General features: G+C 26.9%; 5 protein-coding genes and 1 long non-coding RNA gene across 11 annotated transcripts in view; 4 read left to right on the top strand and 2 right to left on the bottom strand.

Moving 5' to 3' along the window:
• LOC100206968 (metacaspase-2) overlaps positions 1-2,267 on the top strand; it is a 65,773-nt gene extending 63,506 nt beyond the window's left edge. Inside the window, exons 12-14 of the mRNA XM_065813325.1 lie at positions 1,868-1,913; positions 2,019-2,123; positions 2,200-2,267. Coding sequence (XP_065669397.1) covers positions 1,868-1,913; positions 2,019-2,123; positions 2,200-2,207 — 159 coding nt within the window. The 3' untranslated portion in view covers positions 2,208-2,267. The remainder of the gene's footprint in view (positions 1-1,867; positions 1,914-2,018; positions 2,124-2,199) is intronic.
• A 14,838-nt stretch (positions 2,268-17,105) lies between these two features.
• LOC100198758 (latrophilin Cirl) lies at positions 17,106-77,481 on the bottom strand. 5 transcript variants are annotated; one of them, XM_065813320.1, is made up of 14 exons: positions 77,230-77,481; positions 30,757-32,670; positions 27,103-27,156; positions 26,885-26,949; positions 25,754-25,813; positions 23,795-23,903; positions 23,552-23,659; positions 23,302-23,359; positions 22,979-23,122; positions 21,758-21,869; positions 21,527-21,630; positions 21,261-21,366; positions 20,089-20,239; positions 17,106-18,068 (listed from the first exon to the last, which is right to left on the bottom strand). In XM_065813320.1, the coding sequence occupies exons 1-14, from the start codon at positions 77,285-77,287 to the stop codon at positions 17,236-17,238; spliced, it is 3,876 nt and encodes a 1,291-aa protein (XP_065669392.1). In that variant the 5' UTR covers positions 77,288-77,481; the 3' UTR covers positions 17,106-17,235. The 5 variants fall into 5 exon arrangements, with proteins under 5 accessions (XP_065669392.1, XP_065669393.1, XP_065669394.1 ...); XM_065813321.1 differs by having other exon boundaries at positions 77,226-77,443; XM_065813322.1 differs by lacking the exon at positions 77,230-77,481 and adding an exon at positions 34,960-35,392.
• A 23,284-nt stretch (positions 77,482-100,765) lies between these two features.
• LOC136088135 (zinc finger MYM-type protein 5-like) lies at positions 100,766-101,287 on the top strand. Its single transcript, XM_065811799.1, has one exon. It carries the CDS (start codon positions 100,766-100,768, stop codon positions 101,285-101,287), a length of 522 nt encoding a protein of 173 aa, XP_065667871.1.
• Positions 101,288-102,277: 990 nt separating this feature from the next.
• On the top strand, positions 102,278-102,886 carry LOC136088134 (zinc finger MYM-type protein 1-like). Its single transcript, XM_065811798.1, has one exon. The coding sequence runs from the start codon at positions 102,278-102,280 to the stop codon at positions 102,884-102,886; it is 609 nt and encodes a 202-aa protein (XP_065667870.1).
• A 14,764-nt stretch (positions 102,887-117,650) lies between these two features.
• The window catches only part of LOC136088749 (protein FAM133A-like), a 40,617-nt gene continuing 30,767 nt past the window's right edge, over positions 117,651-127,500 (bottom strand). The window contains exons 5-7 of one of the 2 annotated variants that reach the window (XM_065813318.1): positions 119,467-119,601; positions 118,734-118,823; positions 117,651-118,643 (exon numbers count right to left, since the gene is read on the bottom strand). In XM_065813318.1, the coding sequence (XP_065669390.1) occupies positions 117,916-118,643; positions 118,734-118,823; positions 119,467-119,601 (953 nt within the window). In that variant the 3' untranslated portion in view covers positions 117,651-117,915. The remainder of the gene's footprint in view (positions 118,644-118,733; positions 118,824-119,466; positions 119,602-127,500) is intronic. The other variant, XM_065813319.1, reaches the window with a different exon arrangement.
• LOC136087776 (uncharacterized) overlaps positions 126,890-127,500 on the top strand; it is an 802-nt gene continuing 191 nt past the window's right edge. The window contains exons 1-2 of the long non-coding RNA XR_010642059.1: positions 126,890-126,987; positions 127,421-127,500. The exon at positions 127,421-127,500 is cut by the window's right edge and continues 191 nt beyond it. This is a non-coding gene — a long non-coding RNA (uncharacterized LOC136087776). The remainder of the gene's footprint in view (positions 126,988-127,420) is intronic.

Below are 127,500 nucleotides of genomic sequence, written 5' to 3'. Positions count from 1 at the left end.
TGACCATACTGTCATTAATGTTAGCGATACTACACAATATTTCACAAAAAAGATTTTAGAAAAAAAATTACTCAGCATCTGTGTTTGAAGAAAAGACTAATTCTACTACAACTTTATAGTATAATTATGTAATATTTTTATTCACATTGATAATAGTAAATTCTGCTTTATTAAAAACGAAATCGTTGTATTATAAAATAACTTACACTATCACATCGACAAGTTATAAGCCATTTGTATATAATCGAGACGGCGAGAGCCGTTTATTGCTCCTGTAAACCACTTTAGGGTAGTGTGGGCAAAAGCGAGAGCTAAAGCTCTCGCCGAGGCCTCTATTAAATCATTAAATTTTTTTTTATGTAACACCATTAAATTTTTGTTTATTTATAAAAAAAATATGTAAATTTTAGTTTTAAATGATATTGCAGACAATATTGTTTTATAAAAAATATTTATTCAGAAAGAAACCTTTGTTGCTCTTTCTTTTATAAACTTTTCCTGAGTCATCTCAATTGATGCTTCAACAGTAGTCTGCCATCATGTGTTTGTCCCAACCTCCTTGGTATTAAGTTCTCGATGGAATTGCTCACCTTGTTCTTCACTCGCATCTCCAAGATTTTTAAGAAACTGGTCAAGATAACTATTTACATAATGAAGTTTTATACTCATTTTACATCCAAAATCACAAAAGGCTTTTAACATTCTTTCAATTAAATCTGCATAGTTTTCAGCTTTTGTATTGAAATTTAACCATTTTTAGATCTACACAAATAATCCAGTTATGTTCTATATATTTAATCAAGTTAAGTACCATTTTAATGTCATGGTAAGAAACTTGTAAATAAATAGAATGGCCGCTTGGTACAGAACAAAAAATGTTACCATTGTTCAAAAGGACACATTTGAGGCTTTGCTTTGTGCTATCGATAAACAGTCTCCATTCTGTTGGATTACATACAGAAATACCTAACCGCAATAGGAGACCTTACAGAAAACAAATAAATGATTTTCTGAACAAAAGTTAGCAAGTATTTCTTCTCTTGTTCTAAAGTAGGAAACTTTTGCAAAGCTGTCAAGGTTTTTTTTCCTTTAATCGAGAGACTAATAGTTGCTTAGAAAGTCCTAAATCACACACTAAGTCATTTTATCTGACTAAAACACTGTGACAATTTTAAACGTTTTGCATTAGAGAAGTCTTCAAAATCTAGTTTAAATTCTTTCGTTTCTGTAGCAGACATGATTTGTTCATCATCTGACAAAAAATAAACCTTTATAAATTAGAATTTGAATCTTTTCAGAATGTTAAAATGGACTAGTTGCAGAAGGGATGCTGGAATAAGCTATTTATTAGCTTTTTTATTTATTTCCAATACCAAAGGCTTTGACAAGACAAAAATAGCAGTCGTCAATATGGTTTAGTGGTTCTCTCCACACCAAGGGGACTCCAAAAGGTAAGTTTCTTTTTCCTTTAGTCCAATCTCGAAGATTCTCTTTGCAAAAATGGCACACAGTATGTAATGCCCATTTTTTATCTTGGTCACCAAGTTTTTTTTGTAAGCTCTTATAGGTTCTACTGATATGGAAGCTTTCTGATCTTTCTCATAAACTATTTAATGGGTAACAGAATTCCCAAGAGATTACAGAAAGACTTGCTGAGTCAAACAAATGAAAATGGGGTTTGACTGAAAAATCTGTTTGCCTCTAAATTTATGCTATCATGAATTTCTTTAATTGCTTCTTTATTTTAAAGTTGCTTATTTACCACCCTAATAAATATTAGAAGTTTTAAATAAGAATTAATATTTTAATATCAAGTATCAATGATAGTTTTTTGATTTTGTTTCAAAATTATAACTTGATCTTTTAGACTTCAGAGTTTACGAAGTATTTATCCAAGACAATTATTCTCGAAGGTAACAATAATATTTGTACTTTGTTTTTAATACTGGCTATTTGATTTATATTTGATTTATGATTTAATATTTGATTTATGATTTAATATTTGCTATTATTTTCAGATGCTTCGGCAAAATGTGATTTGCTTTCTTCATTTGACGATGTTCAGTCAGAAGTTAAACCTCAACCCAAGCAATTTGAAGACCTTATGATGTTTTCTCCATTAAGTATGTAATTTAGTGTTTTATGTGCTTTTTGTGACGGCTTATATTCATTTGATGTTTCTTTTTATGTTTTTTATAGATCGATAAAGTTTCGGAAGGTATATTTGTGTGAAAGTATTTTTTATATATCAATAATGTTTTCGCAGATATATTTGTGTGAAAGTGTTTTCATCTTAGTTTTTATCAAGTTAAAATCCTAAACTTTCATTTATTTTGTTTTAAAATGAGCTTCCAACAACTCGTGATTTGTTTTAGAATGGGGTTGTAACAGCTCTTCTTTTTTTTTGGATTTATGTTGGAACACTTGAATTAGTTTAATTAAGAATTAAGAAATATTGCAGTCACATGTATAAACTTTACTGTAAAAGTTAGGAGAAAAATATTAAAGTGCAACATTTTCTTATATTTTAAAATAGCGACATTTTCTAATGTGTTAAGCTAAGTTATTATAAAAAATAAGAAAGTTAAATTTTCTCATACAATGGCTAATAAATTTTGCGTATAAATTAACTTAAGTAGTCCGAAAGTTATCTTTTTAAATAAATATCTGCAGAACCATGCGTGTTTCAGTTTGTTATAAGTATATGCTGAGCTAAAAATTTACTTGCTCATCATCGTGGATTAAAAATAAAAATTCCAGGGATTGAGCGGTTACAATGTTTTATAAAAAGACAACCAGAGTTGTCTTTACAAACCACTAAAGCAACTGGCATTGTTCGATCAACTTTAACCTACACGCTGTATGAGAATTCTTTTTAAATCTCAAAATAATATTTAGTCTGGTATGCTGTGTTTTTCGGTAGCTAATTTTTATTTATCACTTCATTGAAATAAACTTCCTTTTTTTTGACTGGTGCAAAATTTCGAGATTCAAGATGGCTGCCAAGATATAAAAATTGGTCAAATTGATACGTTATTGTTATAATTATGAATTTTATTTTTCCTGGCAGTAGTATTTGGTGTATTTTAAATCCTGAATGATTATAGTCAATATTATAACACTTTATCTCATTTAATAGTCTAAGATGACCGCTAAAATTTTAAATATTGAGTTAAAATTGTAGGAGTTCATATCATATTGCTGGCATGAAAGTTAATTTCATTCACGGTTTGTAGATTTGGGGTCCTAAGATCAATGAAATACCCTAGGAAAATCCTTTTAGGTGGTAATTGTGTATACTAATTGTAGCACAAAATGAGTAATTTCTAAATCCTGCATTAAAATCCAACGGACTTATTTGACAATTAAGTTTTTATCCAAAAGTGTTCCTTTCACATACGCTATGGATAGCTTTTAAGACCGAAATATTTGTTTTCGTGAAACTTTTATAAAACATGATATCTAGATCTGTAAAAATAGGGATTTTTTTATTTTTATTTATTTATTTTCTACAAGGCTTCACTTACGAGATAAATAACAATTTTCTTTCTGATAATCGATTAGAATACTCTTCAAGGAAAGACACATGGGAAAACAAATGTTTCAAACTTTTTTTTTCTGAAATAAATTATGTAAAAAATTTTTCTAGTGTAGAGTTTAGATTTTTTTGCTATTATACTCAGTAACACATTTCAGGAGATGCTTGGCATAATCAGGGTGGGAAGAATCTCAATTTTTTGTTGCTTCGTATTCAGGGTCCAAATTCTGGCCAAAGCAAAAGGTCACAACATCCTTGAATAGCGTAAGTGTTTGAATGAAGCCATGAGCTTGAGCAAAATTTTCCTTTTCTGAAAGTAGTTGGAGTTTGCTCACAACTCTCAAGAGCTTCATGCAGTCATTCCCATTGATTGAGATGGGAATGTGAAGTGATGATGGCCATTCCTGGGCTTTGGGCCAAAGATCACAAAGAGTTTTGACCAAGTGATTTATCACACTAAGTAGCAAATGAAGCTCCATGGATGGGATAGCCTCAAGGACGAGCTTGTCATCTGGAAAATCGAGTATTGGCAAGGGAACAACATTTTTGAAGCTCTTTGATTTTCTCAAATCTCCTCCTGCTATGATGAATTTGGAATGTTGTCTTCTGATCTCACCAAAAGTTCTCAGGTGGCCACAGTTTTGGAGATTTGGTGATGAAGCATCACACCAACAACATAGATGCTTGCTGGTGTGAGACTGTATTCTACATAAAATGTTTTCCAGCTTGAGATCGCAAGAAATGATGAGAGAATCTTTCTGACATTGAATGAGAACTGAAGGCTATTTTGAACTTAAAAGAGATTCAAAATAGCCTTCACATTATGGTAGCTCTCTGAAGTGTTTTGTGCAAGTGCTATCAGGATTTGTTGCTTTACACTTGTTGCTTCGGTTGAGGGTTGAGACATCAGTTTGATAGTTTTCTGATGTGGGCTGTTTGGTGGCGTTTCATCCTCCTCCAAAACAATGTGAATTAAGCTTACTTTCAGAAAGGAGCCTCCTCCGTCAATTTCCAACTTCAAAATGGTTAATTTTTGAGCTGATTTAAAGGCTTCACTGAGACTGCTGAAATTTTGGTAATGAACCACCTGGCATGATTCCTTATTTACTGCCAGAGTTACGGTGCTGACAAAAAGCTGATCATGAAGCTTTTGGCCAGCATGAGCAAACTTTAGAGCGAAACTTGGTTCCACCAATCTTACAGAACTAATTTGATTCAGGGCTGAGCCAAGTTTTCGCATTCCATTGTTGGACAGTCCACTATTCTGCTGTATTTTCCGTTGTAAGAGGTTCTTTAAAGAGTTGCTATGCTGATGGTGGGCATAAACAAAAAAAAAAAGAAAGTTCAAAATCAATCAAGTGATTAAACTAGAAAAATATTTGAGAATTTAATTTAGAACAAAATATAATAAGAATATTTTTTAAGTAAATTAAATTAGAATCAATTAAGAATATTGAAGGAGCATTTTTAATTTACTTTAATTTTGTCTCTCTCTATTTAGCCCTATTAAAATATTTGATTGACAAGTTCAAACGTTTTTTAAAATTAAATTAACAATATCAAATCAGCACAACATACCTCTTCTCATAGACAACATCTTTCCACTTGGGTGACTAAGCCTGATGATTCCATTTGGAGAGGCACTTTTAGAAGCCAAAACTGCTGATGCAACTTGCTCTGCTCCTACGGGATCTACAGCTGCAATATTCCTGAGATTTTCATGACGAGTTCCTAAAGTGCAGTTGTGAGGAAGCCCACGTTCAATAATTGACAATGTATGAAATTAGCACTGACAAAAACCAAATTTAGATCATTTAGTTTATAAATACTTAGAGCTACAAATTTCCGTTTGGATGTTAATGATGGATTTCAAAACACCTCAATATGGAGATTCCATAGACATATACTATTACCAACTAAAACGATTTTTATAGGGTATTTTATTGATATTAGGACCCCAAATCTACAAACCATTTCACTCTTGCTTTCTTGAAGAATCCAAGTTTTATTTTTTGCATTTGGCTCCCTGACACCTATATTTCTATCTGTTAAACGATCCTTAACAAATAATTTATAGGTCTTTTGTCGAATCTCATCCCTGTTAACAACATCATTAGCTATGTTTTGAGGTACAGTTAGATTTCACAGGTCAGTTTCAGTATCTGGATTGTCATGATCAATAAGTACTTTAATCAATTTTTTTAAATTTCTGGTGATTCTTGAAAATTTTCTTTCTGTACGTTTGTGACGATGAGCTCTGGTCTCATAACTAATTCAACCATATTCTTTTTCAAAATCATCTTATATTTTAATGATTTCTGACACTGTGAAAAAAAAAGCGATTCAGTGCTGATTCATTCTGTATCAGGCCAACTATCCCTACTCTTACATTTAGTTTTCTATTTTTATGTTCAATTCAATGACCTGGTGCGATTTATGTAACAGGCACTTTACTTTTTGTTACACAAAATTTACCTTCCATAAATTCTTAACAATGTAGACTATTTTTAATAGTCTGCATTTTGAAAAATATACTGGAAGTAAACGACTATAATTCAAACAATCATTTGCAAAAAAATAATTGATTAAGGTATTGTGGTTTCTATGTGAAGTAACCAATCGCGCTGTCGTGTTGCTCTGACCATGAAAGTATGAAACAGATGGAAATTCATCAAGCTTCAAACATCACAGCAGTTTCAAGTCGTCTCTGGAGTATGCTTGTGACCGACAAAAAAAAATGCGAGTTGCACTGGACAAAAATCAACAAAAATTCACTGAAATGAATTTAATTAAAACATTAAAAAAATAATTATTCAAAGGATACGCTACGTAGTTTTAACCATTAGCCCCAGTGGAAACCTAAAAAAAGACAATTTAACGTCAATTAAACGTTTTTTGAACGTTTTTGACGTTTTTTGAACGTCGTCTGAACGTTCAAAAGATGCTTTTTTTAGGTCCCGTGCCCCCGGGGTTGTTGTAATTATTTAACAAAGTGTTTACTTAAATTCGGTATTTAAATAGAATTACTTTATTTTATATATATATATATATATATATATATATATATATGTTGTATATGTATATGTTAGTTTAAGCTTTTTTCTTGCTTCAAATTCTAACATGACACTTTTTTTGTACATTTCGGTACGCTAAGTATACAGATATATATAAAAAAGTGTATTTAAATATAAAAAAGGCTCTTTAAAATAAATTGCTTGAAAGAAAATGGCATTGTATATTAGGGATATGACTTTTTAATTTTTTTTCAAATAAAATGTTTCCTGTATCATAAATCGATGAACTTTTACCTAAAATCATGAAAAAAGGCCCAAATAGCTTACTGCAACAAAAAAAGGTCACCCCCAAAATAAAAATTTGATTTACCATTTTTATACATTCATTTTTGACCGATGTTTTAATCTTAAGCTTAATTCTCAGCTTAATTCTATTTATTTCATTATTTTGTTATGAATTTATAAATATAACGCCACACGTTACCATGGCAACGAAACGGCCGTGTGCCGGCAAATACTTGGAATTGTTATGTGATGACGTCATTGTGTTACCACGGTGATATAGACGACTGTAACAGACTGTAGAAGATTATAGAACTTAGTAGAACATTCTGGAAGCTCTAAATAATTATATAAGCGAGCTGCTGTCAGAGCTCAGTGTTGATAATGTGAATAGTTCTATGAAGTACTCTGCGTGTAACTGAGCTAATAAGGAACTACTGTAGCGAACTAAAGACGCTGTAAGTGTACGAAGTATAAGTAGTTGTAGCATTATCGTTAGGATACGGACTGGATTATCGAACTGTTATCAACATTGACTGGATTATCGAACTATAATTGGATTACTATACAGTTAAAGTATTTTATTAATTAAACGACTTTATTAAACGGATATTTATGCTCAGCTATCCGTAAAGTCGTAACAATATTATATGATGTCTCACAAGAAAAGTCATACCACAGTAACAAAGAACAAGAAGACTTGGACTAAAAATTTGGTGAGATTTCAAGAGTCACACAGAAGAAGAGGAAGCGTGGCTGTAGAAGAACATTCACTCGATGAAAAATCCAGAATACCACTTCAATTGCAGATCGTAGGAAGATACCAGTTTCTCGGAGCATATGTTAAAGGAAGAAAAGAACGAATAGACCAAATTTCTAAGGAAATTACAAAATTGTGGGACAATAAACTGAATTTTCCACGTGTTTCTGATCAAGTGATAAGAGCAAAGCTTATGAAGGTGCTGAAGGTCTATGATGAATGTGTCAAGCGTGGAAAATATGATGTTCTCAATGCATTATTTGACATCACGAAAGTGAATGGCCAGTGGTTATCCTCGGAAGATAAACGTCTATACCACCTACAAAAAGAAAGTAAAGGACAGGTGGGGTACTCAACAGGACAAGTGGCAAGTAAAGAAACCATTCACCCTTCCAAGAGAAGGAAAGTCCGGTCTGGAACAGCAATACCTTCCACATCACAAGTCCTGTCTACCACAGACAGTGGTACTGAATCTGAAAACTGCAAAAGTAAGAGTGAAGATGATGAAGACGACGACGGTGATAAAGACGATGATGAGGACACTCAGAAAAAAACTAGAAAGCACTACAAAAGTAAATTTGCTGTAAGTATGGTTACATCAAGTGGAGTTTCCACAAAGAAAGCTGCTAAAATATGCAATGTATTATCACAACAAGGTATTGATATTCCAACTCCAAGTCAATCAGCAATTTACAAGTCCATATTCAAAGAGGCAGGTAAATTAAAAAAAGAAATGATACAACAACTTAAAATGGAACAGTGGTCCTTACACTTTGACGGCAAACGAATAGATGATAAGGAATATCAGGTAGTTGTACTTCAGAATGAAAGAACTGACGTGAAACTTGGTGCACTGCGTTTAAAAGATGGCAAAGCTGAAACTGTTGCTGAAAAAATTGCCAAACTTATTGATGAATACAATTTGTGGAATTCAATTAAGATGATCATTACTGATACAACAAACGTCAATACTGGGAAGAGAAATGGAGTTGTTGTGAAGTTGCAACGTATGTTTAAATTAAAGGGTGTCACAATACCACAATTTATCGGTTGTCAGCATCACGTACTAGACAGGATTCTCCGTCTGGTGATGGACAAAGAACTTGGGGGTGATACCAAATCTCCAAACATTGAATACCCATTTGTGTCTGAACTGTTGAATAAGTATGATGAACTGAAGGATAAGTTTGTGAATGGAACTGTAGAAATTCTTGATAAATCAGGGTGGAGAGACGATATGAAGTTTTTGTACCATTTAACAAGAGTGTTTAGGTTCTATGAAGAACAAAGAAACTTCCCTCTGATTCACTTTCAGAACATTCCTAATATGAGCAATGCCAGATGGAACTCAAGAGCCATTCTCGCCATTCTGGCGTTCATTCTTATGCCTGAAGCGAGAAAGAATTTGGAGAAGGTTTGCAGGTTCATTTCATATGAGTGGGCAGAACATTGGTTTAGTAGTCAAAAGTACAATGACAATGACTTCAAGAATTTATCTGATGTATTGAAGCCTTACAAAAAGACATTTCAGTCATTCAAAAATCACTGGAAGAAAGAGCCATCCGTCATCGACATACCACGAAGTAATCAGATAGCTGAACGTGCAATCAAGGTGATGCAAGACCTGTATGCTTCCTGCAGAAAGAAAGACAAACTGCAACTTCGATTCATTCTAAGTAATAAGCGCTAGACTCTTTATGAGACGTGAGCATCATGTGACCCATGTACTAAACACAGTAGGCCTATAGACACAGACAGTTATGTATATTGTTGTACTAGACGCTTTGATACTGTTAATTTTGTAATACTTGTATAATTATATATCAATTATATATCACATAATGTTTTTTGTTATATCACAGTACATGTTGCATAAATAAATAAAATAACAACAGGAGTATGACTCTTACAACATCTTCAGCCTTTAATATTCATTTACTGTACAAAAGTGTACCTATTGAAAATTCGATTTTTTGGTTTTGGGGTGACCTTTTTTCAAAATATGTCAAAATGAAACATCTATTCGTTCTTTTTACATAAAAGTTCATTGAATTACGATACAGGCCTAGTAGGTTGCAAAAAAGTCATATCCCTATTGTATATACAAATATAAATAAAATAAATAAAGAAACCGGAAACTTTAAACTATATTTCATCGTATATAGAATTATGGCTTAACTAAACGTGTTTCATTATTTTACAAAATTATGATAACAATATTATCTCAAACTTTAACATATTTGATTGTAAATTGTTCAAACTGCCTCTTCATCTAAACTATTGACATCTTTATTTGCGTCATTGCCATAATCTTTATCTCCATCAGATGTGTCAGCATTAGTTACGTTTACAGGATAGAGCAACTCACTCTATGGCATGATCCATCCATTGATGAGCAATTCAAACTACCTAACTACAATTAATAGAACTATTAAAAGCCGTTTTCATTTGATACAAATTAACTACTATAGGAATGTATTTTGGTAGAAAGTTTTATGTTATTTTAATTGTTACTATCATTATATTATTCATAATACCTTTTTTTACTATTTTTTTTTATTTCCTTTACTTTTTATTCGCAATTCCTAATGCATCCAGTCGTGAAGTTAGAGCTCAAAAAATGTAACAAATTTTCTGGAGCTGGCGGTTGAAGGTTTGATGTTCGTAAGAGATTTGATCCAATCATTTTTGACTCTTTTCCAGTGGGTCCAAGTTATGACCACGCCATTGCTATGTACTTGATGATAGAAATGAAATAAATGTTGCTTTGCTTCAGAAATATTTGGAGGTAATCGAAAGTTTTGTGAACTGATTTTGATGCTAATCTGCGAAGAAACCCATAGTAACGAAATTTATCAAGCAAAATTGACTTGCTTTTTGGTCCATATAATGTTAGAAAAAATTGTTCTCCGGTATGAGTCAGGCACATGTTAATATAAAATACATCAACAACTTTGCATAAAACCACATTGATGTACAACAACTGTTCTATCACAGTTAATTTTATCGTTGCCCACTATACTGTCGGAACTCTTTCCGACGGTATAGTGGGCAACGGTATAACTTTCCCATTAATTAAGATCAGTTTAGGTCGGGGTACACAAAACGGTTCACGGTCTTTTATCCATCCAATAAACATGTCGGGATCGCGTATGTCACGCGTTTGCCTCAATTCACTCAATTCGACGTGTTGCTCTGACAATTTAAAAGTGACATCGCAAAAATCTTCAATACCTGTTATAACAGTTGAACATTCAGACATACCAAGAATCAACCGAGAAAGTACACTGTCAATTAAATTTCTTCACCGTGTAAGTCAATCCGATATCTTCATTGATCTCACGAGTACCTGTTTTATGGTAATGTCAGTCCAAATGATGGCCCAAAATTTGTGTTCGGTGAATGGTAAAATATCAGTCATTTGTAAATTTTGAGTATTCTTCTTGAGACATTCTGGACTTAAGCGACATTATCTGTTGTAAGTACAAATGAGCGGATTTTGCATAAGGCAAGTGAGCTGACGCAGAAAATGCGGTAACATTTGACGCACACAATGTAAGCACAAATGCTAGTCTCCGGTTTGTTCTGTTCGAATGAACAGTCTTATTAGTTGCACTTTAGTAAAATATTGCACCCATAAATTTGTAGTTCAACTTAAAGCAGCAGCAGGCTATATTGCTGCGTTGATTCTGCCTAAATGTTATTAACCATCAAACATTCGTTGAGACGTTCTGCAGATGATATGTTGTTCAGAATCTGGGAATGTAAACTGCTGATCTCAAATTTAATAATTTTTTTATATGGGTCAGTTAACTCCTGCAGTACAACAAATGTCAATGCTAATTGAGTCATGAAGTGTGCTTGAAGTGACCATGCATAGGAATAACCATTTTGCATGTCAACCACGGAAGCCATTGCATAAACATTTCTCCAAATCTCATCCAATCCACTTCCAGACATAATTTGACAAACAGCTTACATGAAGGGTCATTAATAAATAGAAACCCTCAACTCGTACTACAACTGAAGAAAGATCATCAACGATATCAGAAGTCGCTACTAATTCGCATATTTTGCCAAAGAGAGGTTAATTGAAAGTAAAACATGTTAGTTGATTAGCTTTCTTGCATTCTTCCTTAGCCATCAGGAGTGATGTGCATTTGTACTTAAATCTCATGGGCCATTGTTAATTAAAAGCATAGGTGAGACATAAGACAATTCGTACGGATGACTTTTGGTCATAGAAAGTGCCGTATAGCTGTTTTTACCATGTCTACGAGTGACTCCGAGCCATGCACCTCACATCCACAAAAAGTCTAGTTGCAATTGTGCATAATTACCGACATGTTTTTGTAACCCCATATACAACCTCTACAATTAAATCTCGTAGACTTGTGCCCTTTGGCTTGTTGTAAGTAGTCAGTTTTATCTTTCCAATTGATGCAATCTCTTTTGAAATAGGTAGAATCATTGGCCTGTTAACATTTATATACAAACTGATTGCATGCGCAAGAGTAATACGTTGAATTCCAACCATGCTGTAAAAAGTATAGCAACTATCTAATGTACAGTTGTTAAAATTATATTTGTCAAAAAAAACAACTGGATAAAAGCAACTGATTCTATCTTATCGTCTACGCTGAATAATATTTCAACAGACTCAAAATACTATGGTTCAATATATGATGAACACAGTCCAATATTGGAAAGAATTTCAATTAGAGTCTTAGATTCGATGTGTCTGTGCAAGTACACAGACAAACCGATCTTTTCGCAAATGAACTTGAACACGCATTGACTTACATTCTCTCGTTTTATTAGGTTTTTCAAACCAACAAATAATAAATTTATAGCCAGACGTTATTTTTTTGTTTGTATATAGTAGCATAAAAAAGGATAATTAAAGTAACAAATCGAAGACCTAATACTACATTTGTGTTTGTAAAAAAGCAAGAAAAAGGTTACATACCTCTTTGAACAAGTGATTCTTCAGCACAAAAAAGAGATTCAGTGCCCAGTTTGCTGCCTCCATTATGATAAATTAACAAAATTTATTTTTAGTGAACTAAAACAAAATTTTTACGGTCAAATAGATTCATTTATTATTCTTATAAAGATTGACAACAGTTTATACTTTGTTGTAAATCTCGTCTAAATAACCGCTAGAGAGTAATTATGGTTTATATATTAGCGGTTTATGCTGCAATAACGACTTTATATACGTGCGTTTGAAGCCTCAAAGGAAGTACAGTTGAGAAATAATGACTTAAAAGCGCGCTGTGAACTGCGCGTTCTGAGACGCAAGAGAATTGACGTTATGATATAGCTTACGTTGTAATTAGTTTTTTAGATTCGCAGTCGGTTGGTAAAGAAAATAATAAGTTGGACAAAAAGTAATTTTTTGAGTGTCACAGAGTAACAACAATAAATTCCTCCCAATTGTAATTAATACGATTAATTAAAAATTAACTTATTTGAGATTTCAGTTTAGAAAAGTAGAGTTCATCTGAAAACAAACTAAACTTATTCTACAGTTTAGAATTGCTTCATTAAATTTTCAACAGAAATTTCGAAATATATAACAAATACAACATAATAATATGAGAAATAATTTCTAACCTCAAGTGGATATGAGCAGACGCTTACAACATTGTAAGTGTTTCAAAAAGCAGTCAATTTCTAATTTATTTTGGCCTGCATCTTATATTTCGTTGGCCACCTTGTTTAGTTCAAAAATAAAAAATGTTACAAAATAAGTTCCTTGACCTCAAAAACATAATACTAGATACAAGAATCATATTTCATCCACAAGCTGAGATAGTACAAATATCGCTTTGGACTCCATTTTGGATTTTATACAAAGCTCCAGTCCGATTTTGGCCGATTTTATCCAATATTAATAAGGAGTGCATGCTGAACATTTTAAACAATTTTCAGCTTGTTCCTAGTTTTTTCTGGGTGACATGACATTTTTTGCTATTTTTACTGAGCTACATATGAAGTTGGTAGTACGTCTGTGGAACTCGATCCTCAATAATGACATTAAATCTGTAACCACAATTAAAGCTTTTAAAAAAACTGTAAAAAACATTTGTTAAATCTAACCAATAAAAATATTTTTTTGTATTTTTAATTCGTTTTGGTATGTATTTTTTATCTTGTTATATATTTACTAATATGTATGTTTAACTCTTAAATATGTAAGAACTAATTTTATACTTATATATTTTATGCATTTAAATGTGCTCGTGTCAGAATTTAAAGAATATATATATTTTTCACAAGTAAATTGTATAGTTATTTGTTTGTTGACGAAATATTTATACAAATAAAAAATAAATAAATAAAAAATTTCCACGCATCAGGATATTTACCTTATGCTAAGTCTGCGCACTTGTATTTGCAGGATATGCTATAATTGCAGAAGTTAATAAAACCTCATGATAGAGGACGTTATAGCTTTGACTTTGATGATGCCGGTATAAAGTACATCGTATTTGGTTGGCAGTAAAGGAATCAACGGTGGGATTAATGAAACATTTGTTTAATCTGCAGGACATGTTATCACTGAATTAAACGACCCCAGGTCCCAGCAGCCTGCTTTTCTGCTTTATCAGATTGCTTGTTTATGGAAAGAGAACTAATAATCCATGCCATGTCACTATGAAAGTATCTGTCACTTTGCGTGATTTGGATATGCTATCACTTTGCGTGATTTTTTCTACATAAAGTATCCTCCAAGAAATCAATGTTATTCATAGCAAAGCATATAAACCTGTTTTGTAATACCCATAATAGAAAAAACAATTATTTGTTAACATTTTTTATCCCAGTCTTTTCTAAAGCATTGTAACAAGAGACTTCGGTCGAAAATTTTAACGAGCATCTAATACAACAGAAAAATTATCAAAGATTTCTGTAAATGACCAGCCACTTAATTCACTCATTTTTCTGCAAATTTTTTCAACCTTGATTATAACTAAGTAAGGGAGATGGGGGCACCCTGATCTGTGGGGCAGCTTGATCTTTTTGCGCTACATCATCTATTTATAATTATATCTGCGTGACGTCATAGGTTGCTATCCGCATAGACTTCCGGCTATTTATTTTCGTTGTTGTTTTGCAAAAAAAAATAATTTTATATTAATTATATTTATTATAAATAGATGACGTAGTGCAAAAAGATCAAGCTGCCCCACAGATCAAGGTGCCCCCATCTCCCCTATATCTAAATCTTATTTCATATCACCTGATTAAAGAACTCGAGTAATTGCTTCTTCCTTAGCATTTAATCTGAAAATGAAATTTAAAATATTGGATAAATACTTTTGAAATTTATTTAATAATTTTACTATATAATAACCTTTAATTAAAACCTGTTTTCATAACTTAAAAATCGGTTTTTCGAATGTGCCAATTTTATTATAAAAACCGGTTTTGAAAAACCTATTTAATTATTAAAAATAAAACTTGCTTTAAATTTTACTAATTATTTATTAAAAATAACCAAAAAGTTTGAATAACTTTTAGTTATTCAAACTTTTTGGATATTTTTAATAAAAAATTAAAATGGTGTTTAAACAAGCATGGAGGATGAGGGGGGGGGGGGGCAGGGGTTAACGCACTGTAGCACTGGGGCCCGGTTACTACTGGTAGTAGTAACCGGAAAAATAGTAAATCCGAGTAAAACATTATTGTTTTGAATTAAAAATAAACGTGAAAAGAAAAGAAAAACTTTTGAACCAAAAACATTGTCTAAAATTAAAAAGTAGAAAACAAACAGACATTTCAACAATTCAGGTAATTTTCTTGTTTTTATACTTATTTCGTATATATTGCCGGTTTTTTACGCTGAAATCTTTGAGCGATTCCTGAAGCTAAACTCATCTTCGTTATGAAATATAAATTATTAGTCGTTAAAGTTAACAAGTAGCTAACAAGGAGATAACTCACCCACGTGTCTCACGGGAAAGTATTGTTCAAGAGGCAATAGTTGTTGCAGAAGTTTTTAGAATACAAGCTCAATTTCCTAGAAAAATAAATTCTTTTACTGAACCAGATCAAGATTTAAAAACTTCCGTAGTTTATTTTTTAATAAACGATTTGATGAATACATTAATAAGGACCGAATACATTAATAAAGAAATTCTTTAAAAAATTTTTAAACATAAATCTTTTATTTTAATATTAGTTTTATTTAAAAAAATTTTCTTCATTACTTTACTTAGAAATATTGTAATGAATTTTCAGACAAAAGCTTAACGGAGAGAAGTGGGACAGTGTGCCAAAATACCAAAAAATCAATATCAACATTGCACAGTGAAAATTTGTCATAATGGTGAAGACATGTTCATTAGAGGAAATATCTAGTTAAAAAAACATTAAATATTAATTTAAGCGTAATTTTATGCGGTTATTTACAGGTTAATTTGACATGTGTTCCAAAACTCTATTTTGCATTTTTTATTTATCAACTTTCTTACGCTACTATTGTTTTAAATTAACTTTATTGACTTTAATTTTAAACTATATTATTTTAATTAAGAATGTTTTTTTCGCTCAGGTTTTTAAAAATAATATAACGTAAATGAAATCTTTAGCTTTTATGCATCGAAAACAGACAGTTATTGATATTTTTTTTACTACTAACCTTTACTATTAGGTATCAGATAAACTATCCTCCAATATCCTCCAAACATTTGACTATGTAAATCTCATGCTAAATGTATGTAAATAGCCATGCATCATAAATATTTTGCAACTTTTTGCAATAAAAAAAGTTATAACAAAAGATTGGTCTCCGGTTAATGGTCAGTTGATGAGAAATACTGAACATGTAAAAAAGATGTTTTGTACACAAAGATTACCTACAAAATCTTTCATTACTGTTATAATATATAAGTTTTCTAAATATAAATCTAAAAAAGTTATAAATATAGCACAAAAAAAATATAGCACAGTTATATATAAATATAGCACAAAAAAACTCGATTTTTTCCCACTATGCGGAGAGAAGTGCTGCAGATCGCAATTTGTCAATTACGGCCACGTGCTTTTTATTTTAAAAAACGCGTAAATGCATGATACATTCGGTCAAATACGACTGCAGGTAGCAATTTGTCTATTTTAGTCACGTGCTTTTTATTTTTAAAAACACGAAAATGTATGATGCATTCGGTTGGCATGCGCAAACATGTTGTGAATTGATTGTAACAGAAAGTAATAATGATGCTTATTTGATTTTACATTTATGATTAAAATTGTATTTATTCATGAAAATTAAAAAAAAGTAGTGAAAATAAGTTTAGTATTTAATTTAATTTTTCTCAAAAAAATGGAAAAGAGATCATAAGTCCATAAACTACGCAACGCTAAACTTTTTTTTAAAAACTGAAGGAGATCTTAAGCTCTTTAACGCGGCAATTTTCCTAAACTTAATGAGCTTTTCTACTTTTAATTTAACTTAAGGCTCCGCAAGCGATTAAGGCTCCGCAAGGGATTGAGGCTCTGAAACTTTTGACTGTTTTTATTATGTTTCTTAGTAAAATTTTCAGTATAATTAAATATAATAAAAAATTCCAGCAAAAGCTTATGCTTAAAAAGTATTTATGTAAACGTAAATTAATTCTTCTTCATAAACCTTAGAATTGATATGCTTTCATAACTGAATAAAACGTTTTTTGTCTCATTGATTTATTATTTATTTCTAAAGGTTCATTTTGTAAAGAGCCAACTGTTTTGCAAGCACTCAATGACAAAATAGGATCGTTGCTATCGACAGAAACCCGGTCGTCATTTTGCGATAACTTTAATAGTTCAATAGAATAGTTTTTTGACTTTTTGTAAAGTGCTTCCGTGATACTCTCTGGTATATCAGTATCCTTACATTCTTGGTAGTAAGGTGTCGATTGAATTGATTTAAATTTTGTCAATTTAACTGATGTTGAATCGCTGACGGACAGCGCGTCTTTGAAACGCCATCGCTGATGAGGATGAATGTTAGAAGAAAACCCTACATCTGTTGTACCAGTAGATTTTGAGGAAAGATAATTAATTGATCTTTGTTTAACTTGTACATACTCTCTTTTAACTTCGTTGTTCAATAAACAGTAGCATATGAAGATGAACAGACCTTGAAATGAATTAATTGCAGTAAAAATGTACTGGAATATAATAGTTTGTTGGTTGATAGCTAATAAACCAAAAACCCATGTTAACCCAAATATTGGCATTAGTAATAAAGTTAGTCGCGCCATTTTCCTAAGTCTTTTAAACTCACCGGGCTCAACAGTCATTTTTAAAGATGCTTTTAACGTTGATGTTAGAATCACACAATTTATAATCATTATCAACAAAGAAGGTGCAGCAAAAAACCATATCATGTGGTTTTCTGTTGACAACCAACAAAAGTCTTGACGAACAAGCTGTTTGTGAAACTTGACACCAGCTAGTGCAACAATTAATGCTGGTAATACTGTAAAGATAAAAATTTTAAAGTTTGTAAATTTGTAAAGCTAAAATTTTTTATTTTATTTTAAATTCACATAAAACTGCTTTAAAAGAAAACGTTTACCAAAGTGATAAATTAATTAAAAACATGAATATTGCATAAAAACATTAATAAACTAATGAAAAAAACCAGTGCCAGATAAGGCTAGGGCACAGTTTAAAGGGCTGATTTGATATTTATAATTTTTTTTAATAAGTTATTTTAGGTGCCCCAAGAAGTCCTTGCACGGTCTTATCACAGAGCACTGCGGAAGAGCATTTGAAAGGAAGTTCACGCCTCCTTCCTAACCCATGTTGTTAAGCTTGCCCAGAGGTGGCGTTGAACCACGCATCTCTAGTTTCAGAGGCGCGCTAATCACTGCGCTACGGCTGCTAAAATGAATCTTGAAATTTCTGTTTATTAAGACAGGGCCGAATACTATAAATAAAATTTAATGGGGCACTCTCCTCTGCAAAAATATAATTAAAATGTGTTTGGAAAAAAACAACCTAATCTAGAGTCCAGACTGATTTAATCTAGAGTCCACAATGATTTAAAAATACCTAAAATAACTTTAATTCAAATATGTGAAAATTCTTGCAGTTTTAAATAAATAAATATTAAATTAATCTTATGCCCAAAATCTCTGTGCGTGCGATTGAAAAAAAAATCTGTGTGCGATTGAAAAAAAAATCTCTGTGTGTGCGATTGAAAAAAAAAACTATGTGTGCGATTAAAAAACTATTAAAATTTGTTAAACATAAATAAGAAATCAAAAATTGATAAATCAAATTTTTTTAAATTACAATTTGACCACTACATAAGTTATTTTACAAAAAGAAACTTTTGTGGAGCGGTATTATTCAGTTGCCTCAATAGGCTAAAAATTGAACTAAAAATAATCAAGTAACCATAGACTCTGTAAATTGCTTGCACAAATTCGTAACCAGTTATCATTTTTAACAACAAAACTGGAACAAAATTAATTTATAGATACTCCTTAATTAAATTTACAACTTGTGAGTGCCTTTTTATGCCATCCGATTGAACCATTGAATCCGATTGAACCATTATACCTAAATCATTATACCTAAATCACGTTCAAATTCTGTGTTACATAATGTATAATTCTAATTGCAATCAAAATCAGTCATTATAAATGTAGAATTTGGACTTTTTTTCTTCCCGATATGCATAACTTTGCATTTTTCATAATTAAATTTTGTGAGTCAGAAAGATGACCATACCATTATATTATTTATATCATTTTGAAGGCTTATTGAATCATTCAGATTTTTTATAATGTTATTATAAATACAGTTATTATAAAATAATAGAAAATGGTTATAAAAACTAAAACTAAAATATAGTGAGATTTAAAAACTAAAAAAAATAAAAATCCAGTGCAAAATAAAAACTAGTAAAAAAAAAAGCAATAACAAATAAAGCTGCCTAAATATATTCAATAAATAAATATTGTCTGTAACTAATAGATAAATAAACCAGATAATAAAAAATAAAACAAATAAAACTAAGTTCACTATTTGAACAAAAATACTTTAAGATTTTTTAAAAATTAAACAGAAAGATAATGTCAGTAACAGTTAATGTAAGATGTCAAACTGAAAGCAATATTTTTTGTTAGAATAACAAAAAAGAATGCTAGCAAAGTACAATAACAAAGTTATTTAGCAATAGGATGTATATCTTATAATAAGTAATTGGTAACAGACAAAATAGAAGTAGTCCAAAAGAAAATAAGATGTTAGGCAGTGCAAAAATAGAGTTTGCAAACAAATTGATATGTAAGTCCATTCTGTATGTAACCCAAAATCAAGCTTAATCAGAGGCTAGTATGAGATATAAAATAATAAATTCTTTTGTAAATAAATAATTTTATTCTTTAGAAGTAAAAAATTGATACCTGATAATAAAGAAACAAAATCAAAAATGTTTCTATTAAAAGGTACTTTTACTAAACACATAAAATAAAAAACTTCATTACCCCATCCAATTATCATGTAGACTGTCAACCTTCTAGCACTTTTAAATACTATAACTACCATAAGATAAACATGAATTCCTTCAACCAGCATCCAAAAAAATGTTGCTAAAAAACTGTACAATAAAGCAAGTGAAACAGCCAAACATATGCTCTAAAAATATAACATATATTTTAAAAATGAAACTAATTTTTTAACATTTTAAACAATGCCAACTTGGATATTTTACAGGTTAAGAAAAAACTATTGCATTTTAAAATACACAAAATCATTTTAACAATTTAATATGAGTAACTTTTTGGATGTTCATGAAATGATTTATGGGTGAAAAAATACTATTTTTTAATAAAAAATAATATACTCATGTTATGTGGAATACACTAGCTCCCATAAATGTGGAGGACACGAGCCCCAATTAAGTCTTTAAGAAGTAATAATTACATAATAAATAACTATTCAAGTAATTATTTAAAACTCTGAAAATTATTTAAATAACTTTTAATAATTCTCAACTTGATTTCTATTCATCTGCATTTTTATTTGTTTTCATTTTATAAATAGTATAATCATCTATATAATACTAAAACTGTCATCAATAAAATCACTTTCTTAATTTCACCTTCATTTACAAAAACTCTATTTAAATATTGGACAAACTACTCAATATTTTATTTAATCTTTTGTGCTATAGGACAATCTTACTGTTATACAGTAACCTTACTGTTATACAGTAAGATACAGAAAGATTACTATTATACAGTAAGATTACCGTATAACAGTAAGATTACTGTAAAATAGTAAGAATACTGTATAATAGTAGGATTTCTGTATAACAGTAATCTTTTCGTACCTTACTGCATAACATTAAGATTACTGTTATATATTAAGATAAAAAAAGATTACTGTATAATAGAAAGATTACTGTTATACAGTAATCTTTCTGTTATGCAGTAATCTTTCTGTTATATAGCGATCTTTCTGTTATGCAGTAATCTTTCTGTTATATAGCAATCTTTCTGTTATGCAGTAATTCTTTCTTTTTTTATATATAATATTTAGCAATCTTTCTGTAATTTTATTTTTAAAATATTTAAGAACTTAAACTTATTATATAATTAGATTTTTTTATTTACATAAAAAAATGTACATACCTTGTACTTAAAAATGTACATACCTTGTACTTAAAAACAGAATCTGCAGTTAAAAACAAACTGTTAGATAGTGTAATGGCAATAGCAAGATTAATGTGCACAATGTTTCGATCAATTATAGCTAATCGACTAAAGTAATTTAAATACACTTAAGTTTCATGTTTTCAATAAGTTTTAAGAAAATAAAGTATAAAATATAAGAAGAAAAAAAAAATTGAATGAATCAGGAATAATTATTTAATACAAAATAAAATTATTTTATAAAAAAATTTACATAAATATTTTTTACCCACACATCAAGTATATGAGTATAAGAGACAAACAACCAATAATGGAAGCTCCACAACCAATATAAGTAATCATACTCAAAATAAATTGATTTGTTTTTGAAACCTAAATCATCACATACTCAAAATAATTTGATTTGTTTTAGAAACCTAAATCATCACAAAATATTAGTAGCAATCCTAAATCAACTAAGAAGAAAAAAAAGAACAAAAAAAAAATTAAAAAAGAAAACCTCATGACTTTTGATTTGTAGCAAAATAGAAAATGATGTCATGTGATTACATTGACAACTAACAAGTGTACGGTTAATTTGAGATAATTCACAACCATTTGAACTCCAGTCACTTTAAAAAAAGGTTATTTTAAAATTAAAATAACAAGTTCATTTTAAAAATATAGCATACATTTACAAAATAAATATGTAAATAAATATATAGTTAAAAAAAAAACTACTGGGAGAAAAACTGGTACAGAGGGCACAGACGCCTTAAAATCAGAGACTAAAATCATACTTTTTGGTCAATCAAGAAATAATCAGAAAAAGTATTAAATGTTAAAATTTACAAAATAAAAAAACTCTGATTGGTGGAATTAATTTTAAACTTTTTTATATTCATTTAAACATTATGTGAACCTAGTGTATGTTTAAGTTAATTTTAGTTTGGTAAGATATGTGAACATTATGTAACCTTGTTTGGTAAGATATGCAAACATATTTACATAAGTTATGCAAAAATTGTTTGGTTAGTAAGATATTTGAACATATTTAATTAAGTTATGTAAAAATTGTTTGGTTGACAGGCCTTCTGACAAAACACATGCAGTTGCGTGCCTTTTCTGACCACACATATAATATTTTGTTCTGAAAACCTGACAATGGCTCTTTGCATGTTTTGTTAATTGACCTATTTTTAAAATGCTCTAAAAAAAACATACTAAACTAGAAAAAGTTAAAAAAAACAACAACCGTAAACTAAAAAAGAAAAAAGATTTTAATAAGAAATTAAAAAAATTTGAAAATAAAGGCATAAAAAAAACTTTTTTAATTTAGAAAAGGCCTGGTTGGTAAGATATGTAACAAATTTACATGAGTTATGCAAAAATTGTTTGGTTAGTACTCATATTGTTGGTACACATATTCACATATCTTATCAAATTATATAAACATTTATTGATAAGATATGTTAATTTTAATACATAAATTATAACATTTTTTTATATGAACTTGTGCACTGCAACAATTACTGTAAAATTATTTTCTAAAAGTTATTTATAATTTATTAGAGTTGACAAAATAGATTGTTAAACATTTAACATAAACTTATTTCATGTAAGTGGTCTAGTCTCAAGGTAACTTAATGAACAGTTAGGGAATGAGAATAGAAAAAAAAAATTTTGCTTACAAACCACTTCATACAGTTTTTTACTCTAAAAACATAAATATGAAATATACCTTTTGTTCCAATAAACACAGAGAAAGTCTGTCCATTTTTTCCCTTCAATCTGCAGTTTATAAAACAATGGTGTTTTAAAAGGTGTTCTAACAAGAGTGCTCGTGGATATTGAGATTACTTGCTCATTATACCAGATGTTTTCTCTTCAAAAAAATTGTAAATTTTTTGCAACTTATTCAAAAATTATAAAATACTCTAATACAATTTAATATAGCAAAAAAATGGAGTTTAATTTAGCAAAAAAAAACCCAGGAATTTAATGTAGCAAAAAAAAAAAGTATTTTAATGTAGCAAAAAATTATCTAAAAGATATTTGTTGTACCTTTTGGTAATCATGGATGGGAGTCGTTTGTATGTCATAGCTACAATTACTATTTTATCTAAAATGGAACTTTTGTAAGAGTTAATGTTTACTTATAAAATTAAAAATATTCTCTGAAAACTAATTACCATAAAGATTTCTGTAATAATATTTATGAAATGCTTTAAAAAAGATTTTTATAAATACTTATTTTCTATAAGTAAAATTATTAACATTGTGGAAAATAAAAAGTTTCATTAAATAAAAAAACCTGCTGATAAATTATGGAAAAGATCATAAGGCAATTGAAGAGTTTCATTTTTCCTCTTAAAGATGTATCCTGTGAATAGAGCAGGTTTCACTAAGCTTATCTCAAATGCTAAAATTAAATAATATTTTGGTACTTTTGAGGAAAAGTTTCTATCAAACACTACTCAAAATCTTCAGATACAACATTAAAAAAATTATAAACTATTATTTTAAACAAATAATTTGGCAAAAATAGTAAAACTACCTATTTCACTTGTTTCGTAAGTCAAATTGCTTCCTATAGGAATATTGGTTCCTATTGACATCAAAACATTTTCAATATATTCAATCAACTCATTTGATTCAGTAGTAATCTAAAATAATCAATTAACCCATTTATTGCCAATTAAAACCAAGTTCCTAGAGTCAAAAAAATAAAACCAAGTTTCTAGAGTAAAAATGCTCTCTTTTTGACTGTGTTTAATTAACTTGTTATAATATGGTAATCTTTTCATTTTGAACTCTTTTTTTTATGTTAATGTTTATTCTTTACAAAAATCTTTTCTTTTTTTTTTCATTTTGAATTTTTACTGTATTAATAAATCACAGAATAAATGGCATGCAAATTTAAACAAATAATTCCTCAGTAAAAATTAGCTTAGTTCATATCTACATGATAAACTAGTTTAGTTCACTTCTACATGATATATTAGATCAGTTCATATCTACATGATAAATTAGTTAAGTTCACTTCTACATGATATATTAGATCAGTTCATATCTACATGATAAATTAGTTAAGTTCACTTCTACATGATAAATTAGTTTAGTTCACTTCTACATGATATATTAGATCAGTTCATATCTACATGATAAATTAGTTAAGTTCACTTCTACATGATAAATTAGTTTAGTTCACTTCTACATGATATATTAGATCAGTTCATATCTACATGATAAATTAGTTAAGTTCACTTCTACATGATAAATTAGTTTAGTTCACTTCTACATGATAAATTGGCTTAGCTCACTTCTACAAAATAAATTAGCCTAGTTCACTTTACATGATAAACTAGCTTAGTTCACTTTTACATGATAAATTACAAAACAAGACCATCAGTCATCAAAACAAGTCATTAAACAATTCAAATTCAGTATTATTATAATTACTTTTTTTGCATGACCACTGACACTAGACATTTTTGGAATCTCTGCATTTCTAGAAGGAAAAATGCTTTTTTTATTCCTGAAGAGAGCTTTTTTTATTCCTGAATCAACCATTTTATTTAGTTCCTGACTGACTCACAATAAAACTTTATATAATACTGAACTGTTGATAAGTACAGTGGTGAATCTCACCAGGAAATATTTTTTTGCACTGCAGTGCAGATCACCAGGAGTGAAAGGGTTAAAACTAAGAAATTAAAAAAAAAAAATTAACGTTTTCTACATATTAAAAAAAATCATTGATTATAATTTGTAATAATTATTCAATTCCAGATTAAGATGATCAAATCCACAGCATTATGTATGGATAAAAGGTAATTGTATGTCAAAATAATTAAATGCAAATAAGGCTTTTACAATGAACCCCTTTAATTAATGTGTCCAATAAAACCGTCACCTTTAATCTAGTCTAATAAGAGTTAGTTCCCGGTAAATCTCAAACAGTTTCATTTAGTCCCTTAAAATTGTTTATTTGATTACTATTAAATTTTAATTTTTTTTGTCCGATTTTAGCAAATTACTTTGGTTAACTCGAATTTATTGTATAGCAAATTAAGAAATCAAAATAACATGATTAAAATTTTTTTAGAAGTCATTCCATATAATACATAATTAACAGTAGCCTAGTATTTTCGATACTTTTTTGATGTATTTAGATCTGAATAGAATAGATTGTTATCAGATGTAAAATAGTGTTATAATAAAACTGTTACAAAATAAATCACAATAAAATGATAGTAAAAAAGCAATTATTTTAAAGTTTTAATAAATTTTATATACTCAAAAAAAGTTATTTTTTGAGTGTACAGAATGAATACAATAAGTTTAAATAAAAAAATTTACCCCTGTATTCTTGAAAAACTTTGAGTTTAAATTAAAAAAATTGTTATTTGCCCTTGTATTATTGAAAAAAACAACTGAAGTTTAAATAAAAAAAATTATTTACCATTGTATTTTTAAAAAAAACTTGAGTTAAAATTAAAAAATTGTTATTTACCTCTGTATTATTAAAACTTCCAACATCTGTAAGTATTGTTGAAGCATTCTTAACAAATTCCTAAAATTGATCAGTATTATTGAATATTTATAAATTCATTTTTAATTGACATGAATATTATAATGAAAGCTAAAACTAAAAAAACTTAAAAAAGAATATTATTTTATAAATAATATTTCAAGAATTAATTTAACAAACATAAAGAATATATAAAGAATTTATGGAACACAGTATTAAAACTTTTAAGGTTTTTATTGGAGTTGTTAACACAATTACAATTACGTAAAGAATTCACAAATAAAATATTGTGCCAAATTTTTGTTTTTATTATGACGATCTTAACTTTATGTAATCATTTGAAAACAGCTCATCATGTTATCACTGATCTACTTGGCATCAAAAAAATAGTAATAGACACACAAAATATTAAAAGTTAAAGTAAATATATGCAATATAATAATATAATATATATGTAAATATTTATTTTACTACTATATTATAATACTATATATAATATTATATACTTTATTAACATATTTATTATATTATTACATAATATAATAAATATGTAAGTAAAGTAGACTAAATATATATAGAGAAAGCAAACCAAAAAAATAAATAAACAGTAATTTGTTACAGTTATCTACTTCAATCACTAAATTGTTATATATAAAATAACATATTGGGCAAAAAAATATAAAAGGGAAGTGACCCAGCTAACACAAATTGTTCAACAAACATTGTGAACGTTCAAGAAAGTTCAAAATGAATGAACGTTCATAGAATGAGCTAGAACATTTGCAACATTTGTTGAATGTACTTGAATATTTTGTGTTGTGGGGAAGCTTCTGAGCCATTGTGAAGTCAATTCTTCTATAAGAAGAAAAACACTCCTAAAAAACTTCCAGTATAATTGCGGGTTAGGGAATAATAAGGTTGTAAACCCTGAATAGTCTCCTAGTGGTAGCATCACACTAAAATAGTTGATCTACAAAACAGGTTACAAAAATTATTTTTAATTCAAAAAAAAAAAAAAAAGGAAAACAGACAACCATCCAAATCACACAAGGAAACATTAGCATTAAACTTAAAAAAACAACATCACAATTTGTTAATTAACTGTTAATTTACATGGATCCAATCTTGATCTTGTAGCTGCAAAATTGTGGCCTTTCTTTCTATGAAATCATTGATTTCTATAACATTAATTATAAATTAAATTAAAAATACTTTAAATAAAAATCGAATTTTATTAAATGATGAAAGCAAACATAAACAAAACATATTAACAAAAATACTTAAAAATACTTATGAATACATTTTATGAGTACTTAAAATAAAATACTTACTCTTTATGAATACATTTTTCCAGACAATTTTTTCTAACATGACTGAAGAGCTTGCTAAATATTGTAGTTAAAAAAAAAAAAAGTTCATATTGTAGCAAACTGAATCTTATTTGTTTTAATATTATTGTAATCATTTTTTACCTATAAAGTTCACTTTTATGCATAAAATATTAACATTATGTCAAATATTCCAGTGACATTTAACTTCAATAATATTAAAAACAATTACATTAAATCCAAATGTTAGACTGCAAAGGTATTAAACATTTAAGACATTTAAATAAAATTTATATTTAAAAATAACTTAAATTAGACATTAAAAAGCTTCAATGTAACAAAAAGAAAACTTAGATACAGTAAATACTCATTGCTTAATTTTTTTCTATTTAGGAATTTCGACTCTAATGCTTTTGAATAAGCATAGAGCAAAACTTACTCAGAAATCAGTTTATTTTAACATTATTATAAGTAATACTTCAAAACACTATGTATACAATACCCAGCTTTGGTAATTTCACCTTAAGTTGTTGAACTCCTGACACTATTAGATTAACAAGATAAGCTAATGTTGAAACCTTAGCTGACTATATGAAATGTAAGCCATCTATATTCTTTATTCAAGATTTTTCTTTCTGACAACTAAGAACAACAATGCTTGTCAACCTCAAACCTTGGATGATGCCTAAAGCAATAAAAAAGAACCTAACCTCTTGTTTTTCATTAATGATCAAGCAAGACTACCTAGAAAAATGAAAAATAATTTCTAAAATCACTAACCACTCTCACCAAATGACTCATTCAAAAATCAGCCATTTGCAAGAACTTCTGGATTATGTAAAATAATTAAATGAATTATCACCAAATTTATCCAGCATCGCGGCAAGCACATCTGGGTCTCAAACATAGAATCTAGTTTCCTTCCAAGCTGAAGTACAACAGATGATGTAATACAATTCAACTTATGGAGGACTAGGTTATACTAAAGATAATAACATATCAATATTTGTAATACTCTTTGATTTTGCAAATGCATTTGAATTTGTTGATCATGACAAGTTACTACTAAAGTTAATGAATATTCTACCTGGTTGGCTCACATCCTGGATCACAACTTGCTTATCTAAGTATTGCCAAATATTAAAAAGAAATCACTCCACTAATTAAAAATATATTAAAGACACATTATATCAGGGTAGTGTTCTAGACCTAAATTTGTTCATTGTCTTTATTTCCAACATACTCCCACACCTACCTCCCACCTGAAACTATGCTAGCTTACACCTATACCTCCATGTTGTACTGGTACTGAATGAACAGTGCTATCTTATTAAATTTAGCAAATCTAAATATAGTTAATGTTTTAAAAATTTTATAAACAAAACCAAGAGCTTCTGTCTTTAAAAATTAAAGTCCACAGAAGTTATTTGTAAACATTCCAATAAAGTTGTTTGCAATCATCAACATTTTTATAACAAAAAAGTTTATAGTCAGTTTTAAGATTTACCTAATACCTTCGCTAATAAATGAATTTCAAACAATGTTTAGTAATAAATGAATTTCAAACAATGTTTAGTAATAAATGAATTTCAAACAATGTTTAGTAATAAATGAATTTCAAACAATGTTTAGTAATAAATGAATTTCAAACAATGTTTAGTAATAAATGAATTTCAAACAATGTTTAGTAATAAATGAATTTCAAACAATGTTTAGTAATAAATGAATTTCAAACAATGTTTAGTAATAAATGAATTTCAAACAATGTTTAGTAATAAATGAATTTCAAACAATGTTTAGTAATAAATGAATTTCAAACAATGTTTAGTAATAAATGAATTTCAAACAATGTTTAGTAATAAATGAATTTCAAACAATGTTTAGTAATAAATGAATTTCAAACAATGTTTAGTAATAAATGAATTTCAAACAATGTTTAGTAATAAATGAATTTCAAACAATGTTTAGTAATAAATGAATTTCAAACAATGTTTAGTAATAAATGAATTTCAAACAATGTTTAGTAATAAATGAATTTCAAACAATGTTTAGTAATAAATGAATTTCAAACAATGTTTAGTAATAAATGAATTTCAAACAATGTTTAGTAATAAATGAATTTCAAACAATGTTTAGTAATAAATGAATTTCAAACAATGTTTAGTAATAAATGAATTTCAAACAATGTTTAGTAATAAATGAATTTCAAACAATGTTTAGTAATAAATGAATTTCAAACAATGTTTAGTAATAAATGAATTTCAAACAATGTTTAGTAATAAATGAATTTCAAACAATGTTTAGTAATTGTTTACTAATCTTTTAGATGCCAAAAAAACTTGGTTTAATTCTTTGTCAAAAAATCTGCACTAGTTACCAAAAAAACTAATTTGCAAACACTGTGATACAGAAGCACTCCAAGAAAAAGACATTAAAGTTTACAGCCTAACTGCATACTCACCTCTTTAGTTTTATTCAAAAAAAATCAAGTGAAAAATACGGAAAACCAATAAAATAAAAGCTGTTACATAAAGGTTATTTGGTTAAATAGCAGCAGTGAAAGTGAAACTGCTTTAACCAAATATTTGAAAAAAGATAAATTATGACTCAAACCATGTCAAAATATGAAAAAATCTTTCTCATACTCTCAAGTGAAAATTCAGTAACACAAATTAAAAAAAGAAAGCTAAATATTAAAAAAACTTTCTAAAATATCTAGTAAGACAAATCAACAAAGAGGTAATTGCAGAGGTTTTTAATTTTTAATAATGTGATAAATATTAACGGGAGGTCCTGGAAAGAGTTTGTTTCAATAAAAGTAGATGGTGTAACAAAGTAACAGCATACAGATGATATAAAGTAGTAATGAAAAAAAAAAAAACGAAAAAAAAACATGAATCTTAAAGCTGAATTTTCAAAATTTTGTAAGTTAAGAATACATATTTGTAGATGGGGCGGGGAGCCATACTTATTCATTTTATAACAAACAATATTTATATTCAATAGAATTAATAATTTTTTATAATTTCTTAGTTTTAACTATACATAACATATATATTAACTATATATAGATAGTAGAATCATAAAATTAGAACTAAAAATCTGTATTGGTAAAGTTGAAGTGTAAATTATATTCTAACAAAATTTTCTTTTTACTTGTCTTTTTTTGTCATTTTGCCTTCAGTATATTACTGCTTGAAATGTTATTTTATTCCGCCATGTTTTACAATGCATATATCAATGAGAGCATGCAGGGAGTGTACATACATCAACAGACTTAAAAGGGAAAACATGCAGAGACTGGCTTAAGTAAGGAGAACATGAAGGGAGTGCAGGAAAAAGTAAGAGTTAGGATTGGCGTTATGATAGCCTGCCCTAGCTTAAACCCTGAGTTTGAGCTTTATCTTTCAACTGTTATCATCATGTAACAATAAGAAATCAGTTTGTTATTAAATCTAATATCCCAATAGTAATAATATTATCAATAATAATAATAATTATGATAACAGTACATTATAACAAATTTACACTATAACAAACTACACTTATATAGTACACTATCACAAATTTATCTATTTACAATTACAAAATTGTTTTAGCATAAATTATAAATATTATAAAATTAAACATATTTATGACAAAATAAATAAAAATTACCTGTCAAATTAATAGTGGACTTTGTAGTACATAATTTATTCGTGTATGATTGATTTCTTCTAGTTGAAAAATCTTGAGAAAAGACATCTTTTTTTGTAGAAAAAGAAAGATTTACTGTTGAAGTAATAGGCAACAAAAAACTGTTTATGTTTTGAATCAAACTTTTATCCAGTGTACTAACATGTTTTATTGGGGAAATCTGAAGCAACTCAGGAACGCTTTGAATTATGGGTGTGGTTTCAGAGTTTAGTAAAACACTTGAATACATAATAAAACTTGTAAACAAAACTGTTTTTGAACTTTCGATATTTTTATCATCAGAAAATATTGTATGAGAAAAGGATGAGTTTAAGACATTTGAACTTACAAAACTACTTGAAAAAAATGAAAAACTGGTAAGCACAGGTGTTTTTTTATTATCAATATTTTTAGTACCAAAATATTCTGTGTACATCTGAGAGAAGATCACCTGTGGGCTATTTATAGTCATTAAAATTTTTGAATTAGTAAAAGAAGGTGTCTCGATATTTTTAGTATTTTGAATATAAGAATGTTTTGCAAATATTTGAGAGAAGCTTGGTGAATGAGAGAAGCCAGATTTATATATTTGATCGAGAGTTGATGTAAACATTTGAGAGTAAGTTGATGCATACATTTGGAAAGAAGATAAATCAATATGACTGTCAACCTCATGAACCATAGTGCTACTATAATTATTAGTAATTATTTCACTAGTATTAACAGTTTGTTTATACATGGTTTGAGTAACTAATTTGTTGTATCTTTGAAAATCAGTATTTAAAGAAAGCAAATCAGTCTGGTTTTTACTTTCCACATTTTTTGAGGTGCTTGGATATAAACTAGTTGCCAAAATATGTTTGAACTGAATTATTGTTGAGGGTTTAAAAATTGTTTGATACAAGTTTTTTATTGTTTCAAACAGATCTTGGTTATTTGTTTTATTAATTTGTGTTTTTTCATAAACACTGTTTAAAAATGATGAATCCAACATTGTGGTTAATAAAGGCCAATCTAACATTGTGCTAGCTGGTTGTAGGTAAGAAGAAAAATTAGAAAATAATGAATAATTTAGCAAAAAATTTTCAGTTGAATTGAATTCTAAAACTGAGTGTGTATTAATTGAATATGGAATTCTTTTTTCAAAAGAATTTTTGAGGATTGAGGTTGCTTCAAAATGTTTATTTTCTTTAAATGTAGATGTCAAAGTATCATAGTGTCTGAATAAAGATTCAGCTTTCAAATTAATAGTGCTTTTAGCTAATTCCAATTCTGAAAATTCTTGCTGTGGAACTGTTGTAGAAAAAACTTCCATTCTTTTTATTAAATCTGTACTAGTTTTAGGGCAAATACTGTCCATTAACTCTGTAATAAGAACTGGAATATCAGATGATTTTTTTGAGATCTGTCTTAAAAAGGGTTCTCTTGGTGATTTATAAAGTAGAGCAGTGTAGTAGATACCATCATACGTTGCACTTTCAGGAATTTTTATAAGCTTAGTTAAAATTATTCCGAAATTTTCTGATGAACTTACAGATAACAAGTTTTCGATATTTTCATAAATTTGAAGAGAGCAATTTAGATTGAACTTAGCGTCTGATTTACGATATTGCAACAAACTAATTCTGGATTGAAAATCTGTTTGTATATTATAAAAACCTTCTTCATATGCTGATGGTAATTCTGAACATTTATCATAATACACCTGAGCACTAAACAAAAATCTACCAATATTAAATTTTGGAAAAAGTAATTTAACAATTTCAATCTGAATATCAAAATCTTTGTTTGAAATCTCAGCAGTAGAATCAATGATGACTGAAACTCTTCGTTGAAGGTCACATTCTGAAACTCCTTGGAGGTCACATTTTGAGATTCCTGGTTGAAGGTCGCATACTGAACAAATAAAAAGTTTTAAAATACATATTCTTTTAAAAGAACTGATTTAAAAATAAATAAAATTGAAACAGAATTAATAATAAATAACTAAAAAAAATTAGAAAAAATGAACAATTTCATTTTTACAATAAATTAAAATCAAATTAAAACTTTTTAAAATAATATGGTTTGAATTACTCCCTCCCCAGTGAAAAATATTTATATAATTTTATCTAATAATAACAGTACAAAGTAGTATGGAACCTAGTTAGGCTTGAACAGCCAATTTATGTTAAAACTAAAATTAACTATGATTTGAAGTCATTACATGTCTTAGATTTAACAAATGCTTTAGGCTTATTCCAATTTCTAATTACTCACAAAAAAGGTATTAACTTCTAGCTTTAGGGCATATCACATATCCTACTTCTTTAAGGTAGAAAATTATACCTTTCAGGCTAAAAATTATACCTTTCAGGCTAAAAATTATACCAAAATTAGTCAGTGTAATTTGCTACCTTAGGTGTATAATGTTCTCACATAAAGAGTACAACTTTTAATGTTAAGGGGTAGAATATGTGATATACCCTAAAGGTAGGATATGCAATATACTCTTAAGGTTATTTCTATATTTTTTTAAACTCAATCTAATTAGAAAGAGTATTTCTTTAGATTTTTTTTATTAATTTACAATGGTTATTAAATTATAAGATGGATATTCCCTGGTCAAATTACATAATTGTTTTACTATTTTGAAAAACTAAGTTAAATAAGTAAATTTACCCACAGCTACTGTGTTTTGCCAGAATAATGCATAAGTTGGCAAAACACTTTCTCAGCTGTGCAACAACTTATTATATTACTAAAATTTTTAATATTTAAGAATTTTCTGGTGGAATAGTTCTCCATTCACCATTAAATACGATTTTAGTTTTTTCTTATAAATAGTTGTGTCTTTATTTTCACTGATAATATTTGGAAGTATAATAAAGTTTAGGAGCAAATTAGGTCATTACAGTTGCATCTTTTTTTTGAGAGTTGTTAGTTTATAGTATGGTAATGTTGTTTCATAGTTTTTTTTCTAAAAGCATTCTGTTCATGTTGATTTACATTGAATTGTTTTATTTATTTTTTGTCTTGTTCTATTATATTAAGTTGCCTTCTCCAATAACATTTTAAAGTTACATTATGTCTCAATTGGTTACATTGGTAACAAGGTTACATTCTCTAATTATTAATTAAATGTTAAGTAAATAAACTTAAAAATGCAGTAATTGTTTGTTTACCATTTCTGTGTTGCCAAATACTATCTTTTATTTTATTTTTATTGTAAAACAGCTTCGTCTCAATTGGTTACTTTGTCAGGAAAAAAAATTAATTCTCAAATGGGCATCAGTTATCAAAGGTAAATAGGCATCAGTTATCAAAGGTTCAATTTGAGAAAGACTTGGGAGTGATTATCAGCTCTGACTTTAAGTAGGACCGGCAAATCAACTCTATAATAGCAACGTCTAATCGCATATTGGGTCAGCTAAAAAACTCATTCAAATATATTAATATAACCACTTTTAAAATAGAGCATCTTACGTCAATGGTGAGGCCGCATCTAGAGTACGGTGCTTCAGTATTAAATCCAAATAGAATAAAAAACATCAAAGCAATTGAAGCAGTCCAAAGATTGGCAACTAAACTAGTCCGAGAAGTTAGATGTAAAACATACGAGGAAAGGATCCGCTGCCTTAGTCAGACAACACTTGAAGAAAGACGTATAAGAGGAGACCAAATACAGCAATTAAAAATTAAAAATGGACTAAATAAAATAAACTTTTATTCAAGTTTAAGCCAAGAAAAACATGATCACGGCACAAGACAACAAAACTATTTAACCAGAGAACAAAACAAGTGTGATATCCGGTACAACTTCTTCTCAAACAGGATAGTTAAACGATGGAATTAACTACCAGTAAACTGTCAAAACTCAAAAACAACAAACACTTTAAAAAAAGACAAACATTTAAAAAAAGAATTATGACAAATTTACAAAAAAAGAATATTTACAACTACCATAAATGATCAAACAAGTTTTTATAAACCCACAAGCAAAAGTGTATATAAAATTTCAACCTTTCTTATGATGCAAATTAAAATATGTCGTATATTAATTAACAAAAGCCAATTTTGTGTATATTAATATAAAAACGTAAAGAGACATTTATTTATTTACTATGATTTGCACATTCTAACACCTCGTGCAATATCTATCCTGCTTACTCTATGCTGTCTTTCTAACTTTCACTTTAAACTTACTTGATTCTTCTTAAATCCACTTACTCTTGGTCAGCGATGCTGGTGATGACGCTCTTTGGTGAGCTGAACTTGTCTTCGCTGGCCCGGGTATGTGGCCTCAATATGGCAATTAGCCTAAGGAGGATAAACCACAATACCCAATTTTGTGTATACTTGCACTTTCTGTGCGATACCTGTTTACATTGTCTGACTTGACTTCACTTTTTCTCTTTATATATATTGCTCTCTATATATCGTAGCGATATCTCTGTACATATATTATAGTACGTATGAAATAAAAATTACATGGATATAGATTCAAAGTTACGTATCATTAGGTCAAAATGTTACGTGTTGTTACATAACACTTTTCAAGTAGATTTACGTTACAATGTTACGTCTCGGTTACGTAAAAATAACGGACATTTTGCTTGTAACGTAACGAATCCCGTTTACGTTACAATACGTAACGTAACTTTAAAATGTTATAGGGGTATCCCACAAACGTGGGTTATTTAAAAAAAAATTTTTTTTTAACTTCAATAGTTTTGACAAACGTGTTATTGCGTTTTCAATAATCAAATACATAAATAATCAAATATATAAATAATATTGTTAATAAAACAATTTTGTTAAACACCGCAACTCACGAATTATGGTATTTAACAATGCGTTTGTCGAGAAATTTGTAACTAAAAATATATTTTCTAAAATTGCTAATTATCATCGTTTGTTTTATTGTACAATAGATTCGTCTTAATTAGTTACATATTTTATCTACTCTATATAGCTCTCACTCTCTCCATATAAATAAATTTAAACATGAATTAACAAAAAGCAATTATAGGTCAAAATGTTAGATGTTGTTACGTAAAATTTTGCTGTAGTGTTACGTTACAGTGTTACGTATTGTTACATAAAATCTTACGTCTCGGTTACGTAAAAATAACAGACATTTTGCTTGCAACGTAATGAATCTCGTTTGCGTTACAATACGTAACGTCACTTTAAAGTGTTATAGGAGCTTGTTCAGATGCATTTTTACAAGAGAGGTGTAGAATAGTTTAGATGTCTGTCAACTCCCTCTGAAACCACTTTAAAAAATAGCTTTTCAGAAATGAATGTATTACAATTCAAGAAATAGTTTGAGAATTATTGATCCCTCCTGTTAGAGGTTTTAGTTTGAGTAAAACCTGAAAAAAATGTTTCAATAAAAAACACTCATCCTAAACAAATTTTAACTGGAGGCGAGTACTGCCTTTGTAGAAGGTCTCCTATAAAAACACCCTATACAAACACTTTAGGGTTAAGTAAACAATTTCTATTAATCAGCCTTGCAGTCCTTCTTCATCAATAAGTTAGCGTAGAAGTAAATATTGTTGCATTGTTTCCTGTTTGATTTTACTCATGCAGCTCTTTCTGTTATCTCGTAATAAAGATACAGTTCTAAAATTTAATTTTATGGTTTTAAATTTGACTTGCAGTAAGATTTCCTAAAGTCAAAATATGATGAAAAAAATAATCACTTTGAAAACTTATCGGCAGCTAAGTTTGAATTATCTTTCTTTCGATAGCTAATAATTATAATAACATTTTTGATATTCTCATATCAATGAATTAACATTTGTATCTTTTCGGATTATCTTTCACTACTGACATCTCATAGAAACCATAAATCTAATTAATTGTAAAGTTAGCATCTGCTAAAGTTTGTTTATCTTGCTCTATTCCATTAAATCGTGCACTAATTCTATTTTCTACATTTATAAACTTTTTATTCGTTTTTATATGGAAAACTGTTGTCATATTCGAACTATTTCTTCGAACGCTACTCCTTTTTTATATACACCTTATATTAGCTTAAAAAAAATATCAGGAGCCGTTAAATTGGTTAAATAGGATGGTCACTTAAAATCAGAAAAACTTAACATTGTTCAATCACTGAATATTTCATTCAGGAGAGCCATAGTTGGACAAGCTGCGTGAACTGTAGCTCTATATTTTCAGAACCACATTTCTGGATTGTTCTCTAAATCTGGTTTTAAAAAATTTTAAATTATTGCCTGCTATTAAATGCCATTCACATTAATTACAACATGTTTGCTTTATATACTAATGATAAAGTATTTTTTCTTCTTCTAGATAATTGTCTAGTTTGTTTTTAAAATTGCTCAAGGATGACACATTTACAACGTCATCTGGGAGGGAGTTCCATTTGTTGACTACTCGTAAGGTGAAAAAGTTTTGACGAGAATAAGGTTTTTCTAGTTTAAGAGCGACTTTCTGTAACAAACAGCCAAAAACATAAAATTTTTAGAGTGACCTCTTTCAAAATCACTAATTTTTTAATTTGTTGTTACTATTCATACTAGAAGCTCAATTCCAAAATTTTTTAAAAAAATATTAATTGATTCTCTAGATATTAGATGTCAAAGTTTGACTAAACTTTTAGAAATATTGACCAAACGGTGTCGAAGGCAATTTTTAAACTCAAAAAAAAAAGCAAAGTAAATACATTACAACAAGTATTCTACTTGATTATTGTTTACTGGCTTGTTCAGACAAAAAAATTAAAAAAATTGGTAAAGAAATTTTTTTTCTGTGTCTAAAGATCATACTTCAAAATACGCGAAAAATGATTTTTTTTAGCATTTTTGATCTTCGTTTTCATTCAAAGCCGCAATTAACCCATAATTTTTTTTTGTTATAATAAATCTTTATCTAGTTAAGTACCTACAAGTATAAAAACACCTATGGAAATGTAAAGGCTTTGCCACAAAATCAACTCAAAAACGAAATTTTAATCTTTTTACGCATTGATTGTGGCATGATAATGGTTAAAGCCCTGGGTTCACTGTAAAGCTCAATTTAAAAAAACTTTTAATAACCTTTAATCTACGTTATTTATAAAAAAATACTTATGGGGTATTGCAATAGTTCAGAATAAATAACATATAAATAGTACAGACATTTTCTTGGTGGTTATATATTTATTTATTAGCGCTTGAATTCAGTATGTTTCATTGTTACTCTATTTTATATTGTATTTTAACGTCTTAAAGAGTTATAGGCTAGCTGGTGATTGGAACGAAAAATCTCTAGTTAATCGTTTAAGAAATTTTAACAATACATAGAAAATATATGTATATCATTGCTACACATTAGGAATAGGATGAAAACAAGGAAAAATATGCATGCACCCTAATCACAAAGTACAAACAGGGAAGAAAGCATTATTAGGGCGACCACCAATATCTATGACATATCTATGACGCACCAATATCTATGACACTTCAAATATTTTCCCATTATAGTTCATACATTCTAATTGGTTCAATTATATGCAATCTTCATCGAAAAGAATACTATTCCGAGACAAGGAATAGTATTCTTTCGATGATATGAGACTGAGTATATAAAGCACCTCTTAAGAGATGCACAACAGAAAAAGGCAAACAATGATGCATATAAACAATTAGATGACAAAACAGCATTTTAATTGAAAGAATATTTCTTTTATTCATTTATTTGACCATAAAATAAAAAATAAAAAATTTAATTATAGTTAGCAAAGTTAGGTTTGGAGTCACTCATATAGTTAAAAACTAGTCAATGGAGTGACACCCTAATAAAATAAACGAATAAAATAAAAAAATATTAAAATAAGAAAAGAATAAAGAAAGTAAACATTAATACAAGTAATGAAAAGAAATATTAAAATAAGAAAAGAATAAAGAAAGTAAACATTAATACAAGTAATGAAAAAAATATTAAAATAAGAAAAGAATAAAGAGAGTAAACATTAATACAAGTAATGAAAAAAATATTAAAATAAGAAAAGAATAAAGAAAGTAAAAATTAATACAAGTAATGAAAAAAAATATTAAAATAAGAAAAGAATAAAGAAAGTAAACATTAATACAAGTAATGAAAAAAAATATTAAAATAAGAAAAGAATAAAGAAAGTAAACATAAATACAAGTAATGAAAAAAAATATTAAAATAAGAAAAGAATAAACAAAGTAAACATTAATACAAGTAATGAAAAAAATATTAAAATAAGAAAAGAATAAAGAAAGTAAACATTAATACAAGTAATGAAAAAAAATATTAAAATAAGAAAAGAATAAAGAAAGTAAACATTAATACAAGTAATGAAAAAAATATTAAAATAAGAAAAGAATAAAGAAAGTAAACATTAATACAAGTAATGAAAAAAATATTAAAATAAGAAAAGAATAAAGAAAGTAAACATTAATACAAGTAATGAAAAAAAAAATTAAAATAAGAAAAGAATAAAGAAAGTAAACATTAATACAAGTAATGAAAAAAAATAATAAAATAAGAAAAGAATAAAGAAAGTAAACATTAATACAAGTAATGAAAAAAATATTAAAATAAGAAAAGAATAAAGAAAGTAAACATTAATACAAGTAATGAAAAAAAATATTAAAATAAGAAAAGAATAAAGAAAGTAAACATTAATACAAGTAATGAAAAAAATATTAAAATAAGAAAAGAATAAAGAAAGTAAACATTAATACAAGTAATGAAAAAAATATTAAAATAAGAAAAGAATAAAGAAAGTAAACATTAATACAAGTAATGAAAAAAAATATTAAAATAAGAAAAGAATAAAGAAAGTAAACATTAATACAAGTAATGAAAAAAAAAACTAAAATAAGAAAAGAATAAAGAAAGTAAACATTAATACAAGTAATGAAAAAAATATTAAAATAAGAAAAGAATAAAGAAAGTAAACATTAATACAAGTAATGAAAAAAAATATTAAAATAAGAAAAGAATAAAGAAAGTAAACATTAATACAAGTAATGAAAAAAATATTAAAATAAGAAAAGAATAAAGAAAGTAAACATTAATACAAGTAATGAAAAAAAAAATTAAAATAAGAAAAGAATAAAGAAAGTAAACATTAATACAAGTAATGAAAAAAAATATTAAAATAAGAAAAGAATAAAGAAAGTAAACATTAATACAAGTAATGAAAAAAATATTAAAATAAGAAAAGAATAAAGAAAGTAAACATTAAGACAAGTAATGAAAAAAAATATTAAAATAAGAAAAGAATAAAGAAAGTAAACATTAAAACAAGTAATGAAAAAAATATTAAAATAAGAAAAGAATAAAGAAAGTAAACATTAACACAAGTAATGAAAAAAAATATTAAAATAAGAAAAGAATAAAGAAAGTAAACATAAATACAAGTAATGAAAAAAAAAATTAAAATAAGAAAAGAATAAAGAAAGTAAACATTAATACAAGTAATGAAAAAAAATATTAAAATAAGAAAAGAATAAAGAAAGTAAACATTAATACAAGTAATGAAAAAAAATATTAAAATAAGAAAAGAATAACGAAAGTAAACATTAATACAAGTAATGAAAAAAAATATTAAAATAAGAAAAGAATAAAGAAAGTAAACATTAATACAAGTAATGAAAAAAATATTAAAATAAGAAAAGAATAAAGAAAGTAAACATTAATACAAGTAATGAAAAAAAATATTAAAATAAGAAAAGAATAAAGAAAGTAAACATTAATACAAGTAATGAAAAAAATATTAAAATAAGAAAAGAATAAAGAAAGTAAACATTAATACAAGTAATGAAAAAAATATTAAAATAAGAAAAGAATAAAGAAAGTAAACATTAATACAAGTAATGAAAAAAAATATTAAAATAAGAAAAGAATAATGAAAGTAAACATTAATACAAGTAATGAAAAAAAAAATTAAAATAAGAAAAGAATAAAGAAAGTAAACATTAATACAAGTAATGAAAAAAAATATTAAAATAAGAAAAGAATAAAGAAAGTAAACATTAATACAAGTAATGAAAAAAATATTAAAATAAGAAAAGAATAAAGAAAGTAAACATTAAGACAAGTAATGAAAAAAAATATTAAAATAAGAAAAGAATAAAGAAAGTAAACATTAATACAAGTAATGAAAAAAATATTAAAATAAGAAAAGAATAAAGAAAGTAAACATTAACACAAGTAATGAAAAAAAAATATTAAAATAAGAAAAGAATAAAGAAAGTAAACATTAAAATAAGAAAAGAATAAAGAAAGTAAACATTAATACAAGTAATGAAAAAAAATATTAAAATAAGAAAAGAATAAAGAAAGTAAACATTAATACAAGTAATGAAAAAAATATTAAAATAAGAAAAGAATAATGAAAGTAAACATTAATACAAGTAATGAAAAAAAAATTTAAAATAAGAAAAGAATAAAGAAAGTAAACATTAATACAAGTAATGAAAAAAAATATTAAAATAAGAAAAGAATAAAGAAAGTAAACATTAATACAAGTAATGAAAAAAATATTAAAATAAGAAAAAAATAAAGAAAGTAAACATTAAGACAAGTAATGAAAAAAAATATTAAAATAAGAAAAGAATAAAGAAAGTAAACATTAATACAAGTAATGAAAAAAATATTAAAATAAGAAAAGAATAAAGAAAGTAAACATTAAGACAAGTAATGAAAAAAAATATTAAAATAAGAAAAGAATAACGAAAGTAAACATTAAAATAAGAAAAGAATAAAGAAAGTAAACATTAATACAAGTAATGAAAAAAATATTAAAATAAGAAAAGAATAAAGAAAGTAAACATTAATACAAGTAATGAAAAAAATATTAAAATAAGAAAAGAATAAAGAAAGTAAACATTAATACAAGTAATGAAAAAAATATTAAAATAAGAAAAGAATAAAGAAAGTAAACATTAATACAAGTAATGAAAAAAATATTAAAATAAGAAAAGAATAAAGAAAGTAAACATTAATACAAGTAATGAAAAAAAAAATTAAAATAAGAAAAGAATAAAGAAAGTAAACATTAATACAAGTAATGAAAAAAAATATTAAAATAAGAAAAGAATAAAGGAAGTAAACATTAATACAAGTAATGAAAAAAAATATTAAAATAAGAAAAGAATAACAAAAGTAAACATTAATACAAGTAATGAAAAAAAATATTAAAATAAGAAAAGAATAAAGAAAGTAAACATTAATACAAGTAATGAAAAAAATATTAAAATAAGAAAAGAATAAAGAAAGTAAACATTAATAAAATTAATTAAAAAAAAAATTAAAATAAGAAAAGAATAAAGAAAGTAAACATTAATACAAGTAATGAAAAAAAAAATTAAAATAAGAAAAGAATAAAGAAAGTAAACATTAATACAAGTAATGAAAAAAATATTAAAATAAGAAAAGAATAAAGAAAGTAAACATTAAAACAAGTAATGAAAAAAAATATTAAAATAAGAAAAGAATAAAGAAAGTAAACATTAATACAAGTATTGAAAAAAATATTATAATAAGAAAATTATAAATAAATTAATCATTAATACAATTAATGAAAAAAAATATTAAAATTAGAAAAGAATAAATAATGTAAACATTAATAAAAGTAATTAAAAAAATATTATAATAAGAAAAGAATAAAGAAAGTAAACATTAATACAAGTAATGAAAAAAATATTAAAATAAGAAAAGAATAAAGAAAGTAAACATTAATGCAAGTAATGAAAAAAAATATTAAAATAAGAAAAGAATAAAGAAAGTAAACATTAATACAAGTAATGAAAAAAATATTAAAATAAGAAAAGAATAAAGAAAGTAAACATTAATACAAGTAATGAAAAAAAATATTAAAATAAGAAAAGAATAAAGAAAGTAAACATTAATACAAGTAATGAAAAAAATATTAAAATAAGAAAAGAATAAAGAAAGTAAACATTAATACAAGTAATGAAAAAAATATTAAAATAAGAAAAGAATAAAGAAAGTAAACATAAATACAAGTAATGAAAAAAAATATTAAAATAAGAAAAGAATAAAGAAAGTAAACATTAATACAAGTAATAAAAAAAATATTAAAATAAGAAAAGAATAAAGAAAGTAAACATTAATACAAGTAATGAAAAAAAATATTAAAATAAGAAATGAATAAAGAAAGTAAACATTAATACAAGTAATGAAAAAAAAAATTAAAATAAGAAAAGAATAAAGAAAGTAAACATTAATACAAGTAATGAAAAAAAATATTAAAATAAGAAAAGAATAAAGAAAGTAAACATTAATACAAGTAATGAAAAAAAATATTAAAATAAGAAAAGAATAAAGAAAGTAAACATTAATACATGTAATGAAAAAAATATTAAAATAAGAAAAGAATAATGAAAGTAAACATTAATACAAGTAATGAAAAAAAAAATTAAAATAAGAAAAGAATAAGGAAAGTAAACATTAATACAAGTAATGAAAAAAAATATTAAAATAAGAAAAGAATAAAGAAAGTAAACATTAATACAAGTAATGAAAAAAATATTAAAATAAGAAAAGAATAAAGAAAGTAAACATTAAGACAAGTAATGAAAAAAAATATTAAAATAAGAAAAGAATAAAGAAAGTAAACATTAATACAAGTAATGAAAAAAATATTAAAATAAGAAAAGAATAAAGAAAGTAAACATTAACACAAGTAATGAAAAAAAATATTAAAATAAGAAAAGAATAAAGAAAGTAAACATTAAAACAAGTAATGAAAAAAAAAATTAAAATAAGAAAAGAATAAAGAAAGTAAACATTAATACAAGTAATGAAAAAAAATATTAAAATAAGAAAAGAATAAAGAAAGTAAACATTAATACAAGTAATGAAAAAAATATTAAAATAAGAAAAGAATAAAGAAAGTAAACATTAACACAAGTAATGAAAAAAAAATATTAAAATAAGAAAAGAATAAAGAAAGTAAACATTAAAATAAGAAAAGAATAAAGAAAGTAAACATTAATACAAGTAATGAAAAAAATATTAAAATAAGAAAAGAATAAAGAAAGTAAACATTAATACAAGTAATGAAAAAAAAATTAAAATAAGAAAAGAATAAAGAAAGTAAACATTAATACAAGTAATGAAAAAAATATTAAAATAAGAAAAGAATAAAGAAAGTAAACATTAATACAAGTAATGAAAAAAATATCAAAATAAGAAAAGAATAAAGAAAGTAAACATTAATACAAGTAATGAAAAAAAAAATTAAAATAAGAAAAGAATAAAGAAAGTAAACATTAATACAAGTAATGAAAAAAAATATTAAAATAAGAAAAGAATAAAGAAAGTAAACATTAATACAAGTAATGAAAAAAAATATTAAAATAAGAAAAGAATAAAGAAAGTAAACATTAATACAAGTAATGAAAAAAAATATTAAAATAAGAAAAGAATAAAGAAAGTAAACATTAATACAAGTAATGAAAAAAATATTAAAATAAGAAAAGAATAAAGAAAGTAAACATTAATACAAGTAATGAAAAAAAAAATTAAAATAAGAAAAGAATAAAGAAAGTAAACATTAATACAAGTAATGAAAAAAAAAATTAAAATAAGAAAAGAATAAAGAAAGTAAACATTAATACAAGTAATGAAAAAAATATTAAAATAAGAAAAGAATAAAGAAAGTAAACATTAATACAAGTAATGAAAAAAAATATTAAAATAAGAAAAGAATAAAGAAAGTAAACATTAATACAAGTATTGAAAAAAATATTAAAATAAGAAAAGAATAAAGAAAGTAAACATTAATACAAGTAATGAAAAAAAATATTAAAATAAGAAAAGAATAAAGAAAGTAAACATTAATACAAGTAATGAAAAAAATATTAAAATAAGAAAAGAATAAAGAAAGTAAACATTAATACAAGTAATGAAAAAAATATTAAAATAAGAAAAGAATAAAGAAAGTAAACATTAATACAAGTAATGAAAAAAATAATTAAATAAGAAAAGAATAAAGAAAGTAAACATTAATACAAGTAATGAAAAAAATATTAAAATAAGAAAAGAATAAAGAAAGTAAACATTAATACAAGTAATGAAAAAAAATATTAAAATAAGAAAAGAATAAAGAAAGTAAACATTAATACAAGTAATGAAAAAAAATATTAAAATAAGAAAAGAATAAAGAAAGTAAACATTAATACAAGTAATGAAAAAAATATTAAAATAAGAAAAGAATAAAGAAAGTAAACATTAATACAAGTAATGAAAAAAAATATTAAAATAGGAAAAGAATAAAGAAAGTAAACATTAATACAAGTAATGAAAAAAAATATTAAAATAAGAAAAGAATAAAGAAAGTAAACATTAATACAAGTAATGAAAAAAATATTAAAATAAGAAAAGAATAAAGAAAGTAAACATTAATACAAGTAATGAAAAAAAATATTAAAATAAGAAAAGAATAACGAAAGTAAACATTAATACAAGTAATGAAAAAAAATATTAAAATAAGAAAAGAATAAAGAAAGTAAACATTAATACAAGTAATGAAAAAAATATTAAAATAAGAAAAGAATAAAGAAAGTAAACATTAATACAAGTAATGAAAAAAAAAATTAAACTAAGAAAAGAATAAAGAAAGTAAACATTAATACAAGTAATGAAAAAAAATATTAAAATAAGAAAAGAATAAAGAAAGTAAACATTAACACAAGTAATTAAAAAAATATTAAAATAATAAAATAATAAAGAAATTAAACATTAATACAAGTAATGAAAAAAAATATTAAAATAAGAAAAGAATAAAGAAAGTAAACATTAATACAAGTAATGAAAAAAATATTAAAATAAGAAAAGAATAAAGAAAGTAAACATTAACACAAGTAATGAAAAAAAATATTAAAATAAAAGAATAAAGAAAGTAAACATTAACACAAGTAATGAAAAAAAAAATTAAAATAAGAAAAGAATAAAGAAAGTAAACATTAATACAAGTAATGAAAAAAAATATTAAAATAAGAAAAGAATAAAGAAAGTAAACATTAATACAAGTAATGAAAAAAAATATTAAAATAAGAAAAGAATAACGAAAGTAAACATTAATACAAGTAATGAAAAAAAATATTAAAATAAGAAAAGAATAAAGAAAGTAAACATTAATACAAGTAATGAAAAAAATATTAAAATAAGAAAAGAATAAAGAAAGTAAACATTAATACAAGTAATGAAAAAAATATTAAAATAAGAAAAGAATAAAGAAAGTAAACATTAATACAAGTAATGAAAAAAAATATTAAAATAAGAAAAGAATAAAGAAAGTAAACATTAATACAAGTAATGAAAAAAATATTAAAATAAGAAAAGAATAAAGAAAGTAAACATTAATACAAGTAATGAAAAAAAATATTAAAATAAGAAAAGAATAAAGAAAGTAAACATTAATACAAGTAATGAAAAAAAAAATTAAAATAAGAAAAGAATAAAGAAAGTAAACATTAATACAAGTAATGAAAAAAAATATTAAAATAAGAAAAGAATAAAGAAAGTAAACATTAATACAAGTAATGAAAAAAAATATAAAAATAAGAAAAGAATAAAGAAAGTAAACATTAATACAAGTAATGAAAAAAATATTAAAATAAGAAAAGAATAAAGAAAGTAAACATTAAAACAAGTACTGAAAAAAAAAATTAAAATAAGAAAAGAATAAAGAAAGTAAACATTAATACAAGTAATGAAAAAAAATATTAAAATAAGAAAAGAATAAAGAAAGTAAACATTAATACAAGTAATGAAAAAAAATATTAAAATAAGAAAAGAATAACGAAAGTAAACATTAATACAAGTAATGAAAAAAAAAATTAAAATAAGAAAAGAATAAAGAAAGTAAACATTAATACAAGTAATGAAAAAAATATTAAAATAAGAAAAGAATAAAGAAAGTAAACATTAATACAAGTAATGAAAAAAAATATTAAAATAAGAAAAGAATAAAGAAAGTAAACATTAATACAAGTAATGAAAAAAATATTAAAATAAGAAAAGAATAAAGAAAGTAAACATTAATACAAGTAATGAAAAAAAATATTAAAATAAGAAAAGAATAAAGAAAGTAAACATTAATACAAGTATTGAAAAAAATATTAAAATAAGAAAAGAATAAAGAAAGTAAACATTAATACAAGTAATGAAAAAAAATATTAAAATAAGAAAAGAATAAAGAAAGTAAACATTAATACAAGTAATGAAAAAAATATTAAAATAAGAAAAGAATAAAGAAAGTAAACATTAATACAAGTAATGAAAAAAATATTAAAATAAGAAAAGAATAAAGAAAGTAAACATTAATACAAGTAATGAAAAAAAATATTAAAATAAGAAAAGAATAAAGAAAGTAAACATTAATACAAGTAATGAAAAAAATATTAAAATAAGAAAAGAATAAAGAAAGTAAACATTAATACAAGTAATGAAAAAAAATATTAAAATAAGAAAAGAATAAAGAAAGTAAACATTAATACAAGTAATGAAAAAAATATTAAAATAAGAAAAGAATAAAGAAAGTAAACATTAATACAAGTAATGAAAAAAATATTAAAATAAGAAAAGAATAAAGAAAGTAAACATAAATACAAGTAATGAAAAAAAATATTAAAATAAGAAAAGAATAAAGAAAGTAAACATTAATACAAGTAATGAAAAAAATATTAAAATAAGAAAAGAATAAAGAAAGTAAACATTAATACAAGTAATGAAAAAAAATATTAAAATAAGAAATGAATAAAGAAAGTAAACATTAATACAAGTAATGAAAAAAAAAATTAAAATAAGAAAAGAATAAAGAAAGTAAACATTAATACAAGTAATGAAAAAAAATATTAAAATAAGAAAAGAATAAAGAAAGTAAACATTAATACAAGTAATGAAAAAAAATATTAAAATAAGAAAAGAATAAAGAAAGTAAACATTAATACATGTAATGAAAAAAATATTAAAATAAGAAAAGAATAATGAAAGTAAACATTAATACAAGTAATGAAAAAAAAAATTAAAATAAGAAAAGAATAAAGAAAGTAAACATTAATACAAGTAATGAAAAAAAATATTAAAATAAGAAAAGAATAAAGAAAGTAAACATTAATACAAGTAATGAAAAAAATATTAAAATAAGAAAAGAATAAAGAAAGTAAACATTAAGACAAGTAATGAAAAAAAATATTAAAATAAGAAAAGAATAAAGAAAGTAAACATTAATACAAGTAATGAAAAAAATATTAAAATAAGAAAAGAATAAAGAAAGTAAACATTAACACAAGTAATGAAAAAAAATATTAAAATAAGAAAAGAATAAAGAAAGTAAACATTAAAACAAGTAATGAAAAAAAAAATTAAAATAAGAAAAGAATAAAGAAAGTAAACATTAATACAAGTAATGAAAAAAAATATTAAAATAAGAAAAGAATAAAGAAAGTAAACATTAATACAAGTAATGAAAAAAATATTAAAATAAGAAAAGAATAAAGAAAGTAAACATTAACACAAGTAATGAAAAAAAAATATTAAAATAAGAAAAGAATAAAGAAAGTAAACATTAAAATAAGAAAAGAATAAAGAAAGTAAACATTAATACAAGTAATGAAAAAAATATTAAAATAAGAAAAGAATAAAGAAAGTAAACATTAATACAAGTAATGATAAAAAAATTAAAATAAGAAAAGAATAAAGAAAGTAAACATTAATACAAGTAATGAAAAAAATATTAAAATAAGAAAAGAATAAAGAAAGTAAACATTAATACAAGTAATGAAAAAAATATTAAAATAAGAAAAGAATAAAGAAAGTAAACATTAATACAAGTAATGAAAAAAAAAATTAAAATAAGAAAAGAATAAAGAAAGTAAACATTAATACAAGTAATGAAAAAAAATATTAAAATAAGAAAAGAATAAAGAAAGTAAACATTAATACAAGTAATGAAAAAAAATATTAAAATAAGAAAAGAATAAAGAAAGTAAACATTAATACAAGTAATGAAAAAAAATATTAAAATAAGAAAAGAATAAAGAAAGTAAACATTAATACAAGTAATGAAAAAAATATTAAAATAAGAAAAGAATAAAGAAAGTAAACATTAATACAAGTAATGAAAAAAAAAATTAAAATAAGAAAAGAATAAAGAAAGTAAACATTAATACAAGTAATGAAAAAAAAAATTAAAATAAGAAAAGAATAAAGAAAGTAAACATTAATACAAGTAATGAAAAAAATATTAAAATAAGAAAAGAATAAAGAAAGTAAACATTAATACAAGTAATGAAAAAAAATATTAAAATAAGAAAAGAATAAAGAAAGTAAACATTAATACAAGTATTGAAAAAAATATTAAAATAAGAAAAGAATAAAGAAAGTAAACATTAATACAAGTAATGAAAAAAAATATTAAAATAAGAAAAGAATAAAGAAAGTAAACATTAATACAAGTAATGAAAAAAATATTAAAATAAGAAAAGAATAAAGAAAGTAAACATTAATACAAGTAATGAAAAAAATATTAAAATAAGAAAAGAATAAAGAAAGTAAACATTAATACAAGTAATGAAAAAAAATAATTAAATAAGAAAAGAATAAAGAAAGTAAACATTAATACAAGTAATGAAAAAAATATTAAAATAAGAAAAGAATAAAGAAAGTAAACATTAATACAAGTAATGAAAAAAAATATTAAAATAAGAAAAGAATAAAGAAAGTAAACATTAATACAAGTAATGAAAAAAAAAATTAAAATAAGAAAAGAATAAAGAAAGTAAACATTAATACAAGTAATGAAAAAAAATATTAAAATAAGAAAAGAATAAAGAAAGTAAACATTATTACAAGTAATGAAAAAAAATATTAAAATAAGAAAAGAATAAAGAAAGTAAACATTAATACAAGTAATGAAAAAAATATTAAAATAAGAAAAGAATAATGAAAGTAAACATTAATACAAGTAATGAAAAAAAAAATTAAAATAAGAAAAGAATAAAGAAAGTAAACATTAATACAAGTAATGAAAAAAAATATTAAAATAAGAAAAGAATAAAGAAAGTAAACATTAATACAAGTAATGAAAAAAATATTAAAATAAGAAAAGAATAAAGAAAGTAAACATTAAGACAAGTAATGAAAAAAAATATTAAAATAAGAAAAGAATAAAGAAAGTAAACATTAATACAAGTAATGAAAAAAATATTAAAATAAGAAAAGAATAAAGAAAGTAAACATTAACACAAGTAATGAAAAAAAATATTAAAATAAGAAAAGAATAAAGAAAGTAAACATTAAAACAAGTAATGAAAAAAAAAATTAAAATAAGAAAAGAATAAAGAAAGTAAACATTAATACAAGTAATGAAAAAAAATATTAAAATAAGGAAAGAATAAAGAAAGTAAACATTAATACAAGTAATGAAAAAAAATATTAAAATAAGAAAAGAATAACGAAAGTAAACATTAATACAAGTAATGAAAAAAAATATTAAAATAAGAAAAGAATAAAGAAAGTAAACATTAATACAAGTAATGAAAAAAATATTAAAATAAGAAAAGAATAAAGAAAGTAAACATTAATACAAGTAATGAAAAAAAATATTAAAATAAGAAAAGAATAAAGAAAGTAAACATTAATACAAGTAATGAAAAAAAATATTAAAATAAGAAAAGAATAAAGAAAGTAAACATTAATACAAGTAATGAAAAAAATATTAAAATAAGAAAAGAATAAAGAAAGTAAACATTAATACAAGTAATGAAAAAAAATATTAAAATAAGAAAAGAATAACGAAAGTAAACATTAATACAAGTAATGAAAAAAAATATTAAAATAAGAAAAGAATAAAGAAAGTAAACATTAATACAAGTAATGAAAAAAATATTAAAATAAGAAAAGAATAAAGAAAGTAAACATTAATACAAGTAATGAAAAAAAAAATTAAACTAAGAAAAGAATAAAGAAAGTAAACATTAATACAAGTAATGAAAAAAAATATTAAAATAAGAAAAGAATAAAGAAAGTAAACATTAACACAAGTAATGAAAAAAATATTAAAATAAGAAAAGAATAAAGAAAGTAAACATTAAGACAAGTAATGAAAAAAAATATTAAAATAAGAAAAGAATAAAGAAAGTAAACATTAATACAAGTAATGAAAAAAATATTAAAATAAGAAAAGAATAAAGAAAGTAAACATTAACACAAGTAATGAAAAAAAAAATTAAAATAAAAGAATAAAGAAAGTAAACATTAACACAAGTAATGAAAAAAAAAATTAAAATAAGAAAAGAATAAAGAAAGTAAACATTAATACAAGTAATGAAAAAAAATATTAAAATAAGAAAAGAATAAAGAAAGTAAACATTAATAAAAGTAATGAAAAAAAATATTAAAATAAGAAAAGAATAACGAAAGTAAACATTAATACAAGTAATGAAAAAAAATATTAAAATAAGAAAAGAATAAAGAAAGTAAACATTAATACAAGTAATGAAAAAAATATTAAAATAAGAAAAGAATAAAGAAAGTAAACATTAATACAAGTAATGAAAAAAATATTAAAATAAGAAAAGAATAAAGAAAGTAAACATTAATACAAGTAATGAAAAAAAATATTAAAATAAGAAAAGAATAAAGAAAGTAAACATTAATACAAGTAATGAAAAAAATATTAAAATAAGAAAAGAATAAAGAAAGTAAACATTAATACAAGTAATGAAAAAAAATATTAAAATAAGAAAAGAATAAAGAAAGTAAACATTAATACAAGTAATGAAAAAAAAAATTAAAATAAGAAAAGAATAAAGAAAGTAAACATTAATACAAGTAATGAAAAAAAATATTAAAATAAGAAAAGAATAAAGAAAGTAAACATTAATACAAGTAATGAAAAAAAATATTAAAATAAGAAAAGAATAAAGAAAGTAAACATTAATACAAGTAATGAAAAAAATATTAAAATAAGAAAAGAATAAAGAAAGTAAACATTAATACAAGTAATGAAAAAAAATATTAAAATAAGAAAAGAATAAAGAAAGTAAACATTAATACAAGTAATGAAAAAAAAAATTAAAATAAGAAAAGAATAAAGAAAGTAAACATTAATACAAGTAATGAAAAAAAATATTAAAATAAGAAAAGAATAAAGAAAGTAAACATTAATACAAGTAATGAAAAAAAATATTAAAATAAGAAAAGAATAACGAAAGTAAACATTAATACAAGTAATGAAAAAAAAAATTAAAATAAGAAAAGAATAAAGAAAGTAAACATTAATACAAGTAATGAAAAAAATATTAAAATAAGAAAAGAATAAAGAAAGTAAACATTAATACAAGTAATGAAAAAAAATATTAAAATAAGAAAAGAATAAAGAAAGTAAACATTAATACAAGTAATGAAAAAAATATTAAAATAAGAAAAGAATAAAGAAAGTAAACATTAATACAAGTAATGAAAAAAAATATTAAAATAAGAAAAGAATAAAGAAAATAAACATTAATACAAGTAATGAAAAAAAATATTAAAATAAGAAAAGAATAAAGAAAGTAAACATTAATACAAGTAATGAAAAAAAAAATTAAAATAAGAAAAGAATAAAGAAAGTAAACATTAATACAAGTAATGAAAAAAATATTAAAATAAGAAAAGAATAAAGAAAGTAAACATTAATACAAGTAATGAAAAAAAAAATTAAAATAAGAAAAGAATAAAGAAAGTAAACATTAATACAAGTAATGAAAAAAAATATTAAAATAAGAAAAGAATAAAGAAAGTAAACATTAATACAAGTAATGAAAAAAAATATTAAAATAAGAAAAGAATAAAGAAAGTAAACATTAATACAAGTAATGAAAAAAAATATTAAAATAAGAAAAGAATAAAGAAAGTAAACATTAATACAAGTAATGAAAAAAATATTAAAATAAGAAAAGAATAAAGAAAGTAAACATTAATACAAGTAATGAAAAAAAAAATTAAAATAAGAAAAGAATAATGAAAGTAAACATTAATACAAGTAATGAAAAAAAATATTAAAATAAGAAAAGGATAAAGAAAGTAAACATTAATACAAGTAATGAAAAAAATATTAAAATAAGAAAAGAATAAAGAAAGTAAACATTAATACAAGTAATGAAAAAAATATTAAAATAAGAAAAAAATAAAGAAAGTAAACATTAATACAAGTAATGAAAAAAAATATTAAAATAAGAAAAGAATAAAGAAAGTAAACATTAATACAAGTAATGAAAAAAAATATTAAAATAAGAAAAGAATAAAGAAAGTAAACATTAATACAAGTAATGAAAAAAATATTAAAATAAGAAAAGAATAAAGAGAGTAAACATTAACACAAGTAATGAAAAAAAATATTAAAATAAGAAAAGAATAAAGAAAGTAAACATTAATACAAGTAATGAAAAAAATATTAAAATAAGAAAAGAATAAAGAAAGTAAACATTAATACAAGTAATGAAAAAAATATTAAAATAAGAAAAGAATAAAGAAAGTAAACATTAATACAAGTAATGAAAAAAATATTAAAATAAGAAAAGAATAAAGAAAGTAAACATTAATACAATTAATGAAAAAAATATTAAAATAAGAAAAAAATAAAGAAAGTAAACATTAATACAAGTAATGAAAAAAAATATTAAAATAAGAAAAGATTAAAGAAAGTAAACATTAATACAAGTAATGAAAAAAAATATTAAAATAAGAAAAGAATAAAGAAAGTAAACATTAATACAAGTAATGAAAAAAATATCAAAATAAGAAAAGAATAAAGAGAGTAAACATTAACACAAGTAATGAAAAAAAATATTAAAATAAGAAAAGAATAAAGAAAGTAAACATTAATACAAGTAATGAAAAACATATTAAAATAAGAAAAGAATAAAGAAAGTAAACATTAATACAAGTAATGAAAAAAAATATTAAAATAAGAAAAGAATAAAGAAAGTAAACATTAATACAAGTAATGAAAAAAAAAGGTAATAGGAACAATAATATTTAAAAAAGTTGGAACAAAAATATAAAGGAGTAAGGTTAAGAAAATTGAAAAAAAAATAGAGAGAATAAACGGATGAGATAAGATGAGTGAGAAAAAAATGTAAGAGAAAACTAAAATTTTAATCACCTAAATTCAGAAGTACAGAGTGAGAAAAAAATTTTCATAGAAAAATATAAAAAAGCAAAATAAAGGCAAACTTAAATAAAAAAATATATACATCCTAGGGTGAAGACAATTATACAACCTCGTTTCCCTGTTTCATAATTGATGAGCTTTCATTTTAGATTAAATAAAATATTACATTCAAAGCGATTTGATAAAAAAACTCACACACAAAATGATTTTAAGAATCTTATTTATTAGCTTTTTTGTCAAATTTTCAAAGTCACTGTATGCAGATACAAAATTGAACACAAGCTGTAGAGTCATATGCATACAACATTATATAGGATCATCAAATGCACAAAGAAGTCAAATATTCACGATAATGTCGTTAAAGAGGATGAATGTCAGTGGGAGGTTGTCCTTGTTGCGGCAGGAGTCGTGCAGTTCTTGCATAACTTTGATGGTACGCTTGCAGCACCGGTTGCTTCAGCCAATGTTAATTGGAGAGTCATCTGTTTTCCAGTGGGTTTTCAAGCAATTGAGAGCTTTTGGGTAGTCATTAAGAGTACCAATGGTCCACAGAGCATCAATTGACCACTGAACCAATGGTCAGCCCATGAGTAAGAAATAAATGAACAGATTTTACGCAAACTGATCGAGGTTTTTGGCATCAGAATAAAGGCAGGAAGGGCTAGAATAGCACGAGAGTTCCAGCGTGCATTGCTAATGTTTGGGATCTGTTTGAAATTCACGAAGGGGATCTCATTCCTCTTTGTTAAGTGACGGAAGACACGAGTGAGGCGGTAGAGAAACTTCATGTCATCTCTCCAGCCGCCTGTTTCCTTAATCTCAGTTTTATCGTTGCTGAAAGCTGCTTTCAATTTACCGTAATTGCTCATCAAATCCTGAACAAAGAAATACTCGATGTTTGGTAATTTAGTCGATCCATGGAGCTCATCGTCCGTGAAAACGCGAAGAACGCGGTCTAGCGCATGGTGCTGGATACTGATGAACTTGGGTTTGGGGTTACCTTTGTCTTCGAACATTTGCTGGGGCCGAACAACAACGCCTGTCTTCTTGCTTTGTGTCAGCAACAATCATCACAATGATCCCCACAGGTTGAACTCCTCTAACACATCCTGGAGTCCTTCTGCGATTGTTTGAGCTTTCCCACCTTTCAATTTTAGCGCAGTTAACTTAATTTCTTTAGATTCATTCTTGAGGACCACGACCTGATATTCAAAGCCCTCAATGTGTTTGCCGTCAAAGTGTATGCTCCACTTCTCCAGATGAAGCGTGCTCACCAAGTGCTTCTTTACTAGAGCAGCTCTTGTATAGATAGCCTTGTGGATTGCTGATTGACACGGGGTTGGTATTTTAATGCCCTAACCAGAAAGCTAGCGGCACACCATTGCTGCTCCGTGGGACGACAGTTTTGAGCAAGTAACAAGACGTCTTGCAATGCCCATTGGGTTATGCTTTCTTTTGCTCATTGATGGTGCATTGTCATCCTCCCAAGGCTGTTCTCAGATGAGTCCGTGCTACTTTCGGAACAATCAGGTAGCGCTAAGCTGGTAAGTGTGGATACAGTTACTTCCATTGCCCTCTTTCGCTTGGATGGGTGGATGGTATTGGCACTAGTAGGTTTGCCAGTCGAATAACCAACGTGACTTTGTTCTCAATTTGCAGTTTGAAGAGGTTCTCATTCTCTTTGCACAACCATTTGCCTTTCATCTTGGTCATGTCGAACTGTTCATTCAATGAATCAAAGTTTTATTTTTATCTGCAGCGCTCGTAGTCTTTCAGAAGTTTTGCTAGTTTTGCACAAATGGCTTGATCAGATACATGCGGGAAGGTCAACGTTTTGCTCGATAGGTTTTTAAGCTCTACAGCAATTAAACCGATCCTCTCTCTCTCCATTCCTTGGCAGTGAATTCAAGAAATTTGAAGCGTCTAATGACTTGATTTTTCAGGGGCATGCAACTCCGTTCGCTCAAGGGTGCTTTATAAATTACCACTTTGTCTCTTCTTGATGGGGCTTGAAACTGGACTAAGTTCTTTGTCCAGATTTCCTTGTTCTTCTCTGTGTTAGAAGAGTTCTTCTTGAACGACGTGTTGTCTTCTACTCAGCAACTGAAATAGGAAAGGCCTTAACGTCAATATTGATTACGTAACCATGGCGCTCTATAAGTAACAGGCCGTGACACGCGAAATTTAGAAAATAATGAGGGGGCCGATATTTCAAAAAATCAGTATGACGAATATAATATGTTTTAAATCATGACATGTATGACTACCGTAATATAATACAATAGATTATGTAAAGATGTATATAAATTTATAAAAACAACTTTTAAATCTTTTCGAACCTATTTATTTATTAATAAATTTATTATTATTAATAATTTATCAATAAACTTATTATTAATTGCTATTATCTTAATTCCAAAAATATCCAAAACAATGAAATAAAAACAAGTTTCAAATCAGGTAAAAAGGAGAACTAAATAAAATACTGTAGTATTTTAGTAAAAAAACAAATTAATTAAATTAACAACAAGTAAATAGCAATAAAAGTGTCAATGAATAACTGTCAACCTAACAAAACAACTTTAAAATTTTCAGAGATGGTTCTTTACTTGATTTTGGCGTTGAAAGTTTGCAGTAGTTTTTAATAAAAAAATTAGACAGTATATTACCATGATGTCGTTCCATATCAAAAGAGTAATGCTCTGATATAAGCATAAAACTGTTGCACAGGGATGTTCGACAAATTTTATCTTTAATTGAGGTAAAGAGTACAAATGAGAAGAAAACCCAATGGACAGATTTGTCAAATGGAATTTTCAACCCACCTTTAACAACTGATTTTAGATATTGTTATTTATTGTAAATTTTAGATATTGTAATTTATTGTTGTAAATGCAAAGCATTTTAGTGAAGCTGCACCGAGCAGTGAACGCCTTAGGGATGAAAAGTAAGTTAAAAAGAGTTGAGCAGAGTGAGATAAAAGTACAAAAGGACAGATGTCCAGTGGAAAACAAAGAGCCTCAAAGTAGAAAATTACTAAAAAAATGATAAGTATAATGTTATAAAGATAAACAATAACAATAAACAATAGTCGAGATACATAAGAGTCATTTACTGTTGTTTTACTAAATTGTTGTTAGTGTCAAGCGTAAGTGTGATGTGTAGACAGTATAAGTGACGGAGCAGAATTATTCGTTTTATAAGTTATTATCCTGTGGTCAGTACTATTAGGGTGGTAAACATACATTATCGAAGTGTGTCATTGACGTCTCGAATACAGTTTGGATTCGTGCTCTATGGTACAGTATGAACACAAGAAGATCTCCAACTTTCGCCCGAGACAGACACCCCAAAAGAAGTTCCACTCTGGGTATACACCAGGGTATCTCGTCAAAGTATCCCATTGTGTTATCCCAAAAGGACTATTCTCAGAGTATCCTATCAGGACGATTGCCACAGACTTCTGAATTGACACTGGGATCAGGGGACACTTAATGGGGCTCAGTACAACTTGCATACAATTGTAAGTCACTTTGTTGACATGAGTGTCGATAAGTGCAGTGCTTTGTTGCAGTATAACGAGGGTCAGTAAGAGCTTTGAACTGTTTTGAGTCTTGTAGATGTGTATGTAATGTAGACAGTCAATGCAGTGTACTTGTGTGTGTCTACTGTAATGAAATGTCTTGATGGTATGAGTTGTTAGTATAAAATTGGTTGAAAGTCATTAAAACTGGTGTAACGTAAGTTTATTGACCACCCAATGGCAATTACAATCAATTGACAATTGAAAACGACTTTTAGGCGAATATTAATTCAAACCTCAAAAAATATCTATACTTACTCGGAGACTTTAATTTAAACTTGATTTAAACACTGATAATCACGTGATAATCACGTGAAAAGTTTTATAATTACTCTTTCTCAATTTAGTGCTTACCCCAATTTAGTGCTTACCCCATGATTCACCACAACAAGCATGATTAACTACATGATTCACATGCCGACGCGTGTAACTCGAAAAACATTATCTATCATTAATAATATTATCACTAATAATTATAGTTACTCGACAATCAACAGTGGTATAATAAAAACGGATATGACTTGCTTCAGACAAATAAAAGTCCAGGTCTTGATGAAATAAATGCAAATATTTTGAAAAGTATCTTTGATATTATTGAATTGCCTCTTTTCATTATTTATAACCAATATTTTATTTGCTAAACAGTTTGGGTTTCGGAGAAATCATTGCACTGAGCATGCAGTGATGGATTTGGCAAGCAATGTTTTGAAAGGATTTGATGACAATAATTATGCACTTGGCGTTTTTGTTGATTTGATTTTTTAATTTATAGAGGAGTATTTCGTGATTGACATATCGAAGGCATTCGACAATGTCAACCACGAAATCCTTTTCTATAAATTAAAAAATTATGGAATTCAAAATTCTAATATAAAATAGCACAGTCTTATCTACAAAATCGTAAACAATGTGTGACGTATGATTTAACTTGTACGCTGTTAGAAGTTATTAGTTGTAGTGTCCCTCATGGCTCAATACTTGCTTCTCTACTGTTTCTCTTATATATTAATGACATCCACTAATCCTCTAAATTCCTTAATTTTGTTCTTTTTGCTGATGATACTAATATTTTTTTTTGGGGTCTAATTTAAAATTTGCTTTTTCTACTGTAAACACAGAGCTAATAAATCTCAATGACTGGTTTAAAGCCAATAAACTGTATGTAAACATTGATAAAACTAAATACATTCTGTTTCATAAAACCTTCGAAAATTCATAACGTACCCCTGAAACTTCCTGATTTATTTATAAACAACATTAAAGTAAAAAGAGTTTATCCGATGAAAATCCTAGTAATAATATCTGAATATCATTTAAATGGGAAAAATCATATCCATATAGTGGAAAACATTATTTCAATAGCTATTGGGATCCTTTTCAAAACGAAGCACCTTTTGAATATGTGCTTAAAAAGCTTGCATATTTCATTTATTCATACCCAGGGTAGCCTCGTTAGTTATTGCAATATAGCGTGGGCAAGTAATTATTAATTGTCTTTAAAAAAGATTTATAGCAAACAAAAGCAAGCGAGCCGGTTAATTTTGAGTGCAGGTAGATTTGAATGCGCCAAGCCTTTATTAAAAAAAATTAATGTTTTAAATATTTACGAACTAAATATTTATCAAAGTCTTATATTTATATTTAAAATTTATAACAACATGCTTCCAACATATTTTCAGCCTCATTTCACCTTATTTAATCTCAAATACTCTACAAGACATTCCATTGGCAATTTTCTTATCCCCACAACATATCTTAAAAAATCAGATCTCTCAATTACATGTGCAGGACCACGTTTGTGGAACTATATCCTGAATAAAAACATGAAAAACATAATTTCAATTGAACTATTTAAAAGGACAGTTAAACGATATTTGTTAAATTTAAATAATAAAAATATTCTTTTGTATTTTTTAAAACACTTATATGTTGATTTGTTAACACGTATATATGCATCTTATAACATATGTATATTTTATGAACTGCAATATGTTATAATACGTTTAAAACTTGTAATATGTACAAAATTTGTAATATGTATAAAACTTATATAACGTATATTTTAGGAACTTAATACGTAAAACTTTTCACGAACATAAGAGCAGGTTGATAAGACGCATTGTCTTCTACTTGCTCCTGTCAGAATATAAAGATTTAATTTTTAATTTTTACAAAAAACATTGTAAAATGATTATTTATTGACAATTGCAGCTTTCTGCTATAAAAGCATCTAGTAATATTTTGAGGTAAATATCTTTGATGTTGCCCTTGATCTTTTTATTTCAAAAGTTTTAAATAAATCAAGTTTTAACTTTGTAAACACTGTTTCTTCAAGATTCTTATTCATCTAGTTGAAAAAATCAGGAATTATCTTTAGAGATAAGAGCTATTAAATTGTTCAATTGATGTCAAAGAAGACAACTTTATGGAAGAAATTATGCATCTAAATTGTTTGAAGGAGTTTTCACTAGTTTCTCTTGGAAACCCCTTGAGCCTTTTTAACCAAATACCTTCAAAGGGTTTACAGCTTATTTTATCATTTATATGCATCATTAAAAAAGTCATTTTAAAAGCGTATGCAATCACACATATGCATGATAACATATTCTGTTTAAAATGCATGCAGTCTTAAAAAAGCGCCTACAAGATGCTTAGCCCTGCGCGCTACGAAGATGTCGGTGGCTCTTGCTACAGTATTATATAATTATATATATATATATATATATATGTATATATATATATATATATATATATATATATATATATATATATATATATATATATATATATATATATATATATATATATATATATATTTTAGGAGCGTTTAGAAAAAAATATTTTTAAAATTTGAAAAACAAAACGTCTAGATTTGAAGCAAATGTGTTTAAACTTACTCACAAAAAATTTCAGCACTATTGAACCACTCTTTCCTTGCCCTCAAAACAAATGTTTGGGAAAAAAAGGACCCAAAAATGACCAAAAACGGATTACTTTAATACGCGGTTTTCAAGTGGTCTTTAAAAACAAATCATTAACAATTAAGAAATAAAAAGGTTTTATCAAATTTACCGAAAATATTGATTTTGTAACATATGTGGTTTTTGCATATCACGATTCAATATTACTTACCAAATAAAATAAAAATATATTTTTAATATTTAAAAACATTTTGTAGAAGTTTCTTCTATAATTTATTTAATTAATTATTTTTTTGTGTTCGTGTTTTGTTTCTTCACTAAAGAGGAAAGACTACTAGTAATCTTTTTTTGGTAAGACTAGTGAGCTTTTCAGAAATCCTGAAAGAAGAGCAAACTCTGTCAACTAATATCAATCTGTTCTGTTTTTCCTTTTCTTTGTTGTAACGATGGAAATATTGCTACATCATGCCAACGGCTCCTACCGAATGGTCATTGACAACAATAAGGCTATTGGCATAATTTTCAAAAATTTTAAACGAAGACTGTGTATGCCGGTATTGCGGTGGAAGTGAAAGCCAGTCTTCTATTCTTTCTTCAGTTAAACCACTAAAACTAAACATAAGATGATAAAACTCATCTACCAAAGGGGCTAAGCTTGGTGGATCTTTTTTAGTACTATCGAGCACAGCATCAACTGCTTTTGGATTTCAACAAATATTTCTAAATTGATGCATCTGATGAATAGCTTTAATATCTAATAGGATAGCTTTAAGTTAGGGGCCTTTGACACATTACTTGATTCTAAATACCACTTGGAATAAAATCAGATCACAAACTCCGCGATAAACTTGGTTTCTTTTTTGAGATTGTTGTGTTTTTTGAGATTGTTGTGTTTTTTGAGATTCTTGTGTTTTTGAACAAAGTCAAGTTAAGAAAACAAAAGCTTCATAAAATCGTCAACAGCCTTTTTACTTATGCTACCACTCACCTCCTTCAATTTAAACTTGCACAGATCACTTGGGGCATAACTAAAATTAGGATGCTCAAATAGACTTTTAAATATTTGAAACAATAAGTTTTCTGGTCCTGTAGTATGTGTAGTATAATATCACTTGTTGTATGTTTCCAAAAATGCACCATTCTTAATTCTGTTATGTGATGCCTACAAGTTGATTTTAAAAGATATTTATTTTAGTCGTTGGATATCTTTATGATTGAACCATTTTTGATCCCGCTATTGCTTGCAGTTGTATCGAAATAAAGACCTCCTACTTTTAATTCAAGTTTATATTTTCTTGAGTAGGTTCATAATACTTGTATATTAATCCTCACCAGAAGACGAAGTTAAAAGGAGGAACACCTAGTAGGTGCGTGTTACCCTACTATGTGTTCACAAGAACTACCTGCATTTCAATCTTGAACTTTTTTTCCTGCATTAATTTCATAAAGAGTTTTTCCATCAAAATGTATAACACATGGCTAAGGAGAAGCTTCTTTTGCATTTTTTACATCCTCTTTTGCTAAAGTTGACATATTTTCATTTGCTAATTTCATCTTTTTAAAGGCTGTTGATTTACTGCAATGTATATCTGTAAGTTCAACACCAGCTTCAGTTAAAATGGCACTTGTCACTTTTTGTAAAATATTTGGCAAAACATCACATAACGTAGCCATTAGGGCACCGTTCCCAGCATACACATCTTTTGGAATTTCTGCAGTTACAGTACAGTTAGATTGAGATGGTTCTTTTTGATAATAGTTTCTAGGCTCAAAATCAGAATCATAAGATGAATCAGAACTCAAATCAGAATTGAGTTCAATTTTATAATTAGGTTTTGTTGATTGCACATCTTTCGTTCTATTTTTCTTTCTGTTACTCTCTGCTGTCTACAAGCATAAAATAATATTAATAATAACGAAATGTTTTATAAGAAAAATAAAGCCTCTTTTTTCTTTTTTTTTTTTAATTAGAATACTGCTTGTCAAGTTTAATAAGATTTTTGAATAGTTGAGTTTCACTAACAACTTCAAATTCCGCTTTTATCCAGGGTTTCTTAACCTAAGCTAAAACACAGTTACAATCAATGTTTTTACATTTTTGAAAATTTTTACGGAGCGAGCACGTAACCAAACTGATTTTTTTGTTGGTTTTAGGTAGTATAGATTGCAGGTAGGCTAGATGTTGTAGAGTACCCATGCCTATTGAAAGTTGAATATCTAAATGCATATTTGTTTTTGTTAATTATATTTTATTGAGATAAATTAGAGCACTCTTTATCTTAAATATATAATTAAATTGTTCAAGTTTCTTACAAACTAGCAATTACCTGTAACTTCTGGTTTAGCTGCTTTAATAATAAACCATTTCTTTTTTTTTATTATATCTTAACTTAAATTTGTTTTCAAACTCTCACTTTTTGTTTCCTTTATACATATTTATTGCAAGTTTAGTATTTATCACTATCATTAATCTAAATAACCAAGAATATTTTTGTAAATATTCTAAAAGCCGGAAAAATATTTAACATATTTTCCTGGCTTTTAGTATAATCTTGATTTATGTTTCATATCGCTACTTATGAAATTACAAATATTGTAGTTATAAGTTAAGAACATATTCTTTTGTTTGGTAATGGTATTAAACATACATAAAATGAGTAATTCTATTCTTATTTTGAATATATACATTTGCAAAACTATATTAAAAATCTAAATAACGAAGTTTGAACTTATTAGTTCAAAAGGTTATAGAAACAACGCTGCACACCGTAATAAACGATTTTTAGCCGATTCAAAATGTAAACTATACTGTTTTTTGAGAAGAAAGAAAAAAACCAGACTTTTTTAATCAAAAATACAGATATTTATTTATATATATACATATATATGTATATATATATATATATATATATATATATATATATATATATATATATATATATATATATATATATATATATATATGTATATATATATATGTATATATATATATATATATATATATATATATACATATATATACATATATATACATATATATATATATATGTATATATATAAATACATATATATATATATATATATATATATAAATATATATATATATATATATATATATATATATATATATATATATATATATATATATATATATATATATATATATGTATATATATATATATATATATACATATATATATATATATATATATATATATATATATATATATATATATATATATATATATATATATATATATATATTTATATAGCTGATTGTAGGTTACTTCAAAAAATAATAACTTTAATGTTAAAAAATGTTAAAGATGAATAAAAATAAAATTTTTTATTTATCTCCCTTTTTCAAATGCAACAAAATAGAATGTAGAATCAACTTCAGTCTGAACCTGAAAAAGTTCTAGGTTTTGCCTTCAATAAAACGCCGAAAATTTTTAGTTGAGTTATTCGAAAAACTAGAGGCTTCAAATCCAGCTGCATCATCAGAGCCGTACCAATTGGAGGGAGGGGGTGTGAATGGGAAGAGGGGGAGGTAAAGAGAGACATTCAAAACTATCGAATGTTTTATCGGTTAAACAGTATATTGGTAAAGTTGTCGGTAGGATTACAGTTTACTTGTAAAATATCTAGGAAGATATATTTCTTGTTGTTTCAGTATTGTAAAAATGTTTTTATATTGTCCATAAATTCCTTAACATAAATTTTCAAAGGATAAAAAACCACAACTAATTCTTTTGCAGGAGTTTAACATATACAACAAATAAAACCATGCGCCACACATGTTTTTGGTTGCGGTTTTTTATACTTAAAAAGTTGCGTTGCGTAATTCGTCGACGATTTCTAACGTTTAGCAAGCATCTCAATCTATATTTAAATAAAGTAAATAGGTCATTTACTTTATTTATGACTTTATTTAATGTGTGCGCAAAAAAAATCAAAAGAAGTTAGCATTGTTTTTTACTACACAGGCCAACAAAATTTTACTTTTTTTTTTGTGCGTACAATATGTTTTTTTTTTGTAGTATTCCTCATTCAATCCTTTTACTTTTATCACGTCTAGTTTTAAAGATATTAGGGTTTAAATCCCAAATACTTGGCGTAAAATCCCTAATATCATTAAAAAAAAAAATTCGCAAATAGTATGTCAACCTGGTCTCGCATTTTTTTACGGAGATATATTTTAAATAAATTTAAAAAAAAATAAATATTTTTATTTAAAATTTATTGTTTAAAATTATTGCCTACTTGAAATCAGAATGAGGACTACTAAATTTGAAGTTTGGTAAATTAGGAAATTAACTATTTTGTTTATACTTGAAAGTTACGTATTTACAAATAAAATTTTAAAAAGTTTAAAATTTTTAAAATTTTTTAAATAAGATATTTTTCTAGGGTATAATCTTTTTCAATGCAAATATTCTGTTTAATAGCTAATTTAGCAATCCTAAAAATTAAATCATGCTATCATTCAGTCTATTGTGAACTGTATTGTTATATAACTTTTTAAATTATATAAGTTTATATCATTATTTACATTTCACTTATTTTATTGAACATACTGGTCGTATTAACGACACTGGTAAGGAAGACAGATAACTAAAGAAGCATTTAAAAAAATGACCATTTATCTCCGTTTATTACTAATAAGTAATAACTTATAACAAATTACTAATGAGTAATAATAGGAGATAGATTGCCATTTAAATTATAATTTATATTAAATACAAGAATAATCCACTAGCGTGGTTTATTCTTGTACCTAATATAGATACGCAACCTAAAACTTAAATTAGACTTAAAAAGTTTCAACTCAGAGAAAGAAAATGCCGTTTACTTTCCTTAATTTAAGTTTTAGATTTTGCTAAAACAAATTGTGTTGATCGTATTATTATTCATTAAATAAACTTTGAGCTAAAAAAAATACGATAATCATTGGAACTTGAAAAGTATTGGTAATTCAAAGTTATATTTACATTTAATTTGTAATTATCTTAGACTTAAAAACCAGAATCAGGCCATGCTCATAAGTAATATCCTTGAATCATGCTCAATTTTTTTATATAGTTATGCTGATAGGGTAAAAAAAGAAGCATGGTAATTTTTTTTTTAAAGAGTTACAGTCGGTCAAATTTTTGACCTTTTAACATATGGGAAGTCATTATTGAGATTTTGTGATCTTTAAACTAAATTCAATGAAGCAACTTTATCTTAACTTTTTTTTTATGTTAAGAAAGTATATGTAGAACTTTCAAAAAAAAATCAAAAAAACTGGGAAAACTATTTCTTAGTCTAAAAATAAGCTGGTATCACACATTTTTGAATTTGAGGCCTACTTTAAATACATTAATCTCAAAACATAAAAGGTTCCCGCAGAGTATCTTATTGTTTTTAGAAAGGGTATCCCATTGTTATTTTAATGGTTTAAAAAAATTTAGGGGGTATTGCTTACAAAAATACTTATGAGCCATCAAACTGTTAAAAAGTGTTTTAATCAGCGTTCAAGAATCAGCCATTATGAGAAATGTGAAAGGTCCCAAGATTGAATATATATATTTTCTATTAATACATAATACCATTTTTTCAATTTAAAAAGAAAATTGAGGAGAACTTTACCTTAATCCACAGATTTGAGTGAAGGTTTTATCTCAAGTGTTTTAAATAAATCATTAGAAACTTCAGACAATGATACGGTACCTGAAGATCTAAAAAACTTAAATAAAATTTATAAAGAAAGTGACTCTACTAGTAAACACCTTGTTCCGTGTTTGATTGAAAATAGTTATGGAAGTTTTTTGATGCTCCAAATACAATACGAGCAATGAAAAACATTTACATAGGTATGACTATTCCTGTCGAAAAAGAAATTACGCGAAATAGACTGGATCAGAAAAAGCAGAATATTTCCTTGATTTTATACTTAAGAGCAGCCTTCTTCAAGATGTTGTATAACGAGCCACAAGTATTTGACACAAACGGTGTAAAGTGCAGGCCCGTAGCAACCAGGGGGTCAGCAGGGGCATTTGCCCCCCCACCCCAATAATTTTTCAAATAAATAATTTTGAAAAAATTGACTGAAAAGTGACTAAAAAAACGTACTTAAAACTATTTTGGGGCCCCTTAATCCAGCTTTTATCCCCCCCCCCTCCTTAAGTGAATATATCTCATGCAGTTTTTTAAATGGTGTAATGGTGAAAATATCTTGGAGAGTTTTAACTGCGGAAATGCGTCATGCATTGCATTTTATAATAAAGTTTGCAGATGCAAGCATTGCTCTCTGTTATCGTTTCGCAGTTTGTGACAAATATAACGTTCAATTAAAACATCTTAACGAAATTTTTAAGCAGGATTTTATGATATTACTGCTGCAGATAAAAATTGTTTCTCTATGTTGCAAGGAATTTATCTTTTAAGTTTACTTAAAAGATAAATTCCTTTAGAAATAGGAAGTAATAAATTTGAACGCAGGAAAGGATAATGCATAATTAATTTCTAGTTCAACTTTTTGTGTGAAAAAAAGCAGTTAAACTAGAAGTTAGTTTTGTATTAATTTTTTTTACAGAAAAAATCCAAATTTATTTTTAGAGTATAAATGAGGTTTATTTTCATTTAGTTTGAAAACAAACAGATTTTGAACATTAATCGATCATTTTGATCATGTTTTCATTTAAAACAGCACGAAGACTAAAATTTTGTATAAATAAGAGTTTGAAAAAGTCTAAAATGAATTTCCAGCAACAATGTATTAAATTAACGACATATAAGGATCAGGGATGGCGAGAGCCTTCACGGCGTCTGAGATAGCAACCCTATTGACGCCCTATTTTTCTAGATTTTCATATATTATTAGTGAATTACCTATTTTTTTTGGAAACTCTTTTTATTTGGGGCTATTTGGACACCACCCAGGACAAACTGTCCCTTTTTATTCATGCCAAAGAGAATGTTTTTCAAAAAATTGCGGTGATTTGAGCCTGGGAACCAAAATAGCCTTAAAATATCACCCCTACCCCATCCCCTAAATCTGAGGACAATGAGTAATTAAAGTTATTTTTTTACTGCCTACTACTAAATTTAAGTTCATCTACAGGTTTTTAATTTCATCTAATAACAATTTAGTGTTCGTAAGTTATGGCCATGTAAAATAACCGTCGTAAGTTTTGACTATGTAAAATAACCATGTAAAACCTTGTCGTTTTTGGATAAATAGAAAACATTACATGGTTATAACTTTCAAACACTATAAGATTATTAAATGAAATTTAAGACCTGTTGATGATTTTAATTTAGTATAAGATAGTAAAAAAATATTTTAATTAATCAATGTCCTCAATTCTGGGGTAGCTGAGGTGATCTTTTAAATATATTTCTATTCCCAGGCTCTAAGAAGCTTTTCTAATTGGGCTCTGAGATAATTTATGTCTTCTTTTTCTCTAGTTGTTTACATAATTTTCTATACTTTTGTGCTTCGTAAACGTTTTTAAACGGCGAAGTAAACTAAACTAAAAACTAAAAACCAAAATTGGTTGCAAGTATTCTCGTTTGACATAAGCATGAACATACTTAATTTAGAGTTTGCAAAATGCTTGAAAGTGTATTTTCTAAAGCATCAAAATACCTTATCCACGCCACTGAGTCAAACAATGACGCATTAAGACATATTTAGCAGCTGTGGTGCAGTGGTAGCGCACTTGCCTCAGAAACAAAGGATCCCTGGTTCAAACCCCACCGCTGAACAAGTTTTGCGACATCGGTTAGGAAGGGGGCGTGAACTTCCTATTAAATACTCATTCGCGGTGCTCTGTGATAAGACCTTAAGAACTTCTTAAAAGAGTTTAAACTTTTTTATGGTGGCTACCCACTATTAAAAGTCTAAAAAAAAAATCTTTTTTTTTTTAAATATATAACAATGGAAGAAAAATTTATAAGTTTGACCTTATTTCGTTTCTTAAAAAGGGGTAAACATCAAAAAGTTCCTTAGCAACGCCCTTAGTGACAGTTGGAATTTTTTTCTTCAGAATTAATATGCACTTTTTCCCTATATTTTTACTGTACCTTAACCAAATTTTTATCTACACCGTTAAGTTATTCACAAGCTAAATGACATTGGTCAAAAGTACTAAATCAGACCATATTTGAATTTGTAGCTTTTTATTTTTGAATTTTTTTTTTCCAATGCGTTTTTCTCCATTTAAAGATTTTCTACCTTCTAACAAAGATATCTATGGTTTTGTTCAATATTTTTCGTTGAAATTTTTTACAGAGATTTTTACTCAGTTATATGAATGTGCTGAGTCAAAAATATATATACTATGGTATCCCATTCAAATTAAAATTTGGGTCAATGGGGACATTTTTTAGGGATTTATACTAAGTTGTAAATTTCAGAGAATTAAATAAAAATATCAATTTTATTTTTAACTCAGCACACAGCTTATATAAGAAGCAAGGTTTTTGAAAAGTTTCACTTAATTTGGAAAACTCTGCAACTAGTTATCCTTGTTAGAAAATATGCTATTTTTGAGTTAATTATGCGCATAATTCATGACGTAATATTAAAATTATAAATTTTTTTGTATTTTTTTGTCTTATTTGATTCCTATGCAATTGAAATGTTTAAATATGGTGGGATAAAAGGGTTCATTTAAAGATTTTATTTAAATAGTCGGTAGCCACCTTAACCTAACAGTTAAGAGTTTGAACTTTTTCTGCGCTTGGACTTTTTTTAACTAAAATAAAAAGTCATTTGGGCAAAGAAACTTTTGATGTACTCTGTCTCCTCAATTTTTTTAAAATAATCAAAAATAGTTAAATATGAATATCATTTCTATAAAAAAAATGAACTTCCTATAATTTGGTAATTAAATATCTATGAACTTATAAAATCAATGAATTTCTTTTTAATTTAATAAATAGTTTTTATAATCTAAATGTAATAGCCTCATGTAATAAATTTTCTTTAAATTCTACTCAAATAGTATGTTAATATATTTTGAGAACAGGAACTTCAAAATACCGGGATTGATTAAGGGCTTGGTAAATGTATTCCCGAAATGCCGGTATTAAAAAGAAAGCATGGGATTATAAACTCTACTAAAGATCTTTGAAAGCAAAAAGATGTAAGTTTTGACTCTAATTAAACTGATAAAGATAAGTTAAAAAAAGTTTTTTTTAAATCTTATATTACTTTTGAATAGGGAAGTAAATTACGTATTTTTACAGATGCTATTTTGATTTCACTAGTTGATTCAAGTTGAGAAAAATGTTGATGTTAATTTGCAGCTGAATTTCTTTACTTGTTTTGCCACCTATAGTGGAGTGAACACAATTCTAACTAGATTTGCTATGTATTGAACAGGCTCTTTTTGCTAAATGCGATAAAATAGGTTAAATACAAGTACGTAATTGAACTGTTTATCAGTCATTATTTAACTATCAGACGAAAACTAACGTGGTAGTTTTCGTCTGATAGTTAACTAATAGTAGTTTTCTCTACTATTATTAATTTATTTTATTATAAGTATATTAATAGTTTATTAATAGGAAAGTTATTAAGTTTTCTCTGTATTTACTAAAATAGTTAGATTTGTACAACTTTCAATAAAGAATCCGAGTGTCGAAAAAACTCAATTTTGAAAAAAAAATGGACTAATCTCTCTTTTAAAAAAAATGCTTTTCTTTCTGCATGGTTTACATATCTGTGTAATTATATTTTAATTTGAATACGTTTTATGATAAATAAGTTTTTATTTTTTAATTATTTTATTTATTCAAATCATTATATGTAAAAGATTGTGGAGTACATCAACACAACACAAGACAAACACAATTTTAAAGTAACTATAGTTACTTTCACAGAAGTTATCAATCAAATAGAGCCGATATCGTTATTTGTCAGTTGTTTAAAACTAAATTACTAAATTGCTCAAAAGTTTAGTGAACTAAAATCCAAAAACTTCAAGAAAAAAATTTCTTTAAACATAAAGGGAAAATTATTAAAATATATTTAATTTAAATTACATGTTAAAGTTTACTAAGCATTAAGTTGGTAAATAAGCAAATTAAGCGTTCATAGGACAACTTTAATATATCTAATTAAATAAAATGTCTTAATCTAAAAATCTAAGGGTTATACTTGTTTTAAAAGTTTTTAACATGTTTATGAAAATAAGTTTAGCTAAGTTAAAATCCGGAAAAAATTAGTTTATTATAAATATAACGTCTTTAAGAACGTTACGGTCATTTTATTTTCTTTTTAGTAAACCAATTTTTAAACTTATTTACATAAATATGTTATAACACCTTAAAATTTTACATAAAAGTACAACATTTAATTTTTTTGGCGTGAAGGCGTATTAATAGAATTATTTCAATATTTCTTTACTCTGTGAAAACCTGAGCAAACCGAGCGGTTGCGAAATAATTTTGAAGGGAGTAAGGGGTGAAAAAAAGGGGTTTGCCAACTAAGGCCTTAAAAGAAATATCCTCGTTGGTTCCCCCTCCTGTGTCCAAATTTAAAAAAATAATTTTTGAATTAAATTTTTCAAGTGGGGTTAAGCTGTTCACCTACGCCTCTCTCCTCTCCATCTCGGGACGGCTCTGTAAAAATAAATTTGGTTCTTTCAATTAAATGTAATTAAACAATACTACCTCATAGTTAATAAGAAAAAATTTTATATTTTCGTTTAAATGAAAAAAAATGTTTAAATCTAAGTCCTCTAGCAATCGTCAACCAAACTTTATATTTTTGCGCAAGCAATATTGACACCTGACCGCTAACGTATTAACAAGCTTGTGATGGTGGGTGAATCATGATGATGAGAAGATTGTTTAGGCTTCATTGTAACGCAATAAAACATGCTTAGATAAAAACATTAGATCGTTAGAGAATTTTTTTTTTTTTTTAGTTATTTAGGTGCCCCAAAAAGACTTAACGGTCTTGTCACAGAGCACCGCGGAAGCGCATTTAACCAGGAAGTTCACGCCTCCTTCCTTACGGTGACGTTCATAGAACTTCATCTTTAAAGATACAATGAGACAGGAAATAATTAAATATTTAAATATCATTATAAACTGTGTTTAATTGTGAACATTTTAAGGACTTGTTGAAAAATTTTGAATGTTTATTAAAAAAGTTATTTAAACTTTATTATATACGTTTAAAAGAAAAAAATTAAAAATGAAAGAATTTGAATATCGAGCATATATTAAAACCCGTGCTCTACTTGGAGTTTCAGCACAAGTCATAACCGATGAATTAGTATTAGTTCATGGTCACCAAGCTCCAAAATATAGTACAGTTGCCTAGTGGGCTACTTTATTTATAGATGGTAGAGAGTCTCAAAGATGATCCTCGCTCAGGGCATCCTCAAACCACGTATACAGCTAAGAATATTGAACGTGGGTGAGCCATTATTGAAGAAAATCCGCATGTAACACATGATTTAAATGAAGCCTTGACATTGATTAATCGTTTTAAAATCAACAAGAACTGAGTTGAGGCAAGATAATTTAGCCCTTTCCAGAAACGGCCCATGGAGACTATGTGATATTATTAAATAGGATGAGTCGTGGTTTTATTTGAGACAAGTTGGACACAAGTCGGCTAACCCTAGTTGGGTTGGTGAAGGGAAAAGTCCATGAACTTTAGTAAGATGCGACAGGTTTCAGCCGAAAAATATGTTCTACATCTTCTTCAAAACAACAGATGTTGTTCATTTGGGTTATGTTGAAAAGGGAGACATTATTACTAGCGAATATCATATAAAAAATTGTTTGAAACCTCTTATATGCGAAATAAATAAGCAAAAACCTAAAACAGGCACTCAAAATTTCAAATTTCTCCATGATAACGCTCGACCCCATGTAACTCAAACCGTCACAAATTGTCTAAACCAAGCTGGAATTACAATAACCGCCACCCACCATACTCAACAAATTTAGCTCCATCCGATTATTGGCTATTTGACTTGATAAAAAAAAATCTTGATTACGATACTAAAATCGGATATATCTGATCATTTTCCAATACTTTTGTTGCTTAAATCAAACTCTAAAAATATAACCAAATCAAATAAAATTAAAATACGCACTTTTAACGAAACCAATATAAAACAATTATCACTCCTACACTGAAAGCATATTATCTTTAATGATAATGCAGACAAAATTTACGATAATTTTTTTGAAACATTTTATTCCGTGTATGACGCTAATTTTCCTATCATTGTAAAAACATTAAATCCAAAAAATATAAACAACCCATGGGTGACCAGGAGATTTAAAAAATCATCAAAAATAAAACAGAAGCTTTATATATAATATCTTAAAACGAAATCATCTGCAAATGAAAAAATATATAAAGAATACAAATACCTATCTGAAAAAGTTCGTAAAAACTTGAAAAAAAATTACTACTCAAGACTCATAGATAAATTTAAAAATAGCTCAAAACGCACTTGGCAAATAATGAATGTAATTAGTGGTAGACAAAAAAGATGCTCAGGTTCCTTCCCCAAAATAATTATAGTTGATAACAAACATACATGCGAATCAAGAGCTATAGCTCATGAATTTAATAAATTCTTTGTTGACATCGGTCCCAAACTAGCAAACAAAATTCCATATACAAATGCTACATTTAGAGATTTTTTAGTACAAGTGGACGATTGCACAAGTTCCAACGAATTGTCTTCTGAACTATCTTTTCAAGAGTTTGAAAAAGCTTTCAAAACTCTTTAAAAAAATAAATCAACCGGAGCAGATGACATAAACTGTAATATAGTCATAGAATGTTTTGAATACTTAAAAGATATACTATTTAAGGTCTATAGAGCCTCTATACGCCAAGGAGTTTTTCCTGAACAACTAAAAATTGCTAAGGTTACTCTAATTTTAAAAGAAGGTGATCAAACAAATATCAGTAATTATCGCCCTATCTCTGTCCTCTCCACATTTTCAAAAACACTAGAACGTATTATGCACAATAGATTATGTTATTATCTTTATTCTAATAATTTTTTATACAACTATCAAATCGACTTTAAAAGAAATAATTCCACAGAACATGCAGTTATCCAATTTGTACGTGAAATTTCTAATTCTTTTGAAAAGTTTAAACATACATTAGGTGTTTTCATCGACCTTTCGAATGCATTCGACACTGTCGATCATGAAATTTTACTACAAAAGCTAAAATATTATAGAATATATTTCAAAGTTATCAAAAGTTATTTATCCAACCGTAAACAATTTGTTTTCAGCAATAATGATCATCCAAATAAATTTCTAAATATTTTATGTGGCGTTTCACAAGGTTCCATTTTAGGGCCACTATTGTTCTTGATTTATATAAAAGATCTAAATAAAGCTTCGAATTTGATGAGTATCATGTTTGCTGATGACACTAACTTATTCTTTTCCGATAATAACATTTACAAACTCTTCTATACTATGAATGATGAACTTAAGAGTATATCCAAATGGTTTAAATGCAACAAACTAACTTTTAACATTAAAAAAACAAATTGGGTTCTTTTCTCTAAAAAAGCTTATTTACCCCAAAGTTTGCCTAAAATTTTTATTGATGATGTTGAAATAAAAAGACATAATGTAACAAAGTTCTTAGGTGTTTTTCTTGATGAAAACATTACATGGAAAACGCATATCGACTATATTAGTACAAAAATTTCTAAAAATATTGGACTTTTATATAAAACCAGAACATATATATATGTAAAAAAAGTCTAACTCAACTTTACTACTTTTTAATTCATAGCTATTTAAATTATGCTAATGTCGCATGGGGAAGCACTGAAAAAAGTAAGTTAAAATGTCTTTATTGCCGTTAGAAACATGCGATCCGTTTAATAAACTTTGTGGATTGATATACTCATTCCAAACCACGTTTTATTGAAATGAAAGTTTTCAATATTTATGACCTCAATATTTTTAATGTTTTGTGCTTTATGTATATGTGGAAGAATGACATATCTTTACCCGTTTTTAAAGATCTCTTTTGTTTGAAACCAATAAATAAATATACACTTAGAAACAATAATTTTATACATGAGCCCTTTTGTCGAACCAAGTTTAATCAGTTCTATATTGCATATCGTGCACCTTATCTTTGGAATAAAATTGTTTTGTTCAATTTCGACATGCATTTTATTTTTCCCATTTTCAAATATATACTAAAAAATTTAATTATCTTAATGGAGGATGTAGTCAGGTTTTTTTAATTGTAATTTTATATTTTCTTTATAACTTTTATTGTTAACTACGTTTTATTTTGTTGATTATGTTTTGATGTAGTTTATATACACATGCTTGTAAAAGATTCTGATGATAGGATCAGTACAATCTTCATTCAGAAACCTTGTTTATGTTTGTGAAAGTAATTTATTTACTTCGACAGCAAATGTAAACTTAAAAAACAAATACTGACGTCGAAAGTAAAAAAACTCGCATAACGAAGCATAACAAAATTAAATAATCAAGAGTTTAGTTATTTGTATATCAAACAAGTTTTTTGAGTTTAGGCTTAAAAGATCTTATATTTTCCAGAAGAGTTGTTAAGATATTTTTAGAAACTAATTTGTTAAACAGGTATGGACCGCGGTATTCTAGAGAGAACTGGAATACTTTTTGTTTTTTCAAAGTTACTATTAAGTTTACCTTTTTTTTTTTTTTTTACGTTTTGCTCTAGTATTAAACTAGTACTATTAACTTTGCTCTAGTATTAAACTTGTTTTTATTTACCAACTTTATTTAAATTTGAAGTTAAAACTCCAATAACATGTTTGAGCATATAATGGGAACATATTCAAGTTGATAAATGGATAATTGGAACAACTTCAACGTATATCACATAATATTATTTAACAATTTTTCTAAATTAAAACTCATACAAATTAGTCTCAATAAATTAATCAAATAAAATTGCCAAATAATTTGTTTAAGTTAGACAAATTGTTAGAATATTGATTTATAAGAATAAATTAATTTTATATAGAAATTACTAGTTTTAAGGTCTTTAGAAGAAACGACACTTTATTCTTCAATGGAAAATCTGAAATGCATTGAAAACCTGAGGTTTGAAAAAGGTAATTTACTTTTGCTTTAGATTGTTTTCAAAATTTTTTAAAGCGAGTTTTTTTAATTCAACTTGTACAGGTAGAGAACAGTTGATATTACCCCGCTCTATATCATGTTAAAAGAATATTTTAGTAATATTACCTTTAGTAAGTTAATATTAGGTTAGCTTTTGTTTTTTACTATATCAAACAAAATATTAAATACTTTTTTGGAATAAAATTTAATATAACCTATAAAGAAAAAATAGATAAGTTTGTGGATTTTATGCTTTACTTGGTACTACATTTTTGTGATTTATTTTCAAAAAAAATTTAACATAATCAGATTCTCAATACACAATCAGATTCTCAAGGAGTTTTTGAACAGTCAGAAGATTTCGCTTGGTAATACATCCAAACAAACATCTAATGCATAAAAACATGAATAAGACAGGAATAGTTGTGTCTGAACAAAATGTCCACCATGTTGAGCTATTTTTATTGAATGTAATAAAATTGCAAAACTTTTTACAACAAAAAATTTTAATATTATTTATGGCATTTTTTTATTTGTCGGAGTTTTTATAAATTGGAATATATGCATGTTTTGAGTGTGTCAGTGCAATCAGAGTGGATTTTAAACAAATTTCAACCAAGTAAATCCTTTCTTGAAAAAAAAATTTGCAACATTTTTTGCTCTAAAGTTCATTAAAATGATTTACATTAAATCAAAGAGCGCAGAAATATATATACTTTTAAAAACATCCCCCAGTAAACCTCTGGTTGAGGGAATTTAACTTTTAAGAAAGAAAAAAAATCATTTACATTAAATAACATTATAATTTATAATTAGATTTTAAACTTCATTAAACTAAGTTTTGGTCCTCAACTGATACGGTTATATGAAATTCAAAATTCACTTTTAAAAAAAAAAATAATGCGGTTTTTAACCGTTTTCAGCGGCTCCTATCTCATGTCAATCTATTGTAACGAGTGATTTAACAAAAATCTTAAGTCAACCTATTGGAAAGAGAGTTTTAATGAAACCTTAAGTATAAAATAACCTTAACTGAAAAACTTTACATAAAAGCAATTAATGACGATTTATTTTAAGACAAATCAGTCTGATTAAAATTTTAAAAACCTATTCGAATCGTAGCACCATTTTAAATGACAACTTTGAAACAAGTTCTATCCAACAAAAAAAAAATTATTATTCAAATAGTTTTTTTTTTATAATAACACTTTTTTGATAATGTATTTCCGTATTTGATCAATATAGAAATATATATATATATATATATATATATATATATATATATATATATATATATATATATATATATATATATATATATATATGTATATATATATATATATATATATATATATATATATATATATATATATATATATATATATATATATATTACTTGATTTGATAGTGTGTTTTGTAAGGAAGAGAGCTCAATCATATATATATATATATATATATATATATATATATATATATATATATATATATATATATATATAAGATTGAGCTCTCTTCCTTACAAAAAACACTATCAAATCAAATAATAATATAAATGGTTTATCATAATAATTCAGAGTACCCATACTCATTCGAGATTCGTTATTTTCTGAACATAAAATAATTCATTTGTTGTAATAATAAAAAAAGAATTGAAAAAAGCAACCTACTGTACCCATCAACTAATTTTATAGAGATAAAAACCAGCCAAACAAAAAAAGTAAGCATTTTTCACTCGGTATCATAGCAGTTGTTTATTTTGTTTATGACAATTGTTGCACGGTCACTTGATGCCATTTCGGTACTTTTTATTTTTATTTTTTTATTATCTTAAACATGCAAAAGTTTAAATACCGGCGATGATATTAAAATCATAAGTAATTTAAAAAAGAAGTTAATGCTTTATTTTTTTTTAATTATACGATTGAATTAACATTGTGAATAGATTTTAACGCATCAACGTGATACAAAATTTAATAACAAAGATTTTAATGATGCTCTTGAAATCAGACGGCGGCTATGTAAGCGCATTAACCTTGTAACTATAAAAATGTTATATATTTATGTGTTATTTTCGTTAGGACAGGAGACCCGGTTTATGAGTGAAAAATAGTTGTTTTTTTTTAATTTTCTTTTTTTTTTTTTTATGATTTCTTGGTATCCATTTTAAAATATTTTTATGCTTTCTGTTGCTGTAGCAGATTTCATTGGTATAATGGTATTGTAAAATTATCTGTTATATATACGAAAAAAAGCTTTTTTCTATAAATAAAAAAAGAATTTTTTCAAATCATTTTTGTTTTATAAAATGATATAAAAAATTAATGAACACTTTTCAGTAACTTTTATGTTATTCCAATCTGCAGGGTAGTTGGCAGGACACAGAGGACCAGTGCCTGGACAAAAGTATAAAAACCAAAGTCAGAATTTTGATGACTAAATGGTTTCAAACCATTATATAGATATTATAAAACATATTAAAGCCGTTTATAAGCACTTAAAGTTTTAATAAATATACTAATGATGTGGTTGAAGTAGACGCGAATGCAAATTAGAAAAAAATTAAATTGTAAAGAGAAAAATGTTGTTTAAAAAAGGCTATGGAAATAAATAACATTTACATAAAACATTGCAGTTTTCAAATTATGATATTATAACTCTATAAATTATCTGGATTTTAAAAGTTGTTAGACTAAAATTGGTAAGTAATTAACATATTTATAGCAATTTTAAATATGTCAAATATGTTATATTTTATTGCCTAATTTGTGATTTCAATTGATAAAATATTTTTTTTACTGCTTTATCTTGCTTTTATACTCAGATATTTTAAAGCTTATACATGTTTGCTTTAATAATTTCAAAGATCTGGCTGCCACTAGGCGCCACTTTGGTTTTCTTTTACGTTTGAACTCTTTTAACTAACAAAAAATCTGTGATTGCGCTCAAAAAATTTTATTTGCTCAAAATTTTAAAAAAGGCGGAAAACGTATGATACGGTATACTAAACGGTATACTCATACTAAACGTATGTTACGTACGTACTCAACAATATATGTTACGTACGTACTCAACAACAATATATATATATATATATATATATATATATATATATATATATATATATATATATATATATATATATATATATATATATATATATACTTATTTTAGATGTTGAAATGCTGGTTTTATTAAAGCTTAATGACAAGAAGTAAGATTCACTAATTTATTCGACTCAACAGTCTGTCAATACATAAAAAAGAAGACAGTATACTTGTATACAACTTTATTAAAGAACAAGGTTTAGAGTTTCAAGGCGAAAAGTTTGAGAGTAAATTTCATTTATTAATTTTGGTTATAGTAAGAGGTAGATTCAAAGTAAACTAACTGGTTCGAAGTTAATTAGGAAGAATTCAGCTTGGTTTGAAAATGATTTTAATACCACATTAATGAAGGAGTGTAAAAATAAACAACTCGGCAGACCTACATTATCATTCAAAGAGTCATCATTATAAACAAAGAAAAGAAAAGTTGCAACTTTTGCAAATTCTTATTAGTTATTGTTTCCTAAGCTTGTACTACTTGTAGCATGCATTGTCAAAGATTTTTGGTGATTGTGAATGCATGGGAACAATATACCCATACAAATTTATAAAATTCTCTAGACGCTCGTAAAATCTGCTAATTAGAAAAACTAAATAATTAAGCTAGAATATAATTTTTTTAAAAGGAAAACAAGTTTATTTACCAACGTGTGACAACACGTGTAATAACACTAGTTAATCATATTAAACTTAAATAAGTTTTGCTTTCCACGAGTGAGGATCAAAGCGAGGATCTCATAATAAAACACGCGCAAAATAGTGTACATGGCACAAATAAAACATATGCAACTAATAAAAATTAGTTGTTGCTTAGCAAAATTAGGTATCAATAGCAACTAAATAAAATATATATTAATTTCTTTAAAAGCGCGACCTCATATTGTAACTTATATAAAATTTGGTGAACATAGCACTCGTAAAAATATCAGTAAATACCAAACAAGATTTTTGCTATCCAAAATTTGGTATCCATAGCAACGAATTAAAAAAATAACGCCTTTATAAAAAGCGCAGACATCATATTATTACTCACCCTAATTTTAGTCAGTATATCCCTAATATTAAATTAGTTATAAGTTTTGTCCAGTAAAAGTGAATTCTGGCCTACTGTGCAGGGGCGCAAAAAGTATTTTTTGGTCTTTGAAATAGCTAACTTTCAGACATGGAGCAAACTCCAAACATTTATGTGTTTATACTTATATCAAATAAAGATGCTTTGCAAAAAATTGCGATGAACTTGGAACTTGGGAACAAAAAATATTTTTGTAAAATATTTTAGCGTTCAAAAATGATGAACATATAAAGTTTAACCCTCCCCCCCTCAGTTTGAGGGGTTGCAAATTTTATATTGTCATAATTTTTAAACGCTGAGAGATAATACTATGAAACTTCAAATTTATCGATGAATATAAGTCTAGTTAAAAATAGTAGAAAAAATATTTCATCAACTTGTTGCTCTCACGTTTAGGGCTGGGAGAACAAAATTTAGGGGCAAGAAATTCTTTTAGCGACCCTGGTAGTTGCAACAAATGCGAGATAGTTGCAGCAAATATTGCTGAAACAACAGCAGCAGATAAGTTTGCTTTTAGTTTAGAAATATTATGTAATGCTGAAAGTAATATAAACGTCTGATTAATCCTTAATCTGTTTTAGAGTTAAACAGTTGAATCAAGGATGAAATTAAAAAAGCAAATAGAATGTTTTGATTAAAAACCAAGTTAAAATGTTTATTAAAATGTTGAAAGAAATTAAAAAAGAGTACATTTTAGAACAGTTTAGTTTTTTAAGAAACTTATTAATGTTAGATTAAAGAGAAACAAATTTGTAATCAGTGAAATCAGGGCATGATTAGAGCCGTTTTAAAATATTGGAAAAACACAAGATAACTTAATGCTCAGGTTTCTTTTATAGATAGAAAATTATTTAGATTAGAAAAAAAAACTTAAAAAACTGGAAATACTTTTTAAAATTTAAATTACGTTAGTTAGAATGCTGTTTAATTTTTACATAAGATAAAACTTAATATCTGTTGGAGATTTTTTTTTCTTTTCTATTTTACAATTATTTTCGTTCTTTTACAGTTCAAGTTAGTAGTGTAAAAAACTTATCCACATTCAAAAATAAACAAATTTTATATATATATATATATATATATATATATATATATATATATATATATATATATATATATATATATGTATATATATATATATATATATATATATATATATATATATATATATATATATATGTATATATATATATATATACATATATATATATATATATATATATATATATATATATATATATATATATATATATATATATATATATATATATATATACATATATATATATATATATATATATATATATATATATATATATATATATATATATATATATATATATATATATATATATATATATATACATATTCAAGACACCTGAGGATTTGATAATAAACAGTTATTCAAAGCAAATAAAATATACAGTCTAAATTTTAACGTCATACTTTTATTGAATATTGATTTGGTTTCAAAAAATGGTGTTTTCTGAAGATTAACTAATCATTTTTATATACATCTATATCTATGTATATTATATTCATTAAAGTATATACCTATATTTATGTATAAAATACATGTTTTGAATATTGTATATTGACAAAGTACTAATTTTGTTCGATCAAGGTGTTTTTTTTTTAGTGTTTTTCTTAAAATAAAAATGCTTTATTTTATTTTATAGTATATATATATATATATATATATATATATATATATATATATATATATATATATATATATATATATATATATATATATATATATATATATATATATATATATATATATATATACAGGAGCGGATCCAGTTTGTCGCACGTTTTTTTTATCTTTTTTTTCATACATTTTTTTTTCATGCAAAAGAGAAAATTAATTTAAAGAAGATATGGTCGTTTCAAGTAGTCGAAATGCAGCGCTTCAAAAATTTATTTAAAACCGTAGCTGAGCCAAGTTGACTACGATACGCAAATATTTCATTCGGAAAAATAAAACCCATGTTTTTAACAGGTTTTGTCTCGCATGCCTATTAAATTTTGAAAGAATGTTTAACATTTCGAAGCGTATCATCCTAAATTGAACTGGGAGTTAAAAAAAAATGGCAAATCGACTGTAGCAATTGTAACAAAAGTCAATTTGTCATATGTTGAAACAACTCTATACATACCCCCGACAATTTATTATATATTGATGCTATTTAGCTGCAATCTTTTTACTAACAAGGAGGTCTTACATAGTCACTAAAAGCCATCAAGCGAGAACCTATAGCAAAAAAAAAAGGTAGCAAATACAGAAATTCTGTTAAATATCATTTCTCCGTTTATAAAACTTTTTCTAATGAAGAAGATAGCAATCATTAAATGAAAAGGTTTTTAGTCTATTATGAAAATGGTGAAATTTGTTTATGTTTATGAAAAATCGTTTTTAAGTCAAACGATTTAAAAACGTTTTAAAAAATTTATAGATTTCCCAGAGACAAAGAGTAGAAAACACGTTGGATAGAATGTTTACCCAATGCAAGTTTTAAAAAACTTTTTTATATGATCTGATTGACATTCAAAAGGTTAAACTAAAATAACATTTTGCACAGTTTTCCTCTTAGATAGATTTTTAGTTTATTCTAAAATTGCAATGAACTTTCTACTACTTTTTTTTTAATTTGGAAATTTCTACTAGGAACTATTATTCTCTGTGACAAGGTGTATGTTACAAAAATGTTATTGTATCAGGAAGTTGCTGATACAATAACATTTCTCAAACTTTAACAAGACTGGTAATTTTATTATAAACATGCGGTCACGTAATCGAAACTTTTAATCTAAAAAGTATGGGCATATATTTTAGGTTCAATAATGATCAAAAAGTTTCCTCAGAGATCTAAATGATAAACAAAGAAAGTTTGTATTGGGTTTTTGCGTACAGCATTATGCATGAAAAAAATCAAAAATTAGGCATAAAATATCAACACATGTTACAAGGTATTTCAAAAATTATACACGTGAAGAAATAGTCTAGCTGATTTAAACGCCATTAAGAGAAACACTTTTGTTACAAGTATATTATGTTAGGAAAATTTGTTACAGAACTACATGAAACAGAATTTAGAAATTTAAGAAAAGTATCTTTAGACATATTTTTGTAGAAAAGTATCTTAAGACAAGTGTTCTTCGAAACCAAAGAAGTCTCTTGTTTACATTAAAATGTATTTTGAAATAATGATTTGCTTATTGAATATGAAATTTTGACCTGTATTTTATTTTTTTAAACTTTGGTCAATATCCAAAATCATTTGAAATAGGTGGATTAAAAGTCCTTTTGACAATACTGTTCAATGGCTTTTCTTTAATTTGATTAAAGATAAAGCTGGTTTGACTTCCATATTCAATACTTTTATGCTTTAATGCATTACTTAATTGAAATTGAGTGTTATACTTTCCTATATCAATTTATAAAAAGCACTAAAAACTTTCTACACCAAAATCAAACAAAGAACTATGTTGTTTTAAACAAAGAACGACCATATTAAGTTTGTCTTGTTTTTGACATTTATCCATTGACACTTTTGCATTTTTTTTGTTCGTTGTTAATTGTAATATGCATGAAGTTTGCTGTTTTTGGATTTTAAAAGCATTTTTTATTTATTTAAAGCAACAAATTTTTATTGGAAAGTTTAGTTACTTAAGTTCTATTTTTTATTTGATTTGAAACCTGCTTCTTTTTTTCATTATTTGACAAAAAAGTTTATTGTAATGAAGTAATGAAGTTTATTATTAAAAATATGAATATTTTTATAAATTGATTTTATAAATTTATATAAATCGTTACAGTATCTATTTTAATTTTCAGATATTTTATTAAGTAAGCTATTAAATAAAGCATATTGTGTTTTAAACAAATTTTAATTAAATAAAAAAATGAATTTTAAACAAATTTAGATTAAATTTGTCGTTTTCATTTTTAAATATTAACCTCCAATTTTTTGCAGACCAAAACATTTTAACAAGCACAAATATTTTGTTGATTTAAATATATAGATAAATTTATATGATAATGTTTTGTGTATTATTTGGCATAAATACATTGACTGGCAAAAGTAATACCAAGAAACTAAATGTCAATACATCGACTGAAGATAAGGGTGTAGTCAGGGTTTTAGTTATGATTAGAAGTCATAAAAGACAAGTAAACTATCATTTCGTTAAAAAGTATTCAGTTTAACTAGATGGTTTTAACGTCGCGTAAATCAGGTAACGTTCTTCCGCTTTAAACGGACGGAAGAAGAAAGCAGCGGCAGGGGACCTCATGTATCACTATAAGCTACTGTACATCCAAGACTGGCGCGAATGGTGTGTGATACTCTCTCCCCAGCCCCTATTAATGAATTTTAGTTAATTATGTCTTCAAATTTTAGACCAGCAAATTCGCATATGTAGATCATATAGAACAGACGGCAAACTTGGACTCTTAAACTTTACGAACAGTCGGTAAATGTGAAAAGCGAGGACCATTTTTTTTTTTTAGACAAAAAAATATTTAAGGCATTTTTGCTACATTCAATAAAAATCCTGGATCCGCCCCTGATATATATATATATATATATATATATATATATATATATATATATATATATATATATATATATATATATATATATATATATATATATATATATATATATATATATACAGTGTCTCAAAAAATTATCCGACCAAAGATTTTTTTAAATATTTTTCCAAAAAATAGTGCTGTATTTTCGTAAATTTAGATTTTTTTGGTAAACTCAATTAATAAAAATGAAAGAACATGTTTTTAAATAGATTTTATTTATTTTAATGTAAAATATGAATCACAAAATTTTTAGTCTTAAAATAAAGGAACTTAGGTTGTTTTTTTATTGTCAAAAAAATATTCGACCAAACACATTATTTGTTTCAAAATTAATTATTATATAACAAAACAACTATTTTAATACTTTGTTGGGCCTCCCTTTGCTTGGATTACAGCTTGTAGACCTCTAGGCATTGATTAGACTAAAAATTTTGTTTGTTCTAGTTGAATCTTTTCCCAGGCTTCTACAATTGCCACTTTGAGGTTATCTTTTATGGAAAATGACTGATCTCCAATTTTTCGGTCTAAATTTTCCTACAAATATTCAATGGTATTAAGGTCCAGTATTGTGCGGGTCATTCCAAGACCTCAACATTATTTTCAGCAAACCACTCCTTGGTTTTAGTGGCACTATGCTTGGGATCATTATCTTGCTGAAATATAAATCCCAGATCCTAGCCGAAGTTTTCGAGCAGATGACTTCAAATTTTACTTTAATATGTTTCTGTATTGCACCTTATCCAATATAGTATCAATAAATTGGAGTTTTCCGATACCCTTCCAAACTATTGAACCCCATACCATCACGTTACCGCCACCATAATTGAGAGTTCCTCTCACACAGCCTAATTTGTAGGCTTCTCCGGCTTTTCTCCAAACTTTTTGGGCTCCATCAGATGACCTTAACTTAAATTTCGATTCGTCGACCCACATGATCTTTTGCCAGAAACTTAACGGCATGTTTTTGAACTTCTTAGCAAACTCCAATCTTCTTTTCATGTGTTTCTTTCTCAAATAAGGTTTATTACACACAAGTTGAAATATTTTTTCGAAAATTTTTATTACAGAAAAGCCGGAGAAGCCTACAAATTAGGCTGTGTGAGAGGAACTCTCAATTATGGTGGCGGTAACGTGATGGTATGGGGTTCAATAGTTTGGAAGGGTATCGGAAAACTCCAATTTATTGATACTATATTGGATAAGGTGCAATACAGAAACATATTAAAGTAAAATTTGAAGTCATCTGCTCGAAAACTTCGGCTAGGATCTGGGATTTATATTTCAGCAAGATAATGATCCCAAGCATAGTGCCACTAAAACCAAGGAGTGGTTTGCTGAAAATAATGTTGAGGTCTTGGAATGACCCGCACAATACTGGACCTTAATACCATTGAATATTTGTAGGAAAATTTAGACCGAAAAATTGGAGATCAGTCATTTTCCATAAAAGATAACCTCAAAGTGGCAATTGTAGAAGCCTGGGAAAAGATTCAACTAGAACAAACAAAATTTTTAGTCTAATCAATGCCTAGAGGTCTACAAGCTGTAATCCAAGCAAAGGGAGGCCCAACAAAGTATTAAAATAGTTGTTTTGTTATATAATAATTAATTTTGAAACAAATAATGTGTTTGGTCGAATATTTTTTTGACAATAAAAAAACAACCTAAGTTCCTTTATTTTAAGACTAAAAATTTTGTGATTCATATTTTACATTAAAATAAATAAAATCTATTTAAAAACATGTTCTTTCATTTTTATTAATCTTGAGTTTACCAAAAAAATCTAAATTTACGAAAATACAGCACTATTTTTTGGAGAAATATTTAAAAAAATCTTTGGTCGGATAATTTTTTGAGATACTGTATATATATATATATATATATATATATATATATATATATATATATATATATATATATATATATATATATATATATATATATATATATATATATATATATATATATATATATATATATATATATATATAATGTGGATATTAATTTCTTTCACTAATTTTGAACAACACAAGTTTTGGTTAGTTTGTTTCGAACTTGTGTTCCTTGTAAATAACTTGTTGCACAGGATGAGACATGGTATAAACGTACATCTAAATAGGCTTCTATAATCAAATTAATCAGTTTAACCAAATAATTATCTTCCACTGGAAGTTCCTGAATGTGATTTGTAAGTCCTTAAAAATTGCTTTTGAAAATAAATGACAGCGGATAGTCAACTTTAAATGTGGAATAGGTTTCATAAAAAGTTTTAGTTCTTTGATTTTTGATTTGTCTGGAATTTTTCGTCTTATAAACTTTTCAGCAAAAGAACAAATTACAATAACATCTTTTGATGGATAAAGAAGACTACCTCTGCTTTTTTAATCAACAGGTAAACTTTGTGAATTATCATCGGTAAGAGATGCAGTACAGGCTTTACATTAAAAAAATCTTTTTAATTTTCTACTAACAAATCCACCTATATAATTCACCACTTCTTCAGAATATTCAGATAATTGCGATGGTTCCATTATACTTACTGGTGTAATATCCTCATTAGCTATAAATACAGTTGAGTCATTGTCATTTAATTTACATTCTTGATGATTCACAATTCTTTTTGTAACAGAAAGTAATTCTGTAGCATCCTGAGCTAAACAATTACCAGTTTTTATGTTTTGTAATGAGTGATGTACTAACGAACACCGATACATTGTCATAAACTGTTTTGCTAATGGATTGTTATTAAAGCCACCTTTAATAACAATCCATTCCACCAAGCACTAAAGAATATTTCAATATGATCTTGAATCAGTTTGTATGTCAACAAGAATTAAAATTAGCTCTCTGGAGTTAAAATCAAGTATCGACTAAGTTGAATTACTGATTGAAGGCTAAACATAAATCCAATGAAGCCAGTTTTTCGGTTTGATTTATAAGTTAAGTTATCAGCACTGTCTGTCAAACTGGACAAGTACTGACGTACCATATTGACAAAAAATTTGTACAGTGTTATCCAAATTGCTTAAAGAGATAGGAGCTTTATAACTTTTACCAATAAAATTCTGACTGTTTAATAAATCAAAACTTTTGTCTATAAGCTGAATAAAATTGATAGTTGGTCCACAATCTTGAAACTCTTAATTTTAACTTGTTTGCACAAAAATCAAGAGCATCTGCAACACTTTGACCTAAGGTTTGTGGAGCTAATTTCACTTTCATTTGTTGTTGTTTCCATTCAATATGGTGTTTTCAGTTTATTAGCAGCATGAGTTCCTCCTTTTGATTGAAGCTTATACAATAGTTTAATGAAAGCATAATTAATAATACCATTGTTACTGTCTTTTAGCAATTTCTTTTCACCAAAGCAATTTCTAACTAATTTTAACATATGGCAAGCATCAAGAATAAAAAATACTGGTTCTGCACTTACTGGATGTTTAAAGAATGGTTTCAGATTTCTTATATCACTATAGTCAGCTCCAAGAATTTTTATCATAGATAAATTTGCAGCTGTAACATCAAAAGTTACACAAATAACTTGAACTCCAGTTTTATTAACTTTAATAAAACATTCAGAAAAAACGTTTGCTTTCTCTTTTGAATTAAGTCCATCTGTTAATAAATAAGCTATTGGGATTTTCCAATGTCCATTAACAGCAGCTAACAACAAAACAAAAGCTTCTTTAGCAACACTAACACTGTTTTCATTAAATCCTGTTCCATAATTAACAAATCCATAAGATGTCTGCCCATCCCAATCAATTTGCTTTCGAATTGACATTTTGTCCATCATCAAACTGCATACAATTTTTTTGTTAGATTATTATTTTTCAATTTTAAAATTTGGAATGCTTCATGATTAAAGCCTGGCTGTCCATTAATACTACTATACCATTTTCTCAAAGTGTCTGGGTGAGGAAGACAAGTTTCAAAGGACTGTCTGATATAATCATTTGCTTTTGCTGAGTAAAAATGCAATGGTAATGCAAAAGTTTGCAATGATTGAGAGTATTTTAATTTGCTTTTGGATTTCAGTTTTCTTTGAATTAAATCTTTAACGCCAGGATTAAGACTATTCAAAGTTGCTGTGGTTTCATCACTAATTAAAGGTTTTTTTTTGTAATTCATTTATCACATTTTGAATTTTTGCAACTTTTTTTTTGAGTCTGTGCTTTTGTTGTATTACACATCTGATACGTTTTTTCTGTAATTTATAAGCATTTAATATAAAAGACAACTTCTTGTTGACAGTTTGCATAATGTCTGAATCAGTTTCCATGCAATCTTCTACACTTATTTTTTATTTGTACTAATCACCTTTTCTTCATAAGTGTTCTCAAAAACTGTATCATTTTTTTCTTTCTCTATCTATTTTTTCAGCATTTTTTCTGTTGGTGCTTTTCGAATTTTATTAGTGGTTGTTTTTAAATGTTTTGGAAAGTAAAAAAATGTTGGTATTGCATCAGGTTTCAGATATTTTTTCAAATAGTAACCTGATGTTTTGCTTTCGTCAAAGCAATTTTCAGAAAAATGATCTGAACAAATAAAACTAGCGGAAGAGGGGACAAAATTCTTTGGTTTTGTTGCAAGAATCCATGCTGCTCTTTTTTCTGGATTCGCTGGAAATCTATTTAAAAATGGATAGCTAGGATTCATTATACATGCAGTGTTTGCCTTTTAAAATTAACATAATAAATTTCTATTGAATCTTTAAAAACAAAATATTTAATTTATATAGATACTAAATTTTTACCTATGAAAACTTCTGGAAACCCCTTTAGCAGATCTAGCTGTGCACCTAAAAGCACTGCACGAATTAACCATTTTAAAACAAGAACTAAATTTTTAAATATATTGTACATAAATATATATGTATATGATAGATAAATAAATTGTTTTATGCAATACAAAATGTAACTTGAAATTAAATTGTAAACATATTCAATAAATACGCTGATTAAACAATATATTATTCTGCCTCACTAATACGCACTTATGCCAATGTTGGCAAAAACTTTTAGGCATAAGTGCGCTAAAAGGTTTTGCAAACATTGGCATAAGTGCGAAGTAGATGCAAAAACTGGCATAAGTGCACATTGGCATAAGTGCGCCGAAAGAACTTTAGAATATTGGCATAAGTGCGTAGCAGTGGCAAAAACTGGTGTAAGTGCGAACTGGCAAAGTGCAAAGCATAAATTGGCATATGTGTTAACTGGCATATGTGCCCCAAAAAATTTTTGAAAAACTGGCATAAATGCACCGAAAGACCTTGAAAACACTGGCATAGAGAGGACTGAATTTCGTAAGTGCAAAGGCGCAAGTGCAAACTGGCGTAAATGCGAGTTTGCATAATTGTGAAGCAGTTGCAAAATAGCATAAATGCACCGAAAGAATTTCCAAACATTGGAATTGGCATAAGTGCGAACTGGCATAAGTACAAAGCAGTTGCAAAACTGGCATAAGTGCGAATTGACATAAGTGCGAATTGGCATAAATGCGAACTAGCATAAATGCGCCATATGAATTTTTTAAAATTGGCATAGTGCGAAATGCCAATTTGCACTTATGTTATTATTTGCAATTTCATTCGACGCGCTTATGCAAATGTTTGCAAATTTATTCGGCGCACTTATATCAGTTTGCACTTTTTGTCAATGTTTACAAATTCTTTTAGTTCACTTATGGCTATTCGCACTTATGTCAGTTCGCACTTATGCCAGTTCACACTTATGCCAATGTCTGCAAAATTGTTCAACGCACTTATGCCAATTTACACATATGCTAGTTCGCACTTATTCCAGTTTTTACAACTGTTTCGCACTTATGCCAGTTCTCACTTATGAAATTCGCATTTATTCAGCCTCTCGCTTATGTTGACATAGTGTTGTAAAGGTGTTTTAAATCCATGCTTAAAAAAAAAAAAAGTCAAACTGTCTACACAATTGGATTATACATTTTGCAAGATTAGATTGATTTTTTTTATCTCCATTTCTTTAAGTTTTGAGATTAAACGATTTAAAAAAATAAAAACTTTAGAAGACGAAATATAAAAGTTTTTTTATTATTTATGTTTTCTCTGCTATTTTTCAACTTTGCTTTAAATGCAGTAAAAAAAAAAACATTCTGAAGTAAATAACGCAATCAATAGCTCAATTTATTTAAAAAGTGGAGATGAAACAAGACAATTTTTGCAATTTGCATTAAAAGGGTTTACTTGTATGACGGTTATTGTAATTATATATATATATATTTTAAGGTGTGGACTTGGTTATTGCAATTATATATATATACTTTTTAAGGCATGATCAATACTCCTATTTTTGTTTTCTTTTTTTGAATGAAAAGAAAACAATAAGAAAAAATGAAATATAAAAAAGAAAAAATATATATTCAAACAAGAATTACAAGCTTTATTAACGTTATAATTAAAACTCGGAGAAAGATATTTAACCTTGTTATTTAAGGAATAATAGTCTTTTAATTGAAGTAACAATAAACAGATCATAGTTTTCAGTATACTTTCCAAGCTTCATGTTTTTTAAATCTTACAACTAATTTTCCTTTTATTGTAAGTTTAGTTTAAAAAAATAAATAATGATTATTTTTTTGTCAACACTCTCCAAATTATTGCGTTTGATGTCACTGTAATGAACTTGAGTGTTTAAAAACACAAGTTTTGGATCTAAAAAATTATTAATAACTATCATACCGACTGGTACTTAATTGCTTTTAATGTTTCCAAAGTTAAACCAAATAAAGAGAGCTTTTTCTCAAAAATTATTTTAGATTAGTTTTAAAATTGCATTACATCTCATTTTCTGGATTATTTAATAAATAATTTAATGTGAAATGATAGTTTATAATGGTTTATCTGGGTATTCCTGTAACAAAATAACCAAGCAATATTTGTAACAATTTTATTTTAGATAACTGGACAACTTTGTAATATAAACAATATAAAGTCACATCACAACATTCTTATTTAGTAAAATATTATTTCAACATGCATCAAACTGTACAAAATTTCAAGTCACCATTAGTGACACCAGTCACTGTTCCGACTTTTTTGTGATATATTTAAATGTAAACAAAATATATAAAAAAAACATAAACTCGAAATAACCAACAAACGTTATTTGGCAAAGTGGAAAAACAATGAGGAAAGAACCAACATCTTTTTACCTTGAATCAGGCAGAAAAGCAAACATTATGACCGCTAGAAACATGTACAACTGGTATGGAACTTCAAGAAAAAAAAATTGCAAAGAAATGCAAGAGTAATCATTCCTTCATCGTAAAAATATAAAAAACATAAAACAAATATTTGTTATTTAAAGAAAAAAATAAATTTCTTATTGCATTTATGAACAATAGAGTGTGGATAAATTTGTGGCAAATTAAGATACTGTGAACTTGCCATTAATGATGAGTCGTATTTTACATTTAAACATAAAAGTAAAAATTCTAATACTGGGTTTTGCTCATATAATTCAAAGAATACATCAAAAAAATGTAAAACATAAAGCAAGTTTGAAAATAATTTGTGTGAGTAACCATTTTCCCTCGTGAAAACACTCAACCATTTATACGGGACAGGTAATTTATCAAACATTGTTTAAAATTGATTGCATTATTAAAAGACTGATTCCTTTTAATAACAAATATCACAGTAATAATAATCAAGTATTTTAGCCTGACTTCTCACTATGCCAAAAGTATGACCAATTACCTGGGTAAAAAAATATCTATTGTGATAAAAGTTGATAACCTGGCTTGTACTTAAAAATTACAACCTATTGAGGATGTCTGGTCAATTCTTAAAGACTATGTGTATAAAAATAATTGTCAAGCTGAAAATAAAAAATCAACTATGAAAAAGAATTCGTTCTTGTTAATAAATATCTTGTACAACGTATGTGAAGAAATGTAAACAGAAAAATTGACGCAGTTTTTTGCAATGGCGAGTAAGTATTTTTTCAGTCTCGAAAGTGATATAAATAAAGCCATGTAAATAGCAACTTAAAATTATATTATAGCCATTCTACAAACCTTTTGTTTTCTGAAAGTTTTGTGGAATGACCCAGCAAATACACGAAAGTCAAAAGGACGTCGCGAGGACGCTGTATTCTGACGGTTCGTTTAGAGTCGTTAAGTGTAATCCCGTTTGAAATAACGATGTCGTAATGACGTCGCACTAGTGACTATAAACAGACTGTCTGGATATTAGAGCCTACGCGAAGTTTTTTGACGTTCGTGTGTTAAAGCTATGTAAACACGCATTTTGATCGTTTGGTATCCCCTCAATCTACCCAATTTAATGAAAGGTTGAAAGCACTAAAAATGTCAATTAAATTTGAAATAAAGTAGGGGAACATGGGGCAAGATGACGAACGTTTTCAAAAACGCCTGTATCTTAGTCAATATCTGTCCCAAAAAACAAAACTTGATTTAAAAGTGACAAAAATCATTCCGCGTCACTGATGTATCAAAAAATCACTATAAAAGTAGAAAATAGCTAAGGAAAAACTCATTAAACGATGTTAACTCAAATCGTCATCGTGCCCCGCATACGGGGCAAGATGACGATTTGAGTTAACAAAGTTTAAAACTTTAAGAAAAGAAAACTCTATGAAGCTATAAACGCTTCAAAAACCATTATCACAAATTCTTTTTTATTAAAAAAGTAATACAAATAAAGGTGTAACTTTTAAAACTAATAAATTATACATTTATATCGGTCAATGCAAAAAAAAAAAACAGCAACAACCTAGTAATCAGTTTGTAGCAAACTCCAACGCAACAAAATAAAACTATTGTCAAACAAATATTGTACTTCGTAATAAAATAATGACTGAGCAATACAAGAATAGCAAACAGCACAAGTAAACTTCCGTTTAATATAGATTACGGACAAGCCATCTTGCCCCGGTCATCTTGCACCAGGCTAATACAATCTTAAAAATAAATCAGAATCAGTACATAATCAAATTATCATAGCCTAATACTTCATGTATGGCTTCCAGTTTCATCAAATTAAATAAAAATTTCTCGCTTACCTTTAGCTGGTGATGTAGCGATGTAATAAATCAAGTAATATGAGGATAAAAAGTTTTTTTCTCAATGTCAGAAAAACTTTTTTAATACTTAGCTTTCGTCACAAAAATAATATTTAAAAAAAAACCATTGATAAATCTAGTAAAATTAATCTACTTCCCTTTCAGCTAAAGTCAACTGTTATATTTAGTTTTGCTTAAGAGATAACTGTAGGTCGTCATCTTGCCCAATTCGTCATCTTACCCCATGTTCCCCTAATACACAATAAACTTAAAAAATAAATTAAATAACAGTATTGTTTTTTTTAAATATCTAAAAGGAGTAAACAAACTAGTTTAATTTAGAAATAATAAGGCAATGAAAAAGTAGCTACTTTTTCTTACTCTTTTACCTAGATTTTAGCTTTAAAGCTCGCCTAAAGAGGATTTTAAGCAGGAATTCAAACGATGTAAATTTAAAAAATATTTATGTAGATAATTTGCCATATGTAGACTAATTTGCCATGTATACAGCTATTAGCTGTATGAGTGATTGTTTCCTACAACCATTTTATATATTTTCTAATATTTTCTTTAATTCTAATTTTTCTGACTGTAACTAACTTTTTCTAAAATTAAAAAAATTTATTGTAAATTCCAAAATGGCTAATGTAATATATATTTACTTATATCTGCTGACTCAAATTTTAACAGTGTTATAAAACCGTATTTTTGAATTTAATTAGATAAGTGTTGGAAAATTTTACTATAATTTGTTAATCTAATTTTGTAATAATTAAAAATAACATACCGACGATTAACTTCATCGTATTTGTCTTTCGAAATGACAGCTTATCCATTTTCACGTTTAAGTTGTATTCACTCATGGCGCTGTTTGACATAACCCTAATAAGTAACACAAAAATTTGCGCCTCAAATACAAAACCTTTATATACATACATTAAACTCTATCATTAACCTCAATCAGCCTTTGCCATCGGTACATCACTAATAAAGTAACACAATAATACACATCAATCATTTATATATGTTTATATCTTTTAAATAAATGATTAAATTCAAAAATAAGGCGACTATAACCAACTTACTTATTTATAATATTCCTAACATATTTATGGCATGTTTTTCCTCCACAGTTTTCAAAGCGACTAAGCTACACAAAATCAAAGTAGAAGTTTTAAAGTGATTCATTGCAAATTCATTGCAAATAACAGTTCTAATTATAAAGTTGCTCCAGGAAGAAAAAAAACACAATTTTAAAGTTGCAAACTAAAATATTGATTATATTTAAATGAAAAACAATGAAAATGAATTTTTGAAACAAAATTAAACATACAAAAGACTTTTTTTTTCGTTTTCACGGAGAGTTTCATCGAACTCTTTAAACTTTTTAATTCAGTTGTTTGCTCAATGAAGAAAGGCAATCATCCTTTCCATACCGCTGACCTAGTGACTTAATCATTTCTTTTTAAACAATAAAGTTTTCAAAAACTTCTGATTGGAATCCTACAATATATAAATATGCTTAGCCTACTTTGAGATTTTTCTGTGTTGTGAATAATTTCCATGTTGATTAATTTCACTCATTTCACATAACTAAAAAAATTTCATTAGAAAGTGTAAATGAAAAAGTATACTTACTTTGAAATGATGCAGCAGATATATTCATTGTATCTGTATTATTAGTTGAAAGATTCTCACTCCTTGCAAGAGAAAATAGTTTAGAGCTACTGCTGCTGCTAAAATCCACTAGTGATGCTGAAAATGATTGATAATATAGGTTTTTAAATCATATTAAATTAAATTCATAGTTAAAAAATATAACTAGGATTCACAAAATTCAACAACTTCCACTGTGTTATCAAATTCTTTATATACAAAAGTTAAACAAGCATAAAACAACTTTCAAAAAAATTCAACGTAATCAATAAGAGATAAAAAAAATTGTTAAATTTTAGTTCTGCTTGTTGCGTAACACAAAAAGCTTTTCTGCATAGAACTAAATTATATTGGAAGGTATTTAAACACTACCTGACAATCTTCTGTTATTACAGAATGCTAATGAAGTAGGAACCGACACCTTCTGAGATTCCACAGTATAACTTTTAAGCATTAATTTTATAATGCAAAGAGATTTTTGTGAGGAGCTTTGATGGTATAATTTTACTTCATAGAAGAAATCTTCTCCAAAAGGAGAGATATTTATGCTAAATATATTTTCTGTGAATAACGCTAGAACAAATAACATATATTCAACTTTCCTGATTAGATTAAGCATATACCACATTTAATTTCAAGTATTATTTTCTTTACTTTCTTCAGCTAAATGCAGTATTATTGAAATAAATATAAATATTAAAATGGATTATAAATGAGAAAAATTATAATAACATTACAACCTTGAAAAAATAATTGAAATTTGAACTCAAAATATAGAAAGATATATTATGAGTATTAACATACACGGTGTTAGCTAGCCCAATAGCACAGTGTAAAACGCTGATTTCCCAATGGATTTAAAATTCACAATATTTAATATATATATATATATATATATATATATATATATATATATATATATATATATATATATATATATATATATATATATATATATATATGTATATATATATATATATATATATATATATATATATATATATATATATATATATATATATATATATATATATATATATATAATTTACTTTTGTGAAGTATTTGGAAAATATCAAAAAAAAATCTTAATATTCTGGAACAATAATAAATATTTCCAATACCGCTAAAACACTATAAAAAATATTTTACTGACTAAAACCCTGACATTTACCATTACTTCAATATAGTTGATCAATAAAACGATAAAAATGTATTTCAAAAAAACTATTTCACAAATGTGTCCTGTGGATTACAGCTAAAATACTATATGTTAAAATAAAAAAAGCTTTGCCTCTTTACAGTTTCTGCCATTTTTTTAACTGATGAATGCGGTAGAGGTGGCATTGTAATGTTACCAGACATTTTAGGTTCTAAAATTAGAAAAATTAATTAACATGCACCAATTAGATTCTTATATATTGAAGGAAAAAAAAGCATTATAAAAAATTAAATGCTAAAACGAAATTGCACCTACCACATAATTTAGCATAATTTAAAATTTTAAAACAAGGCTAATTTCTTTTTTAAAATTATTGTCTAGAATAACATTTTCTCGTAAACTATTTGGGAACTAAATGTATGAAAGTTTAAACATTTGTAAACTTAACTTTAGAAATTTATTCTAATTATTTTGGCAGTAAAAAAAGAATAGTATCTAACTTGTTTATGTTACCCTGGACTACATTTCATAAATCACAAAAACCCACATTTTCCTTGTTTACATTTTGGAGATGAGTTACCACCATCTGCCTCTGTGGTAGTAAAGTTAAAATCCTCACAAATATGATTATCACCTGAATAGGAAAAAAATTAATATCATCAAAAAAGTAAATCATTATTTTTAGCATTTAATTTATTAGTTAGATAGGAAACATGCACAGAAAAAATTAAATTACATACTAACGTTTTCTCAAAAAATAAGTAAAACAATAATCTCATCGATTACAAAGAACACAGAGAGTCAAACTTGAACAACTTTTTAGTTTAACAAGACTTTAACCAATTTTTGCTCAAGGCATTAACTTTTACTGGCCATCTAACAAAATTACCCTGAATCCATTTAGTAAAGATAGTACCTTTTTCTTCATCATCTCCTTTCATTCAAACTGCTCTGGTCCACTCAAATTCTTTAGTTTGGCTCATACTATTTAAATCTAAAATAAATGTATTAATTTTTAGCTGCAGAGGTTGCTTAGAGGCAGATGAGGCTCCTTGGCTGTGGCAAAGGAGCATATGAGAAGAAAAACTTTGATATAAAACCCCCATTTAGTTGTAGGTTTTAGATAGCAATATAGCATTATATATAGCATGAGCTCATGTTTTTTATAGCTGAAAACTATATAATTTCTGTCTATATTTTGTCAAAGGAATTTTTATCTTCTTGGTTTTTATTTTAGTAAAATAAAAACCAAGAAGATAAAAATTAGAATAACAAATTATTTAAAAAGAAATTTTTAATATTTTTATTAATCAAAAATAAAAAAATAAATATAAAAACAAAAATACAAGCAAATAGATAATTTCTATATTTTGCCATTCAGTAAAACTAAATATCAAAAGAGCAATAAAACCAAATTATCAAAGAAGTTATTTCCTTATGTTTATTTTTAAAAAATCAAACGAGGTTTTTTCCTAGCACAAGTAAGTCTGATTAATGAAATCCAAAACAATTCACTAAGTTTTTTAAATTACCATTAGGCTCTTATAATTTTAAGAGTCACATGGTATTTATGAATGGTATTTGTGAATGTTAAAAGGGCGGAAGTCACATGTTTTACAAAACTGACTTTTTTCTAAAATTTGTTTATTCAAAGGATAGCTCCATCATTTTGTGTTAAAAATGTGTCTGTCAAAAGTTTTCTCTAGCCTGTACGGTGTCTAAAAGTTTTGGTTTTTTGTTAAAGGGCTGAAGTCTTTTTAACAAAAAACAAGAAACTTTGCTCTGAAGACAGCGGACCAAATGTAACCTCGCTTTCTTGTTTGGTTGTACAACAGCGTGGTGATAAAGCGATTTATTATGGTATATTAACTTAAACTCTATTTTGTTTCTTAGACTAGGAAACCTATAATTTTTTTTAAAAGTAAAATTACAACATAATGTTTTTTTTTTCAGTTGTTCAAGAAAGTGTTTTAAATCTATTGGCAAAGACAATCTTGATGATGCATTTATGAACTTCTACAGCTAGTTCAATACAAAAGATGAGCAGGATTTATTTTTGTACGGCTTGATTGATGTTACAGACATAGTAATGAAGAGGCCTAGTTTAAGAGATAGCAAGGGAAAAAGTTGTGATGCCAATGAAGATACTGTATGGAAAAGAAAAAGTAACGGCGGAAACAAAAAGGAATTTAAGTATCATGTTTTAATCGGAGATGAACAAGTACAGGTATGTGTTGTGGCATTTTTATCAATATTTTCTGTGTCAGAAAAGCGGGTTCGAAGAATAAGAGGTTTATAAATGGTTGGAAAAGCAGTTAAAGATTTGAGAGAAGTACATACGAGTTACATTACCAGTCATGATACACTAGCTAAGGTATATCCTCATAGACTTCTTCCCGAAAAAACTGATCAAATATGGCGGAAAGGAAAGGTATTTTTTGAGTGAAGATTTTACGTGAAATTAATGTATGAATAATTCATGAAAAAAAAATGAAGGGTTAAAGTTCAGTTACAAGTCCTATTATAACTGCTACAATGAGCACTTTCATTTGCGTTTCGGCCAACATCAAGTAGGCACCTGTTACATATGCGAAGAATTAAAGCTAAAGATAAAATCATCTCTCCTTAATGAAGTTACTAAGCAAACAGCAGTAACTGAGTTGGCAGTACATAACAGACGCGCATGATTCATGATGTGAAGAGAAACGTTGCAACAATCTACCATCACGAGGCCCAGGCTTGAAAGTCTCCAATTGAAGCTTGCTCCTTTCTTTTGCACTATCTGTCTACCTGTCCTCAAGAGTATGATGAACTCAACTTTTATGCCGATAATTGTGGGGGCAAAATAAAAACCATTGCAAAACTTTTTATGGTGCTTACTGACAATAAGTGGATAAAAAGGCCAATCAATTTTTCCCAATCAGAGGGCACAGATTTTTGCCATGTGACCGTGACTTTTTGATTATAAAAAGAGAGCTAAGAAGGTATGACAGTGTACAGCGTTCAAGAAATAAATAAAAAATATATTAAAAAGTAGTAATCAAAGAAAGTTTTTAGTGGTTGATGTAGAGAGTTCATCTTTAGCTTACGATGTTAAAAGTTTATAACCAGTCCACTATAAAACTTTATCTTAGGTCTTATGAAAAAACTTAGATTCATGTATTGTCTCTGTAATGATCAAATTAAGAACTCAAAAATAACTTCTTTTCAGAATTTTGAAAAACTTAAATTTTGCAAAGAAGGATATTTTTTTCGAAACATCAATAAATAAAATAAACTTCAGTGTTATTTAATAACCATTATAGTATATATTCATAGCTATGGGTATATGATGGGGAAAAAGGGAAGGGATAACACCGCCTCACCTCCACAGAGTTTTTTATTACGTTATTTTAGTGGTTGATGTAGAGAGTTCATCTCTAGTTTACGATTTTAAAAGTTAGTGTCCACAATAAAAGAAACGTTACTTCAATTGAAATAATGGGTAAGCCCAGAAACCAACAATCTCAGTTTGCAATTAGCAAATTTCACCTTTTCAATTTCAATACGATCGTGACAACATAGGTGGATGTAAAGCCAGTGAAATTATCAATAGTAGTGTCCAGGGCCGTACCAAGGGCGGGGCCAGCCGGGCCGCGGCCTGAGGCGCCAAAATTGGGAGGGCGCAAAATTCCCCCAATTAATTTATTTATTTTCACATTATGAAACTAATTTGCGTGGCGTCACTTTTATGTTGATAAGAAAATTAATTAAAATTGCGCCTCCTGACGAACTTTAAAATAAAAGCTCATTTACCAAACAGAAGAGCGCCCTTAAACACTAAAAAGTTGTATTTTCTGAACATTATTTTTTACAATGAATCGTGCAAAAAAAATTATCTGGTGCTGAATTTAAGAACGACAATTATAAACCAATAATTATTTATAATATAAACAAATGATTCATTAAGGATCATATAAATTAATTTAACGCACACATTAAAAATTATTCCAAAAAGAAAAAAAAAAAAAAAAATAGAACTTCGAATTTAAAAAAAAAACGCTTAATTTAAGCGGCTAAAATAAAGAAACAAATGAAATGAAAGCTAAAGAAAGTAAAGTAAGCAAATAATAATAAAAATAAAGAGGGAGAAGAAAAGAAAAAAGAAAAAATAAATAATAGAAGAGCGCAATTAAAAAATAAAAAGTTGTATTTTCTGAACATTATTCTTTACAATAAATCGTGCAAAAAAATTATCTGGTGCTGAATTTAAGAAGAAAAGAAGAGACCGTCTTGAAAGTGACGCAAAACTAAGAAATTGTTTCAAGAAGTGGTTGGTAACAAACTCTTCTGTGGAAAAACAAATTATTTCAGAGGATATTTGCAATGAAGTTGATAAGGATTCAACAGCTGAAGTTGCTGCTACATCTTTAATTACTGACTTAAATTCATATCATCCATTGGAATTAATTGAAGAGGAGATTTTTATTGGCCAAAGTCAAGACGAATTTGGACCAAATGATTCATAAGCACAAGAAGATAGAAATTCTCAGCTTTCCAAACCAATTGAAATGGGCAACAGTGAATTTCCTCCTGAAATCTCAGAAATTTCAGCAACCTCAGGAGAAAACTTTCAACACAGTGACCCAGCTACATGGCCTAAAATGACAGATAAAACAAGGTGCTTTTTGATTCAGCATGGGCCGGAGCAAGAAAGAAGAGAATTTTTCCCAAACACACTTTGTGACTTTGACAACAGAATGCGACACTTCAGCTCAAAATGGTATGAAAAAATTCATCCCAATGGTGAAAAATTTGTTCGCTACTGGCTGCTGTACAGCAACAAAAAAGATTCTTTATTTTGTTTTTGCTGTCTGCTATTTTCAACGACAAGAACCAACAATTTGTCAGAAATTTCAAAAGGATTTTGTGACTGGAAAAAACTAAACCCAAGAATTCCAGAACACGAAAACAGCAATGAACACCAAAGATGCTATTCTGATTGGAAAAATCTGGAAAAAAATCTCAAGGAAGGAAAGACCTTGGATTCTGATCTGCAGAGAGTTATCAACGGAACACGTTGCATCCGTTAAGGCAAAGAAAACCACAACATCCTACTTTTCTCCTCGAATTCAAAATGAGCAGATTGAATTACTTGGGCAGAAAGTCAGGAATGAAATTTTGTCAAATGTCAGAGAAGCTAAATACTACTCTTTGTTTTGTTTGACTGCACTCCAGATGCCTACCACAAAGAGCAGATGACCCAAATAATCAGGTATGTCCACATCTCTGAGGAAACCTGTACAATTGAGGAAAGCTTTGTGGACTTCATTGAATCTCACGAAAAAACTGGAAAAGACCTTGCAGCTGAAATCTCCGAAAAACTGGAGAAGGATGGCCTGAGCATTTCTGATTGTCGGGGCCAAGGTTACGACAATGGAGCCAATATGTCTGGAAAATATAATGGCGTCCAAGCTCACATCCATTCTCTAAATGAGTTTGCAAGATTTGTTCCATGTGCAGCTCACACTTTAAACCTTGTTGGTGTCCATGCTGTTGAAGTTTCTCCACTAATGATTACATTCTTTGGAAAAGTTCAAGCCATCTTTAACTTTTTCTCAAGTTCTACCTTAAGATGGGAAAAACTGATGAAAACATTGACCATCTCACTAAAGGGAAATAGTGATACAAGATGGTCTGCCAAAAAAGAAGCAATCATCCCACTACACAGACAAATAAAAGAAGTTCTTCAAGTTTTGGAATCCATAATTCACACTCCCAAGACAAATGCTGTCTCAGTTTACAGTGCAAAAGAGCTCATCATTTAAATTGATTTCAGTTTTTTGTGTTTGTTGGATTTTTGGTGTCAAATTCTTTCTTTAATTGACCGGGAAAACAAACTGCTTCAGTCTAAAAACATTTCAATTGACATTGCAGCAAAAAAAATGAAAGGGCTGAAGGCTTCCATTCAGAATCTGAGAGATGTTGGGGTGGACAACATTATCAAAGCTGCTGCAGAAACAGCTATCCAAATTGGAATTGAAGGAGACTTTCCTATGAAGAGAAAGCGCAAAGTGAAGTAGATGGCACTTTATGAAGCTGAAGATGACTTTTGCCGTTTGTCACCAGAAACAGATTTCGGATCCCAGTGCAACCTTGTGTTTGACAGCATTCTCACACAAACTGAGTGGCGGTTTGAAGCTATGTCTGCAGTATCCTCAGATTTTGACATCCTCAGTGGACATTCTCTCTCCAAAAGTTCAGTGGATGAACTTAAGACTAAAGCCAACAATTTGTCTAAAATTTACAAGGCAGATTTAGATTCTTCAGATTTCCAGTCAGAAATGGCAAGCTTTAAATATCAAGCTGCTGCCATGATGGAAAACTTTGAAAAATCTAGCCCGATGGACATTTTGCAGCTCATTAATAAATACTCATTGACTGATGCTTATCCTAACACGGCAATTGCTATTCGTATCTTCCTCACCTTACCAGTTACAGTTGCCACGTGTGAAAGAAGTTTCAGTAAACTTAAGATCATAAAAAACTATTTGAGATCAACTATGGGCCAAGAACGTTTGTCTTGTCTGGCAGTAGTTTCAATTGAACATGAAGTGGCCAACGCACTTGATTTTGATAATGTCATTAGTGACTTTGCCTCCAAAAAAGCCAGAAAAGTGACCTTGAACTGAAGTTTGTGAAACATTGGTGACAAATTGTTCTTTTAACTTGATGCGATAAATTTTGTGATCAATAATTAATTTTTTTTCATATAAATATATATATATATATAATATGTCTTTTGTATATTTTTTTGGAAGGGGGGCGCAATTTTATTTGCTTGCCCGAAGCGCAAAGTTGGCCTGGTACGGCCCTGGTAGTGTCAAACATACTTTTATAATGAAAAAAAATATTCAAAACAAAGTGAACCTGCCAGAACAGTTACTTTACTCAAACCGAAAGGTTCCAATAAAATCTGCTAAATTGAATGACTTAAGAAAGTGTATTAAGTATATCCCACATGATCATATTGACTTTTATAATGAACTTCTGCAATGGCTTACAGCAAAAAGCAACGATAGAGAAGCAGAAGATGTTGGGGAAAATGATAAGGCATAGCTGATAAAATTTCTGTCAGAGACCTTTTTTCCTTATATTTTTTGTTAAAATGTATAAGCAATTCATTAATATACACTTTGTGAAGATTTATTGCAGTTTATGACATTATTTTGTATAACATATTTTGTATTTTGTATAACATGTTTTGTATTTTGTATAGCATTATTATGTATATCATATTTTGTATACATATTTTGTACAGTTTATGACATTATTTTGTATATATTAAAATCATAATAAAATAAGCAGTAATTATTTGTTAAATGTTAAAAGGGCTGATGTCCACAGTTTTAATTGGTTTATAGGTTCTTTAAAAATAAAAATAAATTAATTTATGTTTGCTTTTAAGATGAAAAACAATATCCCCTTCAAAAAAAAAAAAAATTTATACCATTTAAAAAAATTTACTGAGGAAGTAGTGCTGTTTTTTTTAGTTTCCCGATAGTTTACCTTTTAACATTCACCGATTCAAGTTTAAATTTAAAAGTTAAATTTAAAACTTAACAGTTCAAGTTTCGTTTGAAAAAATCTTCCGCAATAATAGGACATCGGACATCAATAGAACGTCTCAGTAGGGTCAGATACTAACGTCTCCGTAGAGTCAGATATTTGACAGCCACATTTAAGTTGCGTTTTAGTTGTATGAACGAACGACAATTATAGGATGTCAAGTGGACGTCTTCCTGACGTCTTGTGTTTGCTGGGGACAAAACTTAATTTTGTGAAGTCCAAACTTAATTTTGTGAAGTCCAATGGAGCTCAAGGGTAAAAAGCTCTATTAGATGAATTTTTCCTCCTTGTGAATGCTTTATTAACACACAACTGAATTCGAGGGACAGTAAAAGTTGTTGGTCGCAATATTATGGTCTAGAGGTCGCTGGGTTAGAACAGAACAGAAAAACTGGAGTTTATTAAGGGAATTATGAAGTCGAGGTTAACAGTCCAAATAAAAATCTTCTGACCTCAACTGAAAAACTAAGATTGGTAAAACATTTTATTTTTCAATAAGACAACAACCCTAAGCATACGTCAAAGAAAGCAAATTAACTTTTTTATGCAGAAGCAAATTAAATGGTTATTACTTGAAAGACTGACTCAAAGTCTAGATCTTAATCTAATTGAACACGTGTGGGCTATTTTAGATCAAAATAGTGGCACAAGGTATCTAAAAAGAGCAGCCGTGGCACAGTGGTAGCGCACTTGCCTCAGAAACAAAGGATCCGTGGCTCAAACCCCACCTCAAGGCAAGTTTAGCGACATCAGTTAGGAAGGAGGCGTGAACTTTCAATTAAATGCTCATCCGCGTTGCTCTGTGATAAGACCGTAAGGACTTCTTTGGGCACCTAAATAAAATTGAAAAAAAAAAAAAAAAAGAAAAGAAGAGCTAAAGATCATGTTACAAGAAGTTTGGACTTAAATCAATCCATATATAACCAAAGAAATTAGTTGAATTAATGAAAAACTGACACGAAGAGGTTGTAAAAGGTAAAGACGAAAAATAATTCAAACTGAATAATAAAAAATCAAAAAATTTAACTGTTTAGTTAATTTTTTTAGTTAGGATTACATTTAAAATTTTATATTCATATATGCATACATATTCATATATATATATATATATGTATATGTATATATATATATGTATATATATATATATATATATATATATATATATATATATATATATATATATATATATATATATATATATACATATATACATATATGTGTGTGTGTTTATGCGCGAAGGAGGGAGGTAACACACTCCCATCAATGAAATTTTCGTTAATATAGTCGGCTAATTTGACACTTTTAAAAAGTCGTCGGCAAACGTAAAGATTTTAGATAGTCAGCAAATTTAGACTGTCAGTCGGCAAATGTAGACCAGTCAGTCGGACGATCTTTTTTTTTCGCTGATAAAAAAAAAAGACTGATCTATTTTTTTTATCAGCAAAAATTGTAAGGATTTTCCCCACGTGACACCAACTCGCGCCGGCTTTGTATTCCGTACTATTTTATATTAAATATATATACGTACTTATTTGCCAATCCATGTATGAAACCAGAAGCAGTTGTAAAAACTGAAAATGCTTTACAAGAAGTGTCCATTTTTACCCTTAAACATCAGACAGGTCCTTAGTAGTATAGAAAAAAATAATTCTTCAAAAGTATGCCATGTTAGGTCTAAAGAGATATAAAATTTTATAAAAATATCAAAAATAATAATAGTTTCGTATTTAGATTACTAGTTTACATAAAAACTGTCGTTTTTTAACATTAATAAAAAATCACTTTTTTTAACGGTTTTTTTAAAGCCAATTTTTTTAGCGACGTTTCTATAAAATCTAGTTATTATTTTAACAAAGTCAATTTTATTATATTAGAACTTGTAACTTTGTATGGAAGAGTGATCAATGCGAGCGGTTTTCCATCGGAAACCCGTGATCGAATTGCAGTCAAAAAAAATTTGCAGTCAAAATTGCAGTCAAAAAAAATTTTATTTTTTTTGACTGCAATTTTGACTGCAAATTTTTTTTTAATATATAGGTTAGTATAGGTTGCTCTTTAATCAAGCATTCTTTTAACATGATTAAAAGAATGCTTGATTAAAGAGCAACCTATACTGTTTATTATTATGTAATCATATTTGCTGATCATGTAACCCAATCGACATTAAGTTCATTCCAATTGGTTTATTAAATAAATTTTTTCTTTTTTTAAAATCTAATACTTTAACTGTTAATCTCAGCAAACGTGAATCATATTTGTTAGATGTTACTCTTTCGTATATTTGTCAGATGTTATTCCTTTGATTATGGTTCTGACAGAATTTTTTAATCAAGTTTTAGTACGTGATGCTTTTTTAGTATAATTACTTTAGTTGAGCAAATAAATGAATCAGTAGAAAAAAAACTGGGTACATTTTTACATGATAAGTGTTTATGTTTTTCCATTATTTGTAAACCTAGATATAAATTGACATATCAAAAAGAAGAATAAAATAAGAAATAAAAAAGAATAAAATAAGAAATTGAATACATGAGCAAGAAATGCAACAATATGATTTTGAACTTGAGCCCTCTGATTTTGATTGAGACGAACCTACAGAACACATTGAATCCTCATGGGATTTTTTATTTTATTTTATTTATCTCCTCAAGGCCTAGAAGGCCACTACAGATGCGGAGGCTACTTAATAGTGGTTATAACCTTCTCTTAACTCTATAACTCCGAAACACGAACCTTGACAAACAAGGTCGCTGCGCGGAGAAACAAGTTAAGCGCGGTACTATTAGGGACGTGGTGGGGATCGAACTCGGAACCTCTCGCTTTTAAAGCGAGCGCTTTATCACTACACCACTACCGCATAAATGTCATAATTAGCACTATTAACATTATCATGAAATTTTTCAGAAAGTAATATTTTTATCTTCATGAAATTTCTGCTTAGAATGTCTATATGATAAAGTATAATGAGTTTTAACAAAAATTTAACACAAATGAATTGTAAAATCAGCTTATCTAAAAAAAAATGTTTTATGCTAGTTCCAAAACTGATAACTAATGATGATTCCAATTTTGTAAATACTGAAAATATCAAACAAAATGAAAAGATTTAACTCCAATATACACATGATAAATACGGAAATTGAAGAGTACTTAAAACTCCCTCTTGTCGCGGAAAAAAAAAAGTCCACTATTATGATGGAAAAGTTGTGGAAACTCTTTAAAAACTTAAAGAAAACAGCTCAAAAGTTTCTTTCAATACCACCTTCTTCTGTAGAAAGTAAAAAGCTATTTAGAACAGGTGGCAACCTAATAGAATCTGGATTCCACCAGAAAGTGGTGAAAAATTAATTTTTGTACATTATAACTTGAGAGCAGCAAGTAAAAATTGAGTTTCACTTATATTTTCGATATGTTATTTCTTTACTAAACGATTATTTGGTTATGCGAAAAGTTATTGGTTTGTTTATTGTTATTTCTATTAGATAGTATGGTTATATAATAATAACTCCATAATTAATTGGAGCGTTTTATGGAACTTATAACAAATTATCATAGAGTTCCGTATCAAGATATTATATATCATAAACATAAAGAGAACCTGTAAAGATATTTATTTGTTTTACCACAACAAAAATGGACATCGCTTTAAACAAACTTAAGTTCAATAAAATATATTTTTTATTTAAATTTCTATTTCATATTTTAAGTTTAATAAATGGTGATATATTTAAAGTTTAACCCATTTTATTATTATTTTTTTAAACATCTTTACTTCCAACGAGACTGCAAGCAACCACTATTAAAGTTGAAAGTTACTGGAAAAGAAAACATGAAGTTTATAAAACAAGATAACGATTGACAGACAACTTGAAAGATTGCAAATTATATAAATCAGGAAAATAATTATTTTCCTGATATATTTTTTTCATATTAAGATGAAGGGAGAGAATCCTTATTGAACTGATGTTTGAGGGGAAAAACTATACAAAAACAAAATTTTTAGAGAACTTAGAAACAGTTACAGAAAAAAGATGACACTTAGTTGAATGACGAGTAACGCGAGAATGAATTTTAGTGGATGGCACACGAGACTCTAACTCTTTAGAGCAGTGCCAATTATAGTATTTATAGAAAAGAGAAAAAGAAGCAACATTACGATAATGTGACAATGCTTAAGGGTTGGCTGATAGAGCTGGTCTAAATATGTTTACAATGTGTTATTGCATCTTGACTAAAAGAGAAAGTGCATCATTCAAAGATCCGTTTCAGATATAGCAACAGTATTCCATACAAAAACGGATTTGAGATTTATAGAGATAAAAAATAGAATCCGGAGTAAGAAAGTATAGAGCACAATAAAGAGATGCAACCTTAGCATATGCTAAATTTGAAATCGATTTGATAAATGGTTTTCAAGAAAGATTGGAAGTACGAGTTTATCCGAGAAGACGAGAGTAGATGGCTCATTGAGTACATTACCGTTCATAAATATAAGATCTGGATTACTGCAATAACGATTAGGTAAAAAAAAAAAAGCTTTATGTGAGTTAAAGTTCACCAGCCACTGAGAGTTCCAATCTGTAGTAGAAGTGAAATTCATTCCAAGCTCAAATTCCCCCTCCAAGCAATTAGAGTATTGGCTCTTTATCAAAACAAAAATAAATGGTAGTATCATCAGCGAACAATGCCACCTTATATTTACATTCGTAAGAATTTCCCGATTTGTAAGGAAACTTGTTTTGATTCCACAGAGTGTTCTTTTATGTGCTTTTGTTTAGCACCACTTCACTCTTTTACCTTTCTCTTTGTTCTAAATCTCTCTCCTCTATCTCAAGACTTCACTTTTTACGATATTATCTATGACCAATTTGAACAAGCTAAAGACATTTAGCATACGTTTTTTGCCCGCTGAGTCTAGTTTTATAGCTGATTTGTTAACGGTAATAACCGATAGGTTTTATCGTTCTTTAGATAGATGTGGAGAGGTTAGGGCAATTGCTCTCGATATTTTAAAGTTGTGCATGCTGGTCTTCTAAATAAGTTCTCTTTGTACGGTGTATCAGGTAACATCTTTAAGATTATTGAGTTCTTTCTTACCAAACGTATATAAAAGTTAGCTTTGATGAACAACACTCTTCTTCATTTCCTGCAACTATAGGGGTTCCTCAAGGTTCTTTCGTTGGCTCAATACTTTTTTTAATTTACTTTAACGATCTTCCAGAAATCCTCACTTTCTTTTCAGGTAACTTATTCTTCTCAGAATAGGTTGCCTAGTCATAAAAACAGAGACACAATAAAACCCATGTATTGATTCAAGAAGAACTTGAACATGAAGCAGGTTGTACTGGGTTACATGTTACCAGTAGCAGGATAACCTGACCTGATAAGTTATTAAATATTAACTAATTGTACCGTAGCTACCAAATACGGTACAAATGAGTTAAATTTAAATACTATTCAAGAAAACATATGATGTTTTTCAAAATTTGCATTTTTCGCTTTCCTTCCCCCCTCCTCAAAAAAAACAAACAAAAAAAACAACAAAAACCTGTCATTAGGCCCCCAAAATCTTAAATTTCTTTTCTCAAGGTATAACTAAAACAAAAAAAAACAAAGAAAAAAAACATCTCTGACATCTGGTTAGTTGCGTTGCACCTGATTTTTCTGTTTGTTTTATTTCAATCATTTTTTTTTAGTTTTCTTTTTATTTTGTACTTTTGACAAAAATCAGTAAATATTTATAATTAATTATTGAAGTGAATAAATAAAAAATAAAAGTACCACAGACATAAAAAAAAACTCATCTGTGATAACTAATTTGACAGCTACTTAATTAAAACAAGCCGATTCGCAATTAAAAAACTTAAGCTGAATCTGCAAATTTGTCGGCCAAAATATCTGAACTAGAACAAGTTATAAAGCAAGAACAGTTGAAAATAGATTCGTTCAAAATTCTAATGATAAAACTAATACAACAACTTTTAGGATTGAATCCAGCTGGATTACAGTTGCAAGCAAGAACATAAAAAAAACCTATTAAACAACTAACAGTTATCAACGGGTTCGCCATTGAGCAACAATAAAACAAAGAGCGTGAATAAATGTTATTATTTATGACATTAAAGAATCTTCTAATTAACAGATGTAGATAATAATACTTAGAACCATATTAAAAATACCCTTAACTGAACAAAATGATATAGCAAAGCGTTATAATATAGTTATAATGTAACTATATTATATAATATATATAATATAGTTAAATATATTATATAATATAGACAAAAACGAAACGGTTCAGAACATCTTAGCTTCTATTGCATCTGATACAAAGCCAAAATTTGTCAAACGTATTAAATCTATGTCCTCTAAACCAGGACCAATTATCGTCGAACTATCTAATGTTTCTGAAAGCAACCCAAGAAATTTGCAGCTGCAAAAAAATTGACTGAAGCTAAAAAATATTTTAACTATCCGTTAAGAATAAAGAGTAATTAATTAAACAGTAAATTAAAAACATCGTCCTTTAGGTATGGTATACAAAGCAGCGGAGTTTTTGTATATTTTTTAGATTTCAAACTCAAAAGTATACTAGCCACTACATAAGCATTACTACCTTTTATCCACTTTTTTATCAAAAATTTAAAATGCAAAAGTTATCTATATATAAGAGTATCATCATAATAAGAGTATCATCATAACAAAAAAACAAACTATTGCGTCAATTGTTATTATACTTGCGAAAAAATTGGCTGATTTAATTGCAATATCTAGAAAGTTTAATTATCATGTTACTCCTGTCTCCAAAACACGGTTTCGAAATGACTCAGTACAAAATATTGAGGTCGAGGACGTCGAGGTTGCTGTGTAGCTATCTAATTACTGACTCATATTACTCTCATTAAGTTAATCAGTTCTAGACAAATAGAATAAGTTAGGGATCCCAACAATAAACATATGAGGTGTATATATAGACCAAATGATGCTAATTCAATAAAATATGTTGCTCATTGCTTAGTTATAAAGCCTTACAATGACTGTTTGATTGATGGTGATTTTAACCTCCCAAATATAAAAAACAAAAAAATCTAATTGGCATATCAAGCGCTTAACTAAAGGAAAAATACTGAAATTAAAAAATAATTATAATATTCTAAATCGTTCCTTATAAGCTAAAATATTTTAAGTAAAAAGAGCACACAAAAATAAACTATTTTAAAATCCCAGAACAACCCACAACTTGTCTACAAATATATTAACAAACAACTAAATATTAATAATAGAGTTTGTTTTCTCAAAGACATTTCCAGCAGAAATATTGAAGCTCTTCCTGATATAGTTGATCTTCTGAACTCTCAATTCAAATATTAGTCCGGTCTTTTAAAAAGGGAGATGAATTACTTGCTGAAAATTATGAACCTATTTCACTAACCTATGTTGCCTACAAAATCTTCGAAAAAATTGTAAAGAACAAAATCTTAAAGCACAATAACAATAATAACATGCTCTCTACAAATCAACATAACTTTCTTCATCGTATATTATGTGTAACTAATAATAGAAATTAATTATCTAATTGATATTATTTAGTCTCCTACAGCATATCACCAGTCAATTGATGTAATTTATCTTGATTTCAGCAAGGCTTTTGATTCTGTACCCCACAACTGGCTTGATGTTTAAATTAAGATCATTTAGAATAAACGGCAACTCTTACAATCAAATAATTCCTTTTTAGTACATAGAAAGCAACGCGTTACAATTTACAATACCAGCTCTGTTTGGGTTGATGCTCTCAGTTGTGTTCCTCTAAGTTCTATTCTTGGCCCGCACCTCTTCATTTTCTTTACAAACAATTTTGTAAAATTAAATGAAACTTCTGAGATATTTGCCGATAAAATTAAACTTTTTTCTAATATTTCATTGCAGGCTAATCTTATTTATCTGCAGGATTGTCTACGCTTGATTAACGAGTTCAAATTGGTAAAATATTTGAAAATGCTGTTATTCATTACTGTCAAACCAACTTTCATTAAATTTACTTTCTACAAAATATAAATCAATGCCTAAAAAGCTCTAATAAATAGCGTGGTTTGGGAATCATTTTTACGTCTAACCTCAAGTGAAGCATACATATTCAAACAGTTGTCTCTAAATCCCTACAAATTCTTAGTATGCTAAAAAAGACATTTACTATCATTGATGAAAATATAACTCTCAAATAAAAGCAAAGTATTAATAAAACTACAACTTAAATACGCAATGCATATTTGGGCTCTTTATTTAAAAACTTATATAGACTTGGTTGAATCCTTTCTGTTACGCTAATCAAATTGTCATAAACTTAATCGTTTGGATTGGCTGATTGTATAAAACTATTAATTTCCCCCTTGGAAATTTGTGTAAATAGCGCGTCTATCGAAGCCTCGCTCTCTTCGATTAACCTATCAAACAACTAACAAAGACTAAGAAAAATAAATCTACCATAATTTGAGTTTCGGCGCCTTCAATGCAATCTAATCCAAATCTTTAAAATAATTGTTCTAATATAGTTAATAGTATACAAAAATTTATTAACTCCTTGTCTAATGGTCACCTTTTTTAAATATGGCGTGAATATGTTATAAACTGCCTTCGAAGAAGCAATCAGTTAAAATAATAGATCAGTAAAATTCAAAACGAACAACCAGAGCGAAGAACCAGATATTGCTAAAAGTCACTGTTCTTAACCACTAAAAGCGTTTCATAATAAGTGACATATTTGAAAATTTTGTTTATTTTAGATGCTGATGTTTGTTTATCATTTAGATTTGTAGTATATTTAAATTAAATAAAAGCCAAATAAGCAGAATAGTGCTCGAAGAAAGAGCAGAAAGTAGAATGGGTTCAAACCATCTGAATCCCTTAAATCAAAACCTGCTGATTATGAGAATTTTGGGGCTAGCTTAGGAAAGTTAGATGTATTGTCCAGCTTGGATAAATGTGAATCTGACCATTCGTTAGTTGATTACCAGTGTGAATCGAACCACGAGGGTTCATATGGTAGTATGGAATCTGTAGGAGCTTTGAATATGTTTAGCAGATCTTTACAAAAAAATAAGATAATATATAAAGAATATCTTGGAGACGGAGGTACATCATCTTTTAATGATGTAATGAGGTACTCAAAATAACCATTAACGGGTGATGCGGAAGTTATCGGACAAATCCTAATTTCATTATTTGAGCATAATAATTAGTTTTTGGGGTTTATCTTTGATTTTATCACAAAAACTAATTATTATTTTAGCATAATAATCAGTTTTTGTGGTAAAATGAGGTTAAATACAGCTGAACGAGAATCTTTTCGAAAGCGACTAAAAATGTTTTTTGTAAATAAACCTAATATAAAAAAAATCGTAAATCATTATGAAAAGGAAGGATTTGCTCGAAGTACAATATATGATAACCTAAAAAGACTTAAAACTGTTCAATCGTTTTCTGATAGAAAGCACCCTGGTCGTCCGACATCCTGGACTAGAGAAAAGAAAGCCGAATTAACGAGACTTGTCAACAATCGAAAAGGGGTCAGTCAGAGAAAAATAGGTATTAAATTCGGTGTAAATCAATCGACAATTGGTTGTCAGTTAAAAAAAATGAATATTAAATATAGAAAATGTGAAAAGACTCCAAAATACATTATAGAACAACAAATAAAGGCAAAGAAAAGAAGCAGGAAACTAGTTAACCAACTCTATAACACAAAATCGCTTCTAGTCATCGATGACAAAAAATACTTTTGTTTTGCAGGGGACAACATGTCTGGAAATTCTGGATACAACACAAACAACAAAAAGACATGCCCAGAAAGTGTTCGTTTTATAGGAAAAGAGAAATTTCCAAAAAAAATATTTATGTGGATAGCCATATCTGACCGTGGTATGTCCGAGCCATTGTTTCGCACTTCCAAGGCTGTAGCGATCAATTCATCAACCTATATTAATGAATGTTTAGAAAAAAGGACTTCTTACATTTATTAACAAGTATCATGGAGACTTTAACTGTTTATTTTGGCCAGATTTAGCAAGTTCTCATTATTCTAAAGATTCTCTAAATTGGATGGACCAATATGTCTATTACATTGATAAAGAATCCAATCCCCCAAATGTGCCTTAAGCACGACCAATTGAAAATTTTTGGGGACATTTGGCACAGAAGGTTTACGAGGGAGATTGGCAAGCTTCAACAGAGCAAGTTTTGATTGATCGCATTAAACTAAAACTACAAGAAATTGATTTAAACTTTTTACAGTCGCATATGAAAGGCGTCAGAGCAAAATTGAGATCAATTGCAGATGGTGTTTTTCATATAAAAAATAATATATTTTTATTAAGAGATAAATGCTTTATTTAAAAAAAATATAATAGTAATTTGTTTTTTTATTTATAAATAAGTTATTGACGTTTTTATTTTGTCCGATAACTTCCGTATCACCCGTTAAATTCATTTAACATATAGATTTTTGTTAATGATCTATAAATGTTTATTTTCGGAATCAAAGCTCTCTAAAACGTCAAAAAAACACTAAAATTTGAGGAATATCTATATAATTACTCATTACGCATAATTTAGTTTGATATTTTGAAAATCTATCTGTTAAAAGGAATCAAATAGTGCTTAGTGTAAGTGCACTCATTTTCAGGTATGTCGATAGCAATTTTTCAGGTAACCATCAATATGTTGGCTAGCTTAAAATATGTTGTTTTAAAATTTAGCCCAAAAACGCAATTTTAGGTTTTTTAATTTTTTCTGCCCTTTTTTATTTAAATCCTTTGAGTTTAAAAGCATTTATCTTTTGGAATCCCGCATTTAAAAGCATTTTTATTTTGGAAATTTATAGCAATTTTTTAAAATTTATTAATTTTTTTAATTACTTGTCAAAGTTTACTTTTTAAAAAAAATTTTTTTGTCCTCGTACTTATCTCTCCTATTGTATAAAAACAACTTTATAACACACGAAATATCATACATCCAAACTTATATGGGTAAGAGGTGGGGGAGGGGGAAATACTACTGGCTAGGTCAAATACTTTGCGGGTGAATCAGAATAAAACCTTATGATTTTGCTTGCAATGTATAATAAAGGGAATTTTGTTTTATGTTGTACTTGATTTAAAAGATAGAAAGGTAAACCTGCAGCTCTTTATGTGTGGGTGAATTTGCTAACATGTTTAAGTTGACATTGAATATCGTATTTAAAAAAACGTCCAAAAACGTTTATGCTTTTTTCTTTCCAATCAACTAACTCTTTCGCAACTTTAATCATATCGATTGCGTCAGTCTATTTTTATGAATATATAATTATCTTTATGAATATATAATAACATTATATGATTCAAGCGTTTGTTAGTTGATTGAAGATACGTTTTCACGCGTCTTAAAGCGGAAAGTGACATTACGCTTGCAGCGTTAGTTGGAGACATAACCTGAAGAAGCTTCGCCAAAATAACATCATAAAGCGCATTTCCCACGCACTTAAGTTTTGTAAAAATTAAACTAATTTGTTTGAAATTACGACTATTTTGTTTAAACAGAACCTAAGAGTTTGCAATTGAGCAATTCATCTTTTCTAAAACAATTTTCAAATACGATCAAAAAGAGTTGTGAATGTTTCAGCTGCGTTATCAAGAGCTTCGTAATAGATCTTTCGACATATCTCCTCCGTTGTATCAGGATAGTACGTGGTATTACCAGTATAACAACTTTCGATTCTAGCAGGACGTTTTTTCTTCCTTGGAATATAAGGAACTTCAAACTGCAATTGTAATTGCAAGGATTTGACAAGTTTCCAAAATCCCTCAAATGACTGATTATTTGTAGTAGACATCAATAATTTGACCGTATTAGAAGTAAAATGGTGGCCTTCAACATATGCTATCCTGTAAAGTTCGTGACAGGTTATCTGTTTGTATTAAAACCATTTTCCCCAAAAGACAACCCAAACGAAAATTGAATTGCTGCATGTATATCATAACATCACTTATACGCGCTATCATTTCAGTTTCCTTTACATTTCCAAACAACCACTCCCATAAATCCATAAGCTCGTCGTATTTTTCGATTAATGCTTGGCATGATTCCCCACGAATAGTCCAGCGAGTTGAACAAAATGAATGAACATTACAGTTTTCATTTTCGCTTAATTCACGGAGTTCTTTTAAATGAGTTTATCTTTTTGGAAATTTTTTTACGAGTTTACAAATTTCTTTTATTGTTCCAAAGATTTCTGACAAAAGTTTAACATTTTTAGTAGAATCTCCTATAGCAAGATTCAAGGCATGTCCATAACAATGTGTATACAGGCATTTTCGATTTAATGCCTGCCGTAGCACCCGCACCATCGTAACATTGTCTGTGAACATTATCCGGTTTGAGGCTCATTCGTAAAATGACATACGAAAAAGTTTTTAGCTCTAAGCATAAATTAAGAGGAAAATTTCCTGCAAAAATAAGAAACCTTAATTGATAAAGCAGTAAAAAGATACAGCCCGCAATATTTATATGATGATTATAAAGAGTAAAAAAAACTTGAAACGTGCATTTTATTGCAGTATAGATAACTGAATGATATTTACGATTAAAATTAGCATCAGGAATTTCTATTGAATGAAAGCCGATAAAAACACACAATGTTGCTTCTTTATACGACTGAGATCTCTATGAGCGTTTTATTTATTTCAAGCTTTTTTCCAATCAATAAATCCTTTTGTGGCGAAAGCAGATTGCATTTTAGAGGAAGAGATAGCATTTAAATGAATAGCTTTAATGCACGTGACGCAATATGCTGAATTTTATTTGTCATTCATATTTCATCATTCTTATTTGTCTTAATTACGCTTTATATTTAAACTTACTTTTCATTTTTTTGCTTTTTCGTCCCTGTTGACAAATACACGGACTACAGTTTTTGGATTCTTTCTACCAGCACAGAAAAGAGGTTTTATGATAAATAAGAAATACCGATTAAATGAGCACATATCTTTTATTAAAAGCAAGTAAGTTTTATCTGTTTTAGCTTCTTATACATTTTATAACTTTACTTTCCCACTTAAACCAAATTAATTACTTTCTCACTTAATTCATGTCTCACAACAGCGAGACATTGTCATACTTAATGCATGTCTCACAAAAGTGCAATGAAATCTTTAACTTGGTAAAGGAGTTCTTGGTAAATATTGCTTTATTTGTTAAAAAGGTGTTAATGCGTAAACATAAATAATTGAAACTTTTTGCCAGGAACTTACGCCGAAAATACGGATAAAAAACACCTAACAAATTAGGTCTTTTCTATCCTTTTTGATTTCTTAATCTATATTCGCTTTTTCTAAAAACCGACTTTAAAATTATTTATTTGAAAAATTATTGGTGTGTTTTTATATTGGGACATGAAAATATTCCAAAAATAATGTCGGCCAAGGAGAGGGTGAAGTGTTTAAATATTGGGACGAGAAAATATTCCAAAAATAACGTTGCTTTTTCAATTAACGTTTTTTTTTGAAAAATCTATACTAGTCTTTCTTACGCATATCGTCATTTTGTTGACGTAAGAAAAGCGACAATAAAATTTTTTTTGTCTACGTTAAGTCCACACGTGTTTCGATATAAATGAATTCTTATCGACTAAAAAAAATTATAGAAAAGTGCAATTTTGATGAAATTGTAGTAAAACTTCACCCAAGCACAAACAATTATTCACGTTTTTTAAATATCTTAATACACAAAAATAAAATGCGCGCGCTACTAAAACCTTTAAATCCGACTGATCATTAAAAAAAAAAAAAAAAAGCATTGAAAAAGAAAAGAAATCTATTTTCTATTTGTTTTTTCTAAACATTTTTAAATCAGTAATTTTTATATTTTTTGATTAATAAAATTTGTTCAAGCATAACTTTGTTTTATTTTTCTCTTATTTTTCATACTCAACATTTTTTTACTTTACAAATTACTCTTTCTCCGTTCTTTCGCTTTACAAATTACTCATTTTTCATTCTTTCATTTTACAAATTTCTCATTAACAATCTTTCACTTTACAAATTGGTTACAAGTAATATTGTTATGAAGACTCTGCTTTTACCTTTTTCTTTTTTTTCTTCAATATTTTACTAGATTCTTTAACTATATATTTTTCATTGTTTTCGTCGCAGTTATTACGATGTTTCTTCTTTTTTTTCTTTCTCTTTTCTTCCATAATTTCATTAAATTCATTTACTATACAGTTTTTTTCATTAGCAGCATCGTTATCGTGATCTTTACTTTTTTTCTTTTTGTTCTTTCTTTTTAATTCAGTTATTTCATTACATTCGTCGTTAACCTCACTGCTATTGCTAATAATCGATGTGTTTTTTTTTCCTTTTTTTTCTTCATTATTTTCCATTAAAGCGTAATTTTTTTCGTGTTTACTAATGTTAATATTACCATCACTAACAATCGATTTCTTCTTTTTCTTTTTTTCTTTTGTTTCAGTACATTCGTTTTCACTAAAATTAAAACTGTTTGTAATATTTTTATTTTTTATATTCAGCGCTTCATTTAAGCCATCTCTCGTCTTACGTTTCTTCTTACGCGCAGGCTTAACGAAATCACTCAAATTTTCTGTGTTAGAAGAGAAAACTTCAGGTTCTTCATCATTTAATTTTCTCTTAAGTCTATTTAAAGTGTGATTCTTCTCTAATATGTTTTTAACACCAACTGGATTTGCACCATCCGGAACTTTTTTTGAAACCTCAACTGTTTTTTTTACACTTTCAGGTTTCTCTAAATTTGAGAAGTTTAAATTGATTTCTAAATTAAGATCAAAAGAATATAAATAACTTATTTGGTCAATGTCAATATTTTGTTTGTTTTTATCTGATTGTATACAAGTAGACTCACCTGAACTAAAGGGTACTTCTGATTTCTTTACATGACTTTTTTTTAATGTTGTCGTAATTTGCTTTGATAAATACTTTTTGTAGGGTTCATCTAAAAATAATATGCACTTCATATATTTGCAGCAAATAAATGTATATTTTTAGCAAATAAATGTACTAACTAAATGTATTTGTAACAACTAAATGTATTTGTAGCAAGTAAATGCATTTGTAGCAAATAATTGTATTTGTAGCAAATAAATGTAATTGTAGCAACTAAATGTATTTGTAGCAAGTTAATGCATTTGTAACAAATCAATGTATTTGTAGCAACTAAATGCATTTGTAGCAGATAAATGCATTTGTAGCAGCTAAATGTATTTGTAACAAATAAATGCATTTGTAGCAGATAAATGCATTTGTAGCAGCTAAATGTATTTGTAACAAATAAATGCATTTCTAGCAAATAAATGTATTTGTAGAAACTAAATATATTTGTAGCAAGTAAATGCATTTGTGGCAAATAAAATACTTGTAATCTCTTTTTGATAACACACAGTATATTATAGTTTTACTGTTTTACTTTTAATTTTGACAATACGAAATTAAATTTCAAACTTAACTATATATATATATATAGACACACACACACACTCACACACACACTTCATTTAATTAGTTAAATTGTATTGATATTGTAGTACCAAAACTTTGCTCTTTTTTCAAAAAAAAAATTTCAAAACAAAGATCCTTACCAGATCCAAAGGGTTTCCATCTTACACAAAGATTGTCAGGAGTTTCTAGTTTGTTTTTTTTAATTTTCTTATTTTTCTTTTGGTATGGTAAGTTGATACATTGTGCAATATTCAAATAAACAGATATAGGAGGACCTAAATAAAAAAATAATTAAAATAAAATTTAAGTGACATCATTATGTAAAAATTATCATTAACTAATTATGAATTTTTTTTAGCTGTGATTATAATAAGTATGCTAATCAAAATCTCAAACGATCTTATTTTTTGATAACTGTGACTTTCCCAAAACATATTATGAATATTCAATACAAATTGGTTAAAAGCTTTTTTTTTTTCATTTACTTTTAATGTAAATGGCCTTATCTCAAACAAACCAGAATATCTTTCTGTCTAATGTGTTTCAAACCAGTTTATTAGACAACAATTTAGAAAAAAATTTAATAGAAATGTGGGAATTGTACATTGTATTAAATATTCTGCAATAATAACAGTATAAAGTGATAAACATAATGGTATCAAATTAGATTTCTTCCCAATTGTAATGTCCTCTTCATTTTAATAATTGAAATAGAAGCTTTTATAAAGGTTAGTGTAAGATAAAAGTGTATAATGGTAATCTGTTGAAATTAGTTTTGGGATGGGTAGTAAAAATAGGACCCTTTTTTTAAAACATTTGAAAACTATCTTAAAGTTCGTAATACACCATGTTTATAGAATTTTTAGACAGTGAGTATATTTTAAACTTTAGACAATTAGTTTTATATTTAGACAGTAACATACTGTATTTAATACTAACACTATACCAGTGAGTAAAAAAACATTTAACCTAAGTATTTATTTGCCTTTAATATAAACTGATAGAAAAATAAATAAATAATACTTATTTGCTGTAAGTTCAATACAAAATAGAAAATACATAAAATATAAATTGTTTTTTTTTTGCTATAGATTACATAAATAGGTTAACATTTAACATTTAAAAAAAGTTTTAAAAGAGTATATATTTTTTAAAACTTTGGCATTTAACTTAAAACGCCTACAAATAAAAAAAACAACAACTAAATAACTGTTAAACCTCAAAAAAATTAATGCTACTTGGGAAAAAGAAAGAAGCTTTTTTAGTTATTTTATATTTATGCATGTAGGTGCGATCTTGCTAGTTATAATTTTGACAATAGATTTGAAGTTAATAGATATTAAAAATCAGCAATAATAAAAAAATTAAAATAAAACAACTTATTTTCAAACTAATCAATAGTAGCATGATTTTATCCTAGGAAACAATGCAAGGGATGTTTTGAAACACATTATGTATGTCTCTGAAGATAACAAACAGGTTTATTTTTTCACCATATTTTCACTATTTGCTTGTTGATATTTAAACTTACCTTAAAAGTTCTTAAATATAAATTTGGTATTTAAGGTTTCAGTTTGAGAAAGGCAGAATGTTTAAAAGACCAGATAATTAAGCAAGAATGGATTGGAACCTTAATAAACAAAATGGATTAAAAAAAAAAAAGCATTTTAAGTTAAGATTTTAATAAAAATGTTTAATGAGAAAACAAATAACTTTAAATAAACTTTAAATTAGTACTCCGATACACAAATTTGATGTCATCTGATATTGGCATACTGGATTGGATGCTAAAGTTAATCTGCTGAAACCAACTACAACTTTTTATGGTTCAAAAAACTTATATATTACCATTATTTTAAGTTCTTTTTTCATGTAATATATAAAATGTTTATATTAACAAAAAATGTTTTTATATTTGATAAGATTATAAAAAATAAAACAACTACATTAAAACCATTTTTATTGACAAATTTTAACAATAAATCACATTTTTAAATGCAGTCTTTTATCACTTTTTGGTAATTTAAAAAACATGAAAAAATCAAATTGCAGTTCCCTTGCTCTTCTTAAGAAGAAATAATGATAAACTATTTCAAAATAATTTTTTAATTAATTATTTGTAATTGAACTTTAAAGGAATTTGATGTAGTCTTTTTTTTAAAAAATTTCAATACACCTCCTTAATGCAATGAAAGCCACTACAGTCAAGGAGGCTACTTTAGTTCTGGTTACAACCCTCTCTCAACTCTGTACTTTAGTTGTGGTTTTTTAACTCTCTCTCAACTCTATAACTTTGAAACACAAACCTTAACGAACAAGGCCACTACACGTAGAAAGTTGAGCGTAATACTATCAGGAGCATGGTTGGGATCAAATTCAGAGATGAGCACTCTACCACTACTCCACTGCCACATATAAAAGTAAATTTAACTTTTGAATTTACTTTTATGTTGTGTTGTATTTTATGTTGTGTATGTTTTGTGTTGTATGTTTCTACACTTTTTATAAATGACCAAAAAATAACTTTTGAACAAAAATATACTTTTTAAATGCTTTCAAAACTAAATAGGATTTAGAACATGACTTTGATGCCTATGACTTGTCTTAAAGTTCAAGTCTAGTCACAAGTGTGATTAATATAGTAAAAAAGAGATTGTAAATATATTCCACAATTTGAAGTTTATTTTGCTCATGTCCAATATTAGATTCAAGCATATGTGCTGTGCAATGATTACATATTCTTTGCAATGTTCCGTGAGATGTTTGATTATTTAGAACAAATATAGTTGAGTATAAAAAAATAAACTCTTTTTTAAACAAGTGGAATTAGAATTACATACAGAAACTTGAAAATTGGAACCAGCAAATTTTGGGCAATCACTTAAAGCTGGAGTTTTCAAAAAAAATAAGATTAAAAAAACCTTTAAAGTTTAGTAGAAGCTATCGTGTTTTTAAAATTTTCATTATTTTAAAAATATTTTAAAAAACATGTGCTGTAAAATCACCATACTTATTGTATATATTATGATATATATATTTTTTATTATTTCAATTTTTTTGCATTTAAATAAAAATACAAAAAGGTGATACAGGTAATTTGAGAATTACTCTTATGTAACAACAAGTTTAAAACAGTAAACAGTGTTTCTAAATATTGTATGTTTTTAAATTCGATTTAAATAGAGACAATGAAGAAGAATGCACCATATAATGAGGTAAAGAATTCCATATCTTAATAACTCTTTCACAGAAAAAAAAATCTCCTTATACCATTGACGTATTTGTTACGTGATGTTAATTTTTGGGTATGACATCTAGTTGAATAACGTGTAGGAGAGAGAGAGTACAAACTCAGAAAAAGGCAAATCAACCGAACTGTGCATAATTTTAAAAGTCATTAAAAGATCAAACTTTATTCTCCGGCATTCAAGAGAGTCAAGATTGATGAGGCATAGTCTTTGTATAGAATACAACACCGTTTGCAGAAAATTCTTGTAAAATGTTTCTGGACCTTTTCTATCCAACGTATATCTTTTAAGAGATACAGATTCCACACAGGGGTACATGACTTAAAATTGGTCAAATATAAACTTTATAGTCTCTTATCAAAAGTTGAGAATCATTACTGATGAAAGACTTTAAGAGTAAGTAAGCACAAGAACTTGCTTTGCTAGCAATATGAGAACAGTGATAGGAAAATTTCATATTGGAAGAAATAAATATCCCAATGTCTTTGATTGAAACAATTGATTCAATAGGCGCATCAATATCCAAAAAGTATGAATATACTGGTAATGGATTCTTACCGTATCGCAGGTGAAAACATTTTTTGGTAGATATATTGAGTTAACAATTGTTTATCATTGTGAAATTCTCTTTAGAGTTTTGACAAGGTTGATATTATTTTCATCTTTTCTCACTTGGTACAACTTGCTATCGCCTGCAAAAAGCTTAATTCTATAATCCCCCTCAATACACGAGGTCATATCGTTTTTAAAAATTAAAAATAAAATGGGTCCCAAAACTTTTCCTTCAGGTATTTCACTTTTTACATGAATGTTGTTTGAGTATGAATCATTGATACAAACACATTGAGAACGATTTGTCAAGAAGTTTGTAACCCAATTTAGCAACTCATACTTGATACCGTAACAACGCAGCTTAAATAGTAACTTAGGGTGAGATACAGTATTGAAGACTTTATTAAAGTCTATATTGATGATATCAACTATCTTTTTATTATTAACAGCAGTGGTCCACTCATTTAATGTTGTCAACATCAGTGCACATGTGGATTTACGCTTTAAGAAACCGCACTTATGCACAGAAATGAAATTATTTGGGAGTAAATAACTTGTAACGCTTTAAGCAATTTTTGATTCCATAATTTTACAATCAATACATGTCATGGAAATGACACGTATTGTTTGTAAAAATATGTCCTTTTTTAAATATCGGACATATTGCAGTTTTCCAGATCCTAGGTATAACATTTTTGGACATAGACATTTCAAACAGAATAGAAAAAGGAATAGCAATAACATTTGCAATTGACTTTAAAAATATGGCAGGATATTTATCAGGGGATTTGGAAGATTTGGATGGAAGCTTTTGTAGATAAGAAACAACAGAATTGTAAGCAAACATAATATAATTTAAAGAATTTTTGTGTTTTGGTAAATCTAAGACTGGTGCAATACCATTGTTAGTAAAAAACACAGAGCCAAAAAAGATTTTCAAAAGTTGCGATTTTTCACAATCATCTGTGATAAGAGAACCATCAATTTGAAGTAACAGAGCATCATTGAAGTAACATATTTTTACAAACAATACAAGTAACATCATCTGTGATAAGAGAACCATCAATTTGAAGCAACAGAGTTACAGCATTTGGATTTTTTGTTAACGAGATTAAAATTAACTTTGTGATATTGAATTTGACAACTAAATCTTTCTCTCTGGAAATGCAAATTTTTTTGAACTTCTGCATCATATAAACAAGAGTAGTTCTTGAATTTAACATGAAAAGATGGATTACCTGTTCTTTTGTAATCTCTATAGAGAATACATTTTTTGGAGGCTAATTTTCGGATGGCAAGAGGTTGGATATTGTTTTTTCTATTAAAAAATTACAGATAGTTTGCCAGAAAGTTTCAACATCCTGATTTTGTTTGGCAAGTAAATACTAGTTTAGTTTTTTAACTCAGTGTTTATAGAGTTATAATCAGCTTTGAAAAAATTATACTTGGTTGTTTTTTTATATGGTTTATATTTCTCCAAAATACAATTGAAAATAATCATGCAGTGGTTGCAGGTACTTGTGAATGGGGCAATAGTTTCTATATTAAAAATGTTTTTAGAGTTGTTGGTTAGTATCAGATCAAGAAGGTTGTTAAGTCTGGTATTGTTGGATACAAGTTGGATTAAAGTATTTGTGGAACACGTTTCTACAAAAAGGTCATGAGATGAATCACCGAAACTAGTTGGAATCGACCAATTTATAAGTGGCAGATTAAAGTCACTGACTATGATGCATGTAGAACCGCAAGTAACGGTAATTTTATAAATTATCTTGCACAAAGCTTTGGTTTTTGAAATACTGATGGCTGCACATGGAGGGTGATAAATGCATGCAATACGTATTTTTTGCTCAATGGATGAGACAAACACGTCAACACACGTAATTTCAGTATTTAGTAGTTCCATTGGAATATTAAGATGCGTTTGAAGTGAGTGAATATTATTGCGCACTAATATAAGTGAACCCCCACCTTTACTGTTTTGATCATATCGAAATACTGTGAAATTATTTCTATTCAACAATAATGAATCAGGTGTATTTTTATTTAACCAAGTTTCGGTAATAAGTATGATATCAAGATTGCTGTTTTCGAGGAGATTACGTAGATAGTGTAGTTTATTGTTAATCGATCTAGCATTGAAGTAAGCACAACTAATGGTTTTGAAAGGATATTGTTTAACTTTTGTTTTGTCGTTATTGTTAGCATGATTTATACTGAGTTTAGGATTAATGTGGTAGTTGCATTTACTGGTGTTATTATTACTTTAATTCTGTTTGGTAAGCTTTGAAACATTGATTTTAATGATGACATTGCTTCTAATGCAGTATCAAAAGGGCAAATTGAGTTTTCCATTCGCTTGCAATTTTTTGTTTTAAATTTTTCTTTCTTGAAGCAATATTTTCATATTTGATCTCTCTGCATCATTTAGATCTAGATTTATAAACACCTTAGCAAATTCTATTGAAGTTCTTAAGGATTTGGCAGCGCTAAGAATGAAGTTTAGATCACTGGCATTGATTAACTCAACTAAGACTGGGCTATTTGTATTTTGTTGCGGTATAGTTGTTGAAGTTGAGGTTGTTGGCACATAAGAAGATTTTTGTTTTGGTTTAAAAGGATGCACTTTTTTGATTTTATTTCCACTGATTTGGATTGAATTAAAAATTTTTTCAACTAATTGGTGATCACTGTTATTAGGGTTGTCAGTATCTTGTTGTGGAAGGCCAAATATTATTTAATTTTTTTGCTCTTTTTTCTGTATCCTTAACAATATCGGTGATTGCTTTGGAAATGCTCAGTTGTTCTGGGGATTTAGTTTTGGTTTTAAATAGAGCACTCCAGTTCATGTTTGTTTTACTATTGCAGCTGTCGCCATTTGATTTATTTCTCAATATTTCATTTTCCTTCTCCAGATTTCATTTTTTCCTTCTTCAGATTAACAACTCTTTTAGTTAATAGTTCAACTGCTTTCTTGAGCATTAAGAATTCATCTTTGTTTGGTTTGACTTTTTTTAGTGCTCCAGGACCTTTCTGTGACATTTTTATTTAAATGATCTTTAATAGAGCACAACACCAACAAACCACCAAGCAACAAACTTTTTCAATTTTATTATTATTATTTTAATTAGTTATACTTATTACACAGGGACTAAAAAGTTTCAGCATGTGTTTTTTTCCATCTTTGCAGTTAAAAAAAAAGTAAAGCAAGAAGTAAAATAAAAAAGTATTAAATCGAAGCTTGTGGAAGCTTTTTACATATTGCACATTTTTTCAAGAAAAAAAAAAAAAAAAATTGTTAACAAACTATTACAAGAATAAAAAAATGCCTCCTGCAAGAAGAACTATGTGGTACACACTAAAAAAAAAAAAACATCATTATGACATCATTCAATTCTAAAGTTTGGATTGTAACGTTATATATAACTTAATACTTAGATTTATAATGTTATATTATTAAAATAATGTTATATTTGTATTTTGATGTTATATTTAACGTTATACTTAACATGTTTAAATGATGTTATATTTTCAGGAATAATTATTTAATTTAATCTTGAAACAAGGCCATTTTAATTATAGGCCTCATTTCAAGACTTTTTAATTATCCTTTGACAACATCAAAATGCGCAAACTAGACATTTCTGACAATATATATATATATATATATATATATATATATATATATATATATATATATATATATATATATATATATATTAATTATTATTTATAACTTTATATATAAATGACAAAGTAGATTGAGTAGATTCAATATAAAAGCTGTAAAAGTTACTTGTAATGGGGAGTCAAAAATTGTTGTTGCTACATCCAATGATCTAAATGCATTTATGGCAAATAGTAAGTGTAGTTGAGATTTATAAATGAATAAAATATTAATAATACAACTATAAACAGAGTTCCCAAAGTCTTGGAAAATGCTGAAAAGTCCTGAAATTTGAATATTTAAATGAATATTTTTTTTGCCAACATGATGCTGACCTCTAACAGATTTAAGTCAGCAAAACATTGCTGATGTCATTTTTCCTAATTCCAAGGGATGTGCATATATATATATATATATATATATATATATATATATATATATATATATATATATATATATATATATATATATATATATATATATATATATATATATATATATATCTATATATGTATATATGTATGTACGTATGTATGTATGTATGTATGTATGTATGTATGTATGTATGTATGTATGTATGTATGTATGCATGTATGTATGTATAATAGAAATATTGTTTTCTTTTAGTATGTTCTACTTTTAATGTTCAAAACATATCAAATTTAAAATGGCTTGGTTGTGCAGTAAACACTTCAACTTTTCCTGCA

This window comes from Hydra vulgaris, chromosome 12 (assembly GCF_038396675.1).
Source record: "Hydra vulgaris chromosome 12, alternate assembly HydraT2T_AEP".
NCBI lineage: Eukaryota > Metazoa > Cnidaria > Hydrozoa > Anthoathecata > Hydridae > Hydra > Hydra vulgaris.
The sequence above is the reverse complement of the archived record's forward strand: the minus strand, read 5'-3'. Positions and strand labels throughout refer to the sequence as shown.

Bases quoted from the DNA above. Each gene is read 5' to 3' on its own strand.
- LOC100198758 (XM_065813320.1), bottom strand. From the start codon at position 77,287: ATGCTTACTTTTTTTGTTTGGCTGGTTTTTATCTCTATAAAATTAGTT. The intron at 26,950-27,102 runs GTAAGTATTTTA...TTAATGTTATAG, and splicing joins GAAAAATGTATTCATAAAGA to AAATCAATGATTTCATAGAA. The intron at 21,870-22,978 runs GTATATTTCATA...CTTTTTTTAAAG, and splicing joins TGTGTTTATTGGAACAAAAG to TGACTGGAGTTCAAATGGTT.
- LOC136088135 (XM_065811799.1), top strand. From the start codon at position 100,766: ATGGGCAACAGTGAATTTCCTCCTGAAATCTCAGAAATTTCAGCAACC.
- LOC136088134 (XM_065811798.1), top strand. From the start codon at position 102,278: ATGGCACTTTATGAAGCTGAAGATGACTTTTGCCGTTTGTCACCAGAA.